Genomic DNA, 144,179 nt, shown 5'->3' with positions numbered 1-144,179 from the left:
ATATCATGAGTTTTTACTTCTATATGTAAACAGGATCAAATATACTTGTATTCAATGTGAATACACTGTTATATTATGAGTTTATACTTCTACATGTAAACAGAATCAAATATACTTGTATTCAATGTGAATACACTGTTATACCATGAGTTTTTACTAAACATGTAAACAGAATCAAATATACTTGTATTCAATGTGAATACACTGTTATATTATGAGTTTTTACTTCTACATGTAAACAGAATCAAATATACTTGTATTCAATGTGAATACACTGTTATATTATGAGTTTATACTTCTACATGTAAACAGAATCAAATATTCTTGTATTCAATGTGAATACACTGTGATACCATGAGTTTTAACTTCTATATGTAAACAGGATCAAATAAACTTGTATTCTATGTGAATACACTGTGATATCATGAGTTTTTACTTCTATATGTAAACAGGATCAAATATACTTGTATTCAATGTGAATACGCTGTTATATTATGAGTTTATACTTCTACATGTAAACAGAATCAAATATACTTGTATTCAATGTGAATACACTGTTATATTATGAGTTTATACTTCTATATGTAAACAGAATCAAATATACTTGTATTCAATGTGAATACACTGTGATACCATGAGTTTTAACTTCTATATGTAAACAGGATCAAATAAACATGTATTCAATGTGAATACCCTGTGATATCATGAGTTTTTACTTCTATATGTAAACAGGATCAAATATACTTGTATTCAATGTGAATACACTGTTATTCCATGAGTTTATACTTCTACATGTGAACAGAATCAAAAATACTTGTATTCAATGTGAATACACTGTTATACTATGAGTTTTTACTTCTATATATAAGCAGGATCAAATATACTTGTATTCAATATGAATACACTGTCATACCATTAGTTTTTACTTCTATATGTAAACAGGATCAAATATACTTGTATTCAATGTGAATACACTGTTATATTATGAGTTTATACTTCTACATGTAAACAGAATCAAATATACTTGTATCTAATGTGAATACACCGTTATACCATGAGTTTTTACTTCTATATGTAAACAAAATAAATATACTTGTATTCAATGTGAATACACTGTGATACCATGAGTTTTTACTTCTATATCTTAACAGGATCGAATATACATGTATTCAATGTGAATACACTGTTATATTATGAGTTTATACTTCTACATGTAAACAGAATCAAATATACTTGCATTCAATGTGAATACACTGCTATACCATGAGTTTTTACTTCTATATGTAAACAGGATGAAATATACTTGTATTCAATGTGAATACACTGCAATATTATGAGTTTATACTTCTACATGTAAACAGAATCAAATATACTTGTATTCAATGTGAATACACTGTAATACCATGAGTGTTTACTTCTATATGTAAACAGGAACAAATATACTTGTATTCAATGTGAATACACTGTTATATTATGAGTTTATACTTCTACATGTATACAGAATCAAATAAACTTGTCTTCAATGTGAATACACTGTGATACCATGAGTTTTTACTTCTATATGTTAACAGGATCAAATATACTTGTATTCGATGTGAATACACTGTTATATTATGAGTTTATACTTCTACATGTAAACAGAATCAAATATACTTGTATTCAATGTAAATACACTGTTATACCATGAGTTTTTACTTCTTTATGTAAACAGGATCAAATATACTTGTATTCAATGTGACTACACTGTTATATTTTGAGTTTATACTTCTACATGTAAACAGAATCAAATATACTTGTATTCAATGTGAATACACTGTGATACCATGAGTTTTTACTTCTATATATAAACAGGATCAAATATACTTCTAATCAATGTGAATACACTGTTATATTATGAGTTTATACTTCTACATGTAAACAGAATCAAATATACTTGTATTCAATGTGAATACACTGTGATACCATGAGTTTTTACTTCTATAAGTAAACAGGATCAAATATACTGGTATTCAATGTGAATACACTGTTATATTATGAGTTTATACTTCTACGAGTAAACAGAATCAAATATTCTTGTATTCAATGTGAATACACTGCTATATTATGAGTTTATACTTCTACATGTAAACAGAATCAAATATACTTGCATTCAACGTAAATACACTGCTATACCATGAGTTTTTACGTCTATATGTACACCGGATCAAATATACTTGTATTCAATGTGAATACACTGTTATATTATGAGTTTATACTTCTACATGTAAACAGAATCAAATATACTTGTATTCAATGTGAATACACTGTTATATTATGAGTTTATACTTCTACATGTAAACAGAATCAAATATACTTGTATTCATTGTGAACACACTGTTATACCATGAGTTTTTACTTCGTTATGTAAACAGGATCAAATATACTTGTATTCAATGTGAATACACTGTTATATTATGAGTTTATACTTCTACATGTAATTAGAATCAAATATACTTGTATTTAATTTGAATACACTGTGATACCATGAGTTTTTACTTCTATATGTAAACAGGATCAAATTTACTTGTATTTAATGTGAATACACTGTTATATTATGAGTTTATACTTCTACGAGTGAAAAGAATCAAATATACTTGTATTCAATGTGAATACACTGTTATATTATGATTTTATAATTCTACATGAAAAAGAATCAAATATACTTGAATTCAATGTGAATACACTGTTATATTATGAGTTTATACTTCTACATGTAAACAGAATCAAATATACTTGTATTCAATGTGAATACACTGTGATACAATGAGTTTTTACTTCTATATATAAACAGGATCAAATATACTTGTTATCAATGTGATTACACTGTTATATTATGAGTTTATACTTCTACATGTAAACAGAATCAAATACACTTGTATTCAATGTAAATACACTGTGATACCATGAGTTTTTACTTCTATATGTATACAGGAACAAATATACTGGTATTCAATGTGAATACACTGTTATATTATGAGTTTATACTTCTACGAGTAAACAGAATCAAATATACTTGTATTCAATGTGTATACACTGTTATATTATGAGTTTATACTTCTACGAGTAAACAGAATCAAATATACTTGTATTCAATGCGAATACAATGTTATATTATGATTTTATACTTCTACATGTAAACAGAATCAAATTTTCTTGTATTTAATTTGAATACACTGTGATACCATGAGTTTTTACTTCTATATGTAAACAGGATCAAATATACTTGTATTCAATGTGAATACACTGTTATATTATGAGTTTATACTTCTACATGTAAACAGAATCAAATATACTTGTATTCATTGTGAACACACTGTTATACCATGAGTTTTTACTTCGTTATGTAAACAGGATCAAATATACTTGTATTCAATGTGAATACACTGTTATATTATGAGTTTATACTTCTACATGTAATTAGAATCAAATATACTTGTATTTAATTTGAATACACTGTGATACCATGAGTTTTTACTTCTATATGTAAACAGGATCAAATTTACTTGTATTTAATGTGAATACACTGTTATATTATGAGTTTATACTTCTACGAGTGAAAAGAATCAAATATACTTGTATTCAATGTGAATACACTGTTATATTATGATTTTATAATTCTACATGAAAAAGAATCAAATATACTTGAATTCAATGTGAATACACTGTTATATTATGAGTTTATACTTCTACATGTAAACAGAATCAAATATACTTGTATTCAATGTGAATACACTGTGATACAATGAGTTTTTACTTCTATATATAAACAGGATCAAATATACTTGTTATCAATGTGATTACACTGTTATATTATGAGTTTATACTTCTACATGTAAACAGAATCAAATACACTTGTATTCAATGTAAATACACTGTGATACCATGAGTTTTTACTTCTATATGTATACAGGAACAAATATACTGGTATTCAATGTGAATACACTGTTATATTATGAGTTTATACTTCTACGAGTAAACAGAATCAAATATACTTGTATTCAATGTGTATACACTGTTATATTATGAGTTTATACTTCTACGAGTAAACAGAATCAAATATACTTGTATTCAATGCGAATACAATGTTATATTATGATTTTATACTTCTACATGTAAACAGAATCAAATTTTCTTGTATTTAATTTGAATACACTGTGATACCATGAGTTTTTACTTCTATATGTAAACAGGATCAAAGATTCTTGTATTCTATGTGAATACACGGTTATATTATGAGTTTATACTTCTACATGTAAACAGAATCAAATATACTTGTATTCAATGTGAATAGACTGTTATACCATGAGTTTTTACTTCTATATGTAAACAGGATCAAATATACTTGTATTCAATGTGAATACACTGTTATATTATGAGTTTATACTTCTACATGTAATTAGAATCAAATATACTTGTATTTAATTTGAATACACTGTGATACCATGAGTTTTTACTTCTATATGTAAACAGGATCAAATTTACTTGTATTTAATGTGAATACACTGTTATATTATGAGTTTATACTTCTACGAGTGAAAAGAATCAAATATACTTGTATTCAATGTGAATACACTGTTATATTATGATTTTATAATTCTACATGTAAAAAGAATCAAATATACTTGAATTCAATGTGAATACACTGTTATATTATGAGTTTATACTTCTACATGTAAACAGAATCAAATATACTTGTATTCAATGTGAATACACTGTGATACAATGAGTTTTTACTTCTATGTATAAACAGGATCAAATATACTTGTTATCAATGTGATTACACTGTTATATTATGAGTTTATACTTCTACATGTAAACAGAATCAAATATACTTGTATTCAATGTAAATACACTGTGATACCATAAGTTTTTACTTCTATATGTATACAGGAACAAATATACTGGTATTCAATGTGAATACACTGTTATATTATGAGTTTATACTTCTACGAGTAAACAGAATCAAATATACTTGTATTCAATGTGTATACACTGTTATATTATGAGTTTATACTTCTACGAGTAAACAGAATCAAATATACTTGTATTCAATGCGAATACAATGTTATATTATGATTTTATACTTCTACATGTAAACAGAATCAAATATTCTTGTATTTAATTTGAATACACTGTGATACCATGAGTTTTTACTTCTATATGTAAACAGGATCAAAGATTCTTGTATTCTATGTGAATACACTGTTATATTATGAGTTTATACTTCTACATGTAAACAGAATCAAATATACTTGTATTCAATGTGAATAGACTGTTATACCATGAGTTTTTACTTCTATATGTAAACAGGATCAAATTTACTTGTATTCAATGTGAATACACTGTTATATTATGAGTTAATACTTCTACATGTAATTAGAATCAAATATACTTGTATTTAATGTGAATACACTGTGATACCATGAGTTTATACTTCTATATGTAAACAGGATCAAATATACTTGTATTTAATGTGAATACACTGTTATATTATGAGTTTATACTTCTACGAGTAAACAGAATCAAATATACTTGTATTCAATGTGAATACACTGTTATATTATGAGTTTATACTTCTACATGTAAACAGAATCAAATATACTTGTATTGAATGTGAATACCCTGTTATACCATGAGTTTTTACTTCTATATGTAAACAGGATCAAAAATACTTGTATTCAATGTGAACACACTGTTATATTATGAGTTTATACTTCTACATGTAAACAGAATCAAATATACTTGTATTCAATGTGAATACACTGTTATACCATGAGTTTTTACTTCTTTATGTAAACAGGATCAAATATACTTGTATTCAATGTGAATACACTGTTATATTATGAGTTTATACTTCTACATGTAAACAGAATCAAATATACTTGTATTCAATATGAATACACTGTGATACCATGAGTTTTTACTTCTATATATAAACAGGATCAAATATACTTGTTATCAATGTGAATACACTGTTATATTATGAGTTTATACTTCTATATGTAAACAGAATCAAATATACTTGTATTCAATGTGAATACACTGTGATACCATGAGTTTTTACTTCTATATGTAAACAGGATCAAATATACTGGTATTCAATGTGAATACACTGTTATATTATGAGTTTATACTTCTATATGTAAACAGAATCAAATATACTTGTTTTCAATGTGAATACACTGTTATACCATGAGTTTTTACTTCTATATGTAAACAGGATCAAATATACTTGTATTCAATGTGAATACACTGTTATATTATGAGTTTATACTTCTACATGTAAACAGACTCAAATATACTTGCATTCAACGTGAATACACTGCTATACCATGAGTTTTTACGTCTATATGTAAACAGGATCCAATATACTTGTATTCAATGTGAATAGCCTGTTATATTATGAGTTTATACTTCTACGAGTAAACAGAATCAAATATACTTGTATTCAATGCGAATACAATGTTATATTATAATTTTATACTTCTACACGTAAACAGAATCAAATATTCTTGTATTTAATGTGAATACACTGTGATACCATGAGTTTTTACTTCTATATGTAAACAGGATCAAATATACTTGTATTCTATGTGAATACACTGTTATATTATGAGTTTATACTTCTACATGTAATTAGCCCAGCCAAAAATCTGAGACAATTAATTGTACAAGTTTACAATGAATCGCATACTAGTATAATTAATGATATATTAGCATGATTTTATCATACTAGCTTGTATTAAGTATGATCATAAAGTAACAACATGCAATTTAATACATGCTAATAAAACAGAAGCAATTAATTATGCTAGTTTTCAATAAATCGCATACTATCAAAATTAATTATTTGTTACTTTACTAACTGGTAATAAAATGTGATATAAAAGTAATACTATGCAGTTTGATACAAGGCGGAGGCAATTATTGCTTAATGTATATATTATTAGAAGTCAATTATTCTAAGTTATATTTTAGTTTTCAATAGATCGTGTTTCACACCGATGAAACAAAAGTTAACATAGTGCATAGATGTGATTAGTGCGTAAAATTTTGGAAAATTATTATATGGCTGTTAAAAAGGATATAATTCTTTCGGGGTTAGCAAACCAGGAATAATGGAAAAAAGCAAAATTTTTACATTTTCCCAAATTTTCGGGGGTGTTTATACCATTCATTATATTATCAAATAATATCCTAGAATTTTTTTTGGACATATGAACGCCTGAACCGAATAAACGAGAATATAACCCGAATATTTTATGGACTTGGAAAGTTGGGAAGAACCCATTTTTCAGGGTATTTTTATTTTGTTTAGCCACTTCTATTCCAAGTATCCGCATTAATACGAAAGTTTAACTTTATAATGTCGATTTATCTGTTTCAATATTATTATGTTAATTCAATTAAGTTAAGTTATCATTATAAATTTCACAAAAACAATTTTTATGAATCGTTGATGTTCGAAAACCAAATTCTATCACGTAAAATTAAATGTTTCCAAATATTTAAAAAACCTCAAAAATTTTTCTATCACCTAACGCACTTGAATCGAATCTGGATAGATATTTTTTGGAACCATCACCATCGAAGGTGGCACAGTTGGTAGCACGTTCGGCTACCGATATATAGTTCCGTAGTTCGAAACGCATTGAGTACAATTCTCCCATGATTCAATCTATTATTTAACTTATAGTATACCAAAATTGGGACACAATTCATTATTCTTTTTATCTAAAAATTATATTTTAGACTTTAGTATGATTCAATACATAATTTATATCTTCCTCAAGTGTCCCAATATAAACATGTATTAAAACATGCATTTAATTGTGTCGGATTTTTGGCTGGGAGAATCAAATATACTTGTATTTAATTTGAATACACTGTGATACCATGAGTTTTTACTTCTATATGTAAACAGGATCAAATTTACTTGTATTTAATGTGAATACACTGTTATATTATGAGTTTATACTTCTACGAGTGAAAAGAATCAAATATACTTGTATTCAATGTGAATACACTGTTATATTATGATTTTATAATTCTACATGTAAAAAGAATCAAATATACTTGAATTCAATGTGAATACACTGTTATATTATGAGTTTATACTTCTACATGTAAACAGAATCAAATATACTTGTATTCAATGTGAATACACTGTGATACAATGAGTTTTTACTTCTATATATAAACAGGATCAAATATACTTGTTATCAATGTGATTACACTGTTATATTATGAGTTTATACTTCTACATGTAAACAGAATCAAATATACTTGTATTCAATGTAAATACACTGTGATACCATGAGTTTTTACTTCTATATGTATACAGGAACAAATATACTGGTATTCAATGTGAATACACTGTTATATTATGAGTTTATACTTCTACGAGTAAACAGAATCAAATATACTTGTATTCAATGTGTATACACTGTTATATTATGAGTTTATACTTCTACGAGTAAACAGAATCAAATATACTTGTATTCAATGCGAATACAATGTTATATTATGATTTTATACTTCTACATGTAAACAGAATCAAATATTCTTGTATTTAATTTGAATACACTGTGATACCATGAGTTTTTACTTCTATATGTAAACAGGATCAAAGATTCTTGTATTCTATGTGAATACACTGTTATATTATGAGTTTATACTTCTACATGTAAACAGAATCAAATATACTTGTATTCAATGTGAATAGACTGTTATACCATGAGTTTTTACTTCTATATGTAAACAGGATCAAATTTACTTGTATTCAATGTGAATACACTGTTATATTATGAGTTAATACTTCTACATGTAATTAGAATCAAATATACTTGTTTTTAATGTGAATACACTGTGATACCATGAGTTTATACTTCTATATGTAAACAGGATCAAATATACTTGTATTTAATGTGAATACACTGTTATATTATGAGTTTATACTTCTACGAGTAAACAGAATCAAATATACTTGTATTCAATGTGAATACACTGTTATATTATGAGTTTATACTTCTACATGTAAACAGAATCAAATATACTTGTATTCAATATGAATACACTGTGATACCATGAGTTTTTACTTCTATATATAAACAGGATCAAATATACTTGTTATCAATGTGAATACACTGTTATATTATGAGTTTATACTTCTATATGTAAACAGAATCAAATATACTTTTATTCAATGTGAATACACTGTGATACCATGAGTTTTTACTTCTATATGTAAACAGGATCAAATATACTGGTATTCAATGTGAATACACTGTTATATTATGAGTTTATACTTCTACATGTAAACAGAATCAAATATACTTGTTTTCAATGTGAATACACTGTTATACCATGAGTTTTTACTTCTATATGTAAACAGGATCAAATATACTTGTATTCAATGTGAATACACTGTTATATTATGAGTTTATACTTCTACATGTAAACAGACTCAAATATACTTGCATTCAACGTGAATACACTGCTATACCATGAGTTTTTACGTCTATATGTAAACAGGATCCAATATACTTGTATTCAATGTGAATAGCCTGTTATATTATGAGTTTATACTTCTACGAGTAAACAGAATCAAATATACTTGTATTCAATGCGAATACAATGTTATATTATAATTTTATACTTCTACACGTAAACAGAATCAAATATTCTTGTATTTAATGTGAATACACTGTGATACCATGAGTTTTTACTTCTATATGTAAACAGGATCAAATATACTTGTATTCTATGTGAATACACTGTTATATTATGAGTTTATACTTCTACATGTAATTAGAATCAAATATACTTGTATTTAATTTGAATACACTGTGATACCATGAGTTTTTACTTCTATATGTAAACAGGATCAAATTTACTTGTATTTAATGTGAATACACTGTTATATTATGAGTTTATACTTCTACGAGTGAAAAGAATCAAATATACTTGTATTCAATGTGAATACACTGTTATATTATGATTTTATAATTCTACATGTAAAAAGAATCAAATATACTTGAATTCAATGTGAATACACTGTTATATTATGAGTTTATACTTCTACATGTAAACAGAATCAAATATACTTGTATTCAATGTGAATACACTGTGATACAATGAGTTTTTACTTCTATATATAAACAGGATCAAATATACTTGTTATCAATGTGATTACACTGTTATATTATGAGTTTATACTTCTACATGTAAACAGAATCAAATATACTTGTATTCAATGTAAATACACTGTGATACCATGAGTTTTTACTTCTATATGTATACAGGAACAAATATACTGGTATTCAATGTGAATACACTGTTATATTATGAGTTTATACTTCTACGAGTAAACAGAATCAAATATACTTGTATTCAATGTGTATACACTGTTATATTATGAGTTTATACTTCTACGAGTAAACAGAATCAAATATACTTGTATTCAATGCGAATACAATGTTATATTATGATTTTATACTTCTACATGTAAACAGAATCAAATATTCTTGTATTTAATTTGAATACACTGTGATACCATGAGTTTTTACTTCTATATGTAAACAGGATCAAAGATTCTTGTATTCTATGTGAATACACTGTTATATTATGAGTTTATACTTCTACATGTAAACAGAATCAAATATACTTGTATTCAATGTGAATAGACTGTTATACCATGAGTTTTTACTTCTATATGTAAACAGGATCAAATTTACTTGTATTCAATGTGAATACACTGTTATATTATGAGTTAATACTTCTACATGTAATTAGAATCAAATATACTTGTTTTTAATGTGAATACACTGTGATACCATGAGTTTATACTTCTATATGTAAACAGGATCAAATATACTTGTATTTAATGTGAATACACTGTTATATTATGAGTTTATACTTCTACGAGTAAACAGAATCAAATATACTTGTATTCAATGTGAATACACTGTTATATTATGAGTTTATACTTCTACATGTAAACAGAATCAAATATACTTGTATTCAATATGAATACACTGTGATACCATGAGTTTTTACTTCTATATATAAACAGGATCAAATATACTTGTTATCAATGTGAATACACTGTTATATTATGAGTTTATACTTCTATATGTAAACAGAATCAAATATACTTGTATTCAATGTGAATACACTGTGATACCATGAGTTTTTACTTCTATATGTAAACAGGATCAAATATACTGGTATTCAATGTGAATACACTGTTATATTATGAGTTTATACTTCTACATGTAAACAGAATCAAATATACTTGTTTTCAATGTGAATACACTGTTATACCATGAGTTTTTACTTCTATATGTAAACAGGATCAAATATACTTGTATTCAATGTGAATACACTGTTATATTATGAGTTTATACTTCTACATGTAAACAGACTCAAATATACTTGCATTCAACGTGAATACACTGCTATACCATGAGTTTTTACGTCTATATGTAAACAGGATCCAATATACTTGTATTCAATGTGAATAGCCTGTTATATTATGAGTTTATACTTCTACGAGTAAACAGAATCAAATATACTTGTATTCAATGCGAATACAATTTTATATTATAATTTTATACTTCTACACGTAAACAGAATCAAATATTCTTGTATTTAATGTGAATACACTGTGATACCATGAGTTTTTACTTCTATATGTAAACAGGATCAAATATACTTGTATTCTATGTGAATACACTGTTATATTATGAGTTTATACTTCTACATGTAATTAGAATCAAATATACTTGTATTTAATTTGAATACACTGTGATACCATGAGTTTTTACTTCTATATGTAAACAGGATCAAATTTACTTGTATTTAATGTGAATACACTATTATATTATGAGTTTATACTTCTACGAGTGAAAAGAATCAAATATACTTGTATTCAATGTGAATACACTGTTATATTATGATTTTATAATTCTACATGTAAAAAGAATCAAATATACTTGAATTCAATGTGAATACACTGTTATATTATGAGTTTATACTTCTACATGTAAACAGAATCAAATATACTTGTATTCAATGTGAATACACTGTGATACAATGAGTTTTTACTTCTATATATAAACAGGATCAAATATACTTGTTATCAATGTGATTACACTGTTATATTATGAGTTTATACTTCTACATGTAAACAGAATCAAATATACTTGTATTCAATGTAAATACACTGTGATACCATGAGTTTTTACTTCTATATGTATACAGGAACAAATATACTGGTATTCAATGTGAATACACTGTTATATTATGAGTTTATACTTCTACGAGTAAACAGAATCAAATATACTTGTATTCAATGTGTATACACTGTTATATTATGAGTTTATACTTCTACGAGTAAACAGAATCAAATATACTTGTATTCAATGCGAATACAATGTTATATTATGATTTTATACTTCTACATGTAAACAGAATCAAATATTCTTGTATTTAATTTGAATACACTGTGATACCATGAGTTTTTACTTCTATATGTAAACAGGATCAAAGATTCTTGTATTCTATGTGAATACACTGTTATATTATGAGTTTATACTACTACATGTAAACAGAATCAAATATACTTGTATTCAATGTGAATAGACTGTTATACCATGAGTTTTTACTTCTATATGTAAACAGGATCAAATTTACTTGTATTCAATGTGAATACACTGTTATATTATGAGTTAATACTTCTACATGTAATTAGAATCAAATATACTTGTTTTTAATGTGAATACACTGTGATACCATGAGTTTATACTTCTATATGTAAACAGGATCAAATATACTTGTATTTAATGTGAATACACTGTTATATTATGAGTTTATACTTCTACGAGTAAACAGAATCAAATATACTTGTATTCAATGTGAATACACTGTTATATTATGAGTTTATACTTCTACATGTAAACAGAATCAAATATACTTGTATTGAATGTGAATACCCTGTTATACCATGAGTTTTTACTTCTATATGTAAACAGGATCAAAAATACTTGTATTCAATGTGAACACACTGTTATATTATGAGTTTATACTTCTACATGTAAACAGAATCAAATATACTTGTATTCAATGTGAATACACTGTTATACCATGAGTTTTTACTTCTTTATGTAAACAGGATCAAATATACTTGTATTCAATGTGAATACACTGTTATATTATGAGTTTATACTTCTACATGTAAACAGAATCAAATATACTTGTATTCAATGTGAATACACTGTGATACCATGAGTTTTTACTTCTATATATAAACAGGATCAAATATACTTGTTATCAATGTGAATACACTGTTATATTATGAGTTTATACTTCTATATGTAAACAGAATCAAATATACTTGTATTCAATGTGAATACACTGTGATACCATGAGTTTTTACTTCTATATGTAAACAGGATCAAATATACTGGTATTCAATGTGAATACACTGTTATATTATGAGTTTATACTTCTACATGTAAACAGAATCAAATATACTTGTTTTCAATGTGAATACACTGTTATACCATGAGTTTTAACTTCTATATGTAAACAGGATCAAATATACTTGTATTCAATGTGAATACACTGTTATATTATGAGTTTATACTTCTACATGTAAACAGACTCAAATATACTTGCATTCAACGTGAATACACTGCTATACCATGAGTTTTTACGTCTATATGTAAACAGGATCCAATATACTTGTATTCAATGTGAATAGCCTGTTATATTATGAGTTTATACTTCTACGAGTAAACAGAATCAAATATACTTGTATTCAATGCGAATACAATGTTATATTATAATTTTATACTTCTACACGTAAACAGAATCAAATATTCTTGTATTTAATGTGAATACACTGTGATACCATGAGTTTTTACTTCTATATGTAAACAGGATCAAATATACTTGTATTCTATGTGAATACACTGTTATATTATGAGTTTATACTTCTACATGTAATTAGAATCAAATATACTTGTATTTAATTTGAATACACTGTGATACCATGAGTTTTTACTTCTATATGTAAACAGGATCAAATTTACTTGTATTTAATGTGAATACACTGTTATATTATGAGTTTATACTTCTACGAGTGAAAAGAATCAAATATACTTGTATTCAATGTGAATACACTGTTATATTATGATTTTATCATTCTACATGTAAAAAGAATCAAATATACTTGAATTCAATGTGAATACACTGTTATATTATGAGTTTATACTTCTACATGTAAACAGAATCAAATATACTTGTATTCAATGTGAATACACTGTGATACAATGAGTTTTTACTTCTATATATAAACAGGATCAAATATACTTGTTATCAATGTGATTACACTGTTATATTATGAGTTTATACTTCTACATGTAAACAGAATCAAATATACTTGTATTCAATGTAAATACACTGTGATACCATGAGTTTTTACTTCTATATGTATACAGGAACAAATATACTGGTATTCAATGTGAATACACTGTTATATTATGAGTTTATACTTCTACGAGTAAACAGAATCAAATATACTTGTATTCAATGTGTATACACTGTTATATTATGAGTTTATACTTCTACGAGTAAACAGAATCAAATATACTTGTATTCAATGCGAATACAATGTTATATTATGATTTTATACTTCTACATGTAAACAGAATCAAATATTCTTGTATTTAATTTGAATACACTGTGATACCATGAGTTTTTACTTCTATATGTAAACAGGATCAAAGATTCTTGTATTCTATGTGAATACACTGTTATATTATGAGTTTATACTTCTACATGTAAACAGAATCAAATATACTTGTATTCAATGTGAATAGACTGTTATACCATGAGTTTTTACTTCTGTATGTAAACAGGATCAAATTTACTTGTATTCAATGTGAATACACTGTTATATTATGAGTTAATACTTCTACATGTAATTAGAATCAAATATACTTGTATTTAATGTGAATACACTGTGATACCATGAGTTTATACTTCTATATGTAAACAGGATCAAATATACTTGTATTTAATGTGAATACACTGTTATATTATGAGTTTATACTTCTACGAGTAAACAGAATCAAATATACTTGTATTCAATGTGAATACACTGTTATATTATGAGTTTATACTTCTACATGTAAACAGAATCAAATATACTTGTATTGAATGTGAATACCCTGTTATACCATGAGTTTTTACTTCTATATGTAAACAGGATCAAAAATACTTGTATTCAATGTGAACACACTGTTATATTATGAGTTTATACTTCTACATGTAAACAGAATCAAATATACTTGTAGTCAATGTGAATACACTGTTATACCATGAGTTTTTACTTCTTTATGTAAACAGGATCAAATATACTTGTATTCAATGTGAATACACTGTTATATTATGAGTTTATACTTCTACATGTAAACAGAATCAAATATACTTGTATTCAATGTGAATACACTGTGATACCATGAGTTTTTACTTCTATATATAAACAGAATCAAATATACTTGTTATCAATGTGAATACACTGTTATATTATGAGTTTATACTTCTATATGTAAACAGAATCAAATTTACTTGTATTCAATGTGAATACACTGTGATACCATGAGTTTTTACTTCTATATGTAAACAGGATCAAATATACTGGTATTCAATGTGAATACACTGTTATATTATGAGTTTATACTTCTACGAGTAAACAGAATCAAATATACTTGTATTCAATGTGAATACACTGTTATATTATGAGTTTATACTTCTACATGTAAACAGAATCAAATATACTTGTTTTCAATGTGAATACACTGTTATACCATGAGTTTTTACTTCTATATGTAAACAGGATCAAATATACTTGTATTCAATGTGAATACACTGTTATATTATGAGTTTATACTTCTACATGTAAACAGACTCAAATATACTTGCATTCAACGTGAATACACTGCTATACCATGAGTTTTTACGTCTATATGTAAACAGGATCCAATATACTTGTATTCAATGTGAATAGCCTGTTATATTATGAGTTTATACTTCTACGAGTAAGCAGAATCAAATATACTTGTATTCAATGCGAATACAATGTTATATTATAATTTTATACTTCTACACGTAAACAGAATCAAATATTCTTGTATTTAATGTGAATACACTGTGATACCATGAGTTTTTACTTCATATGTAAACAGGATCAAAGATTCTTGTATTCTATGTGAATACACTGTTATATTATGAGTTTATACATCTACATGTAAACAGAATCAAATATACTTGTATTCAATGTGAATAGACTGTTATACCATGAGTTTTTACTTCTGTATGTAAACAGGATCAAATTTACTTGTATTCAATGTGAATACACTGTTATATTATGAGTTAATACTTCTACATGTAATTAGAATCAAATATACTTGTATTTAATGTGAATACACTGTGATACCATGAGTTTATACTTCTATATGTAAACAGGATCAAATATACTTGTATTTAATGTGAATACACTGTTATATTATGAGTTTATACTTCTACGAGTAAACAGAATCAAATATACTTGTATTCAATGTGAATACACTGTTATACCATGAGTTTTTACTTCTATATGTAAACAGGATCAAAAATACTTGTATTCAATGTGAATACACTGTTATATTATGAGTTTATACTTCTATATGTAAACAGAATCAAATTTACTTGTATTCAATGTGAATACACTGTGATACCATGAGTTTTTACTTCTATATGTAAACAGGATCAAATATACTGGTATTCAATGTGAATACACTGTTATAATATGAGTTTATACTTCTACGAGTAAACAGAATCAAATATACTTGTATTCAATGTGAATACACTGTTATATTATGAGTTTATACTTCTACATGTAAACAGAATCAAATATACTTGTTTTCAATGTGAATACACTGTTATACCATGAGTTTTTACTTCTATATGTAAACAGGATCAAATATACTTGTATTCAATGTGAATACACTGTTATATTATGAGTTTATACTTCTACATGTAAACAGACTCAAATATACTTGCATTCAACGTGAATACACTGCTATACCATGAGTTTTTACGTCTATATGTAAACAGGATCCAATATACTTGTATTCAATGTGAATAGCCTGTTATATTATGAGTTTATACTTCTACGAGTAAACAGAATCAAATATACTTGTATTCAATGCGAATACAATGTTATATTATAATTTTATACTTCTACACGTAAACAGAATCAAATATTCTTGTATTTAATGTGAATACACTGTGATACCATGAGTTTTTACTTCTATATGTAAACAGGATCAAAGATTCTTGTATTCTATGTGAATACACTGTTATATTATGAGTTTATACATCTACATGTAAACAGAATCAAATATACTTGTATTCAATGTGAATAGACTGTTATACCATGAGTTTTTACTTCTGTATGTAAACAGGATCAAATTTACTTGTATTCAATGTGAATACACTGTTATATTATGAGTTAATACTTCTACATGTAATTAGAATCAAATATACTTGTATTTAATGTGAATACACTGTGATACCATGAGTTTATACTTCTATATGTAAACAGGATCAAATATACTTGTATTTAATGTGAATACACTGTTATATTATGAGTTTATACTTCTACGAGTAAACAGAATCAAATATACTTGTATTCAATGTGAATACACTGTTATATTATGAGTTTATACTTCTACATGTAAACAGAATCAAATATACTTGTATTGAATGTGAATACCCTGTTATACCATGAGTTTTTACTTCTATATGTAAACAGGATCAAAAATACTTGTATTCAATGTGAACACACTGTTATATTATGAGTTTATACTTCTACATGTAAACAGAATCAAATATACTTGTATTCAATGTGAATACACTGTTATACCATGAGTTTTTACTTCTTTATGTAAACAGGATCAAATATACTTGTATTCAATGTGAATACACTGTTATATTATGAGTTTATACTTCTACATGTAAACAGAATCAAATATACTTGTATTCAATGTGAATACACTGTGATACCATGAGTTTTTACTTCTATATATAAACAGGATCAAATATACTTGTTATCAATGTGAATACACTGTTATATTATGAGTTTATACTTCTATATGTAAACAGAATCAAATATACTTGTATTCAATGTGAATACACTGTGATACCATGAGTTTTTACTTCTATATGTAAACAGGATCAAATATACTGGTATTCAATGTGAATACACTGTTATATTATGAGTTTATACTTCTACGAGTAAACAGAATCAAATATACTTGTATTCAATGTGAATACACTGTTATATTATGAGTTTATACTTCTACATGTAAACAGAATCAAATATACTTGTTTTCAATGTGAATACACTGTTATACCATGAGTTTTTACTTCTATATGTAAACAGGATCAAATATACTTGTATTCAATGTGAATACACTGTTATATTATGAGTTTATAATTCTACATGTAAACAGACTCAAATATACTTGCATTCAACGTGAATACACTGCTATACCATGAGTTTTTACGTCTATATGTAAACAGGATCCAATATACTTGTATTCAATGTGAATAGCCTGTTATATTATGAGTTTATACTTCTACGAGTAAACAGAATCAAATATACTTGTATTCAATGCGAATACAATGTTATATTATAATTTTATACTTCTACACGTAAACAGAATCAAATATTCTTGTATTTAATGTGAATACACTGTGATACCATGAGTTTTTACTTCTATATGTAAACAGGATCAAAGATTCTTGTATTCTATGTGAATACACTGTTATATTATGAGTTTATACTTCTACATGTAAACAGAATCAAATATACTTGTATTTAATGTGAATAGACTGTTATACCATGAATTTTTACTTCTATATGTAAACAGGATAAATTTACTTGTATTATGAGTTAATACTTCTACATGTAATTAGAATCAAATATACTTGTATTTAATGTGAATACACTGTGATGACATGAGTTTTTACTTCTATATGTAAACAGGATCAAATATACTTGTATTTAATGTGAATACACTGTTATATTATGAGTTTATACTTCTACGAGTAAACAGAATCAAATATACTTGTATTCAATGTGAATACCCTGTTATATTATGATTTTGTTATTCTACATGTAAACAGAATCAAATATACTTGTATTCAATGTGATTACACTGTGATACCATGAGTTTTTACTTCTATGTGTAAACAGGATCAAATATACTTGTATTCAATGTGAATACACTGTTATATTATGAGTTTATACTTCTACAAGTAAACAGAATCAAATATACCTTTATTCAATGTGAATACACTGTGATACCATGAGTTTTAACTTCTATATGTAAACAGGATCAAATATACTTTTATTCAATGTGAATACACTGTTATATTATGAGTTTATAGTTCTACATGTAAACAGAATCAAACATACTTCCATTCAATGTGAATACGCTGTTATATTATGAGTTTATACTTCTACATGTAAACAGAATCAGATATACCTTTATTCAATGTGAATACACTATGATACCATGAATTTTAACTTCTATATGTATCCAGGATCAAATATACTTGTATTCAATGTGAATACACTGTTATATTATGAGTTTATACTTCTACATGTAAACAGAATCAAATATACTTGTATTCAATGTGAATACACTATGATACCATGAGTTTTTACTTCTATATGCAAACAGGATCAAATAAACTGGTATTCAATGTGAATACACTGTTATATTATGAGTTTATACTTCTACGAGTAAACATAATCAAATATACTTTTATTCAATGTGAATACACTGTTATATTATGAGTTTATACTTCTACATGTAAACAGAATCAAATATACTTGTTTTCAATGTGAATACACTGTTATAACATGAGTTTTTACTTCTATATGTAAACAGGATCAAATGTACTTGTATTCAATGTGAATAGCCTGTTATATTATGAGTTTATACTTCTACGAGTAAACAGAATCAAATATACTTGTATTCAATGCGAATACAATGTTATATTATGATTTTATACTTCTACATGTAAACAGAATCAAATATACTTGTATTTAATGTGAATACACTGTGATACCATGAGTTTTTACTTCTATATGTAAACAGGATCAAAGATTCTTGTATTCTATGTGAATACACTGTTATATTATGAGTTTATACTTCTACATGTAAACAGAATCAAATATACTCGTATTCAATGTGAATAGACTGTTTTACCATGAGTTTTTACTTCTATATGTAAACAGGATCAAATTTACTTGTATTATGAGTTAATATTTCTACATGTAATTAGAATCAAATATACTTGTATTTAATGTGAATACACTGTGATACCATGAGTTTTTACTTCTATATGTAAACAGGATCAAATATACTTGTATTTAATGTGAATACACTGTTATATTATGAGTTTATACTTCTACGAGTAAACAGAATCAAATATACTTGTATTCAATGTGAATACACTGTTATATTATGATTTTATTATTCTACATGTAAACAGAAGCAAATATACTTGTATTCAATGTGAATACACTGTTATACCATGAGTTTTTACTTCTATGTGTAAACAGGATCAAATATACTTGTATTCAATGTGAATACACTGTTTTATTATGAGTTTATACTTCTACATGTAAACAGAATCAAATATACTTGTATTCAATGTGAATACACTGTGATACCATGAGTTTTTACATCTATATAAAAACAGGATCAAATATACTTGTATTCAATGTGAATACACTGTTATATTATGAGTTTATACTTCTAAGTGTAAACAGAATCAAATATACTTGTATTTAATGTGAATACACTGTGATACCATGAGTTTTTACTTCTATGTGTAAACAGGATCAAATATACTTGTATTCAATGTGAATACACTGTTATATTATGAGTTTATACTTCTACATGTAAACAGAATCAAATATACCTTTATTCAATGTGAATACACTGTGATACCATGAGTTTAAACTTCTATATGTAAACAGGATCAAATATACTTGTATTCAATGTGAATACACTGTGATACCATGAGTTTTTACTTCTATATGTAAACAGGATCAAATATACTTGAATTCAAGATGAATACAATGTTTTATTATGAGTTTATACTTCTAAATGTAAACAGAATCAAATATACTTGTATTCAATGTGAATAGACTGTTATACCATGAGTTTTTACTTCTATCTGTAAACAGGATCAAATATACTTGTATTCAATGTGAGTACACTGTTATATTATGAATTTATAGTTCTACATGTAAACAGAATCAAATATACTTGTATTCAATGTGAATACACTGTTATACCATGACTTTTTACTTCTATATGTAAACAGGATCAAATATACTTTTATTCAATGTGAATACACTGTTATATTATGAATTTATAGTTCTACATGTAAACAGAATCAAACATACTTCCATTCAATGTGAATACGCTGTTATATTATGAGTTTATACTTCTACATGTAAACAGAATCAGATATACCTTTATTCAATGTGAATACACTATGATACCATGAATTTTAACTTCTATATGTAACCAGGATCAAATATACTTGTATTCAATGTGAATACACTGTTATATTATGAGTTAATACTTCTACATGTAAACAGAATCAAATATATTTGTATTCAATGTGAATACACTGTGATACCATGAGTTTTTACTTCTATATGTAAACAGGATCAAATATACTTGTATTCAATGTGAATACACTGTTATATTATGAGTTAATACTTCTACATGTAAACAGAATCAAATATACTTGTATTCAATGTGAATACACTGTGATACCATGAGTTTTTACTTCTATATGTAAACAGGATCAAATATACTTGTATTCAATGTGAATACACTGTTATATTATGAGTTTATACTTCTACGAGTAAACAGAATCAAATATACTTGTATTCAATGTGAATACACTGTTATATTATGAGTTTATACTTCTATATGTAAACAGTATCAAATATACTTGTATTCAATGTGAATACACTGTTATATTATGATTTTATAATTCTACATGTAAACAGAATCAAATATACTTGTATTCAATGTGAATACACTGTAATATTATGAGTTTATAATTCTACATGTAAACAGAATCAAATATACTTGTATTCAATGTGAATACACTGTAATATTATGAGTTTATAATTCTACATGTAAACAGAATCAAATATACTTGTATTCAATGGGAATACACTGTTATACCATGAGGTTTTACTTCTATATGTAAACAGGATCAAATATACTTGTATTCAATGTGAATACACTGTTATATTATGAGTTTATACTTTTACATGTAAACAGAATCAAATATACTTGTATTCAATGTGAATACACTGTTACACCATGAGTTTTTACTTCTATATGTAAACAGGATCAAATAAACTTGTATTCAATGTGAATACACTGTTATATTATGAGTTTATACTTTTACATGTAAACAGAATCAAATATACTTGTATTCAATGTGAATACACTGTTACACCATGAGTTTTTACTTCTATATGTAAACAAGATCAAATATACTTGTATTCAATGTGAATACACTGTTATATTACGAGTTTTTTCTTCTATATGTAAACAGAATCAAATATACTTGTATTCAATGTGAATACACTGTTATTCCATGAGTTTTTACTGTTTTATGTAAACAGGATCAAATTTACTTGTATTATGAGTTAATATTTCTACATGTAATTAGAATCAAATATACTTGTATTTAATGTGAATACACTGTGATACCATGAGTTTTTACTTCTATATGTAAACAGGATCAAATATACTTGTATTTAATGTGAATACACTGTTATATTATGAGTTTATACTTCTACGAGTAAACAGAATCAAATATACTTGTATTCAATGTGAATACACTGTTATATTATGATTTTATTATTCTACATGTAAACAGAAGCAAATATACTTGTATTCAATGTGAATACACTGTTATACCATGAGTTTTTACTTCTATGTGTAAACAGGATCAAATATACTTGTATTCAATGTGAATACACTGTTTTATTATGAGTTTATACTTCTACATGTAAACAGAATCAAATATACTTGTATTCAATGTGAATACACTGTGATACCATGAGTTTTTACATCTATATAAAAACAGGATCAAATATACTTGTATTCAATGTGAATACACTGTTATATTATGAGTTTATACTTCTAAGTGTAAACAGAATCAAATATACTTGTATTTAATGTGAATACACTGTGATACCATGAGTTTTTACTTCTATGTGTAAACAGGATCAAATATACTTGTATTCAATGTGAATACACTGTTATATTATGAGTTTATACTTCTACATGTAAACAGAATCAAATATACCTTTATTCAATGTGAATACACTGTGATACCATGAGTTTAAACTTCTATATGTAAACAGGATCAAATATACTTGTATTCAATGTGAATACACTGTGATACCATGAGTTTTTACTTCTATATGTAAACAGGATCAAATATACTTGAATTCAAGATGAATACAATGTTTTATTATGAGTTTATACTTCTAAATGTAAACAGAATCAAATATACTTGTATTCAATGTGAATAGACTGTTATACCATGAGTTTTTACTTCTATCTGTAAACAGGATCAAATATACTTGTATTCAATGTGAGTACACTGTTATATTATGAATTTATACTGTAGTTCTACATGTAAACAGAATCAAATATACTTGTATTCAATGTGAATACACTGTTATACCATGACTTTTTACTTCTATATGTAAACAGGATCAAATATACTTTTATTCAATGTGAATACACTGTTATATTATGAATTTATAGTTCTACATGTAAACAGAATCAAACATACTTCCATTCAATGTGAATACGCTGTTATATTATGAGTTTATACTTCTACATGTAAACAGAATCAGATATACCTTTATTCAATGTGAATACACTATGATACCATGAATTTTAACTTCTATATGTAACCAGGATCAAATATACTTGTATTCAATGTGAATACACTGTTATATTATGAGTTAATACTTCTACATGTAAACAGAATCAAATATATTTGTATTCAATGTGAATACACTGTGATACCATGAGTTTTTACTTCTATATGTAAACAGGATCAAATATACTTGTATTCAATGTGAATACACTGTTATATTATGAGTTAATACTTCTACATGTAAACAGAATCAAATATACTTGTATTCAATGTGAATACACTGTGATACCATGAGTTTTTACTTCTATATGTAAACAGGATCAAATATACTTGTATTCAATGTGAATACACTGTTATATTATGAGTTTATACTTCTACGAGTAAACAGAATCAAATATACTTGTATTCAATGTGAATACACTGTTATATTATGAGTTTATACTTCTATATGTAAACAGTATCAAATATACTTGTATTCAATGTGAATACACTGTTATATTATGATTTTATAATTCTACATGTAAACAGAATCAAATATACTTGTATTCAATGTGAATACACTGTAATATTATGAGTTTATAATTCTACATGTAAACAGAATCAAATATACTTGTATTCAATGTGAATACACTGTAATATTATGAGTTTATAATTCTACATGTAAACAGAATCAAATATACTTGTATTCAATGGGAATACACTGTTATACCATGAGGTTTTACTTCTATATGTAAACAGGATCAAATATACTTGTATTCAATGTGAATACACTGTTATATTATGAGTTTATACTTTTACATGTAAACAGAATCAAATATACTTGTATTCAATGTGAATACACTGTTACACCATGAGTTTTTACTTCTATATGTAAACAGGATCAAATAAACTTGTATTCAATGTGAATACACTGTTATATTATGAGTTTATACTTTTACATGTAAACAGAATCAAATATACTTGTATTCAATGTGAATACACTGTTACACCATGAGTTTTTACTTCTATATGTAAACAAGATCAAATATACTTGTATTCAATGTGAATACACTGTTATATTACGAGTTTTTTCTTCTATATGTAAACAGAATCAAATATACTTGTATTCAATGTGAATACACTGTTATTCCATGAGTTTTTACTGTTTTATGTAAACAGAATCAAATATACTTGTATTCAATGTGAATACCCTGTTATATTATGAGTTCGACCTTCTACATGTAAACAGAATCAAATATACTTGTATTCAATGTGAATACACTGTGATACCATGAGTTTTAACTTCTATATGTAAACAGGATCAAATATACTTGTATTTAATGTGAATACACTGTGATACCATGAGTTTTTACATCTATATATAAACAGGATCAAATATACTTGTATTCAATGTGAATACACTGTTATATTATGAGTTTATACTTCTACATGTAAACAGAATCAAATATACTTGTATTCAATGTGAATACACTGTTATATTATGAGTTTATACTTGTACATGTAAACAGAATCAAATATACTTGTATGAAATGTGAATACACTGTTATATTACGAGTTTTTTCTTCTATATGTAAACAGGATCAAATATACTTGTATTCAATGTGAATACACTGTTATATTATGTGTTTATACTTGTACATGTAAACAGAATCAAATATACTTGTATTAAATGTGAATACACTGTTATATTACGAGTTTTTTCTTCTATATGTAAACAGAATCAAATATACTTGTATTCAATGTGAATACACTGTTATTCCATGAGTTTTTACTGTTTTATGTAAACAGAATCAAATATACTTGTATTCAATGTGAATACCCTGTTATATTATGAGTTTATACTTCTAAATGTAAACAGAATCAAATATACTTGTTTTCAATGTGAATACACTGTTATACCATGAGTTTTTACTTCTATATGTAAACAGGATCAAATATACTTGTATTCAATGTGAATACACTGTTATATTATGAGTTTATACTTCTACATGTAAACAAAATCAAATATACTTGTATTCAATGTGAATACACTGTTATACCATGAGTTTTTACTTCTATATGTAAACAGGATCAAATATACTTGTATTCAATGTGAATACACTGTTATATTATGAGTTTATACTTGTACATGTAAACAGAATCAAATATACTTTTATTTAATGTGAATACACTGTTATACCATGAGTTTTTACTTCTTTATGTAAACAGGATCAAATATACTTGTATTCAATGTGAATACACTGTTATATTATGAGTTTGTACTTGTACATGTAAACAGAATCAAATATACTTGTATTCAATGTGAATACACTGTGATACCATGAGTTTTTACTTCTATATATAAACAGGATCAAATATACTTGTATTCAATGTGAATACACTGTTATATTACGAGTTTTTTCTTCTATATGTAAACAGGATCAAATATACTTGTATTCAATGTGAATACACTGTTATATTATGTGTTTATACTTGTACATGTAAACAGAATCAAATATACTTGTATTAAATGTGAATACACTGTTATATTACGAGTTTTTTCTTCTATATGTAAACAGAATCAAATATACTTGTATTCAATGTGAATACACTGTTATTCCATGAGTTTTTACTGTTTTATGTAAACAGAATCAAATATACTTGTATTCAATGTGAATACCCTGTTATATTATGAGTTTATACTTCTAAATGTAAACAGAATCAAATATACTTGTTTTCAATGTGAATACACTGTTATACCATGAGTTTTTACTTCTATATGTAAACAGGATCAAATATACTTGTATTCAATGTGAATACACTGTTATATTATGAGTTTATACTTCTACATGTAAACAAAATCAAATATACTTGTATTCAATGTGAATACACTGTTATACCATGAGTTTTTACTTCTATATGTAAACAGGATCAAATATACTTGTATTCAATGTGAATACACTGTTATATTACGAGTTTTTTCTTCTATATGTAAACAGGATCAAATATACTTGTATTCAATGTGAATACACTGTTATATTATGTGTTTATACTTGTACATGTAAACAGAATCAAATATACTTGTATTAAATGTGAATACACTGTTATATTACGAGTTTTTTCTTCTATATGTAAACAGAATCAAATATACTTGTATTCAATGTGAATACACTGTTATTCCATGAGTTTTTACTGTTTTATGTAAACAGAATCAAATATACTTGTATTCAATGTGAATACCCTGTTATATTATGAGTTTATACTTCTAAATGTAAACAGAATCAAATATACTTGTTTTCAATGTGAATACACTGTTATACCATGAGTTTTTACTTCTATATGTAAACAGGATCAAATATACTTGTATTCAATGTGAATACACTGTTATATTATGAGTTTATACTTCTACATGTAAACAAAATCAAATATACTTGTATTCAATGTGAATACACTGTTATACCATGAGTTTTTACTTCTATATGTAAACAGGATCAAATATACTTGTATTCAATGTGAATACACTGTTATATTATGAGTTTATACTTGTACATGTAAACAGAATCAAATATACTTTTATTTAATGTGAATACACTGTTATACCATGAGTTTTTACTTCTTTATGTAAACAGGATCAAATATACTTGTATTCAATGTGAATACACTGTTATATTATGAGTTTGTACTTGTACATGTAAACAGAACCAAATATACTTGTATTCAATGTGAATACACTGTGATACCATGAGTTTTTACTTCTATATATAAACAGGATCAAATATACTTGTATTCAATGTGAATACACTGTTATATTATGAGTTTATACTTCTACATGTAAACAGAATCAAATATACTTGTATTCAATGTGAATACACTGTTATATTATGAGTTTATACTTCTACATGTAAACAGAATCAAATATACTTGTATTCAATGTGAATACACTGTTATACCATGAGTTTTTACTTCTTTATGTAAACAGGATCAAATATACTTGTATTCAATGTGAATACACTGTTATATTATGAGTTTATACTTCTACATGTAAACAGAAACAAATATACCTTTATTCAATGTGAATACACTGTGATACCATGAGTTTTAACTTCTATATGTAAACAGGATCAAATATACTTGTATTCAATGTGAATACACTGTTATATTAGGAGTTTATACTTCTACATGTAAACAGAAACAAATATACCTTTATTCAATGTGAATACACTGTGATACCACGAGTTTTTACTTCTATATGTAAACAGGATCAAATATACACTGTTGTTTTGTCCAGTACTCGATGGCACATTGTGTTGAGTTCATGATCAATGCAAGTGAGTCGTTTAGGAAATTCCTCTTCCATCCAATACATATTATCCTCGTTGTCTTCTTCAATTTGTGATTCCTCTTCTTCCGAGGCTTCCGAATCCAGATCTAAAATTTCGGTTATTTGTTCAGATTCGTCGCCGTCTAGCTCATCGCTTTCTTCCATGACAAAGTCAACAGGAAACTCGTCGTCAAAATCTGAGAGGTATTGTGAGGGAACAGCCATGAGAATTTTGTATGGTTTGAGTGCGCAAATGACGTTAGCACCCTTGTCGGTAACGTAACGAAACACGTTTGAGGAATCTCTAAAACCCTATTTCTCCAAACAATCATCCAAAGCATATTTAATGGCTTTTCCAGTATGTGGCTGCTCCAGAGAATGGCAAGCCAGTGCTACGGAATCGTATTTGTTTGATTGCTTGTTAAAATAAAGAACGGTTACCCCAAGGTTAGAATGACTGAGTCCTCGTTGGGACCAAATGTCGATGCAAACGTTAAATTTCTCTGCAGCTCTTAAGTTTTTCGATACACGTTGCATTAATTTACTTGAAAAATCAATGACCCATGAGGTGAGGGTAGGCCGAGATGGAATGCAAGCTGCCGCGTTGGGGTCGCATTCTTCAATGTACCGCTTAAATTCCAGAGACTGGATGGCGTTTTGAGAAATTGTAGTACACGCTGCAATAATCGTTAATTTGTGTTTAAGATAACGGCATTTTTCAGATGATTTGCTATATGCTTTTCCCAGCGATTTCTTTTCTGACAGAAATGTGTCTATTGATCCTTCCTCATCTGTTTTTCTTTTGAGGGAGTTACATTTTGAATTATCTGATTCCTTTCTTTTTTCTTCTGCAGATACCAATTCTTGGGCTTCTTTCTTGTGCTTTAATGTCAGGTGGTTTTTAACATTAGTAACGATAACTCCTTTAGTCTTGTAATTGCAATTAGAAATGCAACAGAAACTCCATACTTTCCCTTCAACCATTTCTTGTTTAAAATGGGCCCATACAGGGTGAGATTTCTGTGGGCCACGAGAACCACTGACTGACTTTGATGAGCCTGTTGACATGGATGATGTTGGTCGTGATGAATTAAGGTCTGCATTTTCATCAATGCCCTCTTCAATGTCTTCATCATTATCTTGAATAGTTCTATTAAAATCATCATCCATTTCGGACATAGTGAGTCACTTTGTCCGAGATGAGAAATACCTGTCAGGCTGCCACCTTTAACAATTTAAAAATATACATTTTCATAATGTTATCTCAAATTAGTTTACAATTTCATAAAAAATTACCTTTTACAACACAAAATGTCAATCTTAAAGCTCCTAGTGAGTGATTTCATTTAAAGACTCTTAGTTCTTAACTTCCAATTCTGACTTTTGAGTTTTAATCGTTAAATTATAGTCTGCAATTGCAATCCCGATCGTTCGGCATTGCATGTGGCCAAATTGTGAAATATGTGACAAAATTTCGTCTAAAAATTTCCCTTTTATTATCGAGTTTTCAATCGAGTTTCTCATAAAAAAAGTAAATACTCGATAAAATAATCGGGTATAAAAAACGAAATTAAATAAAACTAAATAAAACTAAATAAACCAAATAAAACCAAATAACAAGATAAAACCAGATATCGGTAAAACCAGATTTGCAACGCTAGTACCACCTATCGTGATTGGAGTAACACCTACGTGTAGCTCAGATTATTTTTTTTCATACCACTCATTGAGTGAGGCAAGAAGTTAATTACAAGTGATTTAGTCTTTGTTATCGTATAGAAAATGTGAAAAAAAATGAAATGAACAGTCACATCAACTGCAACTTAACACTCGTCTTACTATTGCTACACAAAGTTTGACACAGGAAAGTACTGATGCCAACTGTGTCTGACTTATGGTGTAGGGCATGATGGAATCAAAAATTTATTATCGTGTTAACGTCCAACCAAAATGATGGTGCTCAATTACTCAATTACCGGTCACCGATCAAGCAGGAGAAAATTTCAAATACTCTAAAGATAGAAGAATGGATGCAAAAAGACGTAGACGCTCGTACCTATATTTAGTCTACTATCAAAGTAGAGCAACAAGCCTCTCTCCATGGATGTATGACTGCCCTAGACATGTGGACCAAGATACAAACCGAGTACGCAAAAACAGCAGTGGAAAATCAACATAATCTCATGGCCAAGATCTTCGACATCAAGTATCAAGCATCAAGTATCAAGCTGGACATGATGACTTTCATCGCCTCCATCGAACAATTAGCTGCCCAGCTGCAGGATATGAAAGCTCCAGTATCATCACTTCAAATGATGGCGAAAATTATGATGTTTCTTCCGCCTGGAATAGTATACCAGCATTTAAAAAAAAGACTTTAAATCTACTGACCGGCAGACTGGTGAAAGAGGAAAAAATGAATAAACTTTACGATCAAGCAGACGCAGACACAACTGAATCCGGTTTCTTGTCACACCACCCGAGAGCACTCACTAGCACAAGCCCTCACTATTCACCGAGCTTGAGCAGGAATTTTCGTTGTCATTTGCTGAAAATAAGAGGTAGCTTTCTTGGCAGAGGAAACTGTCGTGAAAGAAGAGAGAGTAATTGATCCTGGTCTGTGTGCTTCTATTGTAATCTACCTGGCCACACAATTGCGAACTGCCACAAGCGAATAAGGGAAGAGAGACCCAAAAATGAAGAACATTACTTTGGCTACACGACCTCCATTGACTTCCCTGCCCGACGATCCTTTGACTGTTTCGCAGACTCTGGAGCTACCAAGCACATGACTGCTCAGACATCTATTCTTACCAACTTTGAGCCAATCGATCATGGAATCTGGTCAGTTTCAGGCATTGGTGGCACCAAAATGTCTGTTCAAGGCAACGGAGACGTTCTTGTCACCTCCTATGCGAACAACCTTGTGCTGAGAGGCATCATAAGAGAAGTCCTGTTCGTACCGGGATCGAGTGCCAATTTATTTTCCATCGGATCTACCACAGACGCAGGCTCAGAAGTCAACTTCACTAGTGACACAGTGTCCTTCGTTCGAAACGGGTAAGTGGAAGTCGAAGGGAAACGTGTTGGCAACACTCTGTACCATCTGAATCTTCATGCTCAAGATGCTCCGAAGAACGAACTGGCAACGCTAGCGAAGTCAAAATCTCAGTCAATCTGCATCTGGCAGACTAGCCCACGTTAACTATTGGGCGGTGCAGAAAATGGTATCTCTTAAAAGTGTCGATGGGCTTCTCTTGGATAATGACGAAAGTATCCCTTCTGCACCATGTGAGGGGTGCGTAATGGGGAAAATGCAACGGTTGCCATTCAAAACCGGGGGTTGTAGGGCCGTCGCAGTCTGGCAACTCATTCACACCGACGTCTGAGGACCAATGGAGATTACCACACCCTGCGGTGCCAAATACTTTTTGGTGTTTAAGGACGATTATAGTAACTTTTGTGTCACAAAATTACTTCACATGAAATCTCAAGTCTTTGAATTCCTTAAAGGTTTTGTTGCTCAACTTAAACGCGAAACAAGAAAACAAGTGACAACCATCCGATCAGACAACGGAAGGGAATACGTTGGGAAAAACATCAAAAAATTGCTCTTTGAAGATGGCATTCGACACGAAAAAAGCGCGCCGTACACTCCCCAACAAAATGGGGTAGCTTAAAGAACTAACAAAACCCTAATGGAAGCAGCCAGAAGCCAAATTCACGTCATGAATGTCTCTCGTAAACTCTGGGGGGAAGCGCTTATGCATATCACTTACGATCTCAACCGTATATTGACTAGGTACTTTAACAAAACCCGTTTTGAAATCTGGTACGGCAAGAGACCAGATGTATCACACCTTCGAGTGTTCGGTTCCTGTATCTTTGTTCATGTCCCGAACGCACAAAGACAGAAACTAGACGCGAAAGCACGGAAGTGCATACTAGTAGGCTACTGGGAAGAGTCCAAAGCCTACCGTCAGTGGAACCCTGCCACCAAGAAAATCATCATAAATCGAGATGTAGTCTGTCACGAAGTTCCTAAAAGTCTACAACGTCAACAAGTCTTAACTCTAGTCCAACAAATGCTCAACCATTGCATTCTGATCCAGAACAATATGAACCAGCCAAACCTCAAGGAGCTGCTGGACTGGTGGACTTACCTACCGGAGAGATTCCAACAGAGACCTCAGGCGACCGGCCAATCCAGACTGAACCAAGCACGGAAGACACGCATAAGGAAACAGATGACCAAGGAGCAGAGCCATCAGAGGAAGAGTCGTTCCATGGGTGGGAAAATCAAGAACCAGCTCTGCGTCGGTCCACATGGGTCCCGGTTCCCACAGAGAGATAGAGGCAGTTCATGGGTCTGGCAGCCACGACTTACCAACACAGCCCAAACAACTAGGAACCAGGAACCATTCAAAAAGTATTATAATCCGCGGGTCGGAAGAGTGAGAGAGGCCATCAAAGAAGAAATGGAGGCCATGGTTAAAAATGAGAACTGAGAACTGACCAAGCTACCACCAAATCGGACGGTTGTAAGAAATCGCTGGGTCTTCAAAGTCAAGCTGGGTCACAAGGAAATCCCTGAGCGGTTCGAAGCTCGCCTCGTCGCGAAAGGCTACAAACAAAATTACGGAATGGACTTCGAGGAAACTTGCACCCCTTTTGTAAAACACGGCTTACTGCGGATGAAATTGCCGGTCGCAGCCATGATCTTAAAATGATGCAGTTGAACGTGAAACCACCGCGTTTCTGAAGGGAGAACTTGAAGAAGAAGTCTTTATGGAGCAGCCGGAAGGCTTTGTGACCCCAGGCAGAGAAAGTGAAGTCTGCCGTCTCAAAAAAATCTATCTACGGCCTTAAGCAAGCGCCTAGGTGTTATAACAAGAAGTTCAATGACTTCCTGGTCAAATTTGGACTGACTTACTCGTCCTATGACTCCTGCATCTACCACTGTCATCAAGGGGAGGTACTTACCCTCGTCGCGATATTCGTTGACGACGGCCTCATTTTCAGCAATAAAAACGAGTCGCTTGACAACATCATTCAACACCTGAGTGGAGAGTTCGAAATGAGGGTCCTAACAACTGATCGTTTCCTAGGTTTAGATATCGTCAGAGATCGAAGCTTACAACAAATTTTTCTTACACAGAGTCATTACATCAGTGGGATCATGTGGAAATTCAACATGGCCCACTGCAATTCCAAGCTCATCCCAGCTGCACCAGGAACTCGCCTAAGTACTGACATGCGTCCACAAAATGCAGAGGAGGTAGAAGCGATGGGTAAAACTCCCTATCGGGAAGCCATTGGTTCATTAATGTACGTCATGGTCATGACATGCCCTGACATTGCCTTTAACGTCAGCCGAGTGGCCCAGTACTCTGAGAATCCGGGCTTACAACACTGGAATGCCGTGAAAAGAATTTTCTCCTATCTCTCTGGCACCATTCGCCACGGTATTTGTTTTGGCAAAAATGGCTCTTTGCCACTTACTGGATTCGCCGATGCTGACTACGCTGGCAACGTTGACAAGCGCCGATCAACCACTGGCTATGTTTTCCTGTTTAACGGTGGGCCATTCATTTGGTCAAGTCGTCGTCAATCCTGTACGGCTCTATCTACAACCGAAGCCGAATTCATCGCAGCATGCGAAGCATCCAAGGAAGCTACCTGGTTGTCGCGACGTCACTCCGAGATCTGTGGAACAACTCACAAAACAGTCCCACTCATGAGCGACAATCAATCCGCCATCAGATTGGTCCGAAACCCCGAGTTCCAAAAACGTACTAAACATATAGATGTGAAGTACAACTTCGTGAGGGAACAACAAAGTAACCACGTGATTGATGTTCAGTTGGTAGGGACAGAAAACCAACTTGCTAACATACTTACCAAGGCCTTGCCAGCTTTGGGCGTTGGCGCATTGGCGTTGCTGAATCAACAACTGGACCTTTTGTTTGAAGGGAGGTGTTGCACAAAATGTCAAATGGGTAAAACAACTGTAAAATACTCTCTCTTTTGTTTTATCGGCTGTGCTAAGAACACGTGGATAACATTTTCTGTATTTAGTTGTTCATTCAAATAAAGTGAAACTCCACTACGGTAAAACCTGCAGTAACTCTTGCTTAAGTCTTTTCTAATTATTTCAACAATAAGCAGTATCTATACTTTTGCATTGAAAAGGGATTAAATTTACGGGTTTTCAAGATGCATAAACGAACATATCATGATTGTAATAAGCGCAATGTCCTAAATCTAATATACCAGGTCTAAAACCACTATCAATATTTTTGCATTGAAACAGGATCAAATATATGTATTTTCAAGATGAAGATACGGATTTATCGTGTTTTTCATAAGCGAAATGTGTTAATCGAATATACTAGCTCTAAAAGCCCTATAAATATTTTTGCATTGAAACAGGATCAAATATACGTGTTTTTTTTAATGAATATACCTATATATAAGGATTTTCCTAAGCGCAAAGTGCGATATCGAATATAACTGGTGTATAAGCAGTATCTATAATTTTGGATTGAAGCAGGATCAAATATACGTGTTTTCAAGATGAATTTACGGATAAATCATGATTTTCATAAGCGCAATGTGCTCAAGCTAATTTATTAGTTCTAATAACATTATCTATACTTTTCCATTGAAACCGGATCAAGTAGGGGAGACCGGGGCTATATGGGACAGAAAAATAAAAACTAACTTTAAGAATTTTTACTGAATAAAAAAATAAATTATCATTAAACTTGTTGTATTCATGTTAAACCTTATCATGTCCTCTATTAAAGATATTTTTAAAATATGGTTTTGTCCAATACACAATTCTCTAGCAAATTATTTAATGAAAGACCTTTTTTTGTTGAACACTAAAACATAACGGGGTTACCTGGGACAGCTCCATAAAATTCTTTTTTATCCTAAAATAATTAGATTTATTTAATATTATTATAGCCATTCGATTACGAATTATATTTCGCGTCGGGTAATGTGTAAAATTTATCGAAAATGAATTGTTAAAATTAAAAAAATAGTTTTAAACTTTTTTTTCTTCAAAATTTTCCTTTTTTGTTATGGGGGTTGGCTTTAGCTGCAAAAAGGGAGGGATTATTTTTTAATCGATAGTTACATGTTATAAATAGCTAATTGTAATTTAAATTTAATGTAATTTAAATGTACTTCGTCCCAAACAACCCCAGACTCGATGTCCCAAATTGCCCCGCAAAAACCACTTGACTCATTTTACTTATTACACCTAAACGATAACAGCTACACAAAAAAAATCTTAACACAAAAAAAAGGAGAATGAATTTCCTTTTCAATGTTTGCTTTGGTTTTTTTATAACGTATTTAGAAAGTACCCTTTTTTTGGTTTTTTTTATGGGAGGGATTTCACTCAAAATGGAATAAACCCGATTTTTCCCTCCATCTCCTAAACAAATTATAAGATTTTAATAATTTTTTTTGTCAACGTGTGTAACAACATTTCACATGTTTGGCTAAAAAATTAATATTTTCAAAAAATGGGAACATGCCAAAAACGGCGATGTCCCACCTAACCCCTGTCCCAAATAGCCCCGGTCTCCCCTATACGTTTTTCAAGATGAATATACTGATATATCATAATTTTTCCTTGCGCAAAGTGATATATCAAATATAACTTGTGTATAAGCAGTATTTATACTTTTGCATTGAAACAGGATCAAATATACGTGTTTTCAAGAAGAATATAACGATATATCATGATTTTTATAAGCGCAATGTGCTAAATTTAATATAATTGTTCTAAAAGCACTATGAATACTTTTTCATTGAAACAGGATCAAATATACGTGAATTCAAGATGAATATACCGATATATCATAGTTTTCATGTACGCAATGTGCTAAATCTAATAAGTCAGTTCTAAAAGCAGTATCCATACTTTTGCATTGAAACAGGATCAAATATCCGTGTTTTCAAGATGAATATACGGATATATCATAATTTTCATAAGCGCAATGTGCTAAATTTAATATAATTGTTCTAAAAGCACTATGAATACTTTTTCATTGAAACAGGATCAAATATACGTGAATTCAAGATGAATATACCGATATATCATAGTTTTCATGTGCGCAAAGTGCTATTTCGAATCTAACTGGTGTTTAAGCAGTATCTAAACTTTTGCATTGAAACAGGATCAAATATACGTGTTTTCAAGATGTATATAAAGAAATATCGTGATTTTCTTAAACGCAATGTGCTAAATCATACCAGGTCAAAAAGCACTATCAATACTTTTGATCTGAAACAGAAGGAAATATACGTGTTTTCAAAATGGATATACGTATATATCATGATAATCATAAGCGCGATGTGCTTTATCTACTATACTTATTCTAAAAACCCTATCAATACTTTTGCACTGAAAAAGAGTCAAATATACGTGTTTTCAAGATGAATATACCGATATATCATGATTTTCATGGGCCCAAAGTACTATATCGAATATAACTGGTGTATAAGCAGTATCTATACTTTTGCATTGAAACAGGATCAAATATACGTGTTTTCAAGATGGATATGCCGTTATATCATGATTAGGGCTCGGCCCTAAACAACTTTGATCGGGGCAGCCCGTTTGTCGTAAAAAAAGAAGCGTTTATTTGGGAACTTGGTTTTGGATTTGTAAACTCTGGGCGGGGCGAAGGCCGAGATTTGGCCAGCCTGATCCGCCTCAGTGCTCCTTGCAAAATTTGACCAGACGAAAAATTTGTTCGGAATTTTAAATAAGCCAATCAAAGTCATTCATCATTTTTGGGCTACCAGCCCTACCATCAACTTGGGAGTATCGTGTATATACATACATGCATTGTCATAGGTCAGACAGAGTTATTGAGTCAGATACTCGACATTTGACAATGAATTGCCATTAGCAAATGGCGACTTACTTGTCCGGGTGTCCCTCTCCTTCGTACGAACAGAATTTGTTGAATAATGGCGAAGAATAAAAATTCTTAGACTGCAGTTGGGTCTTAAAATAAAAGACCAAATATTCGATCGACTTCGGTGTTATCAGATACCAGTCTGGAATTGCAAAATCTCAGTGACGAAGACAATGACGATGATGAAACACAACCATCTACTTCAGATGGCATTCTACTGTATTGGGCACAGAGGTCACGCAAATGGCTGCCTTTATCGTGAATGGCGAGGGACATCTTGACCATTCCCGCCACAAGCGCGTCCAGCGAAAGGGCGTTCAGCGTCGGGAAAGATGTTTTCGGTATATCAAGAATAATTCTCAGCCCTGAAACCCTAGAAGCCTTATTATGTCTGCACTCATGGTACAGAGCAGGATTGCTAGAAGAGGTGAATGTTATGCATTTATTCGTGAAATCGAGAATGCGAGTGTTGAAGAAATTGATGGTGAATGTCGATGCATTTATTCGTGAAATCGAGAATGCAAGTGTTGATGACATTGCTGACTAACTTAAGCTAACATGCAGTGTAATTCGTTGTTTTTAGGTTGATAAAAGCTTTGGTAATACAACTTCTCTCATAGAAAAAATCATAATTTGTAGTAAATGACGTGTTAAACCCTTGGTAAACCCACGCGGTGAACCTAGGTCAGAGCGTGGGACGAACCCGCCGGCAGCCCGCAAGAACCCGATCAAGATCGGGGCGTGAATCGCTTTCCCCACGCTCTGGAGGGCCAAGAAATAAAAAGAATAGACCCACCCCGATCACCAAAAGTCGCCCCGATCAACGTGGAGCCCTAATCACGATTCTCATGATGCGCAAAGTGCTACATCGAATATAACTGGTGTATAAGCAGTATCTATACTTTTGCATTGAAACAGGATCAAATATACGTGTTACCATGATGAATATACGGATATATAATAATTTTCATAAGCGTTATGTGCTTATTCTAATATACGAGGCCTAAAAGCACTGTCAATACTTTTACATTGAAACAGGATAAATTATGCGTGTTTTCAAGATGAATATACCGATATCTCATGATTTTCATGTTCACAAAGTTCTATATCGAATATAACTGGTGTATAAGAAGTATCCATACTTTTGCATCGAAACAGGATCAAATATACGTGTTTTTAAGATGAATATACGGATATATCATGATTTTCATGTGCGCAATGTGCTAAATCTAATATACCAGTTCTAAAAGCCCTATATATACTTTCACATTGAAACTGGATAAAATGTACGTGTTTTCAAGATGTATATAGAGGAGAGTGGGGTCAATTGAGACACAGGGCAATTGAAAAAAAAAATTGTTTCTCGCACCGTATAAGGTGAATTTTCTTTAAAAAATTTGGGTTAATAGAATGACGGGTTTTACAAGCTTAGAAAAACATTTTATTTAGAACTTGTTTAGTTATCTTGAAAAAACAATTTTTTGTACTCCGTCCGTTAATTTTGATTAAAATTTTTTTTTAACCCTAAAATTATACGCTTTAATAACAAAATTTGTTTTAAACGATTTGCAATTCATTTTTCTATAACTTAATGTCAATTACTTTGTTCCTTTATTCTCAAATAATTTTAGATAATTAAATTTAACGATGAACCTATTGTGGGGCAATTTTAACACTTTGATAAGTGTTAACGAGTGTGTGTCCACGAGTGGGTGCATTTTTTTTTGCAACTTTTTGATGTAATTAATTTCAACAAATGTAAATCATCATATTAACACAACTATAATACTTGGATTAGCTGTTTTAGATTTATTTGAAAAAGCATGTAGCTTAATGGAATTTGTTTAAATTTAATTATTTAAATATGTTACTCTTAAGTACGATATACCATAAGCATGTATAAAAAATCTATAAATTGCATCGTACCATACTTGCCATTGCGATCAGTTTTTTTATCGCGATCGCGATCTCCCTCATTCACAATGATCGTGATCGCCGATCGCAATCGTCGATCGTGTCGTCGATCGTGTCGTCTCAAATTTCTGGAATGGTAATAAATGTTAATGTAGGAATTATTACAAAGTTTAACATATTTTTATTTTATATTTTTTTATTTCATATATTTTTATATTTTTATTTTATATTTTACCTCTTGGCCTTAAACCACCTTCACACTTTGTATTCATTATGATAGAAAAAAATTACAAACGTGTACCACGACCCACGTGCCACGTCCCTATCTAAAGAAAGCCGTCTGCTGTGATAACTTAACAAAAAAAAGGTTGCCAGATTAAAGAAAATAAGAATTATTATAAAGTTGGAGGGTCAACCAACTTGAATTTAGTTCAACCACAGTCTGGACTGTGGTTGAGCTCGCAAAATTTGGTCGAGCACAACCTTGGTTGAACTTTTGTGGTTGAGCTCGCAAAATTTGGTCGAGCACCACCTTGGTTGAACTTTTTGTTAACCATAAAACGGAAATTGAGCTCAACTGTGACGAATTCCTTAACGAAAAAATACTGATTGAGCTCAATTTAGGTTCGGGTTGAGCTAAAAAGTTGACGGTAAAACGCACCCTAAATGCTACTATTTATTACTACCGACATACCTATAGATATTCTGCATTATGGGGTAATCGCGTAGTTGTTCCAAGGTCTTACATAATTTGAGATATGAATTCACTTCGTCGTTTGTTTTAGTTTTTTTCGTTCCGTTTTGTGATTGACGAAAAGAAATTTTTCGCGTTTCTATTTTTTTTCTCTGGGCTTGGGCCAGTGCGAGATGAAGACGTCCCGTCGCTAGAATCCTCAGACCTGCAACAAATTATAATTTTTTAAAAAACTTATTAAATAATCACGATTTAGAAAAAGCTAGGCAACTTACGTATAACTTTCATCAATGATACCCTGAAAACGTTCAAATTCTCTTTTCAACAGAGTTTTTCCGCGCCTAATTTCTTCTTCTGTTTCTAACCATGATAGTTTAAACATGGGGTTTGATATTTGGCTAAACGAAGCTCATTATCGCAAAACATATAATCAAATCTAGTTAATGAAATTAAATGTTAAGAAATTAACATTTAATTAAGTGTTCCATCAATAAACTTCTTAAAAAAACATAAAACAATCAAAGTTGAACTAGCATACCTAAAGTTGATGGCGTAAAGAAGACCATTTAACAATGGCTGACAAAACATAATTGAGGCATCATCCTGAAGGTGCTTCAGTTTAGCTTTCAAGAAAAAACCAAAACCTTAATTTAAAAATTAGGGTGGTAACCACCCTAATTAATTAATAAGCCATCCGACCAGCAAAGAATTGATCCATTCAAGCATGGATAAGCCCTACGTATATTGCTTCACAAAGTGGGAGCATCTGACTGATATAAGTACATTACCATAACCCAGGAATCCAAATTGTCTTGTGTCACAATTTTCCTTCTGAACATCGGAACAGTGTTTGGTGATCCAGCTGTTGGTGATTCATCATTGAAAAGCTGCTTTATTGACTGGTTTCACTTCTCAACGTAGCCTTGTTCATTGTTGATATCATGTTTCTGTGGAATTCTAAATGAAAAAATTGTTCAAACTTGTAGGTTTAGTATTTAATCATTACCAGAAAGTGCCTCTTGGCATTGCGTCTAGTTCCGTGGTATACTACCAGTGGTTTGTCAGACCAATCTTTATTTTTTTTTACACATCTAGGTATGAGGCACTTGTAGTAGCTAGCTCTCTTCCCAGGAACATCACCGATATGTTCGAAATATTCTTCAGGAATAGACAATTTATTTCGAGGAGTAACTGGTGTACTAAATCGGTTAGACAAACAGGTTATTATTAATTGACTTTGACAAATCACAAAAGGGATATTTTTAAAATAAAAATCTTAGCTGAAGTTTCCAACATTGGTATTCGGAGATGGATCGAAATTCTCGTCGACAGTTACAATTTACTACAATTAAATTAAATTTTTTCTCGCAAAAAAAAAATACCGTTTAGTAGCTGAGATAGTAGGCTACAATCCTATATAATTTTTATGTTAAAATTTTCATATTTGTTTTCAAGACATACAAAAAACTAAAAAGTGTCTCAATTGACCCCACTCTCCCCTAAGTGTTTTCAAGATGAAAATACCAATTTATCATGATTTTTATAAGCGCAATGTGCTAAATCTAATATACCGGGTCTAAAATAATTGTCTATAATTTTGCATTGAAACAGGATTAAATATACGTGTTTTCCAGATGAAGAAATATATATATCATGATTTTCATGTGCGCAAAGTGTCATATCGAATATAACTGGTATATAAGCATTATCTATACTTTTGCATTGAAACAGGATCAAATATACGTGTATTGAAGATGAATATACGGATATATCATGATTTTCCTAACCGCAATGTGCTAAATCTAATAAATCAGGTCAAAAATCACTATCAATATTTTTGCACTGAAACAGAATCAAATGTACGTGTTTTTTTAAGATGAATATAACAATATATCATGATTTTCATGTGAGCAATGTGCTATATCGAATACAACTCGTGTTTAAGCAGTATCTATACTTTTACAATGAAACAGGATCAAATAAACGTGATTTCATTATTGTAACAAAGGCCTACAAATATAATTACTTTTTTTACCCACACTTGCTTGTCTTATGTTTACTCTCTTGTTACACTTACGATATCCGCCTTTTTGCCTTATGTTAACGTTTACAATTCGTATCGTATTTCGTGTTTATATCATTGAAATCTTGTTTGTCACTTCGAAGCTAAAGTCATCACCGCTTTGAGTTGACCTCATCTGTATGGTTCCCTATGTTGAACCTTCATCCAGCTACACCGGAACTAAGAACAAATTTGCTACCTGTATAGATTACCATTTATCCGGTAGAATGGCATGCCCTACTGGTAGTGTCTTTGTTATCAATAACTTGCCGATTTGGTAAGAAGGGCAATGACCGGAAATGTTTTCCATGGTTTGGTAGCCACTGGAATGGCTGATAAGGCCGGGATCATGTGGCTGGTAGCTACGATTATATAACACTTATATTACGGTCGTCTTGTGGATATATTTCCTGGAAGGATGATTCACCTAGTGTCACTAAAATGGCGTCTCCGCTGTAATCGATCTGCAGTTTCCTAAATTATTTTAAGAAATCATATCCCAACAATAAATCGATATTTTCCATTGCCCTGATAACTGCCGTTCCTGATGCCTATTTCCATTTATGAGTAATAGTTATGTACGCTGCCCCCAATGGAGAGGCTCTGGTTCCGTTAGCTAATATTATAGCCGGCTCACCATCACAACCATTGATCCAGGCAGAATTGTGTTTGTTTTATATGTCTAGTGAGAGAACACTTATTGCTTCACCCGCGTCAACGACCGCAATTGTTGGAATGTTCCCGCACGAAACTATTTCCCTTATTAAATAAAACCACCTGACAACAACATAGGCGTACCCTTGCCAATCTCACTATTGGTCGTCTTCACTGTTTCCTAGCCGTTGTTTCCTAGTCTCGACCTCGTTTCATGCTTTAAAATTTGGTTCTCCGTATGTTCTGGTATGTTGACATTATAAAATTCCACTATTGATGAGTGTGTGACCGTTGTTTTGCCCATGGCTGCTTCCGTTGACATATGTTTAACAGACCATTGTCGGTTTTTCGCTTCTTGCCGGGAAAACTCCGGACGTTTGCCTGGATATTGTTGTAGGAAGCTTCGTTGTTTCCTCTGGGGTTGAGAAGCCCCCCTAAACAGCAAGGATTCCGGATTCTTGAAGAATTCCTAGGTCGTATTGGTAGGTCTTTCCAGTAGTCGGGGTTTGTGTGAACTAACAACAACTTTTTGACTTCTCCCTCGACATACATAACCACATTTCTAGCCTGGTCGGCATCCGTCCATCTATTGTATGCTGCCACCAATTCAGAACGCTCCAACCGATCCATGACATCTTCCTCCAGGTTGGCCGGAAAAATTGGTGACGCAATGAATTTTTTCACAATTACCACCATGGCCACTGGTTGTGTGCCATTGCAATGTACGACTAATACTGATGCTGGCGTATGTGTGACGTTGATGGTTGCTGGTTCTGGATTGACGTTTACAAGTTTGCTTGATAACTCAGGTATCCGTTAGTAGAAGTTTTATGCTGTCACTTTCGTTCGATGCGACGTTGATGGTTGCTGGTTCAGGATTGACGTTTACGTGTGTGTTAATAACTCAGGTATCCGTTAGTAGAAGGTGTATGCTGTCACCTTCGTCCGATGAGTTCACCTTCCGGGATGTCGAAGCTTTTATCCGAAGTGGTTATCCGTATATGGTTCACAATTTCCACTTCCACAGACTCGGAAACTGGATATAATCGATGACTTGGTACACGACCACACGTAGGGTATCTTGCTAAATGTTTTCGTTGTTCTCTCATCAATATCAATGTTAGCCAAAAAACTAAATAAATGAATAAATAAAGAATAACTGCCCTTCGTTTGCTGACGTGACCTCGATCAATTATCGAACTGTGCGATAAGTGCTTGACCTTGATTGTGATTTCAAAGCTCACAGCCGGTTTGATCACCGGAGTCAATACGTTTCTTGTAAAATTTATGAAACGTTGAGGCTCTTGCCCAACTCGCTGCGGCCAATATCGCAAGGTACTTCGTTCTCGTGTTTCCGTGAAGCCGCTGCTCCTCTCATTGAATGCGCAGAAAACACATTCATGTCGACGCCAGCCGAGGCTAAAGCCTCCTTAATCCAACGAGCGTTGGTCAATTTCCCTACTTGTCAGCGAGGCTTTCTCAGGGCGATAAATAGACCATTTGATTCTGCTGGGCGTAAAGATTCGGTTTTGGTTACGTATGCCTTTAAACATTTTACCGGGCAAATAAGTTCGTCAATAGGCAAGTAATCAATACAAAAGTTCACGAGAGGGCTATTTCGTTGCGCCCTCCGTTGAAGCATCAAGGTGAACGAAAGTCGCTCTTCTGTGGGTTGCAAGCTATGAAAATCGATTGCCGCTAGTTCAGATTCACGGGTGAATGTTGCTAGTGTCAGAAGGAAAATGGTTTTTAGCGTGAAAATCTTTAACTCAAGCGCCTCTCGTGGTCAAAACTCTTTGATGTTACCAAGCACTTCATCCGCGTTCGAAATAGAACTGTACCTTGTTTTCGGAATACGTAAATTTTAAATGGCCTAAAGCAGTTTGGTTACCAGCGGGTACTTGCCAAAGTCAAAACCATCCATCGAAAGCAAGGTACTCGACAACAACGAACGATGTACGTTAACGGTTTGATACGAACGTCCAGATTCAAAAAGTAGCGTTAGGTATTCTAATACCTGAATTTAAGATGGAGATAAGGGATCATGTTCCCGTTCGTGACACCAGCGATTCCACGACCTCCAAGCCGATTGGTAATCCCGATGTAGCTGCTGTCCACAAAAGTGCATAAATACTTGTATGTGTCCCTTAATGCGCCCCAGTATACTTATATCTGTTGTAGTGTGGTGTACGTTTTACGATGAATAAACGTGTCTTAGTCACTACCCGGGTCTTCAAGTAACCCTCCGCGTTACAGTATCAAATGCTATCTCGTTAAAAACAACAGAATGAATGCCGCCCCATTTGTTGATGTATGCAACACTAGTGGCATTATCGAGCAGCAAATGAATAGAAATATTAGAGACGAAGTTAACAAACGAAGGTAGGCCATTGAAGGCCGCGAGCAATTCCAGCTCGTTGATTTGCATGCCTCCATGCTCACTACTTCAGGGTCCACTCGCATAGGAGTCGTTCAGGGTAACGCCCCATCCTACAAAGTAGCTGTGCGAATAGAAACCAAGATCGTGCTTTGTCACTTCAATGAATCTGCCAACACAACTGGTAATATTGTCCAGTCACCACTGAAGATCTGAAACTGAATGAACATCAAAGGGGACCATGGAGTCCATACAGCTTTCTTCATGATGGTAAAAGTGGTTGAAAGTATACTGCAGTCCTCTTAAATGAGACTGTGTGTTTGGCACGGCTTGCACTGCCCAAGACAAGTTTCTCCAAATTTTCAATAGATCACGTAATGAAATTTCCTTAGACCAAACAGCAGCTTTACAAAGTCGTTGTATCTGAACCAACTTACTTACTTTGAACAACTAGGTCATCGTCCTTGAATCCGGAATTGTTCCTAAAAATTCAATTGTTTGGTTTGCGGAAGATAACGACGTTCGTATTTTAACCACGAAGCCACAATGTTCCAAAATATGCTTCACTAGCTGAAAGTCAGTTTCTGCACCCTTCCTTGAAGAGTTCATTATGAGCATATCGTCAAGTAAACATATAAACAAAATACCAAGGATTTTAAAATAACCGGTGGCCGGTTTGAGTAACATGGTAAATGCCCAAGGCGCAATTGATAGTCCAAAGCAAAGCGTACGAAACTGGTAAAATAAGTAGGCGTCAGTGAGATCGATTTTGCCAAATTTACAAAGTTACTACACTTTTCAGGAATAAAAATTTACACACCCATTTTTCAATTCCATTTTTAGCAGTTATATATTTTAAGAAATAATAAATGTGATTATTGATCCCATAGTTTGTCTATTCTTAAACTTATTGGTAAAAACTAGAGGGTTGCAACTTCAAAGGGTGATTTAAAAAAATTTTGAAAATTGGGCCCTTTTTTGCGTAGCGCTATAGGGAATGCACGGCGAACTCCCAAAATTTCGCTCGGCGAAATTGGTACAGGTGATCCCATGTACATGGGTTAGGGAAATAAAAATACAAATAATGCCGACCCCCACATCCTGTAACTAATTTAGTTTCAACCTTAAACTCAAAAAAATTTTACAAAAAAACCAATAGTTTTTTTATATTAAATAAAAACAAGTGACACGTAGCGCCATAAGACGCCGTGTTAAAAGTGGCCGAAATTGGTACACTGTACCAATTTTGTTGGTAGGTACTGTAAGAGCTATCATTCGTGTCCAGTAAAACAATAGAAAGATAAAAGACTGTTAACAATTTCGTCTCATAAGAGAAATGTGATTTATAAACGCCGTTGTATACAAACTTCATCAAATTGTCTTTCGCAGCTTGAGACAGCCTTGCTATGTTAATTCCGGCCGCATCTGTAAAAGCTCCGCCAAAATCGAGCACATTTTCGTACGTGATCGATGTGTCAATAAATATCTCGTTGCCTTCAACGCGGAAAACCCGTTTGAAACAAATAAATCTATTCATATCCAAAATATGGTGATTGAAACACGAAATCTAACTTCTTCTTACCAGTTTCGTCGACACAAAACGTGAAACTAACTATTTTTACATAAAAAACCCAACAACTTATACACTTTTCCTGTGAAGCAAAACTTTATGATAGCTTGTCACTAATTTTAAACGAGAAACACATTGTTTTCTTATTCAAAATATTAAATATGTGACGTGTTTACACTCTTCTCAATGGTTTTCCCCTTTGGCTTCTACTTACTTCTAGTGAAAGTTATGACCGACCCGAGCAGTCAGCGCCCCATGCGGATGCCCCAATTTTATTTTCAAGAATTAGCAGACCGAACGTCGAAATCGGGTCTAGCTGACGACAGTCCGTAGACCTCTAAGTTTATAGACCATGGCGAAGCGTTGGTAAACGGGACGAACACACTGTCAAAAAGAGAAAAACATGAAGAAGAAAAGGAAACTGACTTTTTTGCACCTCGATGAGATCCCGAGTCCCTTCTGTGCTGATAATAGTCTATATTATCTTTTGCGCTGATTGCAATGGCCCGTCAAGGTGACCGGACGACCAATCGCTTTCTCCATTTTCTGATCCTCATCTACCTCTTGTGCTAAGTTCCACAAGAACTTCCTGCCGAATAGGTGACCCGCCTCCTTGGGGTCAAAAAAGCTCGTGTTCGTTAGCACCATCTTAATATTCTGGACCGATTACTCTCAAGACATTTGTCCTGCGCTGACCAAACAGATAATTAAAACAATGGCCCAATAATTCGATTGCACAAACCACAACAGTGAATAACGGGTTTTCCTCACTGACTTCTCCCGAGCTGAATAAAGCCCAGGAATAAAGCAATGGGTGAAAGACATACAATACAAGAATACAAGAAATACACATATACATACAAGAATTTTAAACTGAATATTGGCCAAGTTCATTTCCTGGATAAATGCCTGCAATGACTCGTGCGAACGGACTTGTTTCAATCGACGCTTGACTTGGCGGTCCAACTTTTGTCTCCACAAATAAAAATGGTTGCTGGAGAACTTAGGGGTGCAATCGTTTCTCAAGTGCTTCAGCTAGTTTGCCTTGTAAGACTTTAACAAAAAGTCTATGAATTGTTTAGTACGATACCTGTAAAGAGCAAACCTTTTAGTTTTAGATGTGTCACGTTCATCCTCAGATGAAACATCGTCCCACGAGCTAGTGTAATCTAAACTGCTAGAGGCTCGTCTCTTTTTTTTTCGTCCTCATTTAACGCTTGCGTGATTGATCGCTTGATGAGCTGGACGAGCTTAAGATACTGCTAGTAGACAGGCTTGAGTCGCTTGACATATCTCTTCTAAATTTTCTGGGTTTAGTACTTTTTTTTTGTCTCGCCTCGCCTTAAAGGTAACACCAGTAGTAGGTTTACCTGGGCCTTCAACTTCGTTCCTAGTAGGAACATGTAATGGGGATTTTCCAGTCCTTGGGTGTTATAAGTTAGTATAAATATGAATAAAAATTACAGATATGGGTGGTTAATTGTAGTATTAGCTGGGACCATTCCCCTGTAGTGCAATAGTACAGTATCCTGCACAAAAAGGTGAACACCGATTTATTTTGAAAAAGCCATCTGTGGTTTGAAAATACTAGTAGTTTAACTTTTTAAGGAGAGGTAGGGCGGTTTTAGCGCAAAATCATCATAAGGGGGGTTGGGTAATGTCAGTCCAGACACTTTTTTTTGCCCCAGGTATTAAATGTCTGGAAAAAAGTGTAGACTGTATTATCGGTAGATTCCCCTACCCCCCGGCAAAGTAGAACAATTTTTGCAATACAAAATAGAGTCTTTCCATTACTCGTTATTGTCATTATCGGGTCGGGTAATCGGGTAGCATATGGAAACACCAAATTATTTTTATCATTATGCTAGCCATTTGTTAGTAAATTTTTAGTGGGTTATTGGATACGTTTCCGTCGCCGACGCGGGAGATTCGCGTTCAAAGCTTATTTGCGTTAATGGTCTTCAGAGCAAGTCTAGCTAATGAATATAATTAAATAAATCTTTGATGAGATATATTATATTTAAATTTTTTAAAAAAGCATTTATATATGACTAATGATTATTTAATTCGTTAACAATTACACCTTTTTATGACTGGAATAATTTTGAAAACAGTTATCTCCCTCAAATCTAGAACTCGGATCTCCCGCGTCGCCGACGGAATCGTATCCAAGAACCCACTATGAATTTACCAAAAGACAGCTAGTATACTAATTAAAATGATTAGGTGTTTCCATATGCCACCCGATTACACAACCCGATCATGACAATAACGAGTAATGGAAAGACTCTATTTTGTATTGCAAAAATTGTTCTACTTAGCCGGGGGGTAGGGGAGTCTACCGATAAAACAGTCTACACTTTTTCCAGACATTTAGTACATAGGGCAAAAAAAAGGGTGTCTGGACTGACATTACCCAACCCATATGATGATTTACCGCCAAAACCACCCTACCTCTCCTTAAAAAGGTAAACTATTAATATTTTCTACCCACAGATGGCTTTTTTAAAATAAATCGGTGTTCACCTTTTCGTGCAGTATACTGTACCTTACGAATGCTCGCATGATTTGAAGTGTAGTTCTTAAATGAAGCAAAGACTATTCAAATAAAAACCACTTACAAGTAGAGGAGACCGGGGCTGCTTGGTTTTTGGCGGTTTTTGGAGTTGAATGGTTTTTTTATGTTATTCAAAAACCAGTTGTTTAAAAAACAATTTTTTTGCACTTGCTTTTTGCAAATGCTAAAAAACTTGGGGGATGAATTTTAGTTATTCAAAACGCCTTCGTTGTTTAGTAAGAACTAAATTAAAAAACAGGTACCTGAAATTGTAAAATTTTTTATATTTATTTTTAACATAGTTTTTGAGTGTAAGTAAGATCAGAAACAAAAAATAGTAACACTTGTAGAAAATTTTATACTAAATTTTTTTACACTAATCTTAATTCTACTGAGTGTCCTTTTTTTCTAGAAACTTTCAGTTATTTGCAAAGAAATTTGGAGTAAGTTGGCCCTGACACCTACGGGGTTGTTTGGCAGTGTTCGCTCAAATGAAGGGATGGAGTTGTGGGAGGAGCTGAATAGACGTTTGGTTGCAAATAAAATGTATTAATTGATAAGCGAAAAGTGAAAAAAAAATTTAAACAATTGGAAATCCGTTTTTCACGAGGGCCATGTTCAGAATGCAGATTGCTCCTGGGTTTGTTTAAAAATGAAATGTTCTTAGAAATCAATCTATTTTTTTAAAGAGGTCGATAATTAATAGAACCATCCTCCATCAACCAATCAGCCCCATTCCGATAATTTAACAAGAAAACAGATTTATGTATCTTTTTACACATAAAGTGATTTTTTATTTAAAATTTAGTACTAAAATACAAAACATGATTTATATAAATTGTATATTAAAAGAATGAAAGATAATTTTATTCAAAACAAACAAGGGTCCATTCAACCCCACTATTTTCGGGTTTTTTAAGAATGGGGGTTTGCACTATAATTTTTTTTTTCTTCACCATAATTTTTTTATCTCCACCAGTTTGCATGTGCAAGGATGACTGTCCTGTAGTGTAATGGTACATCAAGAATGCTCGTTTGATTCAAAGTGTAGCTGTTTTTTCCCATTCCCATTTCCCTGTAGAAAAATGGTACCTTTTGAATGCTCGTATGATTTGAAGTATCTTGCTTTGTTTATATAAGCACAAGGGTACTTTGTGGGCAGGCTTTGGTTGTGTATCTGTCTGTCTGTTTGTTTGTCCGGGGGATTACTGTAGTGCGCACGCGGCTACTGGTGGAATGGGGGTCACATGATATTCGACTACTTGGAAAAAAGGTCGGCTACCTGAAAAGGATTCGAGCTGCTGCCGGCTAGGCTTAACCTTTTTCTTTCGAATTTTCACGGGCAGGACGGATAGAAGGACTGACGGGGAAACATGGTTGGCAGAAGTAGACCCATGGGCAGGGTAAGACCTACAGGCTGAGAAAGATCCGTGAGCATGGTGGAAACAACGGGCAGGTTGGAAACGACGGGCAGGGGATGGGTATCGGACAGACACTTAAACAACAGGTCGACTTGCACACAGCAGACAATTAATACTAGACTTCACCTATTACCTTCCTGGGATGGGCAAAAGTATACTAGTCTAATATCTATAAATTAACAAATCCGTTGCACTGGGAGCATCCTGTGATTAGCTCTAAACCTCCAACGGCTATGGTGAATTAGCGGAATGGGAGTTTGGAAGACTACAGGTGTAAAAGGTGGATGGAAACGCGAAATCAACAACTTCACGGTCCACGGCCATTGATTGGAATAAGTGGACGACAGCATGTGAGCCGACGGGCAGAGACAATTGTAATGTTTCCAAACTGTGTATTTTACCAGAGAGGAGTCTTCTCAGTACTCTGAGACCACTCTGCTTATGCTATTACAATCATTCGTCTTTATATGAAAGATTGAAGGTAAAAGCGGAGGGTTTACAATTGCTTTCGTACAGCGTTTGCTTTTCCCGAGAAAATGTTGGATTAGTTTTCATTGCACAGCTGCTGCATTTTGGTTGTGTTGTATTTGGGTTGAATATGAACGTTGGGGCTGAATACCCATAGTCCATAAAATCTTCGTCTTTTCGTTTTTCACTATCTGTGTCACTATTATTTTCGATCACTGTTGCTTCTTCTTTGTTGTTTTTCACTGCAATAACCAGTTCTTTTTCTTTATATACTGTACTATGTTGAAACCTTTCATTTCTTACTTGACACTTGATCGTTCGATAGATGTCTGTGCACTGATAGTATGACGGAGTCACTTCTAATTCTTTTTTGGGTTGAGTTTAAAATCTGTGTTTTATTACACGCACTACTTTTCTTCTATATTCCTTTCCCCTGGCATTGTTAAAAGAACTTTCGGATATACAATAACCGTCATTCACTTTGAACGCTTGGGCGTTTTATCATATATATATAGTTTATGGAGAAAGGGTGTTTTTATTTCTTTAATTGTATACAAACTGCTTGAGCCATTTGCATGCCGTTTGTTGGCCTTGATGCGGATTTCATTCCTCTGTAGATGCTAGAAATCCCGTGGTACTAACTTATGATATGGACTCCCTGAATTAATTTTTTGTTGACACATGTGTAACTTTAACCGAATTGGCGCGGTGTCCCTCCTCTGGCATACTCCCAGTACCACCCTCTGAACCTTTGTTCAGCGTGCGCTTATAAGTACAAAGTAGAAGGTGGTACTGAGAGAAATGCAAAATTTAAGTAGGATAAGTAAATAAGTAGAATTGGCCTTTTATTATGTATGAAAAATAATTACTCTACCACCGCTGTGTGGAAATTTTGCAATATACTTCGCGGATTTCCTTAGCGAGCTTGTTTTCGTGCTGTTTCCATACTAATTTTGCATTGCTCGTGCCTTTTTGTAATTTCGAATTTGATTTTGTCGTTGAATTCATCGATGTTTTTGGGTGGTTTACTTTCTGATATTTCGTTTTTCATGGGTAATTCTGGCGTTTGTTCTAGCGTTTAAGACGCTGCTTTAGGTAGTTCTTGTTCTGCTGCTGTTTCAGTGTCATCGATGATTTCCATTACCTTGTGTTCTGTGGTGGTCCATTTTTGTAAAATTTTGGAAAAAATTTTTTGAGAGAAAAATTTTTAAAAATATTGTTATTTTTTACATTCGTCTACTGGGTCGAGTACACCTATAGAGCGCAAAGACTCCAAAAAACATCTTGTCTGAAATTATTTTGTTTATGAATATTTATTTATTTATGTACAGAAATGGATAGCTCTTGATAAGGGGTATCCATTTCTGTAAAATTTATTTTTCGGACTAATGTTTTTACTGAAAGAAGCTATTTGAATTTCGTGCACTGGGACAAGGGGAATGCCCGATACACGTTAAACCACACCGACCTACCTACCTAATAATGACCGATAGGTTATAACTTGGGTATGTACTTATCAAGCGGTTCCCTTCAGTTCAAAATGCCCAATGTAAATGATAAGGCCTTGCCAAAACTAAAAAATGTGTGAGCAAGTGAAGGGAAATCAACAAAAATAGTAAAATGCAATGTAATTCAAGAAACGGGTGCAAACAGAGTACAGAATAATTTAATCGGGTTTTGGAACCGGTTACACCCCGGTGATGTCAATTGACAATCAACATTAATTTAAATGGAAGCATGCCGTTAAGCCATCGAAAAAGTGAAAACAAAATTATAAGGGTAAAAGCATTATATTGCACGAATAAAAAAACAACAACAAAAAACAGGTAACATATGTAAACAAAACAAAAAAAGGCCCAGACCTCGTCTAAAAATTAAATAAAAAATTCCCAAATTGCACCATCATTTACATTTTGGTCCCAAAAAATCGGGAAAGAAAAGGAGCCCTAGTGCATTTACTTTTCTAACACACGAACTGATAAAAATATTCTAAAAATAAAAAAAGGTATTTTGCCCTATCTCCCCTGTAGACGACCGGTCTGCTAGACTAGCGAACCTGGCGGGGAATCCTGGAACGACTTAGTAAACACCCGCTGGTTTTGGGATAGGCGATAGTGTACCTTAATGTTATATAGTGGTGATAGCATGGTATAGTAGCATGGTAGGCGTACTCCTGTAGCCCTTCCCACAAAAATCTTGGCCAAATCTTGATATTCCGTAAATGGCAATGCTTAGGTCGAATGGTGCAGATTTTGCATTGGCTTATAAGGGACAACCGCGAATCAATAAATTCATCTTTAAGAAAAAAAATTTACTTAAACAAAATCTGATTTAAATGTAGAATAGCTTTTATAATACAGCTCATTTTATTAGAATAATTATTTTAATTTCAAAATATTTATTAAAAATAAGAAAAACCCATAGGTAGACTTAGGCGACAGAAGTACATTTTGTGGCACTAGTAGATTTTTTTTAAAGGAGCGGTCCTTTGTCTTGTTTATTTTATGCTTCAATAGCTTGTCAAATTGCGGAACCAAACTATGCGGAAATTAATAAAATAAAAAAATTACTTCCAAATTTTACTCCACACAAGTCCTGCAGTTTGACAAGCTTTCGAAACATAAAAAATAAATATCAAAGGACCACCCTTTTAAAAAAATCCTTTATAGTGGCAGTAGTGCCACAAAATGTGCTGCTGTCGCCTAATTAGGCTTTTTCCTTTCTTAAATTTTTAGTAATTATTTGAAAATTACTAGATTTTGATAAGGGCTATCGATATCTGTAAAATTATTTTAATTTGGTTTTATAGTTTTTCCGCAATAAATTATTAAAATTTTACATAAATCAGGGAGGTGGGGGTTACCCGATACCTGTGAAACCACACCGACCTTGAAAAAAAATTTTAACCGGTTTACTAACTTAGTAAAAAAATTTCATGTAATAATTTTGAACAAATGGATAGATCTTATCAAGAGCTATCCATTCCTGCAATTTTTTTCAAATATAGAGCTTATGGTTTACCGATTAGAATTCATTTAGTTTCACGATTCGTCAAACCACACCGACAAAAATATCCAATCGGTTTACTACTCGGTTAGGTATTTGTTAAGCAAAAATTTAACGGAAGTGGATAGCCCTCATCATCGGCTATCCATTTCTGTAAAATTTGTTTATTTAGACCTAATATTTTTACCTATTAAGTTATTTTAATTTTGTGTACTGGGATAGAGGGATTATCCGAGACACGTTAAACCGCGCCGTCTTGCCTACCTGAAAAATAGCTGTTGGGTCATTACTCGGGTAGGTGCTTTTCAAGCGGTTTTCTTTCGTTCAAAATACCCCCTTTAAAAGATATTGCCCAGCCTTAACTTAAAAAAGGGTGGGCAAGTGAAGGAAAATAAATAAACCTATAATGTATTGCACAAAATAAGTCAAATAGGATACACAGTAATGATATCGGGTTTTGGAACCGGTGTCACTACCCGAATGCCCATGAGTGGAAATTCACAATTATTACAGTAATTTTAATGAAATTATACCGTTGCTTAATTAAGTAATATTCTAATAAAACAAAACAAAATTATAAAGTTAAAAGGTATTGTTTTACGGAAAGGAAACAGAAAGAAAAATAAACAATAAACATAAATAATAACAAACACAAAACAAAAAAATAACGGCTCGGGGGTTTTGTGTTTTTGCCTGACAGGGTTCAGGTGCCTGAACGGGATGGAGTTGCAACTGAATGCGTTAGGCAAGTTGCGCTAGTATAGCGAATTGAGCTGCCTATCTGTTGCTGCAAATTGAGGCCAGGGACCTGAACCCTACCAGGAGTTGTCATCATGTTTTGCCTGACAGCGTTCAGGTCCCTGAACGAGATAAAGTTGCATTTTTTGGTCCATATGCGCCTTCTCGAGTACGCCTACCATCTATTCTCAAGGCCTACTTAATGCTTAAGACCTGTAAACTCAAATACCTCCTATGGCGGGTAGGCGTTCCCTACAAATAAGAGCCAAAAAACAAGGGTTACGACGAAACCATATGGCGCTCACAATTATAGCATCGTTGAAAAATACCCCCAAAAAACTTTAACACTTGTCATAGTTACATAAACACGTGAATAAAGATAAATCAAAAGAAAATTCAATTTTTGAAATGAAAAGTATGCTAGTTTGACAGCAATATGGCAATTGAGTTGTTAAAAAGAAGAAAGTAGTATGTTTAAATTATATAAGTTTTATTATTATGTTAATGAAAAATTGTCTTATTGTTCTTGTAGTTAATTGAATTAATCACTTAGGAAAAAAAATCTATAAATGAATTAAACATTTTCACTTAGAGATAAAATTATAAAATTTATAAAATTTTTCTCACATTGATAACATGACAAAATATAGGCTTGAACCGACATACTCATATCCAGATGTTTCTAGACGGAGTCTTTAACCATCATCCAAATACCGATACTAATTTGATTGAAATTGTGAAATGCAATGATGAAAATATTACTTAGTGGACAAAAATCTTTTTCAAAGAGGTGATTTTCTACACATACTGGAATTCTTTAACTAAAAGTTAAGGGTTCTAAGATACTCTTAATTAAAAAATACAAGGAAACCCTGTTTTTGCTTAATCTTGTATTTAGGTTTTCGAAGCAGTAGCAGTAGCGAGTGCCAGATGGTGTCGTCGTAACCCTGGTTTTTCCTCTGATTAGTTGTTGCCAGGTAACGTGTCACCGCCATAGCCCATAGGAGGTATACGAGTTTACAGGGTATGGCGACAGTAGAACTCAAAAAACAATAGAACTCCAAGACATTAGAACCCCATTTTTAAAAATATTTTAAAAAATCGTTGGTTAATCCGACAGTAGAACTCCATGTACAATAGAACTCCAAAGACATTAGAACCCCACTTTTAAAAATTTATTTAAAAATTGTTGATAAATCCGACAGTAGAACTCCATGTACAATAGATCTCCAAAGACATTAGAACCCCACAAAAACAATTAAAAATAACAAATAGCATGAGACAATAGAACTCTTCTGTCCGATAATAGCACTCCTATGCCCGACAACATAACTCCAACGATTTTTATAAAATATCAAATGCCCGACAGTAGAACTCTAGCAACCGACATTAGAACTCTTTATGGAAATTTTTTTTTTCCGGACGATAGAACTCTAATCGTTTAAATATTGCATTATTTACCCGACAGTAGTACCCCGCCACTCGACAGTAGAACCCCACCACACGACAGTAGAACTAATATGATTTTAAAAAATTATTTTTTTGTCCGACAATAGAACTCCAATACCTTAAATATGATATTTAATGCCCGACAGTAGAACTCCAACACCCGACAGTAGAACCCCGACACCCGACAGTAGAACCCCAACACCCGACAGTAAAACTCCACTGAATATTTAAATAATTATTACGGCCGACAGTAGAACTCCAAGACTTTATTTTTCATTTAATAAAAGTCATAAAAGTAGGGCTTAGCCCCGATCACATTCTAATCGGGTACACCGCTAACGTTCACCGTTAAAAATTAATCGGGGAAGTTTGACGCGGGGATTTTTTTGTCGTTATTAGAATCGGTGCTGCACCGATTGCACCGTCTTAGTCCAACTTGGTCTCCGCGAGACCGTCACCGCTACATCCCAGAGGGACTATCCCGGCCCTCTGATTGGCTCTCTCCCTCTCCTCACTCTATAGCCCCTCCACCTAGTTCTGCTTGTGGTGTGTGGCCTGTGGCGTGTGTGGAGTAGTCGGGCTGCCGCCTTCATTTGTTTGTTATTCATGTTTATTTATTTATTTTTACTTTTACATTTATTGTTTCTAACTTACTATTTTTTTAATAAACTATTTATACCTTTATTATATCAATTTAAATTTTATAGCTCAGGAATAAATTAAATATTGGTGTGTTTTCATTACAACTATTGTGAATTGTCATCCACGGGCCATTGGGTTGGTGCGGGTCTGAGAAAAAAGGTTCCAAAACTCGATTTTGGGAGAATCGAGAGAATCGGAGAATGGAAAACTATATGTCCAAAAGTTTTAATAATTATAGGAATGTATAAATCTTGATAAGGTCTATCCAATTTTGCTAAAATATTGCTTATGGTTTACTTATTAGGAAAGTAAACCGCTTCGTCATTTTTCGGGTAGGTCAGTGTGGTTTAGCGGGTCAAAGGTACCCCCCCATTGAAAAATGTTGAAAAGAAAAAAATTCTTCAACATGACAGTTTTTTTCCTTTTTATCCAACCAGCGCAATACTTGACCCAAGTGAGAAAGCGCAAAAAAATTTTCATGTTGAAGCAATTTTTTTCTTTTCAACATTTTTCAATAAAAATACATGGAAAAGATAGCTCTTTTCAAGGTCTATCGACTGATGTTTGTGTTTTTTACATGCATGTAATATTTTAGCCGTAGTTAATTTTTTTAATTTAACATTTTTTGCGGGGGGAGGGAAAAAGAACCAAAACTGTCAAACTTTGGGCACATCGTTGTTTGGGTCTTAATATACGGCAAATCAATAAAGTAATGCACAATTAAGATACCTTAAAACCTTCAGCATGTTTTGGTGTAAACATTTACTTAGATAGCCATAGTTTTGGTACTATAAATTACAATAATAGTTCATTCCTGACACCCATTATGGCGGCCATTTTGATTGCGCGCCTAATTCAAAAATTAATGAAATCTACAATTAAAACCCAAATCGAAATCTTTTATGGCAGTGCAGGTAGCCAATATCCAATCTCTCTAGACTTAAGCATGACAAAACACGATAGGCGAACAGAAATAATGTATTTTAAATGTGGCTCCAATTAAAGATTAAAAATTGAGTCATAAAAACTTTATACATCGCTGCCATGCAATAAAAAATAATAAAATTAAAGTAAAATGGTTACAATTGATTTATTGAAATGAAAGTGCATCATTTATTGTCTACAGCACACATTAAACTGTATAAATTGTTTCAGTTATTTTAAAGACAATTTACTAAATAAAAGTAAAATAATGTGATAAAGTAATTGATATAACATGATAAATACAATTAATATAATCAAAATTATATTTGTTTGAGAATGTACCAACTATTTTTAGATAAATGTGTCTCTTTGTCCAAAACAGCTAAAAAGCTAAAGAAGTAAAAAAAGAATAATCACGTTTTGTACGAGGGCAACATGATAATAATAGCCTACCCGACGTGTACCTTTGACTATTCTTCTACACTTCTAGGCACTCCAAAAATACAATTAATATAATCGAAATTACACCTGTAAGTATAAGTTAAATAACCTACATTAGAAAAATGTGTTAGTCTTTTAAAAACGTCCTGTGCTTTCCTTACCATAAGACCAATTGCTGTGAGAGAAACGTTGAGATCTTGTGTTTGTGATCCAAATTTTCCGGTCGTTTCGACTGCTGAAGGCAGGCAGTTCCATGGTAAAACAGGGAGATAATCCCTTACCACCAATTGTAAACACTGGAACGCGGAGCGTACTGAATTTTCTCTTCATGATTTGAAATCCAAGCAATGCAAAATAACAAAGAAATGAGCCTCAACGACAAAGAATGCCATGTTCGTTGTTACCCTTGAGAATTGTTGATAGCTCCTATGATATTAAGAAACAAGGGGATTTTTCCCAGCAGGGGATTTGTTACAGGACGCCAAAGAACTTCTACCCTGTTCAGATTTACAAGACCAGTTGCCAACAGTTTTGATACGGCAAAAAGAGGGCTTCTGCAGTAAATATAGAAGGAGTTCAATCTATTAGAATTCAATCTACTTTTATCCAGATTGAAGTTGTACAAACCCTGTTAGTAAAATAATATGGTAAAAAAATCTCAGATACAATTAATTAGATTGAAATTATGCCTGTTTGAGAAGGTACCAAACTCTCGTCTCAGTTTATCTAAAAAAGCAAAAAAGCTGAAAAAGTAAAAAAGAGTATTTAAAACACGTTTTGTACTAGGGAAACATGATATATGAATATGAAATCATGATGAACATGATGATATAAGAATACAATTATACCTTTCTCGACAAGTTTCCTAGCCGAATCTATATATTCCATCGTTCTCTTCACGAGCAGTCGGCCCTTTTCTAAAAGTAATATATTGATTCATTTTAAATGACAGCAGGCCGCCATTAAAAACGAAAATGACAACAAACGAGAAAAAAAAAGGATAAAGTCTATTTTACCCGACCAAATATACTTTATTTTTACTATACTTTTACTCAATTCAGAGAACCAAGTATACTGAACTGATCTGTATCTACTTGTAAACTGAATTAATGCTCTGCTAGAATTCCAATGTTGCCAAAGGTAGGAATGCAATGTTGCCGTCATTAATTGGTAATATCTATTAAATACGTATTAACGTATATAGATATTGCAAAATATTTATATGAAGTCGTAACTCTACTAGCTCAGTGGTATGGCATTGGATCACTAAGAAAGAGGATTTAGGTTCAAATCTAGTTGTTGGAGGTATATTTAATATTATATGTTTAGTATTCAGTATATTCAATTGGTTATTTAGATGATAAAGTGATTGTGGTATTTACTTTATTTTTATTACGACATTTCTGTACTTTATGTCTTATTCTGTACTTAAAATTATATGGTATACCGAATTTGATTATACTATACTATATACTGTAGTATACTATACTATACCATATTATACTATACTAACTTATACTATACTATTTTATACTTTACTATACTATACTACACTATACTATTTTATACTATACTATACTATACTATAATATACTATACTATACTATACTATACTGTACTGTACTCTACTATTCTATACTATTTTGTTTGTTTTTTTAGCTCATGGAACACCCATTGATTGGTACAATTTTTTCAACAATTTTCGGAAGATATAGTAATTGTAACGAGCCAACTGCATTATTTACGCTTTACAGAAGATGGCAAATCTGCACGGACATTGAGCGTACGCAAGGTGTACACCAAGGCAACGCCCACATGACCAAGTGACCACACGCCACCGCCATCTAAGCCACACCCAATGTGCCACTTGCAATTCTGTATAAAAGCAATGTTATTCGCAACAATATTCAGAGTAGTGTCATGCTTCTTGGTTTGGTTGTATTGCTATTGTAGAAGTCAAATAAATACACGACTGGCAAATCTTACAATTGGAGGTCCCAACGAGACTTGAAATTGAAATAAAAGATTTTGTCATCGGTATAAGAGACTTCGAAACAGTAGACAATAAAATTGAATCAGGAGGATAAAGTACTAATAATTTTTTTTTTCTCTCTTTCTACTTGCGTCGGTCAACAAAATCCATCACGGTAAGCGAATGCAGAAATCTTTTTTTACCACAGACTACTCTCAGGACCGACTCCGTTTACCCTGACTTAACTAACGAAACTTCACCACCAGTAAACTCAAATTAAAAAACCCATGATATAATAAACCCTGACTCTGAAATCAAAACGCCAAGAGCCGCATTTATTCTCAGCTGGAAAGAATTAGTTGAAATAGAAAACAAGTATACAAAGGAAAAATCAAAAAGTTATCAAACAACTTCAACAACAACCACGATAAAACAATTGGAAGATAGAAAAAAAGAGGCAAATACAGCGGCGCATAACGCCTTATACCAATTTGCGTACTCAATATTAAAAGAAACTTTAAATACGCTAGACGAAATCACTCACGAGACGATAAGTAAAACAACAAAAACTATAAGAGATCAGATTCAGTCACTCGGAGGAGAATTTAGTAACGTAGACACTCTTTTACAACAATTAAAAACTGTTAACGGTAAAGAAACAGAATTCTTGATCAAAGTAAACACCGTTCTACAAGAAGAAGCACTTGCGCAACAAGTCGCAGAGAAATAACGAACAGAAGAAATCAGTTTAGAAAACTTTAACTTACAAAAACAAATTGCAAAAAAAGAAAGGAACCCAAATCAATCGACGGAAAAAATAATAGAAAGTAACGAATTCTTAAAGAATTCACTAGAAAAACTTATCAGAGAATCAGTGAATTAGAACAAATACTTCGAAAAAACACAGAAAACGAAGAATATCTTAAAAAACTATTGAAAAAGAAGGAAGAAACTACAGCAAACGTGGAAACCGAAGGTCAAGAAAATATAAACAAACTCCAAAACGAAAACAAGTTACTCCTAGAAAGTTATAATACCGTTAAGAAACACGAAAAGGCACAGAAAGAAAGAAGTGACGAATTAGAAAAGGAGGTAATAGAATTGAAAAACTCTCTCGAAACAACAAAGGGAGAAAGAAGCTGTCTACACAAAGGGCAACTAGAATTAGCCGCAAGGAATAGAAACCTCGAAAGACAAATATGAGATAAAGAAACACTCATTTCAACACAGGAGAGCAAGATACAAGGCCTTGAGGAACGTCTAGTGGAGTATAAGCAAAAAGAAGTTTTTTACATCGAAGCAGAGAGCTCAGACAATTCTAGAACAGAAGAACATACAGGAGAAGTTTCAAAACTAATAGAACAGATAAACGATCTAACATCACTAAGTAAAATAAACGACAAATCATTACATTTCGAATTAGATACAGAACACGTTTTAAAGCAACAGCAAACTATTGAAACCCTAAGAAAACAAATAGAGTCCCAGAATAAAACAATAGAACTATTACAGAAACAGAACAAACTTTGTAACAAAGAGAAACCAAATTTTAAAATCATGGGAGTTGACCACGATACTTCCGAGGAAGCTGAGACTTCGAGACACAACCCAATAGAAAAATCAACAGAAAAAACCCCTATCGCAGAAGAAATAGACATGATCAAAACCTTTACTCAGCCAATAGTAAAAGTATTGGGGGGTCTGTTCTCTCGAGAAGATAAAAAATCCATCCCTCCATACAAAGGAAAAAGCACAGACAAAATGATAACGGAGTGGCTTAAAACAGCTGAGCACGTAGCAAGAAACAACAACTGGGACGACACCCAAAAATTTCGATTCTTTTCAGACAGACTTAAAGGTGAAGCTCTGGATTGGCACAAAGAATACGTATCAGAGCAAGGAGATGAACTTGAATACGATGACTGGCGATCAGCAATCATAGCAAGATTCCAAGACGCTTATGATCTAGCCGCCTTAAAGAAAAAATTATTGCAGCTAAAACAGAAACCGGAAGAAAACTGCAGAGCTTTCGTGTCAAGACTAAACAACCTATACGACGGAATCGAAGGAAAAGAAGAAAAACTTGACCACAACAAGACAGTTGTGGAAGACCAGCTCTTGAGTAAAGTAAAAAAGATGCGGGATACCACCAAAATTAAAATTTTAATCCAAGGGATCTTACCAAAAATAAAAACGGAACTTTACCTACGAATGCCAGAAGATGCCAACGACTTCGATGCACTATGCAAACAACTGTTTATTTCGGAACAGATCTTGCAAAACAAAGAAAACAATGACGACAAAGAACTAACAGCAGTCACTGCCGGCATTGCACACCATGGAAAACAACAGGATTTCGAAATAGAGAAATTAAGACAGAAAATTTTAGAGATGGAATGTGCTAATAAAAATGAAATATCACAGGAAAAAACTGCAGTCATAGCAGCCACTGACAAATACGAGCCCCGCAGATCACAATCACGGGAACACAATTCAAGACCACAGTATCCGAGAGTACGATTTAACAATAATCAGCAAAACAGCCGCGAATCAAGCTACTCACGCAGCCGAGAACCAAGTTTTTCCAGAAGCAGAGAAGCCAGCCCATATAGAGAAAACTTTAACGCCAAGAGGGGAAGGGAAAGTTTTCAAGAATCAACAACGCAACGCCAAACACCTTATTCATACGGGCCACATCAAAATGGTCAACGGCAACTAAACCAAAGACAATTTCAACGGCCACAGAATAATTTGTATCAACCGCGAAGGAATATATACCAACCCTCAAATTTTGGGAACCCTCAAAATCAGCCATTGCGTGAATCGACTGGTGATCAGTACCAACAACGAGTACAACCTTTTCACAACACACAACCGGCGAAAAACAGTGACATTACGTGCTACAAGTGCAACAAAAAAGGACACATTGCAAGAGAATGTTGGACAGATATGGCACGTATCAACCGTCAACCACGACGTCAAATGTAGGAAACAACTCACTCTATAATTCTAATAGCATTAATCACTATCATGTAAAACCTAACTTTACGGCGGAAATACCTAAACTTATACGTATCCCAATTAGAATTTGTGAAAAAGAAACAAAAGCTTTAGTAGACACTGGTGCAGCAGCAAGTTTAATTTCATCTAGCTTTTATTTTAACATAAGTGATAAAAATTTAAAACAAATAAGAAACAGCGATGATCCGATATTTAGGACAGTATCAGGACAAGAGCTCAAATCATTAGGCCAATATGAATTTAAAATAACAATAAATAAGAATCATTTCATTAACCACAACTTTTATGTAATGGAAAATCTTAATGAAAATTGTATCTTAGGATTAGATTTTTTGGCTAGCAATAACGTACAAATTAACACTAAAAATAAGCAGATCAGTTATGATCACTATGGAGTAGAACATAGTTTTTGCGAAAGTATATTGCCATTGTATAACATAACTTTTTCCGAAGTGGGAATAAATATCCCACTAAGACCTTTATCCAATGTAGAAGAAGAGAAACTTCCATTAACTACAAAAGACTACATTAATTTAGAAGCTTTTAGTCAATTAGATTTATCAAACCAGGAAAATAGAAAATTAGAAAAGAAGGACTTTAAAATACCCAATTTTCCTAATGAAGTAAAAACAAAAATTGAATGGTTGCTTGTAAAAAACGAAAGATTGTTTGCAGATAAAGAATCAGATCTTGGGTTGGCTATTAATGTCAAACATTTCATTAATACGGGAGCTAGCGCACCAATTAATAAGCGTCTGCGTAGAACGCCTGAAGCACTAAAAATTACGGTAAAATCGAAGATTGATAGTATGCTACAAAATAAAATAATAAGACAAAGTCATAGTCCATTCTCAGCGGCCATTGTAATGGTTAACAAAAAGGATGGTGAAATGAGAATGTGCATTGACTATAGACAATTAAACAAAATAACAATAAAAGATAGATATCCCTTACCTAGAATAGATGATACCGAAGATGCATTGTGCGGTTCAAAGTATTTTTTAGCGTTCTCAGTCGATTTGCTAATAATCGATTCCAATCGATTATAATCGACTAATTAATCATTCGATTATAATCGACGGTAAAATTAACCAATCGACGCATAATCGATTAGCTTTTTTTAAAATATTAATCAATCGATTTGAGAAAAAAATAATCGATTAATCGACCGATTTTCTATTAAAAATTTTCAAATTTTTTTTTTTTTTTTCGCTTTTGCTGCCACTAAATTCCATTAAACAGTTGTCAAAAGAAGCATTATTCATTCTCACCTCCACGTCCACGTCATTCTCACATCGTCTGTAGTAGACAGTGGATCTTCGAGACTTCGACAGTTAGTTCAGAGACGACTCGATAAAGAATTAAAAATTGAAAATTCCAACAATTCCAACATCGTTAGGTAGGTTGAATGAATCTTGAATTATTATTCTTATTTTATTTTTATGTTTCGATGTGATCTTAGTTATTTATAGTGAGTGACAAAATAATGTCAGACTCAGATCGACGTCCAACTAGTGCAACTACAACTAGAAAAAAGGGGTCCTCGTCGTGGTTCTACTAATCGCGGTCTTACTGGTGGTGGTGGCCCAGTCACTCGAGGAAGCAGAGGAAGATTCGCCCAGGGTCCCCAGGCTAATACAGAAGATCAATATGAACAATGTGGGCAATCAGCCCAACCTTCTAAGAAGTCAGCGAGAGCCAGAAGCTTCCCCTTTGCTTGTCGTTTGCCTGTGGAATCCTCATCAATTGCAGCTGGAGGTATTGTTATATAACTACAGATAGGTGATACTGGTACGTTAATCTGTCTTTCTAACTCAGGCACTGTGGTTGCAGCAATTGGCGTTACTCCTGCCATACCAGAACCACCCACCCACCCAACAGCTGATCCACCATCAACATTAAACGATAGCCAACCTTTGGGCTCAAAACCAGCCTTCGTGCGTTCAGTTAGTTCAGCATCTTCTGGTTCTGGGGCTGGTACTAGTGATGTTGCATGGACAAGAACTCCAACTCCAACTTCTAGACATGATTCCAGAAGTAGCAAGTCAGAATACTGGTAGTATTTCTCAAAAACGACCACATCAACTGGGGAGGTCCGTGCATACTGTAACTTCTGCACAACAAGCTACAAGGTGCCCTGCACCAGCAACATGGGAATTCATATGATGTCCAATCACAGCACGAAGATGGTCCCCGTTGATCAGCCTACTTTGATGAACCATATTACAAATCAATTGGAATTAGTCAAGGTACCAAATTATCTCCGTTTATTTTTTATTAAACTACATGCAAGTAACATACTATTTTTCAATTTTATTCAGCCTTTCAGCAATGAACATGCTAAGGAAGCTTTGCTGGAAATGGTAATCAGCAACAATCATCCCTTCACATTGGTTGAAGAGCAAAGCTTCATCAAGTTTTGTGCCATCCTCAACCCACATTTCAAACTCACAAAAGCGAATGCGTTAAGAAATGCAATTTTTCGTCGCTACATTTCCGAACGAAAGGATCTCATACAGTACTTCAAGCGAAGGTCGATTGGGATGGTTTCAGCTACCACAGATTTGTGGACGTCTGGCAATAATTTGGCCATGATGGCTGTCACAGTCACATGGCTGACCTTTGATTTCGTGATGATGGAGGTCACTCTCGGATTTCGGGAGCTCAGAGGAGATCATTCTGGAGTTAATATTGGCAGTTGCTTTTTATCAATCCTTACCGAGTTCGGTCTTCAAAACAGAGTAAGCATAACCATCTACACGGTTTTTTATTGAACCTCACATTATGATTACTTCCTTCAGATCACATGGTCCTATACATCCTTTATTTTCCTAGTTAAGCCATTATTCTTTTCATTTAATTTACAGCTTCTTTGCGTGACAACGGATAATGCAAGCAGCAACGAGACTTTTATCGAAGAGCTCGCGCGTCTAACAAAAGACTATGATTGTCCATTTCAAAAAAAAAATTGGATTCGCTGCCTCGCACACATCCTCAACTTAGCATCTCAAGACGCGCTGGAATGTCTCAAGCCTAATATCGAAAAGGTAGTTTCCATTCTTCTACTTAGACTCAAATTTAAAAGTAACGTTTTATTTTATTGCTAATAGTTGAAGAACCTATCTATTGAAATTCGATCTTCACCTCAGAGGATTGCATTATTCAAGGCAGTATTGGCTGCTGATAATTTTGACATCGAGAAGGAAATCCGTGATGATGAAGAGTCTCCTGGAGAAGACAACACTTTCATTCGCGTCTTACTTCCCCTTCGTGACGTCCCAACCAGGTGGAACTCTACTCTTTATGTCCTTAAAAGGGGTATTAAAATTCGAAGAGCGTTAGATGCAACTACAACACAGCGTGAATGGAGAGGTTCGGAGATTCATGAAGAAGAGTGGGAAAAGATCAAAGAAGCAGTAGAATTCCTGGACCCATTCGCCCTTACGACTCGTTTTCTGGAAGGGTTCAAATACCCCACTCTTGGGACAGTCCTTCCCTTGTTTACGAAATTGTTGATGTCGTTGCAAAATTGGAGTCTTGATGTTGGCCACTCAATGGAATCTAGGGAGGCCGCTCTTGCGGCAACAGTAAAGCTAAAAAAGTACTATAAGCGGCTCACACCAGTTTATATAGTATCAACTGTATTGGACGCAAGATTAAAGGTAGAGTACTTCACTACAGGCCTAAGATGGGAAGCTGGCGATGGTGACTATTCAGATATTGATATGGTTAAAACCTTTGTCCTGCCAGCGTAAGTTTTGTGCTGTACATTTTCAATTATCCCCAAGTATAATTTTTTTATAATTTTTTTAAATTCAGTCTGGAGAAAGCCTGGGGAAAATACAAAAATAACCCTGCTCCTACGCCTAATATCACCAGTGGACTATCTTCGACTTGTCATGGCACCAAGGATACAGAACTGAACGCATACCTTTCTGACCTATATTCGGTGAAAAAACGAGCTCGGCTTGAAGACGAACTTGAGGACTATCTTGCTGAACCTCGCGAGCCATCAGATGCAAGTTATGACAACCTGTCATATTGGAAAGCACACATGACGTGCTACCCTCGTCTCTCCTGCATGGCACGGGACTACCTGGCCATCACTGCAACCAGCGCTTCTAGTGAACGTGTATTCAGCTCTGGAAAGGATCTTCTTGGCATATGCAGGTTTTGTTTAAAACCCACCACAATGGAGGCCTGTATGTGCCTTCGGTCTTGGTTGCGGGCAGGGATCAAATTGATGGGAGGAGAGGACGCTAATGTCTCGTCGTCGTCTCAGGAACCGCTGCGCGGATCCATGAGCACAGCGGAAGAAGTCGCTTAATCCGTCCCCGAGGCTGACGCTGAATGTACTGAAGAAGTCGTAGTATTTATAGCAGATGAAGATTGGAGTGACAGTGAAAGTTATAGTATACAAGATCACGAATTTGCCAACGAATACTTTCAAAATAAATAAGAATGTATTCACTATTCTGTCTATTCAATTCAGTCTAAGAAATAAACGAATTTGGAATTTCCTTAAGCATCAACACCATTACGAACTCGATTATAACTCGATTATAATCGATTGTAAAAATTTTTAATTTTTTTGCCTTTTAATCGATTTTAATCGATTATAATCGTTGCGAAAAATTAATCAATCGATTATAATCGATGGTAAAAAATTCTAGTCGATTGGAAATCGATTAGGATTTTTTAATAATTAATCAATCGAATGGACCATTTTTCAATCGATTAAGGTCGAGTGAGAACACTAGTATTTTTCAACACTGGATTTATTAAGCGGATACTGGCAAATAGAAATAGAAGAAAGCGATAAATATAAAACAGCCTTTATATGTGAATTTGGACAATATGAATTCAATCGTATGCCATTTGGATTAACAAATGCACCAAGCACTTTTCAAAGAGCAATGAGTAACATCCTGAAAGATGTACTTTTTAAGTTTGCATTGGTTTATCTAGATGACATTATTGTTTTCAGTAGTTCGATTGACGAACATACAAAACATTTAGAAGAAGTTTTTAAATTGTTGACAAAAGCGGGTTTAAAACTAAAACGAAAAAAATGCGAATTCTTTCAAGAGAAGTTGGACTATTTAGGTTACATAGTATCAGAACAAGGCATAACACCAAATCTTAAAAAATTGGAATCAATTATTAATTACCCTGCACCTAAAAACACAAAAGAATTGAGTTCATTTCTCGGACTAGCAAGCTACTATCGAAAATTTATCAGAGCTTTCGCTGATAAAGCTCATCCATTGACAGCACTGACAAGGAAGTCAGTCGAATGGAAATGGGGGGAAGAACAAAGGGAAGCCTTTAATTGTATAAAGAACTGCCTCATATCTAGACCTATTTTGAGCTATCCCAATTTCACGTGCGAATTTATCATTTATATGGATGCATCAGGATACGGAATAGGAGCAGTCTTGGCACAAATACAACCTCCACCCCAATCAGCGGATTAAGCTGCGACCGACGAACAGGATCACAGTGAATCAGACGACCTAGAAGTCGTCATCGCGTATACTTCTAAACATCTGAACGACCGTGAAGCCAAATGGTCAACAACAGAGAAAGAAGCATATGCAATCATTCATGCTGTAGATGTATTCAGAACGTACTTATACGGCCGGAAGTTTACGGTATTCACTGATCATCGACCTTTAGAATGGTTGATGAGCAAATCCGAACCGGCAGGACGACTAGCAAGATGGGCATTGAAATTACAAGAATTTGACATCGTTATCGGATATCGACCTGGTAAGTCACACCAAAACGCCGACACTCTTAGTCGTATTCCAATATTACCCATTGCTAAAGTAGAATCGAAAACAGAACCCCAGGTTAATAATTTGGAGAAAGAATGGACTGAATTACAGCATGAAGATAACTATTGCCGAAGAATAATAGAGAATCTTAAAAAGATACAGAACGGCAATAAAAAAGGAAATATAAATGGATATAAGTTAAATGAGAAACAAGAACTAATTGATAAATATGGAAGGATAGTAGCTCCCATTGTTAAAATAAGAGAAATCATGGAGGAAAATCATGACCACATATTAGCAGGACATTTAGGTCTAACAAAAACTACAAAGGCAAGACTACAGCAAGACTACAAAGGCAATACTCTTGGCCTAATATGCGATCTGATGTCACGGCATACGTTAACAGTTGTTTAAAGTGTGCAAGACGAAAAGCATTTGGCACGAGTAAAGCACCATTGCAACCTATGCCACCAGTAGATAGGGTATGGGAAAGAATTGCAATGGATGTAGTTGGACCGATTCAAGAAAGTGTTAAGGGATATAAATATATTTTAGTATTGTCAGACTATGCCAGTAGATTTGTCTTTACATTTCCAATGAAAAATCAAACCGCACAAACAATAGCCAATATTCTAGTAAATAAGTTAATAACAAAATATGGAGCCCCAGAAATCGTGTTGACAGATCAAGGAACAAATTTTTTATCAAATATTGTTCAAGAAATATGTAAATTATTTAAGATAAAACAGATGCGTACAACTGCATATCATCCACAAACCGATGGATTAGTAGAAAGGTTTAACAGAACGCTATGTGATATGCTTGCTTGTTATGTGGTAGACGAACCCGAGGAATGGGACAAATATCTGCCATTCGTCACATTCGCATATAACACGTCTAAACAAGCAACTCTTAAAGATAGCCCATTTTACCTTTTCTACGGAAGAGAACCCATTTTACCAAACGACATTAAGATCAACCGTCATTACGAAATGGAAAGAAATCAACAATCAACATGAAGAATATTCACGCCAGTGGAAAAAAGCACAAGAATTAGCGAACCAACATTTGTTCAAAGCCCAAACGAAGCAGAAAAAGTATTATGATGACGGGACAAAAAGTGTCAAGTACAATCCAGGTGATCTGGTACTATTAAAAGCACCACCCCAAGCCGGAAAATTTATAAATAGATGGAATGGTCCATTTAAAATCATACGCGGTTTCTCAGAAATTACGTACGAAATCCAAAACATTACAAATGAAAAACAAAAATCGATTGTTCACTGCAACCGACTTAAACCTTATACGGCACGAGATGTTCCGGCCAAACAAAAACAAGAGGTAGTCGGAGAGAAAGCAGAAACGACAGCCATTAGACGAAGACCAGGGAGGCCTAAAAAGCAACTTGGACTGGAACAACCCATAATATCATTTTTAGATCCAAGAATGCTATTCCCCAATCCAATAGACCAGACTAATTCTGACTTGAGGACAACCTCACGATATAATTTAAGATCGAGAAATCAGGCATCCAATTTCTAAAATGCAATTAATTTAAAAAAACAAACAGATGGAGACAAAGTTACTACTCATTTGAATTCTAACTACATTGCAAACAACCCACACAATCTTCTCGTCTGTATGCGATGGCAATTATGTTAAAACACGAGGAATTCTAGATATTAACTCACCATACTATTGCAAAAACCCCAGCACTAACCATCAACCACGTTACCTAACAAATTATACGCTAATGACTAAACAAAACCCGGTAAAAACTTGGAAAGGATGGACTTGCAAACAATGGATTAAGACAAAGAAAATAACCGGATCTTTCTGGATACGGTCTTTTGACACAGTTTATTCACAGGAAACAAAATTACTCTCAGCAATTGAATGCTGGGAAATGGTAAATAATAAAAAATGTGGGGGTAATCTTATGCAGGCAGGAACAACAACGTTGAGTTTTACATCAACTCCTACAGGGGAAGGGAAGTTGTATGCTATAAAGAAATACCATGCATTAAATTGCTTAGCGGAAGAGATAACATTAAAACAAGAGACACCAGAAAGCTTAGTGGAAAGTCCATTTGGATTTTTAAACACCACTCAGCAAGAAGGGGAGTATACACAAAATCATAACACCATAGTATGGGGAGATAGATCAACAAATTCATCAAATTCACAAATTATTTTTAAAGGTGAAGGGTATATAGAATTAACAAACTCAATGATTAATGTAAACACTAGCCGTCTTCTAGATAATAACAAACAGATAGAAATAACTTTCTCTAACAAACCAGATATAAATAATAAAGAATTTACCCAACCTGGATTTAAAGTAGTAGGGATGCCTTTGACATTTCTTATTTTTCCAGGAGAGACGACCACAAAGTTATATAAAAATTTTAAAATTTCATTACCATCCTGTGAGAACCAAGTAAATGTAGATACATGGTCTTGCAATGAATACGCAGACCCAGTAGCGAGCAAAGTAAAACGGTCGACTAATAACGAAATTGAATTTCTTGACAACCGTGCTGAAAAAGAAGCTAGGGGGAAAAGACTTTACAGCATATCGTATGCATGGGGTTCGATACGATTGGGACATCCTATAATAACGAACGTAGAAGAAAATGGAATAATGATTAAACAAGATACAATTGCGTATCTCATGGTTAATGGCTCATCAATAAACACGCAAGTATCAGTCCACAACCAATATGATATTCAAGATCCTTTGCCAACAGGAACAAAATTCGAATACATCGTAGATCACAGCATAAGGCTTATCAACACTAACATTTGCATCGTGGCAAATAAAAACAATCAAATTATGGCAGAAAATTGCACCGAAAACACATCAAGGTGGATACTGGATTTAATTAACTACCATTGGATTTCTCTAGAAACAGGTCTATGCATCACCTTACATGATGAAGAAGAAGGACGAGTTAGATTGGCAACACTAAAAACGTGCAGTAGACAGGGAACAATTAGTGAAAATCAAAAATGGGTTATCGAAATCCTAACAACAAACCCGGATGTGTTGGACAATTTCCCAGATGCATCCATTGACGAATTCGAAGAAATCCAGTTGGAACAGAGGACATCAGTAACAACAACCGTCAGTTCGCCAATTTTCGGAGGATTATTGAAACGGAACCATGGGAGAGGAAATATCATATGGGACATGATAGGATGGGGACTAATGAAACATGGTAAGTCACCCGATGAAAAATGTTTAACACACAATGGCGTTAACAAACCAATAACACTCGAAGCATGCGATCCTAATTGGATCAAATGTCAAACAAGCCTACAAAAATTATTAACAAGTAATGACCCCTTGGTGCAATCACAAACAACCGTGGCTAACTGTAGCGAAGCCTCCAGCAAGGGCCAAGCCTTCGAATATTCCTCCGACTTCACGATAAGACCATTTAACACAAACAACTGCATTAAAGCGAACACAACGATGCTCATCCTGCACGAATGCTCAGATAAAAGTTCCATCTGGGGAACATTCGATCACACAGGACAATTAATGGCCAGTGATAGAACAGGACTTCATTCAGGCGCTTCGGACCGGAAATGCCTAACAAGACGGATCGACAAATTATCGTTGGGACACTGTCATGGAACAAGCCAGAAACAACATTTTAGCTTCGAGTACCGGAATCCACATCAACCTAGAACATTGTCGGCAGCAGCAATAATATCTCTACATACGCAACACGCCTTATTTGGAAAAAATCTACCAATCTTGCCACCATTAAACCATCGTGATCCAAAGGAGATTAACTATAAAACAAATGCAACGGAAGGAATAACTAAAAATTCAACCATAACGACAAAGTCAGCAACATCCATGACTGCTACAACAGATAAATCAGTCATACCTTCCATTGCAGCCACAGTAACAACAAGTGCGAAGACAGAAACAACAACAACAACGATTAGGCCGACCACAACCACAACAAAACCGACAAAAACATTCAAAACAACAACAACAAAATCAACCACTACCACAAAAAAGCCGACCACAACCACAAAAAAACCGACAACAACCACACAAAAACAGACCACTACCACACAAAAACCGACCACCATCATTCAAAAACCAAGTACTACCACACTAAAAACAACCACTATCACACAAATACCACCCTCTACACCCAAATCAACTACAACATCAAAATCTACTACGAAATCAACAGAAGCAGAGAAATTACCAACAATAACATCAACAACCGCATCAACAACATTAACTAGTACATCACTCAAAACGACTATCACGACACAGTCATCTACAACTACAGAAAAAGTTAACACAGAAACCACAACGACGGACACAATAAAACCAAAATCTAACCAAGCTGAAATTATTTCGTCCACCGAGCCAACTATAAGCCTGAAATATCTTACACCAAGTCAAATAAGAGAACAGCCAAGTGAAACAACAACCACTGGAATAACAAAAACAAAGGGTAACGAAGAAAAAGATATAGACAAAATTGAGAGACAACGCAATACAACCCAAGATTAGTCAGAATTTCAAGACAAAAATTCAAATGATCAATTTAAGGCTTCAAGACAAAAAAAAAATACAGCACACGAAATTGTAGTGGATGACTATCGACCGCTAAATGACGCTAATACAAGTAACGGTCTACCAAAATCCACTGAGGAGCTAAGTGACTTGATAAAATACGAGCTTGGAAAGATGCACGAGCAATACAAAATCAGTATTGAAACTGAACACGACAATAAATTGGCAAAAGAAATTCGGGATGTGTACTGTCAGTTATCAAAGATAAAACGAACGCAAGCCATAATCTTAGCCCAAACTAATGGATTGCTTGCAGCCGCCGCACTCGTACTTCCAATGTGTACAAGGATATATGGTTTTGGTCAAGCCATGACATTGCAACAATGCGACCCAAAAAGGATATCACTATCAGCAAAAGAGACCAAGTGTGGGTTCCAGCCATTTTTCGTTTACGGAAAAAACAACGGTACGATAGGACTCGACGGATGGTCTATTCACCCGTATTCGGAGTGTTTTTGGAAATCACAATTGATAAACATCAACGGATATCCTCATACGTGGCAACATAACGCAACAGCAGGAGACTGGATTAAACAAGAGGCGACCATACACACCTCAAATCTGGATTTAATTGCAGAATTCGAAGAACTGCACTTAAACAGTTTCGACTATGGATTAAGGAACCACCCAGCTCATGGAACAATGGAAATGGAACAGCTGAACATCCTAAATGACCTGGTGGGACGAATTAATGAAGGCGAAGGCAAAGAGTTACCTGACATCATAGTAACAGAAGAACAGGACAATCAAATCGGAAACATGTTTTCCTGGTTTGACACCTTAAAAATCATGGCTCTCTCCGCGATATGATTCATCCTATTTCTCATCTGTCTAAGAATTTTTATTGCCTGTAATCCTATTCCACGGATTAAGGAAAGCTTCAGACGACGCAAGCAATCACGTAACGTGAGCGAAAGTGATGGTCAAGAAATGGATTCCATGATACCAGAACCCATCTACAGCGCTGGAGGAGCAAATCAAAAACCGTTCATTAGGGAATTTGCACCTTTAATGACGTCAGCGACAGAAACACCAAAAGAAACCCTTACGTCGATAAACACACCAAGTGCAGCAAAGAAAGGAAAATTGTATCCTATCGGAGAATTAAAATGGGAAAACGAGCAAAACAAGGAATGTACGGGAAGTCACATGACCTGCAGCTATGTCGTTGGCTACGGAATGGTGTGGGAGGATCTATGCAGATGTACTTCAGAAGACCATTTAAAACGCACAATTAACAAATAACGAAAAAAAAAAAAAAAAAAAAATCGTAGATGTAGTAAAGGATTTTATTTCCAATCAGTAGTTTAAACAAAAACAAAACCAAAAACAAGAACAAAAACAAAAACAAAAAACAAAAACAAAACCATAGTGAAAAATAGAGTACACCGACGGAAAACAAATCAATCTTCCTCAGCAGAATCAGCCAAATGATTCAAAACAGCCAATCGGACTTGACGGCGCTCAAGTCGTATCTGGATATCGGAATACGTCAGCTCCGGATATATATTGGAAACCGAAACCGAAGGATGATAATTATCATCCCCGGATTCTGCCCACCACAAGAACCGTGCGTGCAGCAGTGGAAGAATGTCGCGAAGTCGGGCGTAGCCAGGATATTGTTACACTTGAGGGTGATGTGTAACACGAGTGTATTAGGACGTCCACACGGTAAGACGTCAAGTAAGAACCTTGCATTCAAGAGACACTACACCGCCTATTTATGGTAGGTGAACAGCAAGGTTGAATCATCGAGTGCTTTCGCCCTTGCTGTCTCTACGAACAATCGAAATAACCCGTATGACTTATTACTGAGCAAGGTCGGTTGTACGAGTACATCCGCCCTTGCTTGTTTCTACAAAAGAAGGAGATACCCTTAACCATTTACTACAAAGCAAGGCCGAACGTTCGAGTGCATTCGCCCTTGCTTGTTTCCCCGAAGCGTTAAAGAAGGTGCAAGCGTCCTGTGATGCTTCCGCAACATTCAGACAAAACAAGGTCGAATGTACTCGTACATTCGCCCTTGCTTGTTTCCAAGAAGGAGGTGAGTGGGGGGTGTGTCTCACGCGTATGTCACGTGATCTCCACGTGACAGATCCCCCCTCGTGAAGGCGGTCGCCCCCGACTGCTTGATAAAAATAAAAACCCCCAGAACGGTAACCCCCAAAAAGTATTAAAACCCTAAATCAGAAAACCCAACACACCAAAATAAAGAACAAACAAAAAATCCCGAAAACAAAAAATTCCAAAGGAACACCCCAAAAGAAGCATTTAAAAAAAAACAAAGGAAATGTCGTGTCAAACCTCCGCCACCTGTTCGAGGTGCGGTAGGAAGTGATCGTCTTGAACATCTAATTGTTCGTGGGCCCTCATACGGCCTCTCAGCCAAACAGTTTGGTAACTGAGATAAGTTGTTCCCACCACTAGTAATAGTAACATGATCAGAAGTTCAAACGGATATCTTGGCTCCGACAGCTGAAATTCTTCGGTCGTCTTCTTCATTAACTCTTGAATCTGGAATCCTGTCATTTCAGACGACGCACGAGCGCCGTCGTTTCGGCGCAGTAGGTCGCTGATGAAATTAATTGATGTGGCATTCGCCTTCGGGAGCTCAATGATGGCGACCGATTTGAACGTTGTTACATTAAACCCCCTGCGGCCAGCGTGGGTGCCACCAGAGGATCTAACGAGGCCTCCAATCGTCCGTCTAAACTGGCGGGGAAGACCCAGTCTTCCGTTCGAGCCGTACATCCAGGAGGGACATCAAAAATCCCAAACGGAGGCAGCAACAGTGATTGCGGGGGCCCTTGGCTGCTACCGATCGGACATGAGAACACCACCTCATGAGCTGTAACGGCTGAGAACACCCAGCGATTCTCTCCAAGATAAGCTACTTCGGATCCTTTCCATTCTTTAAATTGTTGTCTGCATTGCGTTAGCTTACGGTTGACGTCATTGGTGAATAACGAAATCGCACAGGATTTCCGTGCTCCCCGTTTTCCTAAACCTGTATGACAATTACAAATTAATCGTTCCAATTGTTTGCAACCCCGAACGTCGGCAGTCGAAAGTTCAATAAAAGTCTCCAAATCTGTGGAAACGGCCAGAAAATTCGGTAGGTCCCCGATCGCCACTCCATGGGTGCCATTGTCTGTTGCTCGTGGTAAACTGAAAATTTCAAACAGGGTATACTGCTGTGCGTGATCGTAGATCGGAATTTTGATAAAGAGACGAAAACGTCCCTCCACCGCTGCCACCGTCACCATAGCTTCACGATAGGTCACCCATAATTCTTCACTCGATACTGCCCAACCCAAGGGTAGTTGTCGATTAACTGCTTTCAACACCGAAGCCATTTGAGCAGGTGGAAATATCTGAGGCGCTAATCGGCCGTTTGCCAAGAGGGCCAACCCTTCGTCAAGAGCGTCTGCCAAGTCTCGAAGCCACTGCAGGCTCGCTTCTATCGACTCGAATGCTGTGTCTAGATTGATGAAAAAATCGAAATACTCGATCATGTAAGCTTGACGCTCTGCCATTCGTCCAAGCAAATTTTTGTAATTCTTTGTTAGTTCCGCCGTTTGCCCTTCCAACTCCTGGATCAACTTGGTATTTGTCCGAATCTCCCAAAGTGATTCGTTCACTACAGTTGCCTGCTGGTCCATCAAATGGACTATTTCATTTTCCCGGTGTGTAAGGCCGGTGATCTTCTTATTCAATCCAGCGAGATCAGCCTGGGTGGCTACTCCGAACAGCCACTTTAACGCTGATCCGCCGCCATCGATCACCGCTCGACGTTGTTTGGAAGGAGAACCAATGGCGTCCCGAAAAGTTGCTAGTCGATGTTCGGATTGATTTAATTCACGTTCAAACCAATGACACTTGACATCAAGTTTTTTGGCCGCCGATGCACCTTGTTGATTTCCTGTTTTACGGCATTTAACGGCCATGTCCGCGTACTCCTTCAGCCTCACTTTCAATGTCTGAACCACTGCCTCTGCCGGTCGTATATCGAGGTCTGTTATGACTGTCCAGAATGATTCTCCGAACGCGACACCCGGCTTTTCATTGAAAATCACGGTGTCTCGGACAAGCAACGCATCTACATTGACTGACCCGAGAAAGGTCAATACACAAATTGTGTAAGGCAGCAACAAAGCGAGGTAACGATTCGGTCGACCAGCTCGACGAGCCGGCTGTATCCTTGTGGGGAGGCGGGCCGGCCTGCTTGCTGTCTCTGGCTGACGAACTCCACCAGATGACGGTACTGGATGGACGCTGTTGTCGGATAAAACTGCAGCCCTCTCACCGTGGTTTCCATTATCCGTACCCGTCTCCCGATGAATCCTCACAGGTGGTTGAGGGGCGTTTGGTAGAGGTGTCTCACGTGTCGCCTCTGTGGATTCCGTATTCAAATTTGGACCTCGTTCGACCAAGTCGTGAAAAAGTTTCATTTTTACGACGTGCACAATCTCCGATTTTCTTGATCCGGAACTTAACTTCACTTCGTAGTTCACGGGAGTTGTCTGTCGGATCACTTTGAACGGTCCTTGCCAGCGATGAAGCAATTTTTCTGCTCGTTTTACTTTTCGAAAGGGTTTGTACACCAGGACTTGGTCTCCTACTTGAAATTGAAGCTCTCTGTGGCGACTGTCATACTCTCGTCGCTGGTTGTCCTGGGCGACTCCCAATCGCGTGTGCACCAATGCTCGAGCCTTCGCCAATTCGGTCACAACCTGGGTTGCATAATCCGGAGCCGTTCCCGACGTAACCAGCCGAGGGTTGGCATCCGCACCTAATTCCAAATCAATAGGTAACATTGGTTCACGCCCGTAAAGCCAAAAAAATGGTGAATATCCCGTAGATTCCTGCCGCGCCGTGTTGTAAGCAAAACACACGTAAGGTAATGCCTCGTCCCAGTCTCTATGGTCCGCGCTGACATACATTGAGAGCATAGCCGCCAAGGTGTGATTCATTCGCTCAACCAATCCGTTTGCCTGTGGATGGTAACTTGACGTTGTCTTGTGGTTGGTTCCAAGATTCTTCATGACTTCTTGGGTAAGCTCAGCTATAAAACATTTCCCTTGATCCGAAATGATGGATTCCGGTGCTCCATGACGCAGCACAATTTGTTCAACGAAAAATGTTGCCACCATATCCGCCTTTCCGTTGGGCATGGCCCGTAGTTCCACCCACTTCGTTAAGTAGTCAACAGCAACGATGATCATCTTATTTCCGGTTTTGGACATAGGAAACGGACCTAAGAGGTCGATTCCCACCTTTTGAAATGGACGTGCCACCTGAATACACTGCAGGAAACCGGCTGGCCGTTTGTTCACTCCTTTTCGACCCTGGCAATTAGGACATGATTGCACATAATTCGTAACATCAATCGCCAAACGCTCCCAAAAGAATCGATTAGCAATTTTCGTTAGGGTGCGTCGAATTCCCATATGCCCTGATATCAAGTCGTCATGGTATGCCTTTACGACGCGTTCCCGAAAGGAACGTGGGACGCACAGGCGACGATACTGTTTACCGTTTTTAATGGTCTGTAAGCATAGTCGCCCATTGAAAAGACAGAAGTTTTTTAACGTTGCACGACCTGCTTCCAACTGGTCCATCAGACGACGCCACCGCGGGACCCGACGCTGCTCCGCAACGAATTCTTCCTCCGGTCCAAAATCCACCGATCTGCCACTCCCCACAAGTCCAATGGCCACACAGCGATCTTCTTCTTGGTCTTCGGTCACGGGTAAAGGGCTTCGCGAGAGGCAATCTGCGTTGTCATGGAGTTTTCCGCTTCTATACCGGATTTCGATGTCATACTCCTGTATCGACAAGCTCCAACGGGCTAGCCGTCCAGCGAGATCTCGTTTGGTTAACAACCAACACAGCGCCTGGTGGTCTGTAACTACCACGATCTTGCATCCCCATACATAACCTTTAAATTTTTTTAAGGCCCAAACCAAGGCCAGGCATTCTTTCTCGGTGATGCTGTAGTTTATTTTTGAGCTGCTTAACAGGCGGCTGGCATAGGCCAACGGATGTTCTTGCCCTTCCACTCGTTGTGCCAATACCGCACCAATGCCGTAGCCACAGGCATCGGGAATGATTTCCATTGGTAGGTCATAATTCGGATGAGCCAGGACTGGGGCTGCAAGCAGCGCTTGCTTCAGTGTGTTGAAGCTGGACTCCTGGTCAGGACCCCAATCAAACACTGCATCCTTTTTGGTTAACAAAATTAACGGGCGTGCAATTATAGAAAAATCTTTGATGTGTGGACGATAATAAGAGCACAGGCCAAGATAGCTCTGTACTTTCTTCACTTTAAGAGCCACCGTCTTTCCTTCGTTGCACGGTGGGAACTCCTTTACCGCTGCTAATTTGTCCGGGTCTGGACGAATACCATCCGCATCCACTACATGACCTAATACTTTCAAACTGGTTTCCGAAAAATGACATTTGGACACCTTCAACTTAAGGCCCGCTTTCTTTAAACTCTCCAATACCAACCTTAGTCGTTCGACATGGAGGTCAATTGTTGACGAGTACACTATAACATCATCCAAGTAGACGAGGCACGCTGTCCATCGAAGTCCGGCCAGTATAATATCCATGGACCGCTGGAATGAACTGGGACCGTTCGATAGGCCAAATGGGAGTACCTTGAACTGGTACAACCCATCAGCCGTAATGAAGGCAGTCTTGTGACGGTCCTCGTCTCTCACCGGAATCTGATGATATCCGGCTTGTAAGTCGAGGATGGAAAAAAATTCTGCTCCTTCCAATCGACTCAGCACATTCGCAATTCTTGGTAGAGGATAAACATCCCGTACCGTGACTGAATTCAGCTTTCTGTAATCGACACAGAATCTCCATGTTCCATCCTTCTTTCTGATTAGCACCACCGGTGCGGACCACGAGCTGTCAGAAATTTCGATAATTCCCGCCTCATCCAAACTTTTTACTTGTTCGTTCACGATGGTTCTAGCCTTCCACGCGCTGGCATACGGGGCCTGATGGATTGGCGGGGAATCTCCCGTTTCAATGTTATGTTCGGATATGTTGCAGCGACCTACTTCCGAAGCGTTTGCCGCAAAACATTCCAAATTTTCTTCTAGCAATTGGAACATTTTTTCACGTTTGTCTTTCGGAATGCCATGATTTACTTGTTTTTTGAGGTCGTCTATGAGTCTCCTCCGCTGATTCACTTCTTCCTTTGTTGGTGGTCTGGTCATTGGGGAGTTCTCTTCTTTTGTCGTTAGGCCACAGCTCAGCACTTCTCCGTCGTAGCCACTGATGACTCCCAATGTCGTCCCTTTTGGAATCCACACGCTAGTCGACGTTAAATTGGCCAACGGTGTGAAATCCACTTTGGCTGCCAGTAACGCGTGTCCCACCGACACTCCCTTGGTTTGTAGAAGTTTTCCTGATGGTTCGAAACAAAAGTTCTCCGCCTGTAAAGCTGGCGCTACTGTCATCACATTGGCCACTGAGAAAGAAGGGATTGTTACATCAGCGTTGGTAATCAATTTAACCGACCGTGTTTGGTGATCTGTCCGCTGCGATGTAATGGCTGCAAGAGGCTGATGAAGGTCTGTCTTTTCAGAGGTGATCTCCAAAAGTAATTGAGGCCCTCGGCTCTCGATAATCGATTTGTACTTTGCCATACTGTTTCAGGAAATCATTGCCCAAAATCAAATCAATTCCGTCCATCCCAAATACCACCGCTTCGCCAGTTGCTGTTCCCATTTTGTGGTTGACCGAAATGGTGGCTGCTCCCATCAACGTTGCTTGTTCTCCATTAGCCATCACCACCCGCGGTCCGTCCCATGGACGCAGCACGAACTGGGATGCACGTAGCAGCTCCGGTGATATAACTGTCAGTGCTGCCCCTGTGTCGACGACTGCCATTACTTGCCGTGTTCCACAAGTGACTTCTTCTCTGATCAGCTTGCTGAAATCTAGTCTAAGGATAGGTTGCTCCTTTATCTCCTCCTGTGTTGATGAATCTGCAGTCGTCTCGGCTAGCTGGGACACGATGTTGATTGGCGCGGGAGGACCCAACGGCCCTCTCTGTGGGCCAGGAGGACCTGAGTAGGATCGTTGTCGGAAACGAGCAGATTGCGGATTTTCCCAACAATTCCGGGCCATGTGCCCCGTTCCGTTACAACAGTAACATTTGAGTACTCCGTTATTGTTTCTGTAGATTCTCTCCGACTCTCCCCACGTAACTGTCTTCTCGTTTCCTGGTCTCTTCGGAGGTGGAGTTGCTTGAATCTTCAAACTTTCTACCGCACCTTGCAGTTCTTTAATTACTTTCCATAATTCCGTATCAGCCACAGTTGGAGCTGGTTTTGGAAGGGTCCGAATGAAATCAATTGGAACATCCGCCACTCTGGTTGCTGCCACCCCGAGCACCGCGTCCGGCCAGTTTCGTCTATTGGCCAAGAGCTTGGCATCAGTAAACCGTTTCGCCGCCTCTAAAAATTCTTCGCCTGTTTTGGGTTGTAACGGGTACAATTTTTCGACCAACGAGGGCCGTAATCCCCCAAAAAGATAGTCGACTTTGGTGGCTTCCGCCATTGTTGGATCCACCACCCTACAAAGATCAATAACATCGTAATAGTAGTTAGTTGTCGCTTCTTCGATACCTTGAACCCGGTTCCGCAAGCGTGTTTCCTGGAACAGCTTGTAGTTTTGTTGCTGAAATTCTTTCAAAAACAGTGTTCTGACTCCAGTTACTGCCGGAAGATCAGCTGCGTTGAGGCCAACCCCCGGTCGTATGGGTAAATCACGCCACTCCGTCGGAAGTGTGGAGCACAGGTACCATTTTCTTGCCGCTCCATCCAGATACATGCTGAAATTCGCCCTTAGCTCCGTATCGCCCCATTGATTGTACGCTCCCGTTGACTCGTAACGCTCAAGCCAGTCGAAGGCGTCATCTTCCGGCGTTGCCTTAAAGACCTTGGGACTCAAAAACTTTATCTCAGGAGGCATAATGCCAGTACCTGAATCACTATCGGTATCTGCAAATAACTGCTCCTCGTCAGTGCTATCCCCGTTTTCCTCTTCTTCGCTTTCTTCGCTACTTTCGTGTGCGTCGTCAATACTCTTGTCTACGTTAGATTCTTCAAGATCTTTCGCAGTACTCTCCAACTCGTCGTCTTCACTTTTTTCGCTACTTTCTTTAACTGCCTCAATACTCTTGTCTACGTAAGATTCTTCAAGATCTTTCGCAGTACTCTCCAACCTTTTTCCGCCTGGATTATCCGCTGCCCACTTCCCACTACGTCCTCTGTGCTGTCCGGCTCAACAGTTTTTCCTTCCAGATGCTGTTCCGGTACCGGGCGCGTAGATGGAGGCAAAGGGTGTAAACGTCTGCTCGGATCCCTTGGACAACTAGGCCAACGTCGATTCGATGACTTTCTCATTTACCTCCGGCAAAAAAAAATGATTAATGTCTTTCTGCATTACAATACCTCAAAATCTTGTCACAGCAATAAACGATTTCCTTGAGAGAAAGCTAATAGAAACCAAATAGTCTTCCCCACTGTCAGCCGAAAACGTGGCTCCGTATCCAACAATTTAAGATTTGGCACAACCCGTTGGTTAAACCGCTTGTGGTAGAGCCCCTAAACGATTTTCGCCTCTGACAATGAATAATACTATAAGATAAACTTCCTTGCCTTGTCTCCTTAGTAATGCTGCATCTCCACCATTTGTTACACTTGGGGGTGATGTGTAACACGAGTGTATTAGGACGTCCACACGGTAAGACGTCAAGTAAGAACCTTGCATTCAAGAGACACTACACCGCCTATTTATGGTAGGTGAACAGCAAGGTTGAATCATCGAGTGCTTTCGCCCTTGCTGTCTCTACGAACAATCGAAATAACCCGTATGACTTATTACTGAGCAAGGTCGGTTGTACGAGTACATCCGCCCTTGCTTGTTTCTACAAAAGAAGAAGATACCCTTAACCATTTACTACAAAGCAAGGCCGAACGTTCGAGTGCTTCGCCCTTGCTTGTTTCCCCGAAGCGTTAGAGAAGGTGCAAGCGTCCTGTGATGCTACCGCAACATTCAGACAAAACAAGGTCGAATGTACTCGTACATTCGCCCTTGCTTGTTTCCAAGAAGGAGGTGAGTGTTGGGTGTGTCTCACGCGTATGTCACGTGATCTCCACGTGACAATATTCACTATTAAAAAAAAAAAAAAAACTAAAAAAAAACACAATAATAATAAATAAAAAGAAAAAATAGCATGGGCAGTCATGAAGCGACGATATTTACAACATGGATTTGGAAACATCACCGGGTGGAAAAGTGAAAAAGCCATTCTAATTTCAGCAAGATGCTGAGAAACGAAGTCTAACGTATACATGATGACGGAAAGTGGGGGATTCAAAAACAGCAGCAAAGACAGTCAAGCGACAACTGAAGAACAAAAACCACGCTACACCAGACTACTTTGATCGCCTTGACGCAATCTTAAAAAAAAATAAAAAAAAATAAAAAAATAAAATAATAAAAAAATAAAAAAAGGGGGGGAGAAGAAATAACATTCCATTAACCACTCTGCAGAAGAGAGAAATCGTGTACGAGACTGAAACTGCAACGACTATATAAGGAGGAGTCGTTAAAATCTAGCATTTACATATAAGGTAAGAAGCTTTTTTTTTTTAAAGGAGGGATCAATTAAACAAAACATTCACATATACTGTAGAAAAGCTTCTCAGACTAGAAGATAGTTAAAAGACAAAGGACATAAAAAAAAAAAAAAAATTTCATTCAAAGTAGATTTCTTTAGTAGATAATCGTAAGCAACCTTGAGCATGTTAGGGGTGGGTACTCCAACTATATAACAGACAAACAAGACAGAACAAATTTTTAGTTGTATTACCAACCTTCCACGGAAAGATACATAAAAAAAAATGAATCAAACCAAGAAAATTGAAGAACTAACAAATGCAGACTGGAGTGATGAAATCTTGATGACTTGGATTGAAGAAGATACCCCACAATCGGAAATAATTGAAACGCTACCAACAGGAAACGACTGGGAAGACGAACTCTTAATAATGAGTAATGAAGCTAACGGTGAGATACAAATTAGTGCGAACGCAAGTGAAAGTATGCAGGTATCACGGAATATAAGTATGGAAGCAGACGTAACAGGATACAGCAAAAGTGACAGTGATTGTGAATTTATGCAAGAGAAAAGATATAACAATAGTGATAGCGATTGTGAATTCATGCAAGAGAAAAGTTCTATATCACCATCAGAAACGGAAGAAGAAGAAACATCATCGAGTAAAGTGGGTTACTACTACAGTAAAATAGAAAGTGACTTAGAACCATCGTCGTCAGACAGTGAAATGGCCGCCAACTGTAAAGCAGTAAGTGTAATCAACAACGAAGAAGAACAGGAAACTTTGTCATTACCAGTTCCCGTAATAACACAAACGGCCTACTGTAAAAACTGTATGATGAAAACATTCCCAGCTATGGACACGGAGATGACACGAAGAAGAATCGTCGCCATAACGATGTTGATGAAAGGAGAGTTCAACTACAATTTGCTGAAAGTATCAAGAGAAATGATCAGAAACCACCTACTAGAAGCAAGAGAAAATGGGAAAAACATAAAACAAATTCTGGACACTGTTTTCCCCAATGGAACGACATTATTACACGGGAGTGTGATAAAAGAAAGATTCGATGTGACGGATATGTTCCTTCAATACGGAGCTGATAGCAATATTTACGAGGAGGGGATGACAATAGCACACCGAGCAGCAGCGGATAATAATGTCCATTTACTCCGTATTCTATCCCATCACGGTAACACATTCAACATCCAAAACAGCATGGGAGAGCCCCCATTACTAGTGGCTATAGCTCTCAATAATATGGAATGTATTAAATATTTGTGGATGGATCGAATTTTTGTGCACCAAACGCTGGATGAAGAAACAGTGTTACATTATGCTGCTAAATATAACAACAAATTCGTCGCGGAAGTATGTCCAGTGGAATTCATCAATAGGAGATCACGCACATCAAAGGAAACTGCGTTGCAAATAGCTGTAAGGTACAGACATACGGATATTATAGAAATATTGTTACGTCGAGGAGCTCGAGATGATAACCTCAATACGGACGGAAAATATGCACAGGACTATATAGATGACGAAACTAGCATTCGAAATCTATTCCGAAAATTCCGAGTGCTAAAAAGAAAAAACAAGTGTACCAACAGCCAGACGTCATCTAAAAGAAAATAACACCCCATTATTTTAATCATCACCAATGCTACAATATTTTAGACGCTTCTTATAAATATATATTATGGTGCAATTCACGTTGCTTTCCTAAGACCTGAAGTCTGCACACAAAGGTGAAATTGGAGGACCAATTTATCCTGCCGCACAGGGGGAAAGGAATGTAACGAGCCAACTGCATTATTTACGCTTTACAGAAGATGGCAAATCTGCACGGACATTGAGTGTACGCAAGGTGTACACCAAGGCAACGCCCACATGACCAAGTGACCACACGCTACCGCCATCTAAGCCACACCCAATGTGCCACTTGCAATTCTGTATAAAAGCAATGTTATTCGCAACAATATTCAGAGTAGTGTCATGCTTCTTGGTTTGGTTGTATTGCTATTGTAGTAGTCAAATAAATACACGACTGGCAAATCTTACATAATTAACAATTCTGAAAAGATTGGTGGCGTTGGTATTACGGTAGAAATAGACGAATCGAAATTTGGCAAAAGTAATCTGTTAGATGCTTTAATCATATTAGTTATTGTAATATAACGTTAATATAGGAAAATATAATCGAGGCAAAAGGGTAGAGGGAGTATGGGTGTTTGGTGGAGTTGAACGAATATCTGGAAAATGTTTTCTTGTTGCAGTGAGTGATAGATCCTAGATCTATTTCTGTTTAATTATTTATATTTAATTGTTAATGTTTCTAAAGTTATATCGTTCAAAAATGTTTTACCTTTGTCTAAGTTATTAATGGTTTCCTTCAGCTCTCCGTTGTCTGTTTCTAATTTTTATATTTGTTGGTTCTTTATAGAAATATAATGTTAAATATATATTGTTTATAGTTTATTAGTATAATTATTATATTTACCTTGTTTATTTCTAATTCCTCTAATTGTTGTTTGTAATTTTCAATAGCAACCTAATATCGAACCCAAATTATTTTCATTTTTGCTACACAGTATTGTAAGATTTCTTTACCTTATTTATTTCGCTTTCTTGTTTTATAGTTTTTGATTCAGCTTGATGTTTTAATATGTTGGCCACTAAAGATGTTTTTTTTTTCACTAAAAAGTTTTTTTTCTTCTGTTTTGGTCATTTAAAAAATTTGTATGTAATTGTATTTTTGATGTTTTTAAATCTGTAGCAGATGACAGTAGTAGATAGTTTATCCTTGTTGTGACTTTATATATATAATTATGTAATTTATAGTTTTCATGAATGATTCTTAATTGACTTTATTTGCTTGTTAGTTATTTAAATAAATTTAGTTATACTTCAGTTTTCTGAAAATGAAGTTAAGGAATGTAAATTTGATATATATAGATTTTAAAAAATAACATGCAACAACGGATAATTTCAAGTTGCAGACGACAAATTATATACTTTGTATTTCATTCATTTTTTTAAGTTTGCAGTGTGTACATCTATGTATTGGATAACACATATTTTTAAGGTAATATTTCATTGTTAATTTTTTGGTAATAGAGTAGTGGTATTAGAGTAATATTTATATTTGTTTGTTTTTTTATATATTATTTAATTGACTAATTTATACATTACTTTATAAACTAATTATTAACTTAATAGATGTACAGTATCCTGCACAAAAAGGTGAACACCGATTTATTTTGAAAAAGCCATCTGTGGGTAGAAAATATTAATAGTTTACCTTTTTAAGGAGAGGTAGGGTGGTTTTGGCGCAAAATCATCATAATGGGGGTTGGGTAATGTCAGTCCAGACACTTTTTTTGCCCTAGATATTAAATGTCTGGAAAAAAGTGTATACTGTATCATCGGTAGACTCCCCTACCCCCCGGCTAAGTAGAAAAATTTTTGCAATACAAAATATAGTCTTTCCATTACTCGTTATTGTCATTATCGGGTCGGGAAATTGGGTAGCATATGGAAACACAAAATTATTTTTATCAGTATGCTAGCATCTGTTACTAAATTGTTAGTGGCTTATTGGATATGTTTCCGTCGGCTACGCGGGAGTTCCGCGTTCAAAGCTTGTATGCGTTAATAGTATTTAGAGCAAATCTAACTAATGAATATAATTAAATAAAATTTTGATTAGATATATAATATTTAAAATTTTGAAAAAAGTATTTATATGCGATTAATGATTATTTAATTCGCAAACAATTACACTGTTTTCATGAACGCAATAATTTTGTAAACAGTTGTCTCATCCAAGTCTAGAAGGCGGAACTCCCTCGTTGCCAACGGAAACGTATCCAACAACCCACTAACAATTTTTTAACTAACTGCTAGCATACTGATAAGGCCACTGGGTGTCCGCCTTCGAGATTTAGTTGGGCATACGTTAATGGCTGAACCGGGCTGAATGGTGAAGTGGCGCGCTATTGCGCAATTATTCAATTAAAAAAACAGCAACGGGAAGCCTAGTTTGAAACCAAGTACCGGTTAGGTTGATCAATAATAAAATAATAATATAAAAATAATGAAAGGTCCGCGATGGCTAAAATAAGTGAAATAGTTGTAGTGCCAAAACGCTGCGGTGGGTTAGGTTAGGTTAGGTTAGGTTAGGATCGCACATTTCGTCGTTGCCTTTGCCACTAGATGGCACCACACGAATGACTGATTGTACAAGCAGTTTTCCCAGCTGACTTCATTGTTCTTAAAATGCTAATAAAACAAATGACAAACGACAACCGCGTACGATATTTGTAAACAAACAGTCAAACACAAAATAAAAGTTATAAAATGAACACAAATACCAACAGATTAAAAATTCTGATCAGACACGTAGTTTAATACGGCAAATCGAAAAAGAAATAAATGAAAACGAAAAGTTCCCCAGTTTACACACGATAATTCCCCCCAATTTTGCAGCCAATCACAAACCGGCGGGAACAACAAAAATTTGAATTTCGACCGAATAAATAAATATACGAAATGAAGAAAAACACCAACAGACTTGAAAATTTGCCCAGACACGTAGTTTAATACGGCAAATCGAATAAAAAATCAATAAAAACGAAAAGTTCCCCAGTTTACACGCGATTATTCCCTCCAATTGACAACCAATCAAAACCCGGCTGGAACCCCAGGGGAAAAAATAAACATTTTGGGGCCCATAACCACAGGATAACCTTCAATCTTTCCAAAGGAAAATCTCTCAGGGATAAAAATAATTTTGTGTTTCCATATGCTACCCGATTGCCCGACCCGATAATGACAATAACGAGTAATGGAAAGACTATTTTGTATAGACCAGTTTCGGATGCTGCGTTGCAAAATTTAAAAAAATCCAGGGGGGTTTCGATTGCAGGGGGAGATAGGAAAAAAGAGGGTTTTTGATTTATTTACCCTAGTAATACTTTTCCAATTCAGGAAATGTTCTAGAATACTACACTTTAAGACATTCTGCGTCTTCTCCAGTCATTTTAAATAATTAATCATCCCTAGTTTATGCTGCGTTGCAAAATTTAAAAAAATCCAGGGGGGTTTCGATTGCAGGGAGAGATAGGAAAAAAGGGGGTTTTTGATTTATTTACCCTAATAATACTTTTCCAATTCAGGAAATGTTCTAGAATACTACACTTTAAGACATTCTGCGTCTTCTCCAGTCTTTATAAATAATTAATCATCCCTAGTTTATCCATGAAAATTAATTCAAGTAAAAGGCTAGGTAGTAATACTTTTCCAATTCAGGAAATGTTCTAGAATACTAAACCTTAAGACATTCTGCGTCTTCTCCAGTCTTTATAACTAATTAATCATCCCTAGTTTATCCATGAAAATTAAGTCAAGTAAAAGGATAGGGATGCTGTTTAGTATTTTTTGCGTTTCTAGTGTCAAGAAAATATGTAAACATGGGTGATTGAAATGTGGATATGGGGATAATGGATAAATAAATGTTTGATTTTTATACGAAATCGTGAAACGCTGTTTGTTATTGTTTCGATTTTAGCACAGGTTACCAGTAGAAATTAACATACTTTAAAACATAGACTGCGTGTGTATTAATAACCAAAATTTATAAATACCTTTTTTTTCTTCTTGTGAACACAACAAAACACAAACAAACAAAAACGTATCCTTAGAAATACACTTTGTAAATAACACCAAGAACTTTCCAACTCTATCTCGTTCAGGGGCCTGAACGCTGTTAGGCAAAACATGACGACAACTCCTGTTAGGGTTCAGGTCCCTGGCCTCAATTTGCAGCAAGAGATAGACAGCTCAATTCGCTATACTAGCGCAACTTGCCTTACGCATTCAGTTGCAACTCCATCTCGTTCAGGGACCTGAATCCTGTCAGGCAAAAACACAAAACCCCCGAGCCGTTATTTTTTTGTTTTGTGTTTGTTTTTATTTATGTTTATTGTTGATTTTTCTTTCTGTTTCCTTTCCGTAATACAATGCCTTTTAACTTTATAATTTTGTTTTCATTTATTAGAATATTTCTTAATTAAGCAACGATATAATTTCATTAAAATTACTGTAATAATTGTGAATTTCCACTCATGGGCATTCGGGTAGTGGAACCGGTTCCAAAACCCGATATCATTACTGTGTACCCTATTTGACTTGTTTTTTGCAATACATCATAGTTTTATTTATTTTCCTTCACTTGCACACCCATTTTAAGTTAAGGCTGGGCCATATCTTTTAAAGTGGGTATTTTAATCGAAAGAAAACCGCTTGATAAATACCTACCCGAGTAATGACCCATCAGCTATTTTTCAGGTAGGTAGGTCGGTGCGGTTTAACGTGTCTCGGGTAATCCCTGTATCACAGTACACAAAATTAAAATAGCTTTATAGGTAACAATAATCGGTAAACCATAAGCTCTATATTTGAAAAAAAAATTACAGGAACGGATAGCTCTTGATTAGATCAATCCATTTGTGCAAAATTATCGCATTAAAAAATTTTACTAGGGTAGTAAACCGATTTACAATATTTTGCTTTGGTTGGTACGGTTTCACGGGTATCGGGTAACCCCCACCTCCCTGATTTATGTAAAACTTCAATAATTTTTTGCGGAAAAACTATAAGTCCAAATTAAATAAATTTTACAGATATCGATAGCCCTCATCAAAAGCTACCCATTTCTGTAAAAATTATGAAAAAATATTCATAAACAAAAAACTTGAGACAAGACGTTTTTTTATAGTTTTTGTGCTCTATGGATATACTCGACCCTATTGACAAAAGTAAAAAATATAATCCTTTTTAATTTTTTTTTTCTATGAATATTTGTTCAAAATTTTTAATAGAAATAGATAGATCTTGATGAGGGCTATTGATATCTGTAAATATTATTTAATTTGGACTTATAGTTTTTCCGCAAAAAATTATTTAAGTTTTACATAAATCAGGGAGGTGGGGGTTACCCGATACCCGTGAAACTACACCGACCTTAAAAAAAATTGTAAACCGGTTTACTACCCTAGTAAAATTTTTTAATGCGATAATTTTGCACAAATGGATTGATCTAATCAAGAGCTATCCATTCCTGTAATTTTTTTCAAATATAGAGCTTATGGTTTACCGATTATAATTCATTTAGTTCACGATCCGTCAAACCACACCGACAAAAATATCCAATCGGTTTATTACTCGGTTAGGTATTTTTTAAGTAAAAATTTTACGGAAGTGGATAGCCACCATCATCGCCTATCCATTTCTGTAAAATTTGTTAATTTAGACCTAATATTGTTACCTATAAAGCTATTTTAATTTTGTGTACTGTGATAGAGGGATTACCCGAGACACGTTAAACCGCACCGACCTACCTACCTGAAAAATAGCTGATGGGTCATTACTCGGGTAGGTGCTTATCAAGCGGTTTTCTTTCGTTTAAAATACCCACATTAGAAGATATGGCCCAGCCTTAACTTAAAATGGGTGTGCAAGTGAAGGAAAATAAATAAAACTATGATGTATTGCAAAAAACAAGTCAAATAGGGTATACAGTAATGATATCGGGTTTTGGAACCGGTTCCACTACCCGAATGCCCATGAGTGGAAATTCACAATTATTACAGTAATTTTAATGAAATTATACCGTTGTTAAATTAAGTAATATTGTCACGGGAATTTTTACAAAAGTGTTACGGGCGACTCCGAGATGGCGCGCAAGCAGCCAGAGGAGCAGACGGACTCGCGTCGCCCGTGATGGAGGGTGTTGGATCTGGCAAGGGGACGAGGACAGATCTTTTTTGGCTGCAATAAACTGCTTGTCTTGTCTCTATATATAATTGCATTTAACGAGCATTCGCTCGTTACATCTGGGGGCTCATCCGGGATTTCTTTTTTGAACTCGGGCCAATCTAAATTAATATTTTTTGTGCCTAATTTTGTGTTTGGTCTCTATTTTGTGATTGATAGTGTCTAAAGTGTGTTAAATTGTCCCTACGTGTTTATTCAAATTATTCAATTCCTAACTAATTGTTGCTTTTCTTGTGCCTTCCATGCAGGGAGGAAACTTTTCATTTGTCGCTTACTATAAAATAGACAGTGCCTACCCTGTCAATTTTGGATTTTGGATGCAACAGTGATTAACCTGTAGAAGTAAGTTGCGATTTAACCCCCTTCAAATTTTGCCAAAGCAGGAAGTGAGTGGTATCAATTCCCTCCCGATTTCACGTATCGCCATTCTGATTTGTTTCTCTTTGTCGGCCAAATCGACACTGAGTGTTCCATTGGACTGTTCCAACTCGTCATTTTCTTTCTGTGACTGAATTTTCAATTCATCCAAAATTCGTTGACATTTTGAAGTTGGCCTTGTAAATCCACCTGGGAAGCAGTTAGACTAGCGATTTTCTCAGCTTGATTTTTCATTTACATTCAATTTGCGAATTTTCTTCGTTGAGTTGGGTGATTCGCTGCATTAGCTCGAGTTTATTTCTTGTTCGTTCAGACGAATAAGTTCTTCAGTAGTACAGTACGGGCAAGTTGGGTGAGTCGCTGCTCGTTGGCCGCTTTCTGTTGTTCGAAACCGTTGCGTTTGTTCCTCCACGTTCACCGTTCCATCGGTCTCATCGTTCACCTAGGAACGTGGGTTCATAGGCAGACATCTTGGTTTATCATCCTGCTCCTTCAAACCTCTCTCTACCGTATGCAACATATATCTTGTATAACGGTCGGAATCGTAACACACTTCGCCGTCATGGAATTCTTCCAAATTAGAACATGGGGTTGGGAAATATTTGCATGGGGTCTCTTAAGCACCACCGGAGCATTTGCTTACTTCTACTGGTGCAATAGAAAATCTCGTTCCCCCCCTCCGCTACCTCCACCGCAAGTTCGTTTCCCCGAAGCAAACCACGAAAGAAAAGGGGCAACAAAAACTCTGTTTAGAAGGAAAGGGGGGCGCCAATTATCGTCAAGCCTGCGTCTAAACCTAAGCGAGCAGTTCCGCCGATGCGAAACGCCGATTTCGCCCATACTTCAAACACCCACTCAACGGCCGACAAGAGAAGAAACAGAGAACCCATTCGCAGCTCCAAGCCCTGTCGTCCATCGCGTATTCGTAGACGAAACTCTCTCGCCGGAAGTGCTAAATATGATTAAGCCGTTCAAAGGTTCATCAGCGGATGACGCAAGGGATTGGGTGCTCACCATCGAAGACGTAGGAAGAGCTCAAGGTTGGCGTGCTCAAACACACAGGAGGGCGGCGGTCTCAAAATTAGTTGGGGGGGCGTACGACTGGCATGTGGTGGATGGATGCAGCCTACCGTTGTGGGAAGGCTGGCGGGCAGCATTTTAAAAAATGTTCGTTAAAGAACTGACCCTGGAACAATGGACCCATATGGTAGAGAGTAGGACGCGCCTCCCCTTTGAGACAGGGCTGGAATATTCGCTGGCAAAAAGGCGAATTTGCATGAAATGCCCCGTACCCCTAACGCCATTGCAAGTTATTCAGAGGATGGTTTTTGGTCTCAACAGCCCGGCTTATAAAGCGGCCGTGCTGTCCAACAACCCGACGTCGGTCGAATATTACTTCGACCTCATCCGCCGCTTAGATGAAGCATCCCTGGGAGAAATCGAAGACCAGAGCGCGTCAGAAAGGGGTTTGGCCGAAACTTTACTCCCAACAGAGGCGGGAAGCGCTAGTAACCGTAACACCTTTGTAAATAACATGGTAAGGGAGATCACGCTTAGACTACCAAGAGACATGTCACACCCCCCTCCTACAGCACACAAGAAATCGCAAGATTGCTCTACGTGTGGACTAACTGGTCACGTGACCTGGCACTGTCCCGAAACGAGGGAAAATTTGGGAGCTATCCCAAAAACAAGCGTGAACACGGGAAACTTCAGGGCCGACTCATAGAGGCAGAGTCGGCAAAAATGTATAGCCTCGCCTTCACCCCCCCACCAATAATAATTGTAATTATCCCGCCAGTTGGACAAGTCCAAGCGATGATCGACACGGGCGCGTGTATTTCAACTATTGATCTTAATTTTGCACAACAATTGCACGGGTCCATTCACCCATGGGTGGGAGAACCTTTAGTGGGTTTCACAGAGGAGGAAGCCCGGCCGATAGGCACAACCAACGTTACCGTTTTTTTTGGAAACTCTGTGTGCAACATAACGGCGGCCGTCATGCTGAAATCTCCGTTCCCTGTCGTCCTGTCGAAAGGGTGGGTCGACTCTGCTCAACCGGTCTTCACGTATGAAGACGATAAACTCGCAATCCTCCCCCCCCTCCCCCGTACAAACAATTTGGAAGGGTCAGTCCGCCGGAAGGGCCCAAAACCTCCCACAGCTAAGCACCTCAGCACTATCGCAGAGTCTCCGGAAGAGGAAGAAGAGAATCTACCACACCGTGGTCGCCTTTTGCGTCGCCACGTGCGTCCCTCTCCGGATATTCGAGACGAAGCGCCGACTCGTCCCAGATCGATAGCATTACTAGTGTCGAGGGACGTCGTAATACCTCCCCATTCCGTCGCGAGAGTTTCCGGAAAACTTATTTCGAACGAATCCGGAGACTTGGTTTTGCAACCTTTTCTCTATTGCGGCGACGAGGGAGAATTTGTGAGTCCAAGGTGCGCCGTCAAAATCGATGGGGGAAAAACCGAAATCGAGGTAACAAATATAGGACGTTCACCAGTATTACTGAGGCAAGGGCAGGAACTGAATTCGATCGACGAGGGGGAAAACGTAACCATCGTAGCGTTGCGTGATCATACCTTCCAACCCCCCACAACGCCAGCCATGGAAGACAACGAGCTTGGGGTAACACTGGATGACTCCCTTGACGGGAGCCAAAGACGGAGACTATTAGCGATCCTTTCAAAGCACAAACACCACTTTCGAAAAAAAACGGATGTCGAGGAGGTTCCGCGTGAGAAACTGCTGAACCACGTCATCAATACAGGAAACAGTAGACCCCTGTCCGTAGCCCCACGTAGAATTTCACAAAAAGAGAATATGGTCGTAAACGAACACGTCCAAGAAATGCGGCCCACATAACACAAGGCAGTCCGTCGGATGTCCGACAGATGTCGGGGTCGGATGTTGAGTACATCTTTTTGATATCCTCCGGACAGCCCGATATCCGATTTGGATGTCCTATGGATGTTTTTTTTTTTGGTTTTGACCGCCCTCAACAGCGCCGTCGGACATTCTAAGGATATCCGAACGGCTTTCATTTGGCTATAAATATGACATGTATTGGATATCTAATCTTGAAAAAACATAAGGCTACACCAGGATTCAAACTCGAGTATCCCGCATCACAGTCGAATATTATTCCACTGTGCCAATCTACATATATATTATGTATCATTTTCGAACAATACAATCGAATGATTGTAAAACACTTGAGCTTTTTCGATAACAAATCACATACAGGATTTTTAAGAAGTCAAGATGATGTCGAACTTAGGTTAAACCAGAGGTGTATAAATTGAAATTAAACAATTTATGCTAAATATTTTTTGAATTTTAAACTTCAGCATGATTTATTAAGTTTAAAGTAGTTTTTTATTATTTGAAATTATAATCCTATCATAAGTATACTTGCTTTTAATATTATTAGATGCCAGATAATATTTATTTTCTGTGAGTTAATTTTCAATGGCTTGGTTCCCGTAAGCTAAACGGAAAGCTTGTGCAAACAAACTCACGACTTTCATATATTTTATTCATTTTTTGTAATAAATTTAAAAATAAACCATCCGGCAAATAGATAATTACTCCTTTATTTTTTTAATTTTTTGTTTTAAATGCTGGACTTCAAATAAAAATACGTTCAGGGGAAAAATTTGAACACGGTTAAGTTTTCCCCCTCTCAAGAAATTTTGACAATTAATAATGAAACTTAGTGATCGGCCCCAATTAGTTCTAATCGAGTTAACCGCCCCGCACCGATAAAGTGCATTCGGGGTTGAAATGAGGTGCCACTTTTTCAACCGGGGCGGTGCGGGGAAAAATTTGAGGTTAACCCGTTGCCCCGAAGCAATAAAAAAAAAATGCCGTTCTTTCGGTTTCAGAGTAAAAATCGGGGCAAGCGGGTAGAACGAGCTATTATCGGGGTTGTTATCGGATAGATCGGGTCAATCGATAATGTTTTTTGCATTGATGAATCGATTGATTGCAATCCAATTGATTGCAAACCCCAATTGAATTCGGGGAGAAGAATTTTCCACCCTGAGCCACGCCTCCTTGGCCCGAAATGAGAAACCCGATTTGCAAAAAAGCGCCCCGATTGGCTCGAGGCCGATCCTTAAATGAAACAATTGAAAATCTTTTTGGCTGTTGGAAGGAGGTCCGTAGAATATAATTTTCGCACATCCATTGCACTTCCAAGGTGACTAGCCGACGGACATCCCTGGAACTACCCATTGAGTACATAGATATCTAACGGATGTTCGGCCATGATTCGGACATCCGACGGCAGAAATGTGCTATATGGGGGAAGAGTGGCGTCATTCAGCCTTCGGACAGCCCGTGGTCCTCGCAGGTCGTCCTGGTCAAGAAGAAAGACGGATCTATTCGATTCTGCGTAGACTATAGGAGGCTCAATCAGGCTACCACTCGTGACGTGTACCCGCTCCCGCGGATCGACGAAATCCTAGACAGTCTGAACGGAGCGTCCTTCTTTTCTACCATAGACTTGTACAGGGGCTATTGGCAAGTCCCAGTCAATAAAAGCGACGTCAAGAAAACAGCTTTCGTCACCCGGGATGGGCTTTTCGAGTTCAAGCGTATGCCGTTCGGGCTTTCCAATGCACCCGCCACGTTTCAGCGCTTGATGGATCAGGTTCTGGCTTCACACAAATGGCTGCATTGCCTCGTATACCTCGACGACGTGCTAGTTTACTCAAGGGACTTTGACTCCCATTGCGAACGCCTAGACCTCGTGCTGACAGCCTTGGGGGATGCGGGTTTGTGTCTCAATGCGTCGAAGTGTTCGTTCGGTCGTCGCGAGGTTGTTTACTTGGGCCACAAAGTAAGTGGGGAGGGAATTTCACCGGACCCACAAAAGTCAGCGGCAATCTCACAGCATCCACCACCCACCAACGTCAAGGAACTCAAGCAGTTTTTGGGCCTGGCATCCTATTACCGGAAGTTTATCCGTGGGTTTTCTACCGTAGCGCACCCGCTTATATCTATGCTAAAAAAGGGAATGGAATTCGTTTGGCACGAACCGCAGAAACTTTCTTTTAAACATCTAGTCGACGCCCTCAGCTCTCCTTCAACCTTGGTTCATTTTGACGAAACGGCCGAACTGTTTCTCAAGACCGACGCAAGCTACGCTGGGTTGGGTGCCGTTCTGACACAAAAGAAAGATGGGGTAGAAAAAGTCGTCAGCTTCCTCAGTAGGAGACTCCTCACGAACGAGGCAAACTGGGCGTCCAACGACTTAGAGTGCTTCGCCGTAGTATGGGCCATAAAGAAACTCAGGCCGTATCTGTACGGTAGGGAATTCACGGTCTACAGTGACAATGTAACAGCAGTGTCACTGTTGAGGAAAAAAGGACCTCACGGGTAAATTTGCACGCTGGGTCATGGACCTGGCCGAGTACGATTTCAAAATTTTGCACTGCACCGGTCCGTCTAACGTAGTTGCGGACGCACTTTCCCGACCCCCTACAACTTCCACCTGTCTCGATACACACCACGCTTCCTTGGAAGATGTTTGCGAGCTTTGCTTAAAGGGAGTCTCTTTTGGGGAGGGGGTTTCCGATTTGGTTGTGGGAAGGGCCACAGACAAAAGTTCTCTTCGGTGCCCCAGTTTCCCTCAGGATAGCCACATTATCAAGTGTAATTTTGGGGGTGATTTTCAGCCAAGAGTTGGTATCCTAGCCCCTCCAAAACTGTCCGGTTTTTCCCCTACCAAAATTGACCTCGAAGAATTGTCGCTGGCGCAACATGCAGATCGTACTTTTAAGGCTGCCATCGACAGGCTACAAGGAAGATCCCCGCAAACCCAAGACGTTTTCCGACTTAAAAAGCAAGTCCTGTATCGACGGAACAAAAGGAAAAGCGGGCATTCATGGCTCCTTTGCGTACCCAAGTTTTTAAGAGGCCAGGTCGCGAGGGCTTGTCATGTTGATCCTTCGAGTGGCCACGGAGGCCAAACAAAAACTATAGAAAGGATCCTACAACGGTTTTGGTGGCCAGGTGCTACAAAAACAGCCCGACGACTGACGCGTAGCTGCCATTTCTGCCAATTGAAGAAAGTCCAACGTAGACGACCAGCGGGCCTACTGAACCCCATTCCCCGCCTTGGCAACCATTCACGAGGTGGAGTCTGGATCACATGGGGCCATTTCCAATCACTCGAGCGGGAAACCGGTACATCATTGTGGCCGTAGATTACTTCTCTAAACTAGTTCTCGCCCAACCAGTTCCGTCCTGTGCGGCAGGACCCAGCATTACATTCCTAAATGATTGGGTTATCAACCGCCATGGGGTCCCGCATCACATCGTATCCGACCAAGGCTCCGCCTTTACTTCAGCAGCCTGGCGTGATACGCTCTCATCACTAGGGATAATACACACGCTAGCGACCACGGAACGGCCGCAAACCAATGGCTTGGTAGAACGGCAGAACGCCGTCATAATGGACAAACTCGTGGCGTTCGTAGACAAGAAGGAAAGCTGGGACGAAGGCCTCCAAAGTTCAGTCTTTGCAATCAACACCGACGTCCATACAGCCACGAAATTCTCTCCGTTTGAAGTCATATTTGGCTTCCCGGCACGCCTACCAGTCGAAACTGACTTCCCTTGGCCCGAAGATAGTGACCCGGAAACCCGGAGAGACCACATCTGGAGCCAAGTGAGAGAAAATGTCATCGCGGACCAAGCGCGGCAGAAAACAAACCACGATGCAAAACACAGAAAAGCGGAAGAATACAAACCAGGCGATCTCGTGACGGTGCGGCGGAAGCAGGTGAAAAAGGGGTTGTGCAGGAAGTTCTCCCAGCGCAACATCGGTCCCTTCCAAATCGTGCGGAAGCTTGGCCCAAGTACCTTCGAGGTGGAAGACCTTCCATCCCGCCGTACGGCCACCAGGTGGCGAGTGTTCAATGCCCATGTAGCCCAGATGAACCGCTACGTCACCAAACAAGGCACAGACACGGAATCATCCAGCCAAGCAAGCCCGGAGGAGACGGATTCATCGTCCTCCCACTCATCGGCCCGGTCGTTAGACGAGCATTTTTCGTCAGCCAGCGACTCATCATCTAACGAGGAATCGTCGTCTTCCCATTCGCCCTCGGTTTCAAGCGACTCGGCATCTAACGAAGAATCGTCGTCTTCCCGTTCGCCCTCTGTTTCAAGCGTTTCCGGACCGTCTCCACAGCGTTTGTCTCCGTCATCTGATTCGTCCTCGTCGTCTTCATCGTTCCCCTCACGGAACAACGCGAGCCCGGAACCAAGAAGCTCGTTGGATGGCCTCCAGTCGCCGTCGGCTTCCGGTAGGAGCGTCTCTGAAGCTGTCCCGCTTTCCCCAACGATTCCACTCGGTCTCGGAGATTTAGTTTGGGCGTACATCCCAGGCTACCCACTATGGCCAGCACTCATCACCCAAGACCCTGTCTCCTCCGTACACACCAAAACGAAGTCCGTCGGAAGAACCAAAATTCGGTTTTTCCATGTTGAGTTCTACGCGGACAACGGAGCACGGAGTTGGCTGTCGGCCAAAATGTTGTTCCATTTCAGCGGGGGCGTAGAAGAACTACTGGCAGGAAACGGCGAATTCTGCAAGCACGTCCAAACTAAGAGCAAGGTCTTTAAATCTCTCCATCAAGCAATCCGCACCCAAAGAAAAGACTGGCAGCTCGCTGTAGCAGAAGCCAGGAACGCCTTTCGCCTAGCGGCCCAGCAACGAATAATTTCGCTCAGGTCCTCTTAAGTCACTTTGCCCCATCACCTACACCACCTCGTCCCCACTGACTTTCCCTTCTACACCAATCAACGCCACTCTGGTGTAACTGAAATAAGCGGGGCCCTGCCTATATGTTGTGTTCCCTAAATGTTATATTCTTTGTTGTACGTGCCTCTCTATTCTTTATGTTCAACGTAATACTTATGGATAACGTTTTGTGCGTGATATGCTGTCTCTACTCCTCCCCCAGTTTCCCCAACGAAGTTTGCAAAGTAATTATCAGTTCTACCTTTTGTGTACGACAAAATGATTTGGGAAAGTAAGGTTAGGGCGTAAAATCTTTAGTCATTATTAGCTAAACCCGGCGCTCTCCTTATATTTCTGGTTGATGTCTGGATTCCCACCTTGGATTGGGTCTGTACCCATTGTTTCGTATTTTGTCTGAATTTATGTCTTGTGTTTATGGCCCTTAATCAAATTGCCAGTCGAAGTTGGCTGCATGCACCTAAACGGTGCTCTTCTTCCGGTCTGGCCGCGGGACGCTGGCCCATCCGGGGGAGGGGGGGGGCATGTTACGGGCGACTCCGAGATGGCGCGCAAGCAGCCAGAGGAGCAGACGGACTCGCGTCGCCCGTGATGGAGGGTGTTGGATCTGGCAAGGGGACGAGGACAGATCTTTTTTGGCTGCAATAAACTGCTTGTCTTGTCTCTATATATAATTGCATTTAACGAGCATTCGCTCGTTACAAAAGGGCATGAATTAATAAATCTGACGAAAACTCAACCAATAGTGATTGTCCGGCTCTTTGCTGCTTAACGAATAAGGCAGTCAATTCGCCTAACTTCCACTAATTGGCGAAAACACGGCCAAAGAGTGGATCAAACTAACACTGCCAAAAAAGAACAAGATCAAAAAAGTTCCATGCGTACACTCGGACGAACATGCAGAATCTGAGTCTAGTAGGTCTCCCAATTTTTCTAAAGAGGTGAAGGTTAATGGGTTTTTGGGTTCAACATTAGAATTCTGGGTAGAATCATTAATTAAGGGTTTCTGGGTAGTAAGGAAGGTCATTCTCTGGAAAGAGCGAGAATGACCTTGTGTAAAAGGCATAGGAGTTATCAAACCAATAATCTCATGACAATATTCTAATAAATGAAAACAAAATTATAAAGTTAAAAGGCATTGTATTACGGAAAGGAAACAGAAAGAAAAATAAACAATAAACATAAATAATAACAAACACAAAACAAAAAATAACGGTTCGGGGGTTTTGTGTTTTTGCCTGACAGGGTTCAGGTCCCTGAACGAGATGGAGTTGCAACTGAATGCGTAAGGCAAGTTGCGCTAGTATAGCGAATTGAGCTGCCTATCTCTTGCTGCAAATTGAGGCCAGGGACCTGAACCCTAACAGGAGTTGCCGTCATGTTTTGCCTGACAGCTTTCAGGCCCCTGAACGAGATGGAGTTGCTCTTTTCCCTATTTTTCAGATTTGTTCCCATCGTGCAGGGTTTCACGATGGGCTCTATACATCTGAAAAATAGGGAAAAGAGGGGGTAAATGTATAATTTTATTACCATACCAAAGAATTAGAATAAAATTTTGAAATAATTCACGGGATACAGGAAGGGGATCTAGAAAATTAAGGTGTACAGTTGATGACGTAAAGTTAAATACAATTCCCGCCAATACGTGTGTGTGAAGCACGTATTCAGTACTAACATTAGAAAAAGTAGAAAAATTTCAGAAAGTATACTCCCGCGCCCCTAGCGGTAAGACCAAGCATCGCCTACTGGATTTCTCTCAGCCTTATGGCGATGATAGCGTTCTTTACTTCGTAGTCTGTGGTCTGTGGTATGAATAATCATGGTTGCTATTTGCGGATCAGTTTGCAAGGAATGAATACGTTTTTGTGTGTAATTTCTCGGTAAGAAGTATGAAAGAAATAAGTATAGTGTTTTGTTATATTTTTACAAAAAATATATTTAGGAAACCGTTTAGCAGTACTGTATTGTTGCCTAAAACTAGCTTTCCCCTTCGCGTAAGTTCCAAACAACGAAAGGAAAGAGATTTATGGATTATGAAGGTAGAATTATCGTAAAAGTTGTTTAATTCCACTGATTTCTATCAATATTTTTTCCTCCAGACGGCCTCATTTGATCAACTGTATCAATGGCAAAGAAAGAATTTACAGGCTGAAGATGAATTTTTTTTACATGATGGCCCTCCATATGCAAATGGAAAACCACATATGGGACATGCTTTGAACAAAATACTCAAAGATATACTGTTACGTTACAACCTGCTTTCTGGGAAGCTGGTACATTATATTCCAGGTTGGGATTGCCATGGTCTGCCTATTGAATTGAAAGCTTTGGAAACATATGACACCCAGAAATCAAGTGTGTTAGAAATTCGCCAGAAAGGTAAGTAATTTTTTTAAAGCTTCAGGATAACATCTTTACTTGTTTGTTTTAATCTTTAGCTAAATTATTTGCTTTGGATACCATAAAATGTCAGAAAGCAGCCTTTTCACGTTGGGGAGTGTTGGCAGATTGGAATGACAACTGCTACTTCACATTTTCACCAAGATATGTCACTTCACAGCTTAAAATGTTCTGTGATCTTTTTGATAAAGTTAGGCTTTTAATTCAGTTTCAGATTAATTTTCTGGTTAAATGTTACATATTAATCATGTATTTAAGGGACTTGTGTACAGAGACTACAAGCCGGTTTACTGGTCCCCATCTGCAAGGTAAATTTCTTGTTTCTTCAATTTTTCTATTCTCAATTGCATATAAGCAGTATTAATTGTTATAAACATGCATTAATTCAGCGGCAGGTGCGAGTCTCTCAAATGTTATGCGCCATTTGTTTCTCATTTCTTTTTTCAATTGTCGAAGGGTAACCTAAGAATACTCTACAGCGATGGAAGGTTAAAACTTTGGCGTCGTTTTTAGAAAATACCTGTCGTAGAAAATAAAATTCATTCAAAAGAGCTACCATTGAAGATATTTTGCACAATCAACTAGTCATAAAATTACACTAGGATAACTGTGTTCTACTGTCAATTGTCCCCGTGGTTTTTAGCTATATTTTTTTCATTTACTACTTATAGGACTGCTCTTGCGGAATCCGAATTGGAATATAACGTGAACCATGTCAGCACATCCGTTTACGTGAAATTGGTTCTACACACACCATTGCCTGAATGCATAATTGGTGTTTCAAAAAACACCCCTGTTTATCTAGTAGTATGGACTACAACACCATGGACATTACCAGCTAATCAAGCTGTATGTTTTCATCCAGACATAAAGTACTGCCTTGTGAGGTGTAAATCCAATGTGGATCATGAGTACATGGTTGTTGCCCTAGAGCTCTATCAGTCTCTTCAGCAGCTGTGGTTGCGTGATTTAACTGTGGTCAAGGAATTTTATGGTAACATCAGATAGTTGAACCTTCTCAGTGTCTTCATTTGATTTATGAGGTTATAATTAATATTAGGAAAAGTATTGAAGGGACACTTCTATTTACACCCAATTCAGAAAACAAAAAAAATGCCGTTACTACCCTCTGAACATGTAACTGTGAAAAAGGGAACAGGTAAAATTTTGGTTATTGGCCATAAAATTTTTGTGTTAACGAAACATTTACTTCAAAGAACATAAATAAAATGAATCAGTCTTTAGGTCTTGTGCATACTTCACCAGCCCATGGTCCTGATGACTTCCTTGTAGCATTGGAGCATAAACTACCGATCGTAAGAAAAATGCTGTCTGATTGAATTTTAATCTCTTAACTATTCAAATGTTATCTGAAGTTGAATTTAGTTGATGAAAAAGGAAGGTATTCCGCAGATGCTGGAAGTGATCTAGCTGGATATAACGTCTTAGACAAGGGTCAAGATGTTGTGTTAAGGCTATTAGGAAGCAATGTAGTCTTCCTAGAAAATTTTAGGCATAGTTATCCATACGATTGGCGAACAAAGCAGCCTGTGATTCTGAGAGCTAGTCTGCAATGGTTTGTCGATACAGAGAAAATTAAAACTGCAGCAATAGTAAGTGTATTGTATCTCGGAAAATGCTAAGGTAATGGTACAATTTACACTTGTATAGGAAGCTATGAAGCGCGTTGTGGTGGTTCCAACAAATTTCGAAAAGACAATGCTCAAACAATTGGCAAGTAGACCATACTGGTGTATTTCAAGGCAACGTTCCTGGGGAGGTTTGTAATTGTACACTCTTTCTTTTTCCTAATTTTTATAATTATCATTTTTAAAATTATATATATATATATTTATTTATTTATACTTTTTATAGTTCCCATTCCAGTGTTCTACAACTCGTCGTTGCCTACAAAAAATGCTATTTTGCACAGGTTTGTCAAAAAGAGTTCTTTTTCTATAGAATATAGAAACTCAACCTAGGTTTTAGTTATTAATTTAGGGAACATTTCTCCTAAAACTGTGCTTTTGTAGTGATTTTCCGCAAACGCAAGCTACCAATGGAAAAGTGTAGCCTGAAATCTAAAATCATCGGATGAGTTTGAAAGGGGAAAGTCTTCTCGTTGGTCGCGCACAGCAGCCATAACATTGATTTTGATTTTTTTTTTTTTTTTTTTTCTTTTTATTATTATTCTTTTCCGACCTGAGATTGCTCTTCTTGTCTACCTTCGACTCCACGTCTGGAGGATAAAAAGGGTATTTTGACAAAAGAGACTCCAGAAGGTGTAATTTGCCTTGGTTCCCTCCGGATGGGTTTATCTTTTTTTTTTTTCTCTCTCTTTCCAATTGTACCGTTATTTCCTGAATGGCAAACTTTTCAACAAATTCAGTGTAGCGTGTGCTGTAGTGCAAATGTGGAAAATCCCTAATTCTTTTAGTTACTTATCTGATTGCATTTTCCCGAACTCATTCAGGTTGTCAGCAGTGTGTAAAAACATGAACTGAATAGGGATGTAAAGCAATTTTTTCAAATTGTTTTATCTGATCAAATTGAGTTAGAAAAGATTGCCAATCATGTTACTATAGAAAAAATGCTCAGTTTAGCTATAAATTACACTTAAAGGGGTCTGAAGGGCCGCCTCTCGATTTTCGGTCACTCGGTCATTTTGTGACGGGTGGTCGGGTCTCGGGTGCAGCGTAATAAGGCATACATTGTTTCTATGTAGTAGGTAAGCATTAGCTTGTTTATGGATTTTGGCGGTAAAGTAATGTAATATTGTTGATACAAATGGCGAACGCCAAAATCTTCAAACTAGCTAATGCAATCCGGTCTTGACGAGTTTGTCCTGACTAAGGCCAGGCGGATTCTCTTTACTGGTAAAACCTTGGTAGTTATACTTGTTTTGGTTTTACTCTTTAGCTATTTAAACAGAAGATTTTCGATTGGGCTGGTTTTGTGAGCGGGAAATGAACCTATCTTTTTTTTTTTTTTTTTTTTTAAACTTCTAACGCAAAACACCAGAGAATGTCTATTTCAGATTACCCCTCCCGGAAACTGGCAGTTCTTTTTTTCTATTGAAAGGAGATGATAGCTTAATTTTGAGATGATAATTCCTGGTTGCGCATGGTTGGCAATCCCTACTCTTGCGACCGTCGGAATATCTTTTTATAAAGTAATGCACTTCTTTGTGATATTCTACGTGATACCCTATAGTCTGCTAAAACTTCACTTAGAGCAAGTATCACAGTTGCTTCTTCTATTCTGACTTGCATTATAATGTTACTTTAGAAATAAAAATAAGTTTAACATTTTTAGTTCAGACTGTTTTAATTTAGAATGCCCTTTTCATTTTAAAGGGGAGTTGTCGAAAGACTTTGTGAACTTATTATGACAAACGGGATTGATCAATGGTGGCTGCAGAGCGCTGAAGATCTGATTGGAAGTGAAATCATGAGAGAGTTGCAGTTGCTTCCTGGTCACGTATTTAAAGGAATGGTATTGTCTCGCAGTTCGAAGTATTTCCATAGTTTCGTAAGACATAAAATTCAAGTAGTTTTGGTGCAATATAGGACATCATGGACATCTGGTTTGACAGCGGAGCTTCGTGGAACTCTGTTTTGCCTGAAGGGAAGCAAGCCGACTTCTATTTGGAAGGAATAGATCAATTTGGAGGATGGTTTCAATCATCGCTATTGACGTCAGTAGCATGCCGTGACCACGCTCCCTATAAGTAATCGATTTAACTTAGTATTTTAAAATTGAACTAGCTCTTTTCCTCTCACGGCGTATTTCTGTGCGTATTTGTTTTAGAAATATATTTGTACACGGCTTCGTCTTAGACCATGAGGGACGCAAGATGTCAAAGTCTTTAGGTAACGTAATGGATCCCCTTTCAGTTGTTGACGGTGATGGGAATCAACCTGCTGTTGGTATCGATGCATTGCGGTAAGGAGCATCATCTGCATATTCACGTAAATTATTGATTATAAATTAAACTAAAGAACACAACATTTACATTATGCAGGTGGTGGGTTGCTAGTCATGTGTCTGGAAACGGTAGTAACGTGTCAGTTAGTAACCAGTTGATACAACAAGCCTCAGACGATGTACAGAAGATCCGTTCAGTTATACGATTCATCCTGGGAAATCTTCATGGTGTCACTGACTTTCAATTGCAACAAACCGATTTGAAGAATTTGGGTTTCGTTGACCTTTACATGCTTCACCTTTTAACTGACTTCGTTGAAACGGTAATGCCTATTTTCTTCAGTAGACTTGTCGTGAACACGATCTATTTTTGTATCGGCGATAGCGATCGCAGCTTTTTTGCGATCATTTTTCGCAGACCATCTAACAAGAAAAATGATCGTCTAAGATCGTGATCGCCACCACGATAAAAAAAATTTATCGCAAGAGCAAGTCTGCTTTTAAGCAAGTCATTGCTTGATCACAGCATTTGAATATTGATTACTGAAACTGATTGTTACTCCACTTTCAGACGTTTTTGGCGTACCGTGAACTCAATTTCCGAAAGGTCACAAGTTTGCTTTCTTACTTCATCAGTAATAACGTTTCGGCATTTTATTGCAACATCGTGAGAGGACGGTAAACTGAAACTAATTTACTACGTATACGGCGCTAAAGCTATATTTTTCCCGCAGCCTTTATTGCGACAGTATGATGAGCAAGAAAAGACTTTCTGCTCTATATGTACTGAGTGAGATTCTGGATCAAGTTTCCTTAATAACTGCGCCAATTCTTCCACATTTGACAGAAGAAATTGAAATATATCATCCTTGGCGTTCAGGTATGTGAATCATTCTTAAGTGTAAAGTCTAATTGGGTAGTCTAACTTAAAGTCTCCAGAGCTTGGGCAACCCATGACTAGCATGGATAGCCATATCTTTGATCTAAAATTCCATATCTTGAATGTAATTCCATGACAAAACAAAATATTAAACGAATTGGTAAAACGTGGCATAAACATTTACAAACAACAACTTTCTGTGCTCTCGCTTCGCCTACCAATAATCGAATCGATTGGTTATGACAGTCGTATAAAATATTCCTGATGGAGGAATGGCAGGAGATTTTTTAAGACTTTTGGAAGGGAAAATTTTTGATTGGCTGAACCCGTATTGAGTTCCTTCCCTGTTTTGTTACCCTAATAAGGAAATTATTCCGTACTCACAAGATGACTGCTGTCCACAGCAAATGATGAGAGTTGATTGTAAAAATATTTCTGATCAATTTACAGGTAAGGGAGGATTGTTCCGTAATCGTAGGTTCACCAATATGAGAAACTTCGAGTCTCCAGATGTTGTTGAGTGCATTAAACCATCGTTATCCATACGCAATGCGGTTAATAAATCCATTGGCCAGTTCAACACTCAACAATGGAATGTCGAGATCACGGCTTTTGATTCTCGAGATCTACGTTTCTTGCAGGTAAATTTGGTATCTCTATGCAAAAAGGTTAATAAAATAAAAATGTAAAAATATTATTCTATTAATAGAAACTGCAGTTAAAAGAGAGCGATGAAAATTCCGAATTGTGCGAGCTTCTTCAAGTATCAACGGTGACCTTACTTGGCAAAAGCGTCCCGGATCCCGTCGCCAAAGAGAAAGAAAATGTTTCAATTAATGAGGACAATTTGATGAAAACGGAATGTCATTATTCTGGTCCTATTCAAATTACTTTGTCTAAAACAAAACTAGCAGCCTGCCCCCGCTGTAGAAGATACACATCGGCCGATGGCAAATTGTGTCACCTATGCTTAGTAGTTGCTGCTGAGTAAAGTGTTCAAAATACATTAGAATCAATTCCCTATTTGAAACTTAAAAGTTCTATTTTCTTTCAAGATCTGCATTTTTAGAGTTCATACTGCAGGTTTCTTAAAACAATGTGTAATTACCTAATCTAGCGTAATCCTAGTATTCTTTTGTTTTGTTTAATTTTGAATACGGCATCGGTATTTAGAGGTTGAAAACGAATGGGCAGATAATGCGCATATAGAAACAATTATCATGTACAACATCAATTGTTGCAACCACCGATTGAAATATTTGAAATGGTATAGACAAGACGTAGTGTAATTATGATTCGGTATGGGTGAGAAAACTAAGTGGATTGGAACTCAAATGGAAAAAGGCGTTGCCATCACCGTCGGAAACGCTGTACGAGTGGTGGTAGGTGTTGTCTTATCTAACACCTTGATACAAAGAATTTAACACAACACACAACATAGTAACACCTTTTTAACGCTTGTATTTACGAGAACAGGAAAAATCTTCTACCGTTAGAAAGAAGGGTGGAGCAGCGGATATTCATTTTGCTGCATTTCCTCCGTTACAGATCAAGTGAATAGTTTATGCATCGGCGAAGCTGGGTGGGAAGTATTTTTCTAAGCTTCGTTTTATCCAACAATTAGGCGAACGAAAGAGACCCTAGTATATAAATACCAGCATGGCTACGGAAAGACATCGCATAATTCAAAGTTGTTCGTTTTTCACGACAAAAAATGATCTGTACCAAGACTACCATTTATTTTGCTGTTATCTGCAGTCAAATGTTTTTAACAATTTCTGCGCGTAGCACCGGGAACAAGTAAACAGGCGTTAAAGTTTACTGCACAAATTCTTCAGTGTTTCAATAACTATCTGCTTTTGATAGTGTCGATTTAGGTAAAATCGTTCACGGCTCTACAAAGGAAGATCCTTTTTCTTCTGGCGCTTTTTCACCTGACCTCAAGGATACAAATCACTCGTCAGTTTTCACTACTAATGGTAAAACGGCGTTTGCTGCAGACAAAAGGAAAGGAAAATTCTTTGGAATCACTACGACTGGAACCACGGGGAATAATCTACAAGTAATTCCAATTAAAAAATGGTTGTAAAGTAATGCATGCGTAATGATCAATCTTGTTCTTTTTCAGCTTGGATTATCCTTTATAGGTAAGAATACACATACGGAATCTTGTGAATCTTTCATCCCACTTTCTTCATAAATTTACTTCATTTAATTTACGAAGATGTTTTACATAGTTTTAAGAGAAAATCATTAACTCTCGACATTTCCTATAATCTAGTACTCGCACGATAAGACTAATTGCAAATCAAATTTCTTTATAGTGCCATTCCTAAACATCCCATTTGGAGCAAGCAGCACATCATCGTATTATGGCTCCAACTATGCAACTACGCCATCGTATGGAACAAGCACAAGTCTTCTCGGTTTAAACTCAGGCAGCATAATATACGCCGTGATAATTGGATTGGTAGCAATAGTACTTATCCCACTTTTTATTTATTCTTTCACGGGAGTTAGCACCTCACCATATGGACGAAGTAAGTTTTAACGCATTTATTACTTATTTTAACAATAGATGTTATAGCACAACCTATACAATCACATTATCTCGTTCACATTTCGTATAATAAATTAGGTGACGACATTGATAGCATTTTAACGAATATGGTATCTCGGATTGACGATGCGCTTCAAAATCAGTATAATGTTGATGCGTCTAGTTGCTTACAACGTGCCCTTTGTACTCATATTGCATCATCGACAAGGAGAATGTCTGAGGGAACAGCTGGTTCAATTGATAACATTATTGATGGTTTTGCTTCGTAAGTTTCTATTTCTTTAACCTATTCCTCGCAAAATGAAAGAAATTTATGCAAAGTATTTCTCCAAAAAGAAATTATTACTTAATAATTGTTTCTTTTATACAGGGGCACGTATTTTAGTACCTTGCTATCGGGCACCAAAATTGAGGAAGCAATTCGTCAAGCAAAAAATGGTGAAACTTGCAACAAATATTTTACAAAATGCCCATATAGTCTGGATTCTCTCAATCATTCTCTGACCGATTATGCTGAGAAATATGTCATGAGCCAGGCAAACATAGACGATCAATTGTATTCTTTTAATGATGTTTCCTTGGAGTAAATTGAGAACTGAAGAATAACGAGGCGATTCACTATAAATCATTTTGAAAAGAAACGTCCGCTTTCATCAAAGCTAGTGTACTCTTTCATGTTCCGTACGTTTATTTAAATAAGCTCTAAATATACATTACAATTGCTTACGAAATAATTAACGAAATAATTAATGAGAAAATAAAACTATGGAATCTGAGCACCATTAAAGAAATATTGATGTCAATTTATGTATACTTAACATGTTAGGCTCATGGATCAAGCTGTTCATTCCACAACATGCGATTCCTCTCGGCTGACCAACTGATAAACTTTGACTACTATTATATACTCTTGGCACTAATATATACGTAGACAAAGTCATACGAAATAAGACAAGCGTTTCCTTTTTTAGTTTCGATTTGATATTATAATATAGTTAAGACCCCGGAAAATAAAAACAAAACTAAACTTTTCTGTTATCTTAAACTAAATAAGCTTTGCAAATAAAAAGAAATAATAATGAAAAACAATGCCGAACGAAAATCAAAATCCCGTTTGCGAGTGCGCCTCAAAAGGGGCTCGTTGTCGAAAACGGTCAAGTATTTTGGAATAGGGACCTGGTGCAAAAATGTAATCTTACAGAAGAATCAGAAAATCGTGCGTAAAGGCATTTTTTACTTTTTCGTTTTTCACCCTTTCTAAAATAATTGTAAAATTGTTCGAGCGCTAGCGCTGAACAATTGGGATTATTTAATAAAATGAAAAGAGAGACAGAACTGTGTGTGACCATTTATATTCAGCATATTTATAGCAAGCCTGACTTGAAGTATGGCAACAGTGCCATACTAAAGAAAGGAAAGGAGGGTGTGGGTGAAGCCTATGAGGTTCCAAACGCGCTTAAACTATTCAGATTTTAGAAGCACGGGAATATAAAGCCACACGGAGGAGGTACAACGACGAAGGTAAACATGATCACTTCTTGTTGAAACTTGAGTCGTTGTTATTGAAGTTGCCTGAATTGTTGTTGTTGTCTCGTCCCTTCTTCCGGCCGCGGTAACCGTTATTGTATCCACTGAAAAAATAACAAGAAACGAGTTCGAATATTAATAAACATGAAAAGCAGCGGTGGGTGGGTGGGAGAGACAGTTCTGCCTCTCTTTTCATTTTATTCAATAATCCCAATTGTTCAGCGCTAGCGCTCGAACAATTTTACAATTATTTAGTAAAATTCGTTCGACAGAACTGTGTATTCAAAGCCAAAGAAAAAAAAAAAAAAAATAAGATGATGACGAGTTACGAAAAGAAGGGCGAGAAAACCACAGCACAGCAGAGGGTTAACCGGCGTTTAAATTGATGGTGGTTGAAGGACGGAACTAGTGATCAGGTTGGTTGGTCCATTGACCACCTCCCTGTGGTAGAACTGTTTGAACGTAGACTCCCTGGCCCAATGGCCGGCGTCTAAGACAGTTTGAATCGGTATACCAGATAAGACCGCTTTGGATGCTGCTGCCCCTCTAGTCGAGTGTGCTGAGAAGATAGACGTGTCGATACCGGCTATTTTGAGTTGCTCTTTAATCCAACGGCCGATTGTAGCTACAGAGGCCGGGCCATGGGGTTTGTTGCTGCTGAGCAAGAGAGAGGAGGAGTTTGTGGTATCGCGCAACGCCGCAGTACGGTCTAAATAAGTTTCCAAGCATTTGACAGGACAAATTGAAACATTAAGACGCCAGGCGTCGACGGAAATTCGATGAAGGGGTCCGGAGTGTTGAGCCTTTCTTGGTTGGCTCAGGGAAAAAGACATTTTAGAATCGGAAATGACGATCGATTCCAACGATATTGAAGAAAGTTCACATGTTCTTAAAAGCGTACAGAGAGCCAATAAAGTGACTAATTTCCGAGACAGTTCAAGGAGAGAAAGAGTCGCCCCAGCTGTGGAATCAAAATATGAGAGGACGGTGTCAGGATTCCACGTTTGAGAATATCTGGCAGTCGGGGGGATTTGTTGTATAGGCCTTTGAGTAGTTTGTTGACAAGAGGGTCAGCACCGACGGCAACATTACCCGGGTTTACAGCAAGTGTAGAAGAGAGAGCAGAGCGGGCGACATTGACTGTTCTGTAGCTCCTTCCTACGCTATATTCAGCCAAAAAATTAATTATATCTGCGGAGCTAGGAGACAAGGGATCCTTTTCCCTCGTAGCACACCAATTTCTCCAAAAATTCCAAGCGCTCTGGTATGCAGCGTTTGTATTTTTTCGTGTTGCGGAGAGGATGAGGGCTGAAGCGTCTTCTGAAACTCCGCTCTCAGTAAAGCGGAGCCTGAGAGTTTCCAGGCGATCAGGCGGATGGAATCGTCTTGTACCAGTGGGTGACTCTCTCCCAGAGGAGATGTGAGAAGGTCCGGCGACGGACGTAATAGTCGCGGAACGGCCACGGCGAGGTCCATTATGATCGGGAACCATGGTTGGCTCGGCCAGTACGGGGTGACAAAAAATTGCCTCCGCCTCTTCTCTCATCAGTTTCGACAGGCAGAATGGAATTAAGCTGAACGGGGGAAAACAAAACGCGCCTAGCCCTTTCCATGGGAAGCTGAAAGCGTCTACTTTCCAGCATTTCGGTTGTGGGAACCAACTGACGAACCGTGGCAGTTGATGGTTCCATTCTGACGCAAAAAGGTCCACTTGGACTGGCCACTGAAGGCAGATGGACATGAAAGCTGTTGGAGAAAGTCTCCAATCGCCCGCCGAGAGGGAGCGTCTTGATTCTGCGTCCGCGAGAACATTCGCAGTACCGGGAACAAAAATGGCGGTTAAAAAAATTTTCCTCTCTTCACAAAAATTGGCAATGCGCAGAGAGACGTCACAAAGGTCCTTTGACCGGCACCCGCCTAGTTTGTTAATGTAGCTAACTGCGGTGGTGTTGTCAATCCCGATCTCTATTGTGCAATTAGAGAGAGAAGAAGCGAAACATTCGAGGGCTTTAAGGGCAGCAAGGATCTCTAGGTTGTTAATATGGCGACCAATTTCGGATCCGGACCAAGGCCCACCCGTCTTGACGTCGAGACAAACTGCCCCCAGCCCGAGAGGCAAGCGTCGGAGGATAAGCGCATCTCCGGTCGTGAGAGAAGCAGAGGTTTGCCGGAGGTAAAATCGGCGGAAGTGGTCCACCACTTCAGATCCGCACGAATGTCGTCATTCAGATAAATAACGGCGTCTAAATTGTCGTTATTGGCTCGAGAAGATGAAATGAAGGTAGCCTGCAAGCTACGAAAGTGCGCTTGAGCAAAATTTACTGCATAAGAAGCCCAGTTAAGGTTCCCTATTATTTTTGCCAGTTGACGAAGAGAACATTTCCCCTTTTTTAAAATTTCGGTGCATAACCGACGAATGTCGCAAATCTTTTTATCGGTGAGGCAGAACGACATGGAGACGGAATTGGTGATAAGCCCTATGTACTCGATGCATTGCGTGGGGACTGTTTCAGATTTATTAAAGTTGATTAAGAATCCCAAAGATTCTAAAACATGAATGACTTGTGTTACTGCGTCGCTGCATTCTTGAGTAGAAGTGCCCACGATCAGCAAATCGTCAAGGTAAATAACGAGTCTGATCCCGGAACGACGCAAAAAAGTGACGGCCACTCTCAATAGTTTAGTAAAAACCCAAGGTGAAGCACAAAGACCAAAGGGTAGACATGTATACTCGAATGTTTTACGCCCCCAACGAAAGCGTAAATATTTCCGATGGCCTCGAAAAATCGGAATAGTAAAGTAGGCGTCAGTAAGGTCGACTTTAGCCAGAAAATCCCCCTGCCTCACTGTGTGACGAACTGTGGCAATCCCTTCCATTTTAAAATGGCGGCAAGAAAGAAACTGATTCAAAGGCTTTAGGTTAATGATAGGCCTCCATTCGTTTGGACCTTTCTTTGGGACAAGAAAGTATCGGCTGACGTAGCCCCCTTTCTCCTCTGTCTCTACTACCGCGCCCTTTTTGATGAGAGACTCCACCTCAGCTGAACAAAGATCTAGCTGAACGGCATCCATTGATGCGTTCGGCGGTATACTATGTTGAAAGGGGGGTTCAGCAATAAATTCTAGCTCAAACCCATACTCAACAGTAGATAAAACCCACGGATCTTTAGTCAAATGGGCCCATGCATCAACAAAATGGGCAGTGCGACCGGCAATTGGCAAATCAATTTTCGAAATAAATGGAGGTTTGACATACCGGTCGAAGCTGTAGTTACTCTTATCCTTGCGAGAGTCTTGTAAAGGGGGAGGTGAACGTTTACGTTTCCCAGGTGTTGAAGTAGCTGATGGCCCCGCTGCAGAACTATTCATCAAAGAAGCAGTTTTGACTTGGGAGATGAGTTCGTTCACGAACTCTGTTCCAAAAAGGTCCTCGCCGCCAACAGGGAGTTTCTCTGCTGCACGGGAAAGTAGGCCGATGTGGTTTGGGTGAGTCTGGGAGAGGATGTTGAGACGTCTGGAGTGGGTAATCTCACGAAAAAGATGGGCCCAGAGTAGTGACAGCGTCTTTAATGCTTTGGTGTCCTTGTCGCTTCTCTTACTTTTCCTCTCAAGAAGAAAAAGAAGAGGTTTGGCCATGTCCAGGACGACGTCCGTCTGCTTTCGGTACACTTTTTCCAGCTGATCAATGTTGGGCATCGATGCATTCGAATTCTTTGTAGATTTAAGGGCCGCGTAAAAAGTCTCGTCCAATTTCGGGTTCGTGAACAGTTCAGAGGCACTGACACTAGCCTTTTTGTCACGCTTGACGTCAGGTCTGTACGCCTCTCTAGCCGCCTTAAGGTTCTTCTCACCTAAGCCCTTCACAATCCAATTGGCGAGGACCGACGACTTACGTTTGCTAACTTCAAATCTTTTCGACTTTAATTTAATAATGTCTGAAAAGGTGCTTGAGAAAGATTTAGATGATGATGCGGAACTCGAAGATGAGTCAGAGTCGGAACTCGAACTTGAACTCGACTTACGAGAACGCTTTGACTTACTATGCTTAGCCATGCTTGCTATGCTAGAGCAAAAAAAGATCTGAATAGTTTAAGCGCGTTTGGAACCTCATAGGCTTCACCCACACCCTCCTTTCCTTTCTTTAGTATGGCACTGTTGCCATACTTCAAGTCAGGCTTGCTATAAATATGCTGAATATAAATGGTGACACACAGTTCTGTCGAACGAATTTTACTAAATAATTCCCCAACAGCAGGCTTGCTGGTTCTTACACTTTTCCCCCCCACATCCCTCATCACACCAGCAAGGTATAGAATAGATGTAGAAAAACTAGTTAAATGTGAAATAGATTGCCCATTTTTTATTCCACAACAAATGTGGGTAGTGGAAGCCGTTGTGGCTTCCAACAACCAACAAATTTTATCGAAAAACTGTGCCCTTCGTTATAATAATTAATTAATTAATTATAATGGGAAATCTATTTCACATTTCACTAGTTTTTCTACATACTGTCGTTTGTCTTTTTCATCAAATCCCTGTGCATAGTCACTTAATTCACAGATTGTTATTATGGGCTCCCTTATCAGCCCGCCAGTTTCCTCTACAACATCCAGTTGTCTGCTACAGAAAGTAAACACGTCTACAAAAAAATTAATAATAAATAAAGTACAGTCTATATCGAGGTCAAATAAAAATTACAAGATTACCTGTTAACGAAGGAATTTCGTAATCCAATTATGAATGGAACGGAAGATAATTTCAATGGAAAAAATTAAAACTAAAACTACAACGGGCGAAACTCCGTAAGCCGCCATGCAAGAACTGTTACTAGTTCGTGTCCAAATTTTTTTTTCACAATTTCATCGAACTGGCAACTTCGGACGTTAGCCAACTCTATAGTTTTTCCGCAAAAAATTATTTAAGTTTTACATAAATCAGGGAGGTGTGGGTTACCCGATACCTGCAGTGCGGGGAAAAATTTGAGGTCAACCCGTTGCCCCGACGCAATTTTTTAAAAATGCCGTTCTTTCGGTTTCAGAGTAAATTTGGGCAGGCGGGTAGAACGAGCTATTATCGGGGTTGTTATCGGATCGATCGGGTGAAACAGTCAATCGATTATGTTTTTTGCATCGATGAATCGATTGATTGCAATCGGGGTAGCTTCCCTGATTAAGTACCTCGATTAAACTCCAATTGAATTCGTGGAGAAGAATTTTCCACCCTCAGCCACGCCTCGATTGCCCGAAAGGAGAAACCCGATTGGCAAAAAAGCGCCCCGATTGGCTCGAGGCCGATCTTTTAATGACACAATTGAAAATCTTCTTGGCTGTTGGAAGGAGGTCCGTATGCACTTCCAAGGTGACTAGCCGACGGACATCCCTGGAACTACCCATTGAGTACATAGATATCTAACGGATGTTCGGCCATGATTCGGACATCCGACGGCAGAAATGTGCTATATGGGTTCGGGGAGGAATATCTTAATTTCCCTTTGTTTTTGGTCTTTGTTAGAAAATGTGCCATGAAATCGTTTGGTAAGTCATCCAGTTTAACTTCCATCCTTCCATGGCATTCTTTGCAATGTTTGCCGTTTTTTACAAAACGATGGATCAAATACCCAGTTATTTGATAAACCACATTTTAGGATTTCGTAGGATTCGGATTTTTTTTGGACGGCATGTACCCCGTTTTACAAAAAACAACACAACAAGGCATTTTCACTATTCAAGTTTTAGTCACTTTTTAAATGTTTCTGAGTGGGCCGCAGACTAAAGCTCGTAACGATGGCAACTGAACTGAACATCTGAAAATCACGTGTAAACGTACTCTTACGCATCTAGTGACGAAAAAACGAACAAATCTATTGCCAACGGCAATAACAGCATCTCGGCACTTTTGTCTGCAGGGCCTTATGAGAGTCGCTCCTCCTCCTTTCCTCCTTCAAGATGTCATATCCCACATAGCACAGAGACGTCCGAGGGACATCCTATGGAGGTTTCTCATGGGCTATTGGGATATCCATAGGACGTTAAATTTCAGGCCAGGTCACGTCCCATTCAGGTCAAATGTCCTACCCAGGATACATCCCATGGAAGTCCCAATTTGACATCCTTTAGACGTCTTTCGGATTTCGAATAAGGACAAGAATTGAACCTTTTCCCCACTAAAATTGGGCTTTAATTGGTTTTCATAATTAACAAAAAAAAAAAATAAAAAAAAATAAATGTTACAATTGGTTTTTGTTACTCCATGAATTTTATTTTCAACAATCATGGTACATATTAATCGAATAACGAAAAAATTTTAATCTTCATCATCAGAGGACGAAGATGGTAGTGGCCTTCTGTCTTCTTCGGAATCATCCTCTTTTTCATTGTTTTTATTCTCCTCCTTTTTTTTTTGCTGCCGCTGCCGCCGTTAACTCTGCTTTCATACCATCCTTTGCATGTTTCAGCCAATTTTGAATAGCCAATATCGCCTCATGACTTTTTATTTTAGGTTTTTCATATTTAAGGATTACAACTATTAATTTAATAAAGATTAGAATTAGAAGTTGTGTCTATCGTGACTGCTTGTACTATAAAACTATTTTAAATGATACCTAGCATGACTTTGCCAAGCATTGTGTCTTTAAGACACATATTTCCTCTGTTTCCTTCCCAACTGAAGTTTCGAGCAAACTTTTTATTCAAGCAGAAAACACAAATTTTTCGGACGATATCGCCGACGTTTTTTCTTCCAGTAGAGTCAAGGCGGATCCTCTGGAATGATAAAAGTTGAATTTGAAATAGTTAAAATAAGTTTCTGGTAATAAGAATACAATAATTTTAGATCCTACCAGTTGTTTACGAGTTGTTTTGTTTTGAAGTTTCAAGTTAACTGAATCGAAATCATCCATGTTTCAAATTGGGAAGTCATCGTCCTCCTCATCGCTTTCGTTTGTTGTGGTTTGGGATGTTTTCAGCTTTTTCTCAAGTTCGTCGATTTTATCAAAAATTTTCTTACATAACATCTTGTTATCCTTTACTCCATGATTAAGTTTTACAATTCCTCGAGTGTTGTAAGCTTCTCTGAAAATTCAGAAATAGTTAGCAAGAATTTTTTATAACTTGTGAATAGGGCATACCTGATAAGTGATCGGATTGACTGATGACTGTGACCGATGAACTGTGACCTATGAACTGTGATGGGATGAGACCAAACCAAGATGATGAAGGTAAGTCCACAAAAGAGAAAACAATTAGCAAGAATGGCTAACCTGTAGAAAATTCAGAAATAATTAGCAAGAATTTTTTATAACTTGTGAATAGGGCATACCTGATAAGTGATCGGATTGACTGATGACTGTGACCGATGAACTGTGACCTATGAACTGTGATGGGATGAGACCAAACCAAGATGATGAAGGTAAGTCCACAAACGAGAAAACAATTAGCAAGAATGGCTAACCTGTAGAAAATTCAGAAATAATTAGCAAGAATTTTTTATAACTTGTGAATAGGGCATACCTGATAAGTTATCGGGATGAGATCCAAGATGAAAGAGTAAGTTAATTTCAGTTTTCACTTACAAAAATTTCGCTGCATCACCTACCAAAACACGTTTCAATTATTCAATAGCATATACATTTCCTTTATAAATCTTCTTACCTCATGAATTTCTTTGAATAACTGCTGACACAATTGAAAAAGAATGGAGGCGAAGCAAAGACAGATTGGCGTCGTTGAAGAACAGAACAAAGACGAAAAAGCATTGCCAGATAACATTTATTGAGGCATTGCTGTTTCAAAAAATTAATTTTGTTTTTTATTTTAATAATGCAGTAAACTGAAATAAACTGTTATAAATTTGTTTAAAAAATTTATTTTCAATAAAACCACTTAAGAAAACACATCGATCAAGATTTATTAAAAGCAGTTTAATATAGTGCATGCCATCTAGTGGCGTACATAATAGGGGCCAAAATGGCTTTTGGGGACTTAGAAAAAAAACTAAAACAGAATGGCCTACCACGACCTCTTTACGACGTCGCTACAACATCCCATTCCAGTTCGGGACATTGGTCCCTAGCAGGGACGTCCATACGACGTCGGGTGCTATGTGGGATCCATAAATCTCTAGACGGAGTCCTTAACCACCATCCTAATACCGATGCAAATTTGATTGTAATGCTGAAATGTAATGATGAAAATATTATTTAGTGGACATAAATCTGTTTCAAAGAGGTGATTTTTTACAATTACTAGAATTCTTAAACTAAAAATTAAGGATTTTAAGATACTCTTAATTAAAAAATACAAGGAAACCCTGTTTTGCTTAATCTTGCATTTAAGTTTTCGAAGCAGTAGCAGTAGCGAGCACCAGATGGTGTCGCCGGGCCCGTCCTGGGCCCATCGATCAACATATTGTCAAAAAATGGGAAGAGATCGATTTCTAAAACTTTGATCTCAAAACTAATAATGAACACAACCATTTATTAACCATTCAGAATAATTTTTAAAACTATAATTTATAATATTTTTTAAATATTTTTATAAAACCCAATAAAAATAGACTCAAAACTTGCTCCAAAAATTAAGTCCCAAACTTACCACTCAAAAATTAAGTCCTAAAGTTTTAAATTAAAAAAATGGGAAAATATCGATTGAAAACACTTTATAAACAAATCGATCTTTTCCGTTCAACGATAATTTGTGAAATTTCATTGCGGCAGATGTTAACAATCGTATCGATCAAGACGATTGACGCTTTCCACTCACCACTCATGAAACATGCCTCTTTTTCGCCTTATTTTCAAAACGCGCAATCTTTCCGGGACAAAAAAAATAACTAGTTTTATAAATAATTTAGATAGAGATTTGATAGGCGGTCATCACCTGGGGGGCACGGTCACGGTTTTTTTGAGCCGTTTGGACGGTATTGTCCCGAATACTAAAAAATGACTTGCCAAGCTCCGCCCCTTTCCCACATAAACTACTACCGTGAACGCTATTTAGGGATTTGAAGGGATTGCAGGTGCCAGTCGCGGAAGCTGATAAGCCGAAGACAGCTTTCGTTACACCAGATGGCTTGTACCAGTTTCGCGTAATGCTGTTTGGGCTATGCTCAGCTCTGAGCACAATCCAACGGCTAACGGATATGATGTTGGCAGGATTGCAGTGGACTGATTACCTGGTCTACATGGATAACGTGGTCATCTTTGGAAAAGATGCCAAAGAGCATTTGGAGAGACTAGGAAAAGTCTTGTCGTGCTTCCGAAAGGCTAATTTAAAGCTGAAGATGGAAAAATGTGCCTTCGGGACCGAGCGTGTACGGATGCTGGGTCACATGGTAAGCAAGGCCGGAATCGAACCTTATCCGGAGCACTGTAAGGCTATTGAAACGTTCCCGGGGCCGAACCTTAATGCCAATGAAAAGGCAAAGAGGAAGTGGGTGAAGAGCTTTGTAGGCCTTTTCTCATTTTACCACAAGTTTGTTCCGAACTTCACCCAGGTGGCGTACTCGCTTACGGTAATGGAAGGTAAAGGGGGTTTTCGTTGGGGAGAGCCGGAACGGAACGGTTTTTCGAAAAAGAGTGCCTCGCCATTGTATGGGCTGTAAAGAAGTTTCGGCCATACATTTGGGGTACGAAAATTGTGGTAAAAACCGATCATCATGCCTTATGTTGGCTGATGACCAAGCAAGAGCTAAGCGGCCGGTTTGAGAGATGGAGTTTTTCGTTGCAAGAGTACGACATTTCCATCCATTACAAGAAAGAAAGCTTGCACGAGGACGCAGATGCCCTATCGCATTGCCCTATACAAGAAAGGGGTGAGGAAGAGAAGGCCAAGGCGGTTGCCATCCCAGTCGTTGCCATAGGCTTGGATACGCATTGTTCAATAGTTCGGGAGTAAGAGACCGGTCTAATCGCCAAGGATATGATTGTATTCTCGGACAATGGGTGAGGGGGAATGAGGATGAAATGACAAAGGAAATGGAGGGCACCTCACTTCGAGGTCTCGACGCAACACGTACAGGAAAATAGATACGTTTACAAAAGGGAAGCTAACCTCACTTCGAGGCTGGAAAATAGCACCAGGTTACAGTAGTACTAGGGAAAAGGACTCAACGTGGGCGTACAAAACATAGGGACTGACTCGTGTCTAACTGCTGACTTCCAGCTTACTCTTCTGACTCTCGTCTCAGACTAACTGACGCCATTACATGTCATACAAGTTCAATACACTACAATACTAAAACGCGGAAAGAACATGCGGGAAATGGAAGCATCGTCGCCAGACCATACTCCCCCGAATCGGATGGGTCGTTAGGGCGATCCAGCGGATAAGCCGGGCTCCAGCAGAGCTAGCTGTCCAATTCCTCGTCGAAATAGGCCTCTCTCAAATTGAACGTCCACGACACGAACTAATCCGTCAGCTCCGGGATAGGTTTTCGTAACCCTTCCAAGATTTCACGGGCTTCTTCTCAAAGAGCTGTCGATTTCGAGTACCACATCTCCAACAGCGAAATTAGGTTTCGGGTTCTTCCATTTGGAACGGGAAACCAAAGACTGCAAATAAACTTTCTTCCAAATGTCCCAAAACAGATTGAGTACACGTTGCAAGTATCTGTATCTCTCTCGAGGTAGGGCATCCTCAAAGTGGCCGACGGGTGGGCACGCCGTGTTGACCCGGTTCAGAAAGTCGGCCGGAGTTAACGGTCAGAAATCGGCTGGATCATTGCTCGCGGCTGTCAGCGGTCGCCCATTCAATAAGCCGGCTACTTCATATAATAAAGTACGTAACGTTTCTTCAGACGGATACTGCAACTTCAATTTCTCTGAATCTAACGCTCGGTAGAGTGCCCTTTTAGTCGATTTAACGAGGGATTCGTGAGCACCGCCGAAGTGTGGCGTTCTGGGAGGTTGGAATTTCCATTCCATCGGCTTGCTCCGGATGAAATCTGCTAACTTTGGATCGGCGAATAAGGCTTCAGCTGCTTCTCTCAGTTCACGTTCTGCTCCTACGAAATTGGTCCCGTTGTCAGTATGGAAAACTCCGGGTTGACCATACAGACCAATGAATCGACGTAAGATGAGGAGGAAATCATCTGAAGATAAAGACGTCACCAACTCCAAATAAACGGCGTGGGTTACCAGGCACGTAAATAGAACTCCCCATCTTTTGGCGGTTCTATTTCTAGACAGGCCTACGTCCAGTGGACCGAACAGATCGCAAGCTGTTCGGGTGAAAGGCGGGGTTCCTGCTTCCAAACGTGATCCGTGAAGTTCCGCCATGAACTGCTCACCCGGTTTGGCTCGCTCTCTTCGACAAACGGTGCATTACCTTCTTCTTCTTGACTAATTCCCGACCGCGGGGAATCCAAAAGTGTTGTCTAATGAAACTTATTTGGTAGTCAGTCCCGACGTGTTTGAGCATCAAGTGGAAAGCCCTGACAACGTTCACGGTAAACTTATGTCCTGCTGGGAGTACAGGAGGATGAATTTCTTCGTAAGGCAGTTGAGCGCGTCCAGCTCTACCCCCTAGCCGAATTAATCCGTCCTTTCCGAGTATCGGTGATAACGTTAACAGACTTGAGGTGGAAGGGATCCACTTTCCCTTCTGTAGACAACTAAGCTCAGCAGAATACACCTCCTCTTGACACCGTCGTACAAGTTCGAGGAAGGGGTCTTGCTGCTTCACCAACGCTGGGATATCCTCAACTGTAATCTTCATCTTCTCCCAGTCCAGCGCCGACGATTCGCACTGGACCACGTTAGCACGAACCGGCCGAATCTCTTCAACCTCCACCATCCAGGGCAGATCAGCTGGCCAACGATCTTCGGGATGTTGTAGGAATTCTACGCCACACCACCAGTAAGACGGAAAGATCTCTTCTCGGAGCGTGGAACGGGTCGCAACGTCTGCCGGATTAATACGACCTGGCAGAAACCTCCACTCCTGTGGCTCTGTCAACGTTTGAATCTCGCCTATACGGTGACTGACGTACACTTGGTATTTGGATGCAGTTGCTCTTATCCGGTTTCTAACGGTACTGCTGTCCGTCCACAAATAACGTGCGTGAATGGTACGAGTGAGAGCCGTTTGTACGGTACGCACCAATCTAGCCGCCAGCAAGGCTGCGTTCAATTCGAGTTTAGGGATGGAAATCGTCTTTTTCGGAGCCAGCTTCGTCGACGCTCCTACATGTCGGACTAACACCGTTCCATCGACGTACACGTTTCTCAGGTAAACCACTGCAGCGTACGCCTCTTCTGAAGCGTCTCTGAAACTGTGTAACTCCGTCCGAACGATGAAATCTTCCCTCTCGAATAGACAACGTGGAATCTCTAAGTCGTTGAGCTGCTTCAATGTCTCGAACCATTTCTTCCACCAATGCTCTGCCTCTCCGGTCACCTCGTCGGTCCATTGAAGCCCTTGGATCTGAAGCTCTCGGAGTTTCAACTCCGCCTTTAGTGTCATGGGAGCGGCCATCCCCTGCGGATCGAATAAGCTCACCGTTTTGCTGGCTAATCCAACTCGCGTAAGGAACACCGTATCCAAGCCACTCACTTTAAAAGTGAGTACGTCGGTAGTAGGATTCCAGTACACCCCAAGCACCTTTTCTTCATGATCTCCGTCAAGGGAACGTTCTTCAATGAGACTAGCTTTGACGTCGACGGACAGCAGGTTCAAGAACTCAACGGAATTTGAGATCTATCCTTGGAGATGTAGATCACCTGCCGTCAACGCCTCTTGAACTTCAGTCGCTTCTTGAATGGCAAGGTGGATTGTCTTCGCTGAACTCAAATAATCGTCCACGTACATCTTGTGTTCAATGGCTTTGGACACGAACGAGGGTCCGGCAAAATCAGCTGCTGCTCTTCGAGTAGTGGCGATTGCAATAAATGGGGAACAGGTGGCACCAAATGGTAGTCTCCGCATCTCACATACTCGCGATTCCGTTTCCCCTCTTTGGTTCCACAGAAAACGAAAATAACGTGAGTCTTCGGTCCTAAGACGAATGCGACTGAACATCGCCTCTACGTCGGATGCCCAAGCGATTTCTCCCTCACGAAATTTGATGATGACGGACGTTAACGAATTCTGTAGCGCTGGACCACTGTGGATGCTGTTGTTCAAACATCTCCCATTGAATTTTGCTGCGGCGTCGAAAACGACTCGCCATTTTTTACCCTTTTTCACTCCGTGATGAGCTAGGTAATATTCCGGCTGACTATCGGATGGATCTTCGACGTAGACCGCATATCCCATCTTAAAATTCTTCTCCATCGCCTGGCGATAGTCTTCTTTAAATATGGGGTCTTCGTAGAATTGGCGTAGCAGAAATTTCATCCTTTTCTCTGCCAGACTTCGGTTATTCGAAAGGTTCGGCTCCCCGGTTTTCCACGTAATAGGGACCTCGTATCCCACGTCCAATCTTCGGGTGCCTGCCTCCAGTTTCTGCACTGCTTGTTTCTCCGACTCGGACATGCCGGGAATCTGGTGTTCGGTGCCGAATTCTTCACTGTCACAGAATCGTTTCATCTGCTGAACTAGAACGTCTACGTCCTCGTCTGCTGCGAAAATGGCATGGCTCTTAACTACTGCTTCCAGGAGTCCACTTCCGAGGACTCCACGTACGATCCAACCCAATCGTGTAAGTATTGCAGTTGGCTCGAACTTCTTGCCGATACGGGATTCCAGGGCAGTCGTGAAGTGAGCTTGATCACTCCCCAACAGAATATCCACTCTCCCTCCGCTTGGCTGCAACGGAAGGTCTTGGAGATGTTTCCACCTCTGTTTCAGTGCACTCCATTCCAACACCGGAGCTGGACTCGCCACTGTAGGTAGGGTAGAACCCTTCAGTGTTTCTTCTCCTCCATCGAACAAACGGAGTCGTGCTTTTACACGTCTGGATGCATATTTACTTCTCACGCCTCCGGCGCCGTCGACTGAGAACGTGTGTGGTGTCCCATCTAATCTCAGCTTCCGGATGAAACCTTCTCGGAAGAGAGTGCTGTCGCTCCCTTCATCCAGGAAAACATTGGCTAGGACGATATTCCCGTCGACGTCGTACACTTGCGCTTGGACCATCCCCACCGCTGTCTTGATTTGCGTAGCGTTGCACCGGGCAGTCGCCGAATTGGAGCCGTTCTCTGGTTTACGTTCACATCGTGTAAAAGAACGTGATGCCAGTGCTTACACCCAGTGATGTTGCAATGTTTCTGGATCTAAAATTCTCGTGATGTATGATTTGTCCCGAAGCAGTTGAAGCATAATTTGTGCCGCATACAAAAGAGCAGCCTGTCTTTACTGGTCAGCTCCTTAAACTGGGCACAGGTTTCTATCGGATGTCGGCCTTCGCATTTGAAACAATAGAAGGGTGTGGCTGCTTTCCCACCGCTTAGATTTCGATTACTGTCAGCATTGGCCGCATGCGATCTTGTGGAAAACCTTTCCTTTGGTCGTGGTTGAGACTCTTGTGACTGTTCTGCTGCTATGGTATAAGCGTTTTGATAAGCCATAGCTCTCTGACATAGCCAATTGCCAAACTCATTCAGAGAACGTCGTTCCAGATCACCTCCCCGATCGGTGTTCCATGCCAACCGGTCGGCAAACGGCAACCTAAGACATAAACGTTCGATCACGTCCGCCGTCGTGGATTCTCCAATTCTGAACAAGTCATAAAGGAAGGTATGGGTCTTCTCAGCAAATCTTCGGAAGGAGCTAGGATCCTGCTTGTAAATGCTGAGTTTCTCCAGTGCTTGCATCAAGGCAGCGCGCATGACGTCTCTTTTTCCGTAGTTCTCCTTTAAGCGGCCCAACGCTTCGGCATATACAGATTGGCTTCCTCCGAGTCCATAGACCATGTCCAACACGTCGCCTCGCAGATGCCTCTGTAGTATCGCCAACTTTTCTGCCGGGGCCTTCGGGGTATCGTGCACCAGGGCGCGAAAGAGGTCTATCTAACTAAACCACTCCAACGCCTTTCCATTGAACTCTCCCAACTCAGCTCTGATGGAAGAGGACGCGCCAGAAAACTCTCGTCGGGTGGTGTGCAATCGGCCGTCCCGGTAAAGGTCAATCCATGCGTCAGGGGCTGAATCTTCCTGTCTGCATAGCTGGTGACCTTCAACCCACCTACGGACTCTGGACTCTCCTCCTTCGTTGTCCGGTGTCGTAGTATTCCTTCTGGCCATCTCAAGTTGCTGAAGCGCTTCTCTGGCTGCATCTGCTTCATCGGAGGAACTGCCCTCTTGCTGGGGGGGGGGTTAGGACGTGAACGTGCTGGAGCTGGGCTGTGGCGAGAAGATACAGGAGCTATACTATGATAAGACGCGACTCGGCTGCGTGGGGGTATCCTGGTGGGAAGTGGCGGCCTCTGGCTACCATGTGCTGCGGAAAACCCATGGAAAGAGCTTGCTTCTGTAGCCGAATCTGCCTTTCTTCTCTCCAAGTATTCTTTAAAATCTGACTCTACCAAGCCAACTTGTTGTACGTAGTTCAGGTGGATATCGTGTTGCTTGTCGACCGTGGCGTCGTACACCACGTCGATCAACTGCTGCTGGAGCTTGCACGCAGTGTCCAGCAGGGACTTGGCATGGTTGACTAAGCCTTGTATAGCTCCTCTAGAGCCTTCTGCTTGAATGATGTTCGTGATCTTTCTACACGTTCTCGTAATCTGAGAACGTATGGCCTTGCATGTCCGTTGTGTTACAAAGGGATCGTAGTTCGTGGGGCCAACAACGTCTGCTTGCCCAACATCTGGTGGCGCTTGAGATGCCGTTGCTTCTCCTGGATTCGCCGTGGATCCGACCATGATGTTCCTATGTCCTTAATCGTTGACGATTCGGTTTCGCACCGGTTCAAAGGACCAATGTTCAATAATTCGGGAGTAAGAGACCAGTCTAATCGTCAAGGATATGATTGTATTCTCGGACAATGGGTGAGGGGGAATGAGGATGAAATGACAAAGGAAATGGAGGGCACCTCACTTCGAGGTCTCGACGCAACACGTACAGGAAAATAGATACGTTTACGAAAGGGAAGCTAACCTCACTTCGAGGCTGGAAAATAGCACCAGGTTACAGTAGTACTAGGAAAAAGGACTCAACGTGGGCGTACACCACATAGGGACTGACTCGTGTCTAACTGCTGACTTCCAGCTTACTCTTCTGACTCTCGTCCCAGACTAACTGACGCCATTACATGTCATACAAGTTCAATACACTACAATACTAAAACGCGGAAAGAACATGCGGGAAATGGAAGCAGCGTCGCCAGACCACGCATTCTTGGGTGGATGGTCAAGACCGGGTGAAGCAGTGGCGATGGATCAAGCAAGTAATGATCAAGAATGGCTCCACCCAGTACGGAAACTTCATGCTGAAGGAAGACTTGCTGTACCTGAGAATAATGAGGTACAGGCAAGAGTGTGATTGGCTTTGTGTGCCACCGGAACGTCGAAAGGAGGCATTGTCGTGGGTTCATGATGAACCCACGGCTGGGCACCTGGGGCAAAAAAAGACTCTGGAGAAAGCTAGGCAGAGATTTTATTGGCCTAAAATGGACAGGGCGGTTACCCGTTATGTCCAAAGCTGCAAGAGTTGCCAGACCCGGAAGCCGGATCAAGCAAAGAGGAAGGGGCTGATGGAGATAAGGCAGGTGGGGGGACCCTTCAGCGTACCGGCATTGATGTCCTTGGCCCGTTCCTGCGATCACGAAACGGGAACACAAACATCGTTGTGGCGGTGGACTACCTTACGAAATGGGTAGAGGCCAGGGCCTTGCCGGATGCCACGGCCCAACAAAGCGCAAAATTCTTCGTCGAGGACGTAGTGGTACGACATGGAGTTCCACGGGAGTTGACCTCAGACCAGGGGAAGTGTTTTACGGCTGAAGTCACCCGTGAAGTGTTGGCCCTGTTGCAAGTGTCGCATCGCATGACGGTGCCTTACCATCAACTAGCGAACGGCCTGGTTGAAAGACAGAACAAAACGCTAGCAACAATGTTAGCGATGTACGTGGATTAGAGCCATCAATACTGGGATGAATTCCTGGGATTTGTGACTTTTTCCTACAATACCGCGCGACAGGAGAGTACCAACCACACACCTTTCATGATGGTGTATGGAAGGGAAGCGGTGATTCCAGCGGATCTGCTGGCGGCGACGGGGACAAGCCAGACGAAGCTCGTCGGTGCAGAAGACCTGATGAAGTCGATGATGGAGCTTAGAGAAGATTTAAAGGACCGGCTGGCCATGGTACAGCAACGTCAGAAGCCGTAATACGATGCCAGAGTCAGTGCAGCACCAGTGTACGAACCCGGAGACCTAGTGTTAATCTTTCGCCCGTAGCGGAAAAAGGGGCTCATGGAAAAGTTTCTGCATCAATACGTGGGGCCCTACAAAGTGATCAGGCAGGTCACTGAGTTGAACTACGAACTTCGGAAACCAAGTGCGAAAAAAACTCTTGTGGTTCATGTATCGCAAATGCAAAAGTTTGTTGTGGAATCGGACGAGGAGTCCGATAGCGACGAAGATGTTGAGAAGCTGGAGCATGCCGACACCGACTTGGATGTTGAGCGTGCCGATGCCGACTCGGGTGTCGCGCGTGGTGACACTGGCTCGGAAGAGGCATGCGCCGAAACCGAAAAGGGTAGGGCGTGTGCCGAAACCGACCTGGGTGAGATGCCTGAAGCCGACACTGGGATGACACCCGACACCAGCACTGCTGCGGCAGCTGTGGAGCCGCCAGCCAGGAGAGAAAAGGGGAGAATGAGGCGCCGGCTATTGGAGCCGATTGCCGAAATGGATGAAGGCCTACAAGACGGAAAGGATTCCGCGTTCCCAGCAGCAACGGAATCACCAGCGGGTCGTCCGACCAGGAAGAAACGGGCACCCAATTGGATGAAGAACATACTGTTCTTCACATTGGTCTGTGTCGTAGGCCAAATGGTTCAAGCAAATGAAATGAGAGGGAAGTACGTCGTGACCGAAGGAGCGGTGTTTCATCCCGAAGGTACTTTGGCCCTGGGTGACTCGGAATGGGTAGTCATCTATGATGTGCCCACTAAGTGAGCTGAAGAAGTAATTAAACTTGTCATCGCTTGGGTAGACGATATGGCGCGTGCGTTTGACAAAGCAATCACGGGGAATTTCCCTATGGAAGTTACCCCATTTCTGGAAGGTCCAGCACGTGATTTGGCAGAAATCAAAGCAAGAGCGGAGCGCCGGAGGCAGGAATTTCAGGAGTTGAAACGAGCTCTGAAAGGCGATGGAACCAGGCGGAAGCGCGGGCATTTCGACGGAGGTGGCCAGCTGCTTAACTGGCTCTTCGGGACCGCTACGACAAAGGACATGGAATCAGTGCACTTGAGGCTCGAGTCATTTGACAAGAAAGGTCTGGAGGTGGTTCACCTTCTCCAGGAGCAGGCGACACTGTTAAATGTGATAATGGGGCACCTGGCGGAGCATGGGTCCGAAATCAGGGCTCTCAAGGCGGCGGCGGATCACATGCGGAGAGAGCAGGCGCAGCTGAGAAAAGTCTTCAATGACAGCTGGACCCACCTTGCCAGAGAATAACTTTTCCTACAGAAGGTCTTTGGAAAAGGCAAATAGAGCGCTGGATTGGACGGCTGACGTCTTGCACGGCTGGCAAACCGGCTTAGCAGATGCAGCTATAGGAGACTGTCGCCACTCCTTGGTCCTCCAAATATACTGGCTAAAGCGCTGAATTCGGTTCGACAAGCCTTGTCCCAAGGCTGGGGACTGACACCAGCATTGCAAGGAGGAAATGGCCGGAGAGCGTACCAGGAGGCCAGGGTGGAGGCGGCGCTGGCAAACGGCAACGTTCGTTTGTTCATTCATCTGCCGTTATTTGAGTTTAATTATTCCTTGTATATTTAAAGTGTGTTTCCTATACCGGTAGCCACCAGCAAAGAGGAGTCGGTATCCCACTCGTACGCGGGATTGGCTTCATACCTGGGGATATCGCCAGATCGGCAGCTGTTCGTCGAGTTCAACGTGGACGAAGTCCGGAATTGCGCTCCATACATGGGTAGTGTGTGCCCATTCTTGAAGCCGATTGACCGAAAAGGAAGGATAAAGAGCTGCGCGGCGGCTGTCTTTCTGCAGGAGCAGGAAGGAATCCAGAGGAACAGCCACCTAGACAGTAAGAAGTGGACCGGCATTGACCTGTTCTACATTGGAGGAAGGAAGTGGGGTTACGCTGGTAAAGACATGGATCGGTGGAATTGGCCTACCGAATTGGCCTACCGTGAAATAGGACCTAAATTTGTGATTTCAGACGAAATTCGTTTGCACTTTGATCACAAATGAAGGACCGCCCACCAAACATGGTGGAAGATCCGTTTTGAAAGGGGAGGGGCTTATCTCAACTTTAAATAATAATTTAAATTACTTAGAAGCTACTAAAAAAATATATATATACCACGCGACTCAGCATGGAAAACTGAGTATACCCATAATTTTTTTTACAGTATTTATTTTTGGTGCAACGACCATATTAAAACACTCGAAGCAACCTTAGTTTTTTACAATTTACTGCTATTAAACTTTATCTTTTCTCATAAAAAAAATACTGTTTAGTAGCTGAGATAATAGGCTACAATGCTATATAATTTTTATATTAAATTTTTTATTTTTCTTAAGAGATACAAAAAATTAAAAAGTGTATCAATTGCCCCCACTACATCTCACAACTGCTACAAAATTTTCAACGGTATTGAGATGATGATAATAAAAATAACTCAATCTGCAGATCTAACGATGTGAGGATAAAGGTTCAAGTCTTTTTTATGTCATGTTATCAATGTGAGTAGATGTTTATATATTTTGAATTTTATTTCTAAGTAAAATACTATCCTTTTAGAGAATTTTTGCTAAAATGATTAAATTTACAACTATAAGTAGAAAATTATTCTTCAACGTGATAATAAAACGTATTTTGTTAAAACATACTACATTTTTTCTTTTTATCAACTTTATTGCCATATTATGTCAAAAAAGCATACTTTTCATTTTCAATGCTTGAATTCCTTTCATATTCTTATCTGTATTCATGTGTTTCTGTAACTATAACAAGTGTTATACTTTTTTTTTGTGGGGGGGGGTTTCTGCACGATGTAACAGTTCCGAGCGCCAGATGGTGTCGTCGTAACTCTTTTTTTTTGTCTGATTGGCTCTCACTAGGTAACGCCTCCCCTTCATAGGAGGTATTCAAGATTACAGGCCTTAACCATTAGGTATGCCTTGGTGTGAAACGGGCTGAAGGCCCAATTTTAGAATAAAAATTGAATTTGTGGAAAGACGCCTTTTATTTTTTGTTTGTTTTAATTCTATCAGCTCATTTCTACGTATCTTGGTGAGTATGCGTAAAAATTTGTGTTTACGGACCTTTTCCGTTTTATTTTAAAAAATAAAGAAATTATAAAAAAAATATTTGGTTTAGGGCTATTGTTGTTGTTGTTGTTGTTGTTTATGAAATGTATTTATAAATTATGGAATTTTTTTCAAACATTAAACAAACATTTCTATTATATTTTAATCCAATGTCTGGTTTTCTAAGAATTTATCTATCGGTGAAAATGTTAAGTTGTGCGCACAATGTTAAGCGAACCAAAGTGTGGCGTCAATGAACCTTGGCACTTGCCGCCGGATGTACTGCCGGATTTTAGGCGACGTAAAAGACCGTCTCTGACGTGCAACGGGGCAGTAAGTGACCGGACAGTCACGAGGCTACGGGGCAGTAGCCAGCCAGTGGCTGGTCAGTGGCCAGACTGTAGGCCAGAAGGGCAGTCCAATTTAGTGATTCTGACTAGTTGTTAGTGCTGTTAGTGCTGTTACTGTGTAATGCTGTGTGTGTGTGTGTGTGCTGTGTAAGCTGTCTATAACTAAATACATCCCTTAACCCAGTGAATCTGTTATAGTATAATGGCAGAAGACGGTTCTCGCTAAATTATTCCACCATTTTTGAGAAAGAAAAACGGTTGAAGGTTTCTTTTTAAAATATTAAAATTTTTCTACGGTACTCAGATATATTTGGGATAGACGGAGAAATAGGACCATTTTTTAAAAAATTCGGTTCTATTTCGTAGTGTCTTATTCCGTCTCTCCCTATTTTACCACCATTCAAATGAAATAAGACATATGGGAAATCATAACTGAGAAAGTAATAGAAGAAAAAACATAAAACATAAAGATAATATAACCTAAACTTACAGAAAAATGTGTAACTTGTTAGAGTTTTTCAAAGAACAAACATTGTCTTACAATATTATACCATTGATTATGTTTCAGTGAATCATCAGCTGCTTATTTCAACACTAAAGCTAAAAAAAGGATTAATGCATTGCATTAATCAAAATTTTTTTTAACATAATCAGTAAGGTAATATAGACATTTGTCGATCAAGCCATGAAAGTGTAAGATTTGCCAGTCGTGTATTTATTCGACTTCTACAATAGCAATACAACCAAACCAAGAAGCATGACACTACTCTGCATATTGTTGCGAATAACACTGCTTTTATACAGAATTGCAAGTGGCACATTGGGTGTGGCTTAGATGGCGGTGGCGTGTGGTCACTTGGTCATGTGGGCGTTGCCTTGGTGTACATCTTGCGTACACTCAATGTCCGGGCAGATTTGCCATCTTCTGTAAAGCGTAAATAATGCAGTTGGCTCGTTACATTCCTTCCCCCCTGTGCGGCAGGATAAATTGGTCCTCCAATTTCACCTTTGTGTGCAGACTTCAGGTCTTAGGAAAGCAACGTGAATTGCGCTATAATATATATTTATAAGAAGCGTCTAAAATATTGTAGCATTGGTGATGATTAAAATAATGGGGTGTTATTTTCTTTTAGATGACGTCTGGCTGTTGGTACACTTGTTTTTTCTTTTTAGCACTCGGAATTTTCGGAATAGATTTCGAATGCTAGTTTCGTCATCTATATAGTCCTGTGCATATTTTCCGTCCGTATTGAGGTTATCATCTCGAGCTCCTCGACGTAACAATATTTCTATAATATCCGTATGTCTGTACCTTACAGCTATTTGCAACGCAGTTTCCTTTGATGTGCGTGATCTCCTATTGATGAATTCCACTGGACATACTTCCGCGACGAATTTGTTGTTATATTTAGCAGCATAATATAACACTGTTTCTTCATCCAGCGTTTGGTGCACAATAATTCGATCCATCCACAAATATTTAATACATTCCATATTATTGAGAGCTATAGCCACTAGTAATGGTGACTCTCCCATGCTGTTTTGGATGTTGAATGTGTTACCGTGATGAGATAGAATACGGAGTAAATGGACATTATTATACGCTGCTGCTCGGTGCGCTATTGTCATCCCCTCCTCGTAAATATTGCTATCAGCTCCGTATTGAAGGAACATATCCGTCACGTCGAATCTTTCTTTTATCACACTCCCGTGTAATAATGCTGTTCCATTGGGGAAAACAGTGTCCAGAATTTGTTTTATGTTTTTCCCATTTTCTCTTGCTTCTAGTAGGTGGTTTCTGATCATTTCTCTTGATACTTCCAGCAAATTGTAGTTGAACTCTCCTTTCATCAACATCGTTATGGCAACGATTCTTCTTCGTGTTATCTCCGTGTCCATAGCTGGAAATGTTTTCATCATACAGTTTTTACAGTAGGCCGTTTGTGTTATTAAGGGAACTGGTAATGACCAAGTTTCCTGTTCTTCTTCGTTGTTGATTACACTTACTGCTTTACAGTTGGCGGCCATTTCACTGTCTGACGACGATGGGTCTAAGTCACTTTCTATTTTACTGTAGTAGTAACCCACTTTACTCGATGATGTTTCTTCTCCTTCCGTTTCTGATGGTGATATAAAACTTCTCTCTTGCATAAATTCACAATTGCTTTCACTATCGCTGTATCTTTTCTTTTGCATAAATTCACAATCACTGTCACATTTGCTGTATCTTGTTACGTCTTCTTCCATACTTATATTCCGTGATACCTGCATACTTTCACTTGCGTTCGCACTAATTTGTATCTCACCTTTAGCTTCATTACTCATTAGATTAGCTAAGAGTTCGTTTTCCCAGTCGTTTCCTGTTGATAGCGTTTCACTTATTTCCAATTGCGGGGTATCTTCCTCAATCCAAGTCATCAAGATTTCATCACTCCAGTCAACATTTGTTAGTTCTTCGTTTTTCTTGGTTGGGTTCATTTTTTTTTTTATGTATCTTTCCGTGGAAGGTTGGTAATACAACAAAAAATTATTCTTGCTTGTTTGTCTGTTATATAGTTGGAGTACCCACCCCTAACATGCTCAAGGTTGCTTACGATTATCAACAAAAGAAATCTACTTTGAATGTCAATGTTTGTTTTTTTTTGTTTTTTTTTAGATGTCCTTTGTCTTTTAACTATCTTCTAGTCTGAGAAGCATTTCTACAATATATGTGAATCTTTTGTTTAATTGATCCCTCCTTTTAAGAAAAAACTTCTCACCTTATATGTAAATGCTAGATTTTTACGACTCCACCTTATATAGAGTTTCAGTCTCGTACACAATTTCTCTCTTCTGCAAAAATTTTTGGAAGGTTATTTCTTCTCCCCCCTCCTTTTTTATTATTTTTTTATTATTTTATTATTTTCTTTTTTTTTTTAAATTGCGTCAAGGCGATCAAAGTAGTCTGGTGTAGCGTGGTCTTTGTTCTTCAGTTGTCGCTTGACTGTCTTTGTTGCTGTTTTTGAATCCCCACTTCCCGTATTGTATAATTTAGACTTCGTTTTTCAGCATCTTACTGAAATTAAAACGACTTTTTCACTCTTCCACACGTTGATGTTTCCCAATCCGTGTTGTAAATATCGTCGCTTCACGACTGCCGATGTGCAGTTGTTCGAAGAGTTGTTCAACACGGTTCGAAGTGGTGTATCCTTTCCCGTTGCTCCCGTATCTGTGGTACAGCCTGCTTGGTGCAACGACTTCTACTACAAGTAAGTCCATCCTTTTGTTCATTTGTGTTATCCTTTTCTTGTTTTCGGAATTCTTTTATTGTTTTGTTATTTTCTTTTATTTATTATTATTGTGTCGGAGCTGACGTATTTCGATATCCAGATACGACTTGAGCACCGTCAAGTTCGATTGGCTGTTTTGAATCATTTGAATGATTCTGCTGAGGAAGATTGATTTGCTTTCCGTCGGTGTACTCTATTTTTCACTATTGTTTTGTTTTTGTTCTTGTTTTTGTTTTGTTTTGTTTTTTTTTGTTTTGGTTTTGGTTTTGTTTGTTTTTGTTTTGTTTTGTTTTTTTTAACTTCTGATTGGAAATAAAATTCTTTACTATATCTATGATTTTTGTTTGTTGTTGTTGTTTTTTTGTTTTTTTTAAGTACTGATTGGAAATAAAATCCTTTACTACATCTATGATTTTTTGTTTTTTTTTTGTTGTTTTGTTTTGTTTTTTTTTTCGTTATTTGTTAATTGTGCGTTTTAAATGGTTTTCTGGAGTACATCTGCATAGATCCTCCCACACCATTCCGTAGCCAACGACATAGCTGCAGGTCGTATGACTTCCCGTACATTCCTTGTTTTGCTCGTTTTCCCATTTTAATTCTTCGATAGGGTACAATTTTCCTTTCTTTGGTGCACTCGGTGTGTTTATCGACGTAAGGGTTTCTTTTGGTGTTTCTTTCGCTGACGTCATTAAAGGTGCAAATTCTCTAATGAACGGTTTTTCATTTGCTCCTCCAGCGCTGTAGATGGGTTCTGGTATCATTGAATCCATTTCTTGACCATCACTTTCGCTTACGTTACGTGATTGCTTGCGTCGTCTGAAGCTTTCCTTAATCCGTGGAATAGGATTACAGGCAATAAAAATTCTTAGACAGATGAGAAATAGGATGAATCCTATCGCGGAGAGAGCCATGATTTTTAAGGTGTCAAACCAGGAAAACATGTTTCCGATTTGATTGTCCTGTTCTTCTGTTACTAGGATGTCAGGTAACTCTTTGCCTTCGCCTTCATTAATTCGTCCCACCAGGTCATTTAGGATGTTCAGCTGTTCCATTTCCATTGTTCCATGAGCTGGGTGGTTCCTTAATCCATAGTCGAAACTGTTTAAGTGCAGTTCTTCGAATTCTGCAATTAAATCCAGATTTGAGGTGTGTATGGTCGCCTCTTGTTTAATCCAGTCTCCTGCTGTTGCGTTATGTTGCCACGTATGAGGATATCCGTTGATGTTTATCAATTGTGATTTCCAAAAACACTCCGAATACGGGTGAATAGACCATCCGTCGAGTCCTATCGTACAGTTGTTTTTTCCGTAAACGAAAAATGGCTGGAACCCACACTTGGTCTCTTTTGCTGTTAGTGATATCCTTTTTGGGTCGCATTGTTGCAATGTCATGGCTTGACCAAAACCATATATCCTTGTACACATTGGAAGTCCGAGTGCGGCGGCTGCAAGCAATCCATTTGTTTGGGCTAAGATTATGGCTTGCGTTCGTTTTATCTTTGATAACTGACAGTACACATCCCGAATTTCTTTTGCCAATTTATTGTCGTGTTCAGTTTCAATACTGATTTTGTATTGCTCGTGCATCTTTCCAAGCTCGTATTTTATCAAGTCACTTAGCTCCTCAGTGGATTTTGGTAGACCGTTACTTGTATTAGCGTCATTTAGCGGTCGATAGTCATCCACTACAATTTCGTGTGCTGTATTTTCTTTTTGTTGTCTTGAAGCCTTAAATTGATCATTTGAATTTTTGTCTTGAAATTCTGACTTATCTTGGGTTGTATTGCGTTGTCTCTCAATTTTTTCTATATCTTTTTCTTCGTTATCCTTTGATTTTGTTATTCCAGTGGTTGTTGTTTCACTTGGCTGTTCTCTTATTTGACTTGGTGTAAGATATTTCAGGCTTATAGTTGGCTCGGTGGACGAAATAATTTCAACTTGGTTAGATTTTGGTTTTATTGTGTCCGTCGTTGTGGTTTCTGTGTTAACTTTTTCTGTAGTTGTAGATGACTGTGTCGTGATAGTCGTTTTGAGTGATGTACTAGTTAATGTTGTTGATGCGGTTGTTGATGTTATTGTTGGTAATTTCTCTGCTTCTGTTGATTTCGTAGTAGATTTTGATGTTGTAGTTTATTTGGGTGTAGAGGGTGGTATTTGTGTGATAGTGGTTGTTTTTAGTGTGGTAGTACTTGGTTTTTGAATGATGGTGGTCGGTTTTTGTGTGGTAGTGGTCTGTTTCTGTGTGGTTGTTGTCGGTTTTTTTGTAGTTGTGGTCGGTTTTTTTGTGGTTGTGGTCGGCTTTTTTGTGGTAGTGGTTGATTTTGTTGTTGTTGTTTTGAATGTTGTTGTCGGTTTTATTGTGGTTGTGGTCGGCCTAATCGTTGTTGTTGTTGTTTCTGTCTTCGCACTTGTTGTTACTGTGGCTGCAATGGAAGGTATGACTGATTTATCTGTTGTAGCAGTCATGGATGTTGCTGACTTTGTCGTTATGGTTGAATTTTTAGTTATTCCTTCCGTTGCGTTTGTTTTATAGTTAATCTCCTTTGGATCACGATGGTGTAATGGTAGCAAGATTGTTAGATTTTTCCCAAATAAGGCGTGTTGCGTATGTAGAGATATTATTGCTGCTGCCGACAATGTTCTAGGTTGATTTGGATTCCGGTACTCGAAGCTAAAATGTTGTTTCTGGCTTGTTCCATGACAGTGTCCCAACGATAATTTGTCAACCCGTCTTGTTAGGCATTTCCGGTCCGAAGCGCCTGAATGAAGTCCTGTTCTATCACTGGCCATTAATTGTCCTGTGTGATCGAATGTTCCCCAGATGGAACTTTTATCTGAGCATTCGTGCAGGATGAGCATCGTTGTGTTCGCTTTAATGCAGTTGTTTGTGTTAAATGGTCTTATCGTGAAGTCGGAGGAATATTCGAAGGCTTGGCCCTTGCTGGAGGCTTCGCTACAGTTAGCCACTGTTGTTTGTGATTGCACCGAGGGGTCATTACTTGTTAATAATTTTTGTAGGCTTGTTTGACATATGATCCAATTAGGATCGCATGCTTCGAGTGTTATTGGTTTGTTAACGCCATTGTGTGTTAAACATTTTTCATCGGGTGACTTACCATGTTTCATTAGTCCCCATCCTATCATGTCCCATATGATATTTTCTCTCCCATGGTTCCGTTTTAATAATCCTCCGAAAATTGGCGAACTGACGGTCGTTGTTACTGATGTCCTGTGTTCCAACTGGATTTCTTCGAATTCGTCAATGGATGCATCTGGGAAATTATCCAACACATCCGGGTTTGTTGTTAGGATTTCGATAACCCATTGTTGACTTTCACTAATTGTTCCCTGTGTACTGCATGTTTTTAGTGTTGCCAATATAACTCGCCCCTCTTCTTCATCATGTTAGGTGATGCATAGGCCTGTTTCCAGAGAAATCCATTGGTAGTTAGTTAAATCCAGTATCCACCTTGATGTGTTTTCGGTGCAATTTTCTGCCATAATTTTATTGTTTTTATTTGCCACGATGCAGATGTTAGTGTTGATAAGCTATATGCTGTGATCTACGATGTATTCGAATTTTGTTCCTGTTGGTAAAGGATCTTGAATATCATATTGGTTGTGGACTGATACTTGCGTGTTTATTGATGAGCCATTAACCATGAGATACGCAATTGTATCTTTTTTAATCATTATTCCATTTTCTTCTACGTTTGTTATTATAGGATGTCCCAATCGTATCGAACCCCATGCATACGATATGCTGTAAAGTCTTTTCCCCCTAGCTTCTTTTTCAGCACGGTTGTCAAGAAATTCAATTTCGTTATTAGTCGACCGTTTTACTTTGCTCGCTACTGGGTCTGCGTATTCATTGCAAGACCATGTATCTACATTTACTTGGTTCTCACAGGATGGCAATGAAATTTTAAAATTTTTGTATAACTTTGTGGTCGTCTCTCCTGGAAAAATAAGAAATGTCAAAGGTATCCCTACTACTTTAAATCCAGGTTGGGTAAATTCTTTATTATTTATATCTGGTTTGTTAGAGAAAGTTATTTCTATCTTGTTTGTTATTATCTAGAAGACGGCTAGTGTTTACATTAACCATTGAGTTTGTTAATTCTATATACCCTTCACCTTTAAAAATAATTTGTGAATTTGATAAATTTGTTGATCTATCTCCCCATACTATGGTGTTATGATTTTGTGTATACTCCCCTTCTTGCTGAGTGGTGTTTAAAAATCCAAATGGACTTTCCACTAAGCTTTCTGGTGTCTCTTGTTTTAATGTTATCTCTTCCGCTAAGCAATTTAATGCATGGTATTCTTTGATAGCATACCACTTCCCTTCCCCTGTAGGAGTTGATGTAAAACTCAATGTTGTTGTTCCTGCCTGCATAGGATTACCCCCACATTTTTTATTATTTACCATTTCCCAGCATTCAATTGCTGAGAGTAATTTTGTTTCCTGTGAATAAACTGTGTCAAAAGACCCTATCCAGAAAGATCCGGTTATTTTCTTTGTCTTAATCCATTGTTTGCAAGTCCATCCTTTCCAAGTTTTTACTGGGTTTTGTTTAGTCATTAGCGTATAATTTGTTAGGTATCGTGGTTGATGGTTAGTGCTGGGGTTTTTGCAATAGTATGGTGAGTTAATATCTAGAATTCCTCGTGTTTTAACATAATTGCAATCGCATACAGACGAGAAGATTGTGTGGGTTGTTTGCAATGTAGTTAGAATGCAAAAGAGTAGTAACTTTGTCTCCATCTGTTTAAAAAAAAAAATTAATTGCATTTTAGAAATTGGATGCCTGATTTCTCGATCTTAAAATAAATAGTGAGGTTGTCCTAAAGTCAGAATTAGTCTGGTCTATTGGATTGGGGAATAGCATTCTTGGATCTAAAAATGATATTATGGGTTGTTCCAGTCCAAGTTGCTTTTTAGGCCTCCCTGGTCTTCGTCTAATGGCTGTCGTTTCTGCTTTCTCTCCGATTACCTCTTGTTTTTGTTTGGCCGGAACATCTCGTGCCGTATAAGGTTTAAGTCGGTTGCAGTGAACAATCGATTTTTGTTTTTCATTTGTAATGTTTTGGATTTCGTACGTAATTTCTGAGAAACCGCGTATGATTTTAAATGGACCATTCCATCTATTTATAAATTTTCCGGCTTGGGGTGGTGCTTTTAATAGTACCAGATCACCTGGATTGTACTTGACACTTTTTGTCCCGTCATCATAATACTTTTTCTGCTTCGTTTGGGCTTTGAACAAATGTTGGTTCGCTAATTCTTGTGCCTTTTTCCACTGGCGTTAATATTCTTCATGTTGATTTCCTTCCATTTCGTAATGACGGTTGATCTTAATGTCTTTTGGTAAAATGGGTTCTCTTCCGTAGAAAAGGTAAAATGGGCTATCTTTAAGAGTTGCTTGTTTAGACGTGTTATATGCGAATGTGACGAATGGTAGATATCTGTCCCATTCTTCGGGTTCGTCTACCACATAACAAGCAAGCATATCACATAGCGTTCTGTTAAACCTTTCTACTAATCCATCGGTTTGTGGATGATATGCAGTTGTACGCATCTGTTTTATCTTAAATAATTTACATATTTCTTGAACAATATTTGATAAAAAATTTGTTCCTTGATCTGTCAACACGATTTCTGGGGCTCCATATTTTGTTATTAACTTATTTACTAGAATATTGGCTATTGTTTGTGCGGTTTGATTTTTCATTGGAAATGTAAAGACAAATCTACTGGCATAGTCTGACAATACTAAAATATATTTATATCCCTTAACACTTTCTTGAATTGGTCCAACTACATCCATTGCAATTCTTTCCCATACCCTATCTACTGGTGGCATAGGTTGCAATGGTGCTTTACTCGTGCCAAATGCTTTTCGTCTTGCACACTTTAAACAACTGTTAACGTATGCCGTGACATCAGATCGCATATTAGGCCAAGAGTATTGCCTTTGTAGTCTTGCTATAGTTTTTGTTATACCTAAATGTCCCGCTAATATGTGGTCATGATTTTCCTCCATGATTTCTCTTACTTTCACAATGGGAACTACTATCCTTCCATATTTATCAATTAGTTCTTGTTTCTCATTTAACTTATATCCATTTATATTTCCTTTTTTATTGCCGTTCTGTATCTTTTTAAGATTCTCTATTATTCTTCGGCAATAGTTATCTTCATGCTGTAATTCAGTCCATTCTTTCTCCAAATTATTAACCTGGGGTTCTGTTTTCGATTCTACTTTAGCAATGGGTAATATTGGAATACGACTAAGAGTGTCGGCGTTTTGGTGTGACTTACCAGGTCGATATCCGATTACGATGTCAAATTCTTGTAATTTCAATGCCCATCTTGCTAGTCGTCCTGCCGGTTCGGATTTGCTCATCAACCATTCTAAAGGTCGATGATCAGTGAATACCGTAAACTTCCGGCCGTATAAGTACGTTCTGAATACATCTACAGCATGAATGATTGCATATGCTTCTTTCTCTGTTGTTGACCATTTGGCTTCACGGTCGTTCAGATGTTTAGAAGTATACGTGATGACGACTTCTAGGTCGTCTGATTCACTGTGATCCTGTTCGTCGGTCGCAGCTGAATCCGCTGATTGGGGTGGAGGTTGTATTTGTGCCAAGACTTCTCCTATTCCGTATCCTGATGCATCCGTATAGATGATAAATTCGCGCGTGAAATTGGGATAGCTCAGAATAGGTCTAGATATGAGGCAGTTCTTTATACAATTAAAGGCGTCCCTTTGTTCTTCCCCCCATTTCCATTCGACTGACTTCCTTGTCAGTGCTGTCAATGGATGAGCTTTATCAGCGAAAGCTCTGATAAATTTTCGATAGTAGCTTGCTAGTCCCAAAAATGAACTCAATTCTTTTGTGTTTTTAGGTGCAGGGTAATTAATAATTGATTCCAATTTTTTAAGATTTGGTGTTATGCCTTGTTCTGATACTATGTAACCTAAATAGTCCAACTTCTCTTGAAAGAATTCGCATTTTTTTCGTTTTAGTTTTAAACCCGCTTTTGTCAACAATTTAAAAACTTCTTCTAAATGTTTTATATGTTCGTCAATCGAACTACTGAAAACAATAATGTCATCTAGATAAACCAATGCAAACTTAAAAAGTACATCTTTCAGGATGTTATTCATTGCTCTTTGAAAAATGCTTGGTGCATTTGTTAATCCAAATGGCATACGATTGAATTCATATTGTCCAAATTCACATATAAAGGCTGTTTTATATTTATCGCTTTCTTCTATTTCTATTTGCCAGTATCCGCTTAATAAATCCAGTGTTGAAAAATACTTTGAACCGCACAATGCATCTACGGTATCATCTATTCTAGGTAAGGGATATCTATCTTTTATTGTTATTTTGTTTAATTGTCTATAGTCAATGCACATTCTCATTTCACCATCCTTTTTGTTAACCATTACAATGGCCGATGAGAATGGACTATGACTTTCTCTTATTATTTGATTTTGTAGCATACTATCAATCTTCGATTTTACCGTAATTTTTAGTGCTTCAGGCGTTCTACGCAGACGCTGATTAATTGGTGCGCTAGCTCCCGTATTAATGAAATGTTTGACATTAATAGCCAACCCAAGATCTGATTCGTTATCTGCAAACAATCTTTCGTTTTTTACAAGCAACCATTCAATTTTTGTTTTTACTTCATTAGGAAAATTGGGTATTTTAAAGTCCTTCTTTTCTAATTTTCTATTTTCCTGGTTTGATAAATCTAATTGACTAAAAGCTTCTAAATTAATGTAGTCTTTTGTAGTTAATGGAAGTTTCTCTTCTTCTACATTGGATAAAGGTCTTAGTGGGATATTTATTCCCACTTGGGAAAAAGTTATGCTATACAATGGCAATATACTTTCGCAAAAACTATGTTCTACTCCATAGTGATCATAACTGATTTGCTTATTTTTAGTGTTAATTTTTACATTATTACTAGCCAAAAAATCTAATCCTAAGATACAATTTTCATTAAGATTTTCCATTACATAAAAGTTGTGGTTAATGAAATGATTCTTATTTATTGTTATTTTAAATTCATATTGGCCTAATGATTTGAGCTCTTGTCCTGATACTGTCCTAAATATCGGGTCATCGCTATTTCTTATTTGTTTTAAATTTTTATTACTTATGTTAAAATACAAGCTAGATGAAATTAAATTTGCTGCTGCACCAGTGTCTACTAACGCTTTTGTTTCTTTTTCACAAATTCTAATTGGGATACGTATAAGTTTAGGTATTTCCGCCGTAAAGTTAGGTTTTACATGACAATGATTAATGCTATTGGAATTATAGAGTGAGTGGTTTCCTACATTTGACGTCGTGGTTGACGGTTGATACGTGCCATATCTGTCCAACATTCTCTTGTAATGTGTCCTTTTTTGTTGCACTTGTAGCACGTAATGTCACGCCGGTTAGCATGTTTTTCGCCGGTTGTGTGTTGTGAAAAGGTTGTACTCGTTGTTGATACTGATCACCAGTCGATTCACGCCATGGCTGATTTTGAGGGTTCCCAAAATTTGAGGGTTG

At 37.3% G+C, this 144,179-nt stretch overlaps 7 protein-coding genes, 2 long non-coding RNA genes and 2 pseudogenes across 11 annotated transcripts; 6 read left to right on the top strand and 5 right to left on the bottom strand.

Annotated features, from left to right (window-relative positions):
* Positions 1 to 58,017: 58,017 nt before the first annotated feature.
* LOC116928506 lies at positions 58,018 to 59,340 on the bottom strand. 2 transcript variants are annotated; one of them, XR_006650189.1, is made up of 6 exons: positions 59,110 to 59,340; positions 58,889 to 59,004; positions 58,666 to 58,815; positions 58,423 to 58,585; positions 58,274 to 58,348; positions 58,018 to 58,210 (listed from the first exon to the last, which is right to left on the bottom strand). It is a non-coding gene; the product is annotated as an uncharacterized LOC116928506 (long non-coding RNA). The 2 variants fall into 2 exon arrangements; XR_006650188.1 differs by having other exon boundaries at positions 58,889 to 59,340.
* Positions 59,341 to 64,741: 5,401 nt separating this feature from the next.
* On the top strand, positions 64,742 to 65,589 carry LOC123475373 (annotated as a pseudogene).
* An 18,994-nt stretch (positions 65,590 to 84,583) lies between these two features.
* LOC123475372 lies at positions 84,584 to 94,336 on the top strand (annotated as a pseudogene).
* LOC123475371 lies at positions 94,334 to 95,389 on the top strand. The gene has a single exon (XM_045177978.1). It carries the CDS (start codon positions 94,334 to 94,336, stop codon positions 95,387 to 95,389), a length of 1,056 nt encoding a protein of 351 aa, XP_045033913.1.
* A 3,294-nt stretch (positions 95,390 to 98,683) lies between these two features.
* On the top strand, positions 98,684 to 100,711 carry LOC123466540. Its single transcript, XM_045177536.1, has one exon. It carries the CDS (start codon positions 98,685 to 98,687, stop codon positions 100,278 to 100,280), a length of 1,596 nt encoding a protein of 531 aa, XP_045033471.1. The 5' UTR covers position 98,684; the 3' UTR covers positions 100,281 to 100,711.
* A 1,307-nt stretch (positions 100,712 to 102,018) lies between these two features.
* LOC116935698 (isoleucine--tRNA ligase, mitochondrial) lies at positions 102,019 to 108,528 on the top strand. Its single transcript, XM_032942970.2, has 19 exons — positions 102,019 to 102,178; positions 102,241 to 102,337; positions 102,398 to 102,677; positions 102,737 to 102,888; positions 102,957 to 103,006; positions 103,370 to 103,692; positions 103,759 to 103,857; positions 103,944 to 104,014; positions 104,075 to 104,311; positions 104,370 to 104,478; positions 104,574 to 104,631; positions 106,055 to 106,193; positions 106,268 to 106,428; positions 106,509 to 106,643; positions 106,723 to 106,948; positions 107,197 to 107,303; positions 107,360 to 107,505; positions 107,956 to 108,146; positions 108,215 to 108,528. Exons 1-19 carry the CDS (start codon positions 102,108 to 102,110, stop codon positions 108,494 to 108,496), a joined length of 2,934 nt encoding a protein of 977 aa, XP_032798861.2. The 5' UTR covers positions 102,019 to 102,107; the 3' UTR covers positions 108,497 to 108,528.
* Positions 108,529 to 109,150: 622 nt separating this feature from the next.
* On the top strand, positions 109,151 to 110,799 carry LOC116935694. The gene is made up of 6 exons (XM_032942966.2): positions 109,151 to 109,305; positions 109,372 to 109,567; positions 109,634 to 109,652; positions 109,830 to 110,045; positions 110,144 to 110,330; positions 110,436 to 110,799. Exons 1-6 carry the CDS (start codon positions 109,220 to 109,222, stop codon positions 110,650 to 110,652), a joined length of 921 nt encoding a protein of 306 aa, XP_032798857.1. The 5' UTR covers positions 109,151 to 109,219; the 3' UTR covers positions 110,653 to 110,799.
* A 602-nt stretch (positions 110,800 to 111,401) lies between these two features.
* Positions 111,402 to 115,731, bottom strand: LOC123475258 (hybrid signal transduction histidine kinase G-like). 2 transcript variants are annotated; one of them, XM_045177694.1, is made up of 2 exons: positions 114,849 to 115,731; positions 111,402 to 111,696 (listed from the first exon to the last, which is right to left on the bottom strand). In XM_045177694.1, exons 1-2 carry the CDS (start codon positions 115,643 to 115,645, stop codon positions 111,597 to 111,599), a joined length of 897 nt encoding a protein of 298 aa, XP_045033629.1. In that variant the 5' UTR covers positions 115,646 to 115,731; the 3' UTR covers positions 111,402 to 111,596. The 2 variants fall into 2 exon arrangements, 1 of the variants encoding a protein (XP_045033629.1); XR_006650123.1 differs by lacking the exon at positions 114,849 to 115,731 and adding an exon at positions 111,922 to 112,614 and having other exon boundaries at positions 111,559 to 111,696.
* Positions 115,732 to 117,828: 2,097 nt separating this feature from the next.
* On the bottom strand, positions 117,829 to 119,356 carry LOC116921971. The gene is made up of 7 exons (XR_006649987.1): positions 119,242 to 119,356; positions 119,101 to 119,181; positions 118,910 to 119,041; positions 118,719 to 118,850; positions 118,431 to 118,662; positions 118,194 to 118,353; positions 117,829 to 118,114 (listed from the first exon to the last, which is right to left on the bottom strand). It is a non-coding gene; the product is annotated as an uncharacterized LOC116921971 (long non-coding RNA).
* Positions 119,357 to 122,291: 2,935 nt separating this feature from the next.
* On the bottom strand, positions 122,292 to 126,443 carry LOC116935697. The gene is made up of 4 exons (XM_045177977.1): positions 125,888 to 126,443; positions 124,311 to 125,729; positions 122,917 to 124,238; positions 122,292 to 122,870 (listed from the first exon to the last, which is right to left on the bottom strand). The coding sequence occupies exons 1-4, from the start codon at positions 126,441 to 126,443 to the stop codon at positions 122,292 to 122,294; spliced, it is 3,876 nt and encodes a 1,291-aa protein (XP_045033912.1).
* A 9,941-nt stretch (positions 126,444 to 136,384) lies between these two features.
* Positions 136,385 to 139,094, bottom strand: LOC123475370 (nucleoporin NSP1-like). The gene is made up of 5 exons (XM_045177976.1): positions 139,063 to 139,094; positions 138,335 to 138,948; positions 137,783 to 138,034; positions 136,525 to 137,689; positions 136,385 to 136,421 (listed from the first exon to the last, which is right to left on the bottom strand). The coding sequence occupies exons 1-5, from the start codon at positions 139,092 to 139,094 to the stop codon at positions 136,385 to 136,387; spliced, it is 2,100 nt and encodes a 699-aa protein (XP_045033911.1).
* Between the last annotated feature and the right edge of the window lie 5,085 nt (positions 139,095 to 144,179).

This window comes from Daphnia magna, linkage group LG8 (assembly GCF_020631705.1).
Source record: "Daphnia magna isolate NIES linkage group LG8, ASM2063170v1.1, whole genome shotgun sequence".
Taxonomy (NCBI): Eukaryota; Metazoa; Arthropoda; class Branchiopoda; order Diplostraca; family Daphniidae; genus Daphnia; species Daphnia magna.
Note: the sequence above shows the minus strand (reverse complement) of the source record. Positions and strands in the feature narration are given on the sequence as shown.

Excerpts from the sequence above, each read along its gene's own strand:
- LOC123475371 (XM_045177978.1), top strand. The coding sequence starts at position 94,334 with ATGATCGACACGGGCGCGTGTATTTCAACTATTGATCTTAATTTTGCA.
- LOC123466540 (XM_045177536.1), top strand. The coding sequence starts at position 98,685 with ATGGGGCCATTTCCAATCACTCGAGCGGGAAACCGGTACATCATTGTG.
- LOC116935698 (XM_032942970.2), top strand. The coding sequence starts at position 102,108 with ATGAATAATCATGGTTGCTATTTGCGGATCAGTTTGCAAGGAATGAAT. Across the intron at positions 103,007-103,369 it reads TACTGGTCCCCATCTGCAAG|GACTGCTCTTGCGGAATCCG; the intron begins GTAAATTTCTTG and ends TACTACTTATAG. Across the intron at positions 106,644-106,722 it reads GTTGGTATCGATGCATTGCG|GTGGTGGGTTGCTAGTCATG; the intron begins GTAAGGAGCATC and ends TACATTATGCAG.
- LOC116935694 (XM_032942966.2), top strand. The coding sequence starts at position 109,220 with ATGATCTGTACCAAGACTACCATTTATTTTGCTGTTATCTGCAGTCAA. Across the intron at positions 110,046-110,143 it reads CACCTCACCATATGGACGAA|GTGACGACATTGATAGCATT; the intron begins GTAAGTTTTAAC and ends ATAATAAATTAG. Across the intron at positions 110,331-110,435 it reads ATTATTGATGGTTTTGCTTC|GGGCACGTATTTTAGTACCT; the intron begins GTAAGTTTCTAT and ends TCTTTTATACAG.
- LOC123475258 (XM_045177694.1), bottom strand. The coding sequence starts at position 115,645 with ATGGCTAAGCATAGTAAGTCAAAGCGTTCTCGTAAGTCGAGTTCAAGT. Across the intron at positions 111,697-114,848 it reads AGTAACTACAGCTTCGACCG|TGGATACAATAACGGTTACC; the intron begins GTATGTCAAACC and ends TTATTTTTTCAG.
- LOC116935697 (XM_045177977.1), bottom strand. The coding sequence starts at position 126,443 with ATGGTCTATGGACTCGGAGGAAGCCAATCTGTATATGCCGAAGCGTTG. Across the intron at positions 124,239-124,310 it reads TCAAGAGGCGTTGACGGCAG|CTAGTCTCATTGAAGAACGT; the intron begins GTGATCTACATC and ends TCGACGTCAAAG. Across the intron at positions 122,871-122,916 it reads AATTAGTCAAGAAGAAGAAG|TTCATGGCGGAACTTCACGG; the intron begins GTAATGCACCGT and ends CCGGGTGAGCAG.
- LOC123475370 (XM_045177976.1), bottom strand. The coding sequence starts at position 139,094 with ATGGCAGAAAATTGCACCGAAAACACATCAAG. Across the intron at positions 138,035-138,334 it reads AGGCGCTTCGGACCGGAAAT|TCATACCTTCCATTGCAGCC; the intron begins GCCTAACAAGAC and ends CAGATAAATCAG. Across the intron at positions 137,690-137,782 it reads CACCATCATTCAAAAACCAA|AAGCAGAGAAATTACCAACA; the intron begins GTACTACCACAC and ends CGAAATCAACAG.